This window comes from Phodopus roborovskii, unplaced genomic scaffold, assembly GCF_943737965.1.
Source record: "Phodopus roborovskii unplaced genomic scaffold, PHOROB, whole genome shotgun sequence".
In the NCBI taxonomy this organism is placed as follows: Eukaryota; Metazoa; Chordata; class Mammalia; order Rodentia; family Cricetidae; genus Phodopus; species Phodopus roborovskii.
Genome location: NW_026125150.1, coordinates 5,882 through 143,182, shown reverse-complemented (window position 1 = coordinate 143,182; position 137,301 = coordinate 5,882). Strand labels below are relative to the sequence as shown.

General features: G+C 39.8%; 1 protein-coding gene across 1 annotated transcript; it reads right to left on the bottom strand.

Annotated features, from left to right (window-relative positions):
• Positions 1-16,304: 16,304 nt before the first annotated feature.
• On the bottom strand, positions 16,305-95,410 carry LOC127226198 (coiled-coil domain-containing protein 150-like). Its single transcript, XM_051190127.1, is given in 29 exon segments — positions 16,305-16,642; positions 16,918-17,037; positions 18,654-18,740; positions 20,387-20,548; positions 20,637-20,705; positions 21,034-21,228; positions 23,627-23,658; positions 23,661-23,752; positions 25,479-25,648; positions 26,504-26,597; positions 27,697-27,866; positions 29,319-29,447; positions 39,867-39,929; positions 40,376-40,483; positions 42,559-42,642; positions 48,049-48,177; positions 55,252-55,320; positions 55,460-55,637; positions 56,063-56,187; positions 57,294-57,401; positions 60,928-61,020; positions 62,994-63,037; positions 65,941-66,070; positions 66,997-67,113; positions 71,526-71,594; positions 73,875-74,053; positions 74,196-74,416; positions 78,978-79,141; positions 95,193-95,410. Coding segments are annotated over 29 exon segments (3,402 nt in total). The 5' UTR covers positions 95,268-95,410; the 3' UTR covers positions 16,305-16,516.
• Positions 95,411-137,301: the final 41,891 nt, after the last annotated feature.

Here is a 137,301-nt window from a genome sequence, read left to right as displayed (position 1 = left end):
CTGGAAGGCAGGTAAGCAAGCCCTTAGATGGTTCAGATTAAGAGATGTTTGTTTTTTCAGAATCAAAAACAAGATGAAATGCTAATGTAAGCAGCATTTTTCTAGGGAAGAGGTTTTTTTTTCCTTGTTGGGGATAGCACTAAAGAGTTTCATTCTTGCCGGGCGTTGGTGGTACATGCCTTGGGAGGCAGAGACTGGTGGATCTCTGTGATTTCGGGAGCCATCTGCGTCTACAGAGTGAGTTCCAGGACAACTAGGGCTGTTACACTACATAGAAACCCAGTTTCAAAAACAAAAAAAGTTCCGTTGCCGCTTCCTGATTTTCATTATTTCCCTCTCACACATGCTTTCTGCTGGTTTAGGGTGATGGTAATGGAAAAGCCATCCAATAAGCCCCAGCTGTGGAATATTTTCAATCAAGTTACCATGCATTCCCCAAGATGTGAGACATCATCGCTTCTGTCTCCGTCTGATGCTGAAAAACCCTGATAATCATGCTCTGTGTTCTAAATGGACACAATGCTTTTGTATCTGGGAGCTTCAAACATGCACTTGGTGAGTGTAACACCCTGATGTTGGTGTAGTGGTCAAGGGCCAGGCTTTTGCTCTAGAACAGGACTCCCTGGGTTTCACATAGCTCATCTCCCATTGCAAAGCAGTCTCTTAAACAAGATTGTGTTAACTCAATGTTTAATATTATATGTAAGTTCTTCTAGTAACAATCTAGTAACAATCATGAGAATGTCTTGTTATTTTAGAGGTCAAGTAGGTGATCATACTAGAGTTAGAAGTCATCAATTGTCAACTGCATGCACACATGTATACGTTCCCCCTTCACTTTTGAAAATAGATGATCATACTGCTAAATCATTCAGTGTTGCTGTACATTGAATAAAGTTTATAGTAATGCTGTTTGGTTTTAAAACATTTGACTGTTGAGGAAAAACATTTGACTGTTGAGGAAAGAAGGAGCTCTATTCTAGATCACATCATCTGGCCTTGCTTACTTTCCAGGACAGTATGTACAAGCCTTCCGTGCCCTTGTGAGCCTCTCTACAACCTCTGCATAGGCCTGACCTTTATTCACATGGCATCTCAGAGTATGTAACAACACAGACATGCCCTGACTGTGCAGGTAATCCATTAGATTCTCCCGCCTCTACACATGTTCATTTCCATAAACATAACATCTTTTTTAAAACCTGCTTGTTAAACACTTACTCCAGTGTCCCAGACTTGTAGACTCAGCATATTGTTAGACTGAAGATCTAACAATATGCTGCTTTCAAGTGTAGTGAGTATATACAGGCAGACCATACAGGTATAGGTAAAATCTAAGGGTTTGAATTGTGTCCTTTTATACTGTACCAGTTTCCAATCCCATCAGTAGTGAATGATGGTTCTCTTTTTCCTGCAACGCCTTATTTTTTTTGTCAGTTGTGCATTGATCTTTGCCATTTTGACTGGGGTAAGATATTTCTTGGTCATTCTTTTCTTTTGAGAATTCTCTGTTCAAGTCCTAGACTCAATTTTTGAATGGGTGATATGTATCTTTGACTTTGTTTTTGGTTTGTATACTCTAGATGTCACTGCTGGAGTCAGATGTATAGTTAGCAAAGATTCTCTTCTCCATGTTGACTATTTCTTTAGCTGTGCAGAAGCTTTTATGAAGTTCCACTTGGAGGGGTTGTTGACCTTAATTCTTCTGCAAATAGAGTCTATTCAGTCATCCTTTCCTACATACATATCATGGACTACCTAGGTTTGCTTCTGGCAGTTTCAGTGTTTCAAGTTTAGGTCTTATGCAAGAACATTAGTTCCATGATATGTCTAACTCTGCCAGAAAGAGCTGGAAAGAGAGCAAGAGAAATTTTTCTTAGCTCTTTAAAATTTAAAAAAAAAATTTTTTTTGAATTGTTATTTCTAATATGAATATAAACTCTGGCGGGATGTGTATTCAGAGGATGTTCAAGACTAGACAGGGCTCTGTCTCAAAAAAAAAAAAAATTACAAACTCTTCAGAGGGCAGTCTCATCATTATGGTTCCGGCATCTCTGACACATTGGTGGTTTACTGTTGACGTAGTCAGACTCTATAATATGCATCACCTTCTTTTTCAGTGTGTTGCACTTATTAGTGGGTAATATTCTAAAATGAGCATACTCAACCATCCTTTTCTTTTTGTGGGGGCTTTTCCTTCCTTAATCGATACCTCAGCATACGTGGACCTTGCCAGGGAATCTTTCTACAATTTGGGCCGTGGCCTTCATCAACTGGGACTGACTCACCTTGCAATCCACTACTACCAGAAGGCTCTGGAACTTCCTCCACTTGTGGTAGAGGTAACAAACACCCTTTCCTTTTAACTGTAGAGAAGTACACTCTGCTATGTACTATGGTCTAGACAGTGAGGTAAATCATAGTGCATATGGTAAGAATTTATGTTTGGGACCAATTATAGTGATACATGTTAGCTATCTCATGGCAGATAGCGAGATCTCAAGCTGAAGGCCCTCTCAGGCTACATAAAGATCTCTATTTTTTCTTGTAATGCAGTTATATTTAAATTCACTAGCAGGCAAATCTTTAACATCCTGGCCTTATGATCTGATAAACAACCACTTGAACCTGTGCACATGTAGTTATGACCTTTAACCCTGCTTTCAGTCATGCAGAGGTAATGCCTATGCTTTTCCAGATAGGCTGGAATCCAGTAACATGTACACTGTTCATTACAAGTTCAATAACCTGTTTCATCAAAAAAAAAAAAAAAAAAAAAAAAAAAAAACAGAAATTTCTTTGTATGTAGGGGTTTGTTCGTGTAAGTTCTAAGAACAACTTACTTTGTTGAGACAAGGGTTTCTTTGGATCCTGTGCCTGGAAGTAGACAGGATTTCTTTATCCATGCTGCATACACCAGGCTAGCTGGCCCATGAGTTTTGGGGCTCCTTTTTCCACATTCCATCTCTCACTGTTGGATCACTGTAGCTTTTGTATGAGTCAAAAGCACGCTTTTGTACATTCAGCCATCTCCACAACCTCTACATATAGACAGATCAGGATTAATATAATTTTTTTAAAGAGTTTGATAATTTAATTCTTGAAGCAAACTATGAACAGCATCATATATTTGGCCTCCATTAGTGAAAGTGAACTTTCAACACAGCAATGAAACTGTTTATAAATAAATACTCAGTGGAAGCCTCTGACTGCTTTCTAGTGCCATTCAGTTACTCAGAATTTAATCTCTTCTAGACCTGGTGAGACTTTCTATATAGCCCGATGGTTAGACATCTGATGAAGCCATGACTGTAAAAAATTACCTGAATCAGTGTAGGTCTGTAGGTCAAGGTATTATGGAAAATCCCTTGTCATAGTTTGTCAGTTTGTCATAATGTTGTCGTGGTTTACAACTGGGAAATGAGTTCACTTGTTTTTTCCTCTAGGGGATAGAAGTTGACCAGTTGGACCTTCAGAGAGATATTGCCTACAACATGTCTCTCATTTACCAGAGCAGCGGGAACACTGCAATGGCTCAAAGCTTTTGTATACCTATTGTGTCATATAAGCAGCACAATAAGAAAGGAGTTACATGGACCAGTATCTTCTCCTGAGACTACTCTTCTTGATAAGCATGGTGCTGTCCTTTGAAGCTGGGGGGGTGTGGCTTGGCTGTAGAATGCCTGCCTGTTTTGTATTCACAAGGCCCAGATTCAAGCCACAGGCATTTGGAAAACAAGAGCACTGCTTTAAACTCTGGAATGTAAACACAGTTGCCATTCCTGTGAGAATGTACATATTATTCTGTTATTACTCTTTAGCATTCTGCAATAAAATTATTCCAAACGCTGAAATGGACACTCTTAGCATCTGAGTCAGTTGGAATTGAAATTATTTTTTCATTTAATATCTATGACATGTATAGCATGTGTTCTGACAAACGTTAAGAATGTTGAAGTGGATAGATGTGGTTTGTCCTAGAGGCATTTCAGAATACACTACTGAGATAGTCGCCATAGGGCACATTATTTATATGTTGATTTTCTTGTGCTATATATTGAAGCCAGAGCCTTGTACCATGCATGCTAAGAGGTGTATCCTCGGTCTTCACAGTCCTTAAAGTGTGGACATCTGTTTTCATGAAGGGAAGGAAATATATACTGCATCCCCATATAATATCTTCATCCAAATACAGCAAAGGAGGCTGCTTGTGTAAAAGAAAAACAGATGGGACTCTTATGGTAATGTGGTTACTTATGGTCAATACCTAACAAAACTGTTTAAGGTAGTTTTATGGTAGGAAGACAAATAATTGATTCATTTCACTTCATCTGCACATTTCAGAGTGTAAGCCTTGCAACTGGGCTTAATTCAAAGCACAGCGCTCCAAGGCAGAACAGTCAATACACTTCCTTGCCGCAACAGAGAAAAAGGGATGGTGGTGTTCACATGTAATATGTTTTGCTTTCCATTTAGGGTCACCACCCCTCAAGATTTGGGAGGATGGGTATATGGAATTGGGTTGATAAAGATTTTTACTTTTATTACATGTTCTTGAATCTCAGATAAGAACATTTGCTGGGTTTTGGGTGGGAAAATAAGTTCTATGATTCTAAGAACAGTCCAGCTGTAAAGGAAGTAAGTGTTGAGATTGCTGTCAAACAATGGAGACTTTTTAGGAATTTTTACCACTCTTTATACTGCATACCCAGCTTTCCAGTTGAGAAGCAGAGTTTGTATGTAATTAGTAATGCAGCTTGTATCCTGTAAATAAATCCTTTTTAATTATTTTCTGTTCATTGGTGTTTTGCCTGCATATATGTCTGTCTGTGAGGGTGTCAGAAGCCCTGGAACTGGAGTTATAGACAGGTGGGTGTGAGCTTCCATGTGGGTGCTGGGAATCCAACCTAGGTCTTCTGGAAGAGCAGTCAGTGCTCTTAACCCTGCCCCAACAATATGGAAGGTGAGGACTAATTCCCAAACATTATCCTCACACACACTGCCATTTTTGAATGCTACTGTCTTACTGAGTTTGTAGAAGGCAGGCATTACTAGAAGGCAGAGAATTACTCCCAGAGGAATATCTGCTCCCATTTAGAGTGGCAAAAATTTTGAGTGTATCCTCTCCCCCCCCCTATTCTTTTCCTCCCTTCACTTGCAATATATTATTCCCTTTGACTAAGACTCTGGGGGTATTGCTTCTACCTGGGCCAAACAAGAATTTCCTTCTTCCTTGGGAATGTGGGAGATGAACTCCAGCCTCTCTTATGAGCTGAAACAGCAGTGCTCTGTGGCCAGCCCCGAGTTAACCAGTTCTGTTGATAAAGGAGAGAGAGGCTTACACATAAAGAGAAGGTAAGAAATGGAATAACCCTGAGTTTTTTGTTTTTTGTTTGGATGGGGGTTCTTTCTTAGGTTAGCCACAGTTTACCTGAGTTCGTTCTGGTGGTGTTAGTTCTATAGTTGTCTTAGTTAGGATTTTTGTTTCTGTGAAGAGGACACCATGATCACAACAACCTCTTATAAGGGAAAACTGGTAATTGGGGTGGCTTACTGTTTCAAGAGGTTCAATCCAGTACCATCTTGGTGGGGGAGTATGATAGTATGCAGGCAGATGTGGTGCTGGCTACATCTTGATGTGCAGGCACAGGAAGTCAACTGACACACTCAGCAGTATCTATAGCATAGGAAACCTCAAATCCCAACCCCATGGTGACACACTTCCTCCAACAAGGCCATACCTAATCCAATAAAGCCCACGCCTTCAATAGTGCCACTACCTATAAGATTATGAGGGCCAATTACATTCAAACCACAGTGGCTTTCACAGTAAGCTTGAATTTTTCTATAGATTGTACCAAAAAATCTTACTGAGCCCACCTTTTCATTTTAATACTGTTGTTTTATTTTCACAAGGAGGAGTGTATAGCAGCCAGAGCCATGAGAATGTACCACTTGCTGTAGCTTAGCTGTGCTGGAGAGAAACTTAAGGTGAACACCACCATTTTCATTAACATCCACATTTGGAGATGTCAGATCTGCACAGATGGAAACTCAGACTGCTGAACAGCTGAGCTAGAGCACTTGTGGTACACTGTGTGAGGCCCTAGGATCAAGTATTAAACTATATAAACAATAGTAATAGTTACAAATATTCAGGAGTCAAGAGTGAGCAGGTTTGAAAGTAAACTAAAAATGTGACTTAGAAATGTGTACCTGGTCTTAAAAATCAATTGTAAAAACATAAATTGTAGTTAGCTTATCAGACATTTGTTGGAAATTAAAGCTTTGGTAGTTTTTATGTTAAGCCATTTCAATATGTCTTGACTGGATGATTTTTTAAAAATCAAATCTAAAATTAGGCAGCTTTCAAAAGAAAAATCGGTCTTTCGGTTTGACCTGATCTCTAGAAAAAAAGCTACCAGTTGTGGGGACAGTTCTTAAAAAAAACAACAGAGCATTCTAGAAGGAAATCAGGATGCTCAATCTAGAAAATAGAAGTCTTAAGGAAGAAATGCTAGTTCTCAAACTGCCAAGAGAAGGTGTGCAGGACAGGGGCCACTCTTTCTGGTTGAGTGATCAGAATAAATGGTATCTCCCAGAATAAATGGTGTGTGGTGTACATGTGTATACATACATGTGGATACATGTGGAGACCAGAAATTGATGTTTTTCTCTGTTGTTTTCCACTTTAAAAAATGAAATTAATTCCTTGTTTCATCTATGTATATAATGCATTCTGATTACTCTCTCTCCTGTCTTCTCACATCTCCCTCCCATTCCTTGCAACCCTGCCCCCTGTCCTACCAGTTCCTTTCCCAGTAGTTTTGATTTTATTTTGTTACCCATTTAGTTTAACCAGGGCTATTTATGCAACCATTGGATTGGGTTTATCCAGTGGCTGCATAACAGCAAAGTTTTCAGTTGATAACAATCATGCGCCAGATAAACCCAATTGGTTAAGATACTACAACTGTGATTATTGCTAATTATTGCCAGTAACTGAAGGCAGGAACCCCTTAACTCAAATTATCAGTAGCACATAGTTCCAGGGTGAAGCATAGGGCTTCTTGAGCTCTTCCTCCAAGCATGTTTGCCTGTTGACAAGCCCATTCTGTGCAGACTCAGTGTTTGGTGTCCACAGCTCCTGTGAGTCTGGAATGGAATAGCTGTGTTTTTGCCCTGAGGCGGCATTTCTCAGCTTTTCTCCCCATCTTCTCCTATTCTTTACACCATCCTATATTGGGGCAGGGGTGTCAATACCATTCTATTTTTTGGCGGGGTCTCTAACTGAACCTCTAGCTCACTGGTTCAGCTAGAATGGCTGGCCCTTGAGCCTCTGGAACCACCTGCCTCCTTCCTCTACCACACCATTGTTATAACTGTGCATAGTTTTGTTTTGACATGGTACTAAAAATCTAAGCTCAGGTCCTCATGCTAGCAGAGTTCCACCTATCCCTCAGTTTCTAACCATTTCTAATCTAGTTCTTACAGCCTATATCCCCTAGTTGACTCATTTATATCATCCCTACCATCCTAGCAATTCTGTTTTGTATTAATACATTTAGGTGGTAACTAGCTCACACTTCTCCCTTTTCTGAACATGGTCCCCAATAGAGACTAATTAATGTTCATTGCCACTGCAAACTGGACCTTCACATGCCAAGAAAGTGATCTTACAGTACTGAGACTAGATTCCCGCAGATATTTCTCACAGAAATAAATTTGATTCTCCAGAATTCCATGTTCCAATACACTTACCAGGGTACTGATGAGAAGCACTGGTGAAAAGAGGTGGCAGCTTGGGACAGAAGACTTCCAGCTCCATGTGAAGCTGCAACAAGATACTTGTTGGAGGTCTGTATCCTGGTCTTGCTTGGTAAGTGCCTGGGGTTCCCATTAACCCAACACAAGTAATGTCTTTGGATGAGATAGGGCACTACAGAAAGAATACAAGGCTTACAGGCTTACAGGGTTACACTTTTAACTGCCACAATTCATTCAATGAGGAAATAGGGGAAATAATTAAAGATAAAATTGAAAAGGGATGAAAAAAATTTCTTTGTGGCAGTTATTCTTACATTTCATTTATAATTTATATTTCATTATATTTATAAATCCAGGAAAAACCTACTCTTGCCAGAATTTTCTTGTGTGTATTGGATGGCAGTACATTTCTATGTATTTAGAATCGCAATTAACAATTTCATTGTTTTCACATCAAAACATTTAAAACAAAAACTTTTTGAAGAGAAGAAAAAGTTGAGAGTATCAGCTCTACATCTTCAGCTGTCCTCTGCATGTCTCAGCACCAGCGGACAGCCTAGAGCCCTTCTGTATGGTTCTTGCTGTCTAGTCTATAAAAACCACCACCAAAACCACAATCTGACAGGTACCACATGTGATGGTTTGAAAAGAAGATGGTCCCCAAAGGGAGAGGCACTATTAGAAGATGTGGTCTTGTTGGAGGAAGTGTGTCACTGTGGGAAAGACTTTGAGGGAGAGGCACTATTAGAAGATGTGGTCTTGTTGGAGGAAGTGTGTCACTGTGGGAAAGACTTTGAGGGAGAGGCACTATTAGAATATGTGGTCTTGTTGGAGGAAGTGTGTCACTGTGGGAAAGACTTTGAGGTCTCTCTCAAGCTTCCCTTGGTTGACAGTCAGTTGACTTCCTCCTGTTGCCTACAGATGTAGCACTCTCAGCACCAGCATCACATCTGCTTGCTGTCATGCTTCCCTTCATAATGGACTGAACCTCTGAAACTGTAAGTGAGCCACCCTCAATTAAATGTTTTCTGTATAAGAGTTGCCATGGTCATAGTGTCTCTTCACAGCAATAATAAACCAAATCCAAGAACACATCAAAGAGGTCATCCACCATAATCAAGTAGGCTTCATCCTAGAGGTGCTGGGATGTTTCAACATTAAATTCTGTCAATGTAACCCACCATATAAACAAACTGAAAGAAAAAAAAAAACACCACATGATCATCTCATTAGATCCTGGAAAAGACTTTGCCAAAATCCAACTCCCCTCCATGATAAATGTCTTGGAGAGAATACGGATACAGGGCACATATCTAAACATAATAAAGGCAACTTATACCAAACGGATAGCCAAATTAAAGGGAAAGAAACTCAGAGCAATTCGACTAAAATCAGGAATAAGACAAGGCTGTCTTCATATCTATTCAATATAGTTCTTGAAATTTTAGCTATAGCAATAAGACAACTGAAGGAGACAAAGGGGATACAAATTGGAAAGGAAGAAGCCAAACTGTCACTATTTGTAGATGATAATATACATAAGAGACCCCAAAAATTCTACCAGGGACCGCTAGAGCTGATAAATACCTTTAGTGAAGTAACTAGATACAAGATTAATGCAAAAAAAGTCAGTAGCCCACCTTCCACTAACAATGTAAAATATCTTGATATTAACTCTAACCAAGCAAGTGAAAAATCTGTATGACAAAAACTTCAAGTCTTTGAAGATATCAGAAGATGGAAAGCTCTCCCCATGCTTATGGATTGGTAGGATTAACAGTAAAAATGGCCATCTTATCAAAAGCAATCTACAGATTCAATGGAATCCCCATTAAAATCCCAAAACAATTCTTCACAGACCTTGGAAGAACAGTACTCAACTTCACATGACAGACCAAAACAGGATAGCAAAGACAATCTTGTACAATAAGAGAACTTCTGGAGGTATCACCATCCCTGACTTCAAGCTCTACAACAGAGCTATAGTAATAAAAACTGCAAGGCATTGGCATAAAAGCAGACATGTGGATCAATGGAATGAATCAAAGACACATGTAATGTAAAACCATACATATATGGACACCTGATTTTCATCAAAGAAGACAAAATTATACAATGGAAAAAAGAAAGCATCTTCAACAAATGGTGCTTGTCTAACTAGATGTCAACATACAGAAGAATGCAAATAGATCCTTATCTATCACCCTGTACAAAACTCAAGCCCAAGTGGATCAAAGCCTCAACATAAACCCAGATACTTTGAACCTGATGGAAGAGAAAGTGAGAGATAATCTTCAATGCGCTGGCACAGGAGACAATTTCCTGAACAGAACAGTAAGGCAAAGGATACTGCCTATAGGACAAAATAGTAGCCTATAAAATGGGAAAAGATAACTCAAGAAACTAGACATCAACAATCCAAATAATTCAATTAAAAATGGACTATAGATCTAAACAGAACTCTCAACAGAGTAATTCCAAATGGCCCTTAATCATCAGGGAACTGTAAATCTTACACTGTGAGAATGGCTAAGATCAAAAAACACAAGTGACAGCTCATGCTGGAGAGGATGTGGAAGAAGGGAAACATTTCTCCATTGCTGGTGGGAGTACAAAATTGATCTACCTCTAAACCTAGATATACCACTCTTGAGTATATGTCTAAGGGATGCTCCATCATACTACTACTTTCTCAACTATGTTTATAGCAGCTTTATGCATAATAGCCAAAAATTGGAAACAACCTAGATGCTCCTCAACTAAAGAATAAAGAAAACATGAAACATTTACACACAAAAAAAGTACATCATGAATTTGGAGGCAAATGGAAATAGAGGGAGTGTGGTAACCCAAACCTTGAAAGTCAAACATGGTATTCACTCACTTTTAAGTGAATATTAGCTCTAAAAGATAACCATGCTACAATCCACAGACCCAGAGAGGCTAGGTAACAAGGAGGGCTCCAGGTGGGGGTGCATGGTCTCCCTGGGAAGGGGAAATAGTGATATCCTTGATGGACCTGGGTCAAGTGGGAATGGGATCAGGCAGGGGGTGAGAGACAGTATTGGGAGAAACAAATGGAACTGGGGGTCATTGGGGGGGGTGATGTATAAACCTAGTTCAGTAGAAACTCCCAGAATCTACAAGCATGACCCTAGAGTAGAAACTCATAGTAATAGCAGAAACAGAGCCAGAACTGGCCCTATTCTTTGACCAGGCAAGTCTCCTAGAAGTGGGATTGGAACATTAACCTAGTCACAAAATCTTTGCCCTACAATTTGTTCTGCCTGCAAGATGTACTGGGGTAATTGTGGTGCATAATTTGTGGGAAAGGCCAACCAATGTCCAAGGCCCATGCCAGAAGAAGGAGTCCACACTTAGCACTGCCTAGATAGCCAGGGACCAGAGGCAGGACAGCTCAGAGTTCTAGGGTAAAACTAAACATTACTGGCAAAAAAAAAAAAAAAAAAAGTTAATGAAATTATTTCTAATTATCCTGCTATACCCATAGGTAGGTGCCTAGCCCAATTGTCATTAGAGGGGCATCATCCAGCAATTGCTGAGAGAAGATGGAGAAACCCACAGCAAAACATTAGGCAGGGTTAGGGAAACCCTGCATACAACAGAGAGGAAGGATTGTAGGAGCCAAAGGAGTAGAAGACACCATGAGAACACAGCCCACAGAATCAACTAAGCAAGACTCAGGGGTTCACAGAGACTGCTGTGAGAAACACTGACCCTGCATGGGTCTGAGCCTGGTCCTCTGCATATGGTTGTGTATCTTGGTGTTCTTGTGGGACTTCCAACAGTGGGAGGGGGATGTCTCTGAGTCATTTGCCTGTTCTTGAGACCCCTTTCCTACTAATGAGTTGCCTCGTTCAGCCTTTCTATGAGGGTTTGTGCCCAGTCTTATATGTTCAGTGGATATCAGTGGGAGGCCTTTCTCTCCCCCCCCCCCATTGTTCTTTAAGGGAAACTGAAGAGGGTGCAGATCTGGAGAAAAGCAAAGAGGGGAAGAGCCTGGGAGGAGTGGAGGGAGAGGAAATTTGGTAGGGATATAATCTATAAGAGAAGAATAAAAGAAAAAACCCACGGGGACAGGAGAGGTGGTTTAGTGGTTAAGAGCACTGGCTGCTCTTCTAGAGCACCTGGGTTTGGATCAGCAACCACTTGGTAGCTCCCAACCATCTGTAACTCCAGTTCCAGGGGATCTGGCATCCTCTTCTGTTCTTCACAGGCACTGTGTGTACATGTTGCAGATATAAATTCAGGCAAAATGCCATAGATATTTAAAAAAAATTAGAAAAACATCTGGATGGAGAAATTTGATCATTTAAGCATACTTTCAGAGGGCTAAAATGTTTTCTGATGACATACTTTACAGAGTAAGTTCTGCACTGTTTGCACGAAGATGCTGGCTACCAGAGAATTTTCTTCATTTTAAAGTGCAGGTTTACTGAACAAAAAAGTAGTCAAGAAAGTGACTCACCACTAGAGGGAGCATGGGAGCCACAGACCTTCCCAAGTGCACCCAAACTACCTGTCAGGTATACATACAGGTGGAGCTGCATTAAAAAAAAAAAAAAAAATTATATTAAATTACATAATTTACACCCATTTCCTTCCTCAAAACCTTACCATATACCCCTCCTTGTTTTCTTAATTCATGATTGTTGTCAATAATTGTTACATACATGAGTGTGTGTGTGTGTGTAACAGGACATCATTACTGCCCCTGTGGGTTGCAGATGCTCACACCCATGTGGTCTGAACTATGCCAGTCTGATTAAGCTGCAGTTGTGTATCCCAGATAGAGATGCCTGGAGAACATGCACCGGGAGTTGGGGGGTAGATGTGAGGTAGCAGTCAATACATTACTGTGTGGATGTTACGGAGTTGATGTGGGAACTCATGCAGAGTTGCTGGTGGCTTGTTTTACTTTTTCTGCATGAGACTTTTCCTCAGGTACTCAAAAGTACTCAAACTGACTGTCACACGAGGTAGCTCTCCAAAGAATTTTACTAGCTCCCTTTGTTCTCCCACACAGGTAGCAGGACTATGCTGACCACCACCCCCCCCCAGACTTCCCCAGAGACAGGGGCCTTTTACACAAAGCAGGTCAGTGACTTTGGAGTGATCCTTCTACACTTCTGCATTTTTATCGCCTTACCTTTGCTCACCACTATGTAAACGCGTAACATTTTTAACAGCTCCCTAGTACTTCTACTTTCCACTAGTGGAAAGCCTTGGGTTCAATTCCCAGCACTGCACCTCACAGGGTTATTGATTTTTACATTTACTCTGTGTACTTCTAGCTTATCTTTCACTATTTTAGTTATATGATCATTCCTTTGTAGTTTCCCAGGTATTTTATCCTATCATATTCAAATGCTTTTGCTTTCCCCATTCTTAACTGTTCTTAATTGATAATTGTAATGACATGTTTTGAAAGGAGATTGTGCTATCTTCCCCTGGTTTCAGCAATAGGTATTTATATATTGGACATTATTAGGTAGACCTATACACTTCTCATGTGTACACACTTGACCATGTTAAGCAGCACCTCTCAATTCCATTTTGTCTTTTTATTAACATTTTTATTTAGTGTGTGTATATGCATGTCATAGAATATATATATGGAAGTCTGATGATAACTTGTGAGAGTGGGATGTCAGAGATGGTTCTCTCTCTTACCAAGTGGAATCTGGGGATCAAACTTTAGTTATCATGATTGCAATGACTCTTTAACCCATTAAGGCATCTTCCTGGCCCTATTTTCTTATCTGTATCTTTAGTGAGTGTTGAATTACTTTTTTTATCTCAAAAATTAATTTTTATTAAATGCTTTTAGCATATAGAGGGATCATATAATTCTATTTTTTTTCTTTTATGGTGCTGGAGATCAAACCTGAAGCATCATTCATGGTAAACAAGCTACATTGCCTATTTATTAAAATGTTATTGTTCTTATATCATGTCCAATACTGACCTGAAGATTTATCCTTTTATTAAATTTTTCACGTATTTTATATACTACCACAGTTTTTCTTCCCTACTCCATTCCTGTTTCCTCCCCACCTCCTGTCTATCCCCAAATCCACTCTTCCTCAGAAAGGGTAAGGCCTCCCATGGGAGTCAACAAAGCATGTCATATGATGAGGCAGGACCAAGCCCCACCCCCACCCCATCAAGGCTGGGTGAGGCATCCCTGCATGGGGATCAGGTTCCAGCATCTAGCTTATCCATCAGGGACAGGTCCTGATCCCACTGTTAGGGGCTCCACAAACAGACCACGCAATACAACTGTCACCCACATACAGAGGATCTAGATTGGTCCCATTCAGGCTCCCTACCTGTCAGTGCAGAGTCCTTGAGCTCCTCTTAATTCAGGTCAATTGTCTCTGTGGGTTTCCCCCATCATGATCTTGACTCCCTTGCTCATATAGTCCATCTTCTGTCTTGACAACTGGACTCCCGAACATCAAGCTCAGCCGAGTGCTTGGCTGTCGATCTCTGCATCTGCTTCTACTAGGTACTGGACTCTCTGTTGACTATTAGGGCAATCAACAACCTGATTATAGGAGAAAAGCTGTTTAGATTCCCTCTCCACTATTGCTAGGAGTCTTAGCTGGTGTCATCCTATGGATTCTGGGGAGTTTCCATGGCACCAGGTTTTTCTATAACTCCCAATTGGCCCCCTCTATCCAGATAACTCTTTCATTACTCTCCCCACTTCATCTCACCCCCAACTCAACCAACCCTGATTCGTCAAGTTTCCAGTCTCCCACCATCTCCCCTCACCACCCCCAGTTTATCCAGATTTCACTATTTCCCCTTCCCAGGGGAAATCTATGCATCCCTCTTAGGCTCCTTTTGTTACCTAGCTTCTCTGGGGTCATGGATTATAGCCTAATTATCTTTTACTTTACATCTAATATCAACTTATGAGTGAGTACATACCATGTTTGTCTTTCTGGGTCTGGGTTTCCTCACTCAGGATTTTTTTTTCTAGTTTCATCCATTTAACTGCAAATTTGCAGTTGTAAAAATCTCTTTTTGCAGAGCTTAGCAGTATTTCCCAGATACCACATGACATTTCTTTTTTATTTATACTTTTAGTTATTTTAATTTTATGTTTTAGTTTGTATGAACACTAATTATTATGGTCGATACATCTTCTTGATGGTCAGAGTCACAAATAGTTCAAAAGTGTTAGCAAGGCTGTTGGGGGGGGTGCAGTAGAAGGCTGAGGAGTGTTTAGGCAGCCACAAAATAGAATCAGGACAAGATGTCACCACCGTAGTCACTTCACTATACTACAGATATAACAGACATTCTACACACACGCGCAAACTCAAATAGCAATCTAAATGACTATGTCAATAACAATATCTTTTAATGATAATACCTATGTGAAGAAAAAATATTCTTGTTCAGGGTCAGGAGGATATGAAAATTCTAGCATGTAACATGTAAATACTCATGGCAGCATATAGTTAGATGCCTTTGTGTAGTAACTATGAATTTCTTTCTTATATGGAATTCAGTTTTTCATATTGACCTGTTTTCCTGTTGACCCAGGACTAAGGTTTACAGTCTACAGGACTGATTCGAGACTATGAGCCCTCAAACACATACATACATACATACACACACACACACACACACACAGAGAGAGAGAGAGAGAGAGAGAGAGAGAGAGAGAGAGAGAGAGAGAGAGAGAGAGAGAGAGAGTAGACACTAACATCTTTTTGAAGAAAGACTTCTATGGATAACAATGGTGTTCAAGACTCAAAAACACCAGAAACAAGTTTAAATTCCTCAATCAAATGTCTTTGTTTCCTTCTTGAAACTAAATACTTGAGGGTAGGAAATTTTAAAATAATCTTTAAATAATTTCTCACAGTTCTGGAGGCCTGGACGTCCAAGGAAGAGTAGCTGACAGGGTTGGTGTGTGATGAGACTCTGCCCTCCACTTCTGGGTAGCACCTGATTGTTGGTGTGCTCTGGAGGAGCTAAGTGCTTTGTCATCAGTCAGCAGGGCCGAAAGGCTGTTGCCCTAGCCCCCTTTAAAGGCATGAATCCATTCCTAAAGGTTCTCATGGTATAATCAACATTCTCTAAGGATTCAACCCACCATTTAATGTCTGAAATAACAAATATAAAGATCAATTTGCTACTTACTAGTATAAGGAAAAGCAGAGCAACTCCTGTATTCAGAAAACAGCTCTTTGATGACCAAAGAAACTAAATATAGTCTTTGACATGTGCTGTTTACAAGATACTTTCAAAATCACCCAGAATGTGTATGTTTTGAAGGTACAGAAAAATGTCTACAGATGTTTTTATAGATAATTGCATTTCCAGAGAGTATCCTTGGTTGGTCCAAGACTAGTGGTGTTTCATCACAACCAGTTATAGAGTATCCTACAGAATTCATCTAGAAGATCTCATTGACATAAGTGTATTATTTAGTGGCCATTTAACACTTTACTAAATTCTTTCTGAAAAATGGCAAATATATGACAGCATCTACCATCATAAAACAAACTAATTTAAATTTATTGTGTGGAAAATAGGGAAAAGGACAAAAAAGATGGGGTTGTTCTACAGTAATTTAAATGAGTTCATAAAGGACAAAATCCAAAATCTTCAGCACACAGCATGTCCTTACAATGTAGAAACAGGCCAGCCCTGCTTTCTAGCCAGCAGAATCATGGAGGCATAACTTCTCACAAGGATTCCTTTGTCAAGGACATTTCTTCCTCTCTGTGTCAGAATGGTACTTCTTAGGCATAAGCCCGAGGTTTTGCTTAGTCTCCCATCGGTGTAGAACAGACTGGCTGGATGCAACATCATGCCTCCTATCTTGATCCTGTAGGGGGAAAAAAATAACCCAACTCTTGCCTGCTGAGAACCAATAGTTTAGAGCCTGTTGCCCTCCTTAATGCCATGTATACGTTCAGGTAGGTAGTTTTAATCTAGATAGTTTGGGAAAGGTAAAACTTCTACAAAACTTAGTCCATTGGGTTCCTAACAGTAGTTGAAAGAAACCTATAGATGAGCAGCTAGATGATTAAGTGGGCTTCTGTAGTCAGAAATGGAGAAGGAGAAACTCAAACTTCTTTACAACAACCATGTCATTCTCACCTCTTCTGGCCACCTGTCTTCGCGGGGAAGCCTCTGCAGCCGGTTTTTTGTCAGCTCAAGTTGTAGGCCATCAAACCTGCATTTAAACCAGCGGTGAGCTTCTTCCAGATTAGCTGTTATCTGAACACAGAAACGGCCACAAATTCTTTTGTGTATGTGTATAGGAGATTTTTACCTAGCTATCAGAAGACTCAAATGCTCACATGAGATCCTTGCAATGTGTCTGTAAGTACACTAAACTACTATTAAGCTGAGGGAACATGCTGAGCAAGGCATTAAAGGATGCTCACACTCAGGCCTCTGCTTCCCACATGTTTTGTCAGTACTCCCTACATAGCCTACACCTAGTGAAGCATGGACAAAGTAGATCTAGCAAACGTGTACTGCCAAGCACTTTCTGACATTAGCGAGGCCATCATGTGGGCAAGATAAAAGCACTGGACTTCTTCGCTAAAATGTAATTTAACTTTTAGGAACTACAAAAATATTTTCAGGTCTGTTGGTACCACCTGGTAACAGCAACACTTCACTCTCTAAACCCAGCCCAATCCTCCTCCAAGTGTTCCCCCATCCCCGAAGTACAGGGAAAGACACTGAAATAAATTATACCTCCTGTTGTATGGCAAATGAGAGGGAACTGACATTGAAATATACTGAAAAATCTATTAGAATAACATAATAGTGGGTATTAGCTAATTGAATTATGTTGTAAACACAGTAATGAACAGTTCATAGAAAGTAAACATGGGCTGAGAAGGCAACTCATTGCATAAAATGCTGGCTGTGTAATAATGAGGACCTCAGTTTGATTCCCAGAACCCACATTAGAAGATAATCTGGGTGTGGTGGCGTGTACTTGTAATCCCAGAGCCAGGGAGGAGGAGACAGGCAGATCCCTGGGGCTCGCTGGATAGCCGGCCTAGTCTAGTTGCTGAGTTCCAGTCCAATAACAGACCCTGTCTCAAAAAAAAAAAAGGGTGGATAGTACCTGAGGATACTCAAGGTTGTCCTCTGGTCTCTACATGCATGATTACACTCATACACATGCACCCCCATACATGAACATATATGTATGTGCACACATACACTCAAAAATGAGAGTAAATGTAATTTTTATAAAGGGCCCAGAGAAAACTTCATAACCGGCACTCGAACGTTTCAAGTTTTCAAGAGTCCTTTTCTTTCTAACATCCTAGTTGGCAAGTTATTCTGCTGTGTAACTTAATGGTCATCCAGGAACCAATGATAAATTGACAGTTATGTTTCTGTGATACTTTACAATTTCCTTTGTATGCTAATGTAAAACCCATGGACATATTGTGCCAGGCTGGTCATTACTGTAGCTCCCATGGGTGAGAGTAGTGGTGTGAATATGCGGATAACCAACCACTTTCTGATTAGATTTGAGGCCTGTTTTACAGAAGGAAAACTCATGTCTTTTATTGTAAATCTAGCCAAGAACCTGTGGCCAGGGAAGTCAGAGGATGTTGAGCAGCAACATGCATTAGATCCACACCTTGCTGCCCTTCCCTTTAGTTTAGTGGTATGAAATTAGGCTTCAGATTTCATTATCATCAGGACACAGAATCTTATCTAAAATTCTTCACAATCAAGATAACACTTAGTAAAACTGTTGTTCCCTGCCTGCTGTACCCTGACAACTGTGTCAATGGCAGATGCCAAACACTGTATGCCCAGGGTTGCTCTATTTCTCCAAGTGCCTGAGTCTGGCTTACCTGTTCTGACTCCACACTGGCTTCTTTTAGTTTATTCTCTGTTGCTTCTTTACATTTCTTCAGGTGTCTGACAGTTTCTTCCAATTCCTGAAAATGTGATAGATTTTAATAAACTTCCAATGTACCACATAGAACCAAAATGCTTCAAATTTATAATATGGCAATTAGATCATGACAAGACAGTTATGACCTTGTATTTTGTATTTTAATACAATTTAATCTATAGTCTATCCAAAGAGTTTGATTTTAGTTTATGAATTCTGCCAAGAGAAATTAATTTTTTTTTAATTGAAAAGAACCTTTCATGGCTATTGGAAGACATGAAGTCAATGATCTCTTGAAGTTTGTTTTTGGTTTTTATAATTTTTGTTCATTAGGAATACGTAGATTCCTGTGGCAGCAACAAGTCCATTCTTTTTTGTAGAGAGAAATCAAGAGCTGTAAAGCTCCCAGAAAACCAGAGTCAGCTGCAAAGGCCCCATGCTAATGTTTTGTTTATATGAGCTCCTTTGTGAAAGCAAACTGAGAATGAAGATTATTGTCCACATTCCAAACTACCACGGTGTCAGTACCAAGTATACTTCAAAGGGCTCATGTGCTGAATGCTGACTCCAGCTGGTGGCTTTACTCGGGAAGATGGCAGAAACTTTAGGAAGTGGGGGCTAGCTGGTAACTGGGAGTATTTGAAGGATATACCCAGTCCCCTCTTTTGTTTCCTGTCCACCACGAGGTGGGCAGTCTCCTTCTATATATGTCCTTGTTCTCATGATGTCCAGCTGGGGTGCAGAGTTAAGAGAGCCAGGGTCTAGAGACTAAAATCTATGAAACTATGACCTGATGTAAATCCTCTTTTAAGTTGTTTGTGTCAGATGTTCTTGTCACTACAATGAGGAAAGTAATTAATGTACCATTTTTTCTAAACATGTGTCTGATGGGAGATGCCATTATGTATATATGTTTTTCATACTGGATAATGAATAAAGCACTGTTGGCCAATAGGAAAGGAAGATAGGAGGGACTAGGAGACAAGGAGGAAAGAGGAAGTAGGAAGGGAGGAGTCAAGATGGAGAGTCTGAAGAAAGCAGAACTGCCAGCCGCCTCTCCCTGGTAAGACCACGTGGAAATACATAGAAATAGGTTAATAATTAAGACAGAGCTAGCCTATAAGAAACAAGTAACTGGCCAACAGCATTATATCATATACAGAGTCTGTGTGTTAATTGGGGCTGGTGCGGCAGCGGGACAGAACCGGCGGCGGGAGGAAAAACCTTACTCCTTACATGTGTCTTAGTATTTTATCAACGTGAAGAGACACCATGACCATAGTAACTCTTATAAAGGAAAATGTTTAATTGGTTCAGAGGCTTAGTCCATTACCATCATAGCAGGGAAACATGGCCACATGCAGACAGACCTGGTGCTGGGGAAGCAGCTGAGAGTTCCACATCCTGATCCACAGCCAGCACAAGTGAACTGACTTGAGCTTCTGAGACCTCAAAACCCACCCCCCACAGTGACATATTTCTTCCAGGAAGGCCTCACCTACTCCAACGAGGCCACACCTCCTAAGAGTGTCAGTCCCTATGGACCAAGTATTCAAACACATGGGTCTATGGGGGCCATACCTATTCAAACCACCACAACAGTTTTTGTTGTTGTTGTTGTATAGAATCTAGGAAAATCTAAGCCATTTCACTGGATTTAGGCACATACACTTGCTAATAACTGTTTACCTCACAACGATTTTCTAGATCCTGCCTCATTTTCCGCTCGGCTGCTAGTCTCAGCTCCTGCTGTTTATTCCGTGTGGAGGTTTCATACTGGCTCTTGGCTAACAGCTCCATCTCTTTCTGCAGGGTATTCATTTCAGATACAAATCTCTGGATACTCAATGACTGGTGGGGAATAAGAAAGGAAACATGGTAAAAGCAAGTTGGATTCTTGATAAATAGTAAAACCAAGTTTGTAGGAATTATATTTTACCTGTTCGTAGTTCTTTTTCTGATACTGATCCTTAATTATCTCCATTTGCCTCAATTCCATTTCTATTTGCTGAAAGTAAATGTTCAAATAACATAAAAAAATATAATGGCCAGTAGATTAACTTTGGCTTTTAGGCTGGCTGAATTCTAAGTGTTCAGTTTCTGATGGGTTCTATTTCCTACCAAGCCCACTGACCCTGAAAGAGCCGGATGGGCAGTCTTTTATATACATCCTGTAAATGAGGACGTCCCACCTTGGGAAAGATGGATACTTCCACCAAAGCAAAGATGATCCCATAAAAGTAACCTGCCCACTTTCCCGAGAATACAGATCTTGCAGCCAGGGACCCTCCTAACCCACTGAAGCAGTAAGGAGAGGGCTGGGCTTCTCATATAACCTTCATCCTCTCCAAATTCTGCGCATTATTTGCCTTGGCCGACAAGTGCAGCTTTATTTGGGTCTTTTGATTCTTTAGTTTCTCCTTGTTACTGTTCACTACTTTTTCCAGCTCTGTAAGTTTCTGCCGTAGCTCTCGGTTTGTCCGGGACACTTCCACAGATCTGAAGTTGGCTTCATCAAGAGCCTTCTTCAGCTTAGAAGACAAAAGAACAAAAAAGAAGGAACGCCTTTTACCTGGTATTCATTCAGAGAAGCTACACTTTGTCCCTACATTTCCACTTCTGGCTGGAGAGGTGGCTCAGAAGTTAAGAGCACTGCTGCTCTTGCAGAGGAGCCGGATTCAGTTCTCAGCACCCACATGGTGGCTGGCAGCCATCCCTAACTCCAGTTCCAGGGGATGTGATGCCTCCTCCTGACCTCTGAGGGCACTATGTATGCACATGGAACACAGACCTATATGCAGGCAAAAGACTTATACATATAAAAAATAAGAAAATGATGCAGTGCATGATGTCTGATTACACAGATTTATGGAGAAACAAATCAAGTGATTTTCACTTACCATTTGAGAATATAACAAACACTCTTTAAACTAGATAATGTGAATGTTGACCTAAGCTCCAGTCTCAGCGTTTCTACCTATGAACAGGTTTCTGTAATTAACTTCCTCAAGTCTCAGGCCCATCAATGAAAATGAGTGAATCGCCTACTTAAGGGGATACATTAGAGTTTAATAAAACAAGAAAGAAGGCAGAACCCAGTTGTAGACTGTTATTTTAAGGTGTGCGACATTGTTTCTGCTGTGGCACACTGTTGCCAGGCTCCCTCATTTGTTCACCATTTTCACATATGCTCCTTTAGGGCCAGGGGCTTTAAATTTAGATTTACTTATGTGTCTGAGTGTTCTACCTGCCTGTATGTATATATGCCACATGTGCCTCATTCTCAATAAGATCAGAGGAGAGGGCACTGGGAATTATGGGACTCTGAGCCGTATGTGTGCCTGGAGCCCATTCCTGATGCTCTGCAAGACCAACAAGGGCTCCTAACTTCTGAGCCATCTCTCCAGCGCCACATTTCAGTTTTTGGTGTGTTCTGAGCAATGAGCTCTAATCAATAGTGTATTTTTACATTTAGGACACCTATTTGCTTCCCACAGAATTGCTTTTTATAACACATGTATACAGTGTCACAAAGCTTTTATAAAGTATCACTAGTTGAACTTGTTAACTGTACCTGCCAATAACAATTACTAAATATAGTATTTGGTAAAACACAATTCACCTCAAGTCTTATGTGTGTTTACTACTTTTTAGTATGTGTTTTATTATTTAAAACAATTCTTAAATTTAAATATATTTTGGTAATATTCTTCTCCTCACCAAAGTACCTCCAGATCCTCTCTCCTTCCCTACCCACTCAACTTTAAATTGTTTCTCAGTAAACAAAACCCCAACACAACAAAACCCCTCAAAACCAAGAAAATAAAAGCATACCAAATAGACAAAACAAACAAACAAAAAAAAAAAAAACAAAAAATAACACCAAACTAGGCCCTCCCTTTTTCATGCTCAGAGTACAACAGTTAAAGTGTTTATTCCTCTATTAAAATAGCTTTTGATTTAACTGTTCCCTTTTTCAACTCTTGATTATCAATTACTTGGCTCTGATTACCAGTTACCAAAACCTACTATGGTTTTCTTATGCCCCCATCTACTTTCTCTTTATTCTCCTCTACTTTCTACTGTCACCACAGTGACTTGAAGTTGTTCCTAGAGTGCTCATGCTTCACCTGACAATTCCCATCCAGTGGTCTACAAGGCAAGGCTGTGGGACCAGGCTGCCCATTTTAAGGTAACTTCCCTTCTCTGATTTCCAGTTTTGTAGCTCAGCTTTGCCCTGCATGCCTGTGACTCAAAGCTATGGCTTCATTGCTTCTTGTCTCCCACCCATCAACCAGCCTAAAATAAATTTTCTCTTACTTAGAATTCCTTCAAAGCTGTACACTACCTCTAGTTATCCAAGAAAAGCTCTCTGATGTCTTGCTATTTTTCTCATGTCCAGAGTGGCCATCACAACTAAACAAGGGTTATTTGGCTCATGCATACAGCATGTATCACATCTTTTACAGCTGTTTTCTGTTTTTTTGTTTTTTTATACAAGGCCTCATGTAGTCTAGGCTGGCCTTGAACTCAGTATGTAGCTGAGGATAACCTTGAACTTCCTGGTTCTCCTATTTTTACCTCCCAGGTGTTGGGCTTACAATTGTGTACCACAATGTGCTGCTGGAGATGGAGGCCAGAGCTTTGTGCAGCTGAGCAAACATTCTACGGCCCTTCCACTGCTGTTGCATGTGCAGATACACTGTAGTGGTGAGGCGGCAGATGGGCTGAGGAGCATCACATAGATGGCAGTCTTCTCAGGCCTCTGACAGGAAAGTTCTTAAGGTACCCCTCTGCCAGGCAGGGGACTGCTTATCAGAAATAGCTTTCTTAGAAGTGTGGCCAGAGGTGGCCAGAGTACACCTGGCTCAGACAATTGCAGACTCTGCACCAGCTCTGCTGGTGACCCTAAGAGGTGCTCCCCCTCACCTCAGAAACTTCCCTCTGTGCGGCTTTCTCGCAGTCTCTCTCTCAGTCTGAAACTGCTTTCTCAGAGCTTCAATGCGCTCTGCATGCAATTCTGCTTCTACTTTGGACTCTTCAGTCATCCGCTCTCTGTTTTGAAGGAAACATGATAAATTCACTTTAAAAAATCATCTTAAGAGTCAAGAAAGCTCAATGGCTCCTTCTGTGGGCTCTTCCTTCTTGAAATCACTGCCACTGCTACCCTGACCTCCATTCTACCTGTACTTTCCCATGAAGACAACACACTTCAGTACTCAGCTCTCATCCTTGTAAAGATGAATTCTAAACGTGACCTCTTTTCAGAACTACCCTGCCTTTCTACATCTCATAATTGTATCTCAAAACCAATGTGTCTAAAACATAATTTCCCATGCTTGATCTTTCTTCCTAAGTGTACACACAGGTTAGTATAAATCTGCACAGTATCAACAGGTTGGCAGTCCTCAGGTGAGGTAGTATTCTTTGATGAAAATGGGGCAGGGTGGTATGTAGACACACTCTGAAGCCAGTGCTACAAGGTCTCAGTCTCGCCGTACTCTCCTGTCACTGACCTTACAATAATCACTTTAGCAAAAGTGATGGGGGTCATTCTATGGTTCCCTTCTCTCACTTCCTCCCAGATCACCCCTCTTTCCCTACTCACTCAAAGCTACATCTTTTCTTGCTCTCTCATATTAGAAAACAAACTGGAAGAAAATTATAAAATAACATAAAATAAAAACAAACAACTAAACAGAAAAAAAAAAAAAAAAAAGAGTACCTGAAGAATTTTCAGGATAGTTAGGGATAGGAATGACTCACTAGGAAAACAATCAATTTATCCGACTTTGATATATTTTTTTTTAAATAATTCTGCCAGCTACTATACACGATATTGTTTTAGCCAAACTGCACAGCTTTGTGGCAGTAACATTTGACCAGAAAATAAACTTTGCACAGATTTCATGTGTAGAAAGCGCCTTCTCTGCCTCAGCATCTGCCCTGACCCCGCATTGGCATGTACAACCAGTGACAAGAGTGAGGTTCTATACTGAGTTTCCCTAAGCATAAATGTCCATACAATAATATTAATGTCTGGATCATATTTACTGAATACTGTTTATATAAAAACTTTCATGGTTTGACAGAACCGATTTCAGGCACACATTAACATAATGGGCTATCATCTGCTTAGATATAGTCTTTCCAGTTCTGAATGGGTAGTCCACTCAGACTACTGTGATTCCTTGCCCAAATCTGCATTATTTATTTTGGTTTCCTTAACTTTTATTTATAAATGTGTGCATGTACACATGCCATGCACACGTCAGAGGACAACTCTTGTGAGCTGGTTCTTGTAAGACTGGGGATTGATCTCAGGTCATCTGCCCCACACAAGTACCTCTGCCAACTTAGCTATCTCTTTCAGCCCCTACTTTGGTTTTCTCGAGACAGATCTTACGATATAGCCCACAATGGCCTCAAGCTCATGCTCTTCCTACTTCGGCCTTCTAAGTGTGAAACATTTCCGTGTGCCTCCCACACCTGGCTCAAATAATGCTTTTAAAGGATGGTTTAAGGTCGGCAGTACATGCAAGTGTCCCCCACAGCAGTCTTTACATTTTCTGGCTAACTTCACAAAGAATCATCTTGATAACAGGTGAGGAGACCTGGAAAGGAGACCCACACAGGCATGCTCCAGCAGCTGTTGCCTGCTGCTGTTCAGCTATGCTTGCTTGCTCACCACCAAAGAGAAAGGGCTTCTCTACCGCATCTGAATAAGCCACTTACTCCTCCAGAGGCTCTTCCCTAATTTCACTGAGTACACGACCCTTACTTGAAGGCTTCTAAGTTCTGCCGCTCAAGTTCTTTGTTTTCCAGTTTTTCTTGGATGTGATCTAGCTTAGACTGCAGATGGCCATTTGTCTGGAGAGCTTGCTCTAGGCTCAAGGCCAGTTTCCTGTTGTCCTCTCTAGTTACATCTAGAGACTTCTGGAGTGGCTCAATCTGAAAGGGAGAAGAGCACCTGTCAGTCCAGGGCAGTCAGTACAACAGTCTTTGCTCCTAACACTTTCTTTGGAAGTGCCATGGAAATGATCAGTTGAAACTAGAAACAAATACACTGGGTAAAATATATAATGCACACACACAACTCAACAACCATCCTTGCCTAAGAGATTCTCAGAAGAATTCCCCCAGAGGTCAGAGAGCACTGAAAATAGAGCTATCTTACAATGCCTCTTCTGGCCTCATTTTCTAGGAGGTTAAAAAAAAATAAAAAAAAAAAAAAAAAAAAGGCAAGTATTCCTTGTATATTCTTCCCAAACCAGGCTTATTTAAGGGCTCCTGTAATGGCTGAGTAGGGGAAGGCAACTGCCACCCAGCTAGCCAGCTTGAGTTCAATCACTTGTACCCATCCCACAAGAGGGGATGGATTCCCACAAGCTGCCACATGACCTCTACATATGGCACATGTGTGCTGGCCTCCAAATAAGTAAACATCAAAAGGCTCATTCATGTTTGTTATATATAAACATGTATGGATACATACAATGGGCACACATGTGTGCACATGTCTGCTCACTACCAATGTCATCATCTAGCTGTGAGATTATAGGTTGTTTTCTAAGACATTTAACTCCTGAAACAACCTGTGCATTGACAAATGAGGATAATGAAAGAGAAAATCAAATCAAAGTTATAATTCATCACCTATTTCCTATTCATGAATATGTTGTTATTGTCCAAGATTCTTAATTGAATGAAAAGGAACTTTCTGTATTTCATTTCAATTTTCTAAAATAGTAATGTCTCAATAAGCTGAGCGGGTCAGTGTGGCCAGCTCTGACACCTGGCCTCTACCTCACTGCTGTGCTGGGCCTCCACAATCAGCATCCTGGCCTGCCACTGGTCCACTTCTGCTTCCAGCTTCTGTACTCTTTGTTGATTTAGAGACCTGAAGATAAAAAGCATAAGACATGATTTTAAGGAAGGGTACAGGAATGATGACACTGCTTGGAAGTACCAGGACACCTTTCTCTTGGAAGCTTAGACAGCATTAGTAGCAGTAACTACACCTGCTCAAAATATCAGAGTTGATAAGTAACAATTGTTTCTTCATCTTCAGGCCAAAAAAGAAAGGCTCCCAAGGATATAAAATTTTATCCCATGTGTGACTCAGTCAGGCTTAATCATTAGGCTATGAATCCCTGTTTTTGACTGAATTCTGGGACAGTAATTTTGTATAATGCTTTACCAGTTGGGTAAGGTTTGGCCTGCTGTTGAAACTTTTGCTTCTAAATATAATAGCTACTTTGAAATGTATTGTGACAAGTAAACTATTTTATATACTATTCTCTTGTCTTTTAAAAACTTTAAGGTAGTATATTAACATTTTTATAACATGAAATAATAAAGCATGGTAAAGAAAAAGACAATTCTCTTGTTTTCTCATAACATACAAGCAATATGAACCAGTAATATACATTCCAGAGGCACTATCAGCCTCAGACCATTTTTATAATTTTCTAATTATTGGTTTTCATTTCATGTAATTTTGAAACATTAATGTCCACTAATAAAGCACAGCTAAAGTTAATTCTCAGGATGATTAACCAAAAATAATTATTAATCTTGAAATAATATAGTAATAATTGAATAAGTTGCTTGGCTTCAAGTTTGTGTGTGTGTGTGTGTGTGTGTGTGTGTGTATGTGTAGGGATTGAGTCTGGACTCTAGCACATGCTCCACAAGTGTTCAACCACTGAGCATGCTCTCTAGATCTCTTGCCAAACAGTTTTCTTGACATTATTCTGTAGAGCCAAGGACAAAATTAAGCTTAAGAGGCAGAAAGTAACAAGGTTAAAAAAGTCCATGAAGTTCAAGGATATGCTTTCCTTCATGCCACCTGGCCTTTTTAGAAAGCCTTTTAAAGTGCAGGTTTAGCCCCTAGTCTGCTAGTTCTTTAAACACCAACTTGGTGAGTTTTTCAAAGTAAATGATACTCAAGAGGCCTCATGTCCTTCCTAAACACAGCAGAAACATAAATGTTGTACCTTTCCTTTTTGAGGCCTGCAATCTCCGAATCTCTCCGGCCGAGCTCTATCTGGACTTTCTCCAGAGCTCCCTGCATCTTACTATGAGAAGCCAGCACATTTTCCAGCATGATTGTGACTTTGCAATTGTCTTCTTTAGCCTCTGCTAATTGCCGCTGAAAGTTTCCCACCTAAAAGACAAGATAGAAATAGGGAAAGTATATTTCACTTTTGTTTCTTAAGTTATTGTGCTTTCAGAAAGAGAAAAACAGATCCTACAGTCTGTGGGAAATAGCTTCCTGCCCACTGCCACGGCGCAGCTCACAATTACATGGACATACTGGGGCCAACAACTTCTTTGGTTCAGAAGTGATCTTGGTAAGCATGCCCAGCTAGCTGTCTTCTAATGGGCTCAGAAAAGGAAAACATCTGAAATTATCTGAGGATAAAGACTGGGGGAGAAAGTGGAAGCTGCTAAAGAATGATGTGGCCATAGGTCTCCCTCTTCAAAGACATAACACTTATCGCTGGCTGTCAAGATGTTTGAGATGGGCTAGAAAAATGGTTCAGAGTATATAAAGCACTGGCCAGTAAGCCTGATGACCTGAGTTTCCTCTCTGGGATATATATGACAGATGGAGAGAACTCCTGCAAATTTCCCCCTGACCTCCACAATGTACACACACACATTCACATAAAATCAAATTTTAGGTGATGTTATTCACACAGAAGAATAATAATTCCGTCATTTGTAGTAACATGGATGGAAGTGGCAGACATTAGATTGAACTGAAATAACTCAAGAATAGAAAGATATGTATCATATATGCTCACTTAAATGTGGGAGCTAAAACCCTGACCTCAAAGAAGTAGAAAATAGTGTCTGCTAGAGCCTAGGGAAGGTGGTGGAGGATGGACACAGGGTGGTTACAGTGGTGCTACTGGATAGGAGGCAACTCCTAATGCTTTTTAAAGTCAATAAGATAACATAGCTGCAAAGAATTTGTTGAGTGTTTCACATAGAAACAGTGTAACTAGCTAGTAAGGGATTTATGGAGTGTGCCTGACACAAAGGAACAATACATTTGAGGTGACAGGTATGCTGAGTATTCTGGTATGAGTCAAGTTTTATAGCTGCATGAAAATGTCATATAATATCTAATAAATACACACAATTACAATGTGTGAATGAAAAAGTCTAAACATTTTAAAAAGCTGGGAGAGGACTTCTGCTAAATCACACAGGAGCACAGAAATGTCAAGGAGAAGAAGCACTGTGGTGTCATATGACACTCAACACAAAGAATAGGCTAGACAGGATGACAATCCCAGCCCCAGGTCAGGACCACAAGGGACTAAGATAGGATAGACACTCTCAGACCCTGTGTTAAAAATCCACACAAATTAGATAGTAAAACACCCACAGAAGGTGATTACTACCAAAACCAGACAGAATTTAATAGAAAACAATCAACTTTTTTTCTTGTAGTCATAGTGCATTATTATAGAAAAAAATCAACAATGTTAGCCCTTCACTAATCACAGCTTCCCCTTTCATGGATGAAAAAGGAAGTTAGTGGGTGTGGCTTGTCAGGCTTATCATGGTGCCTGTTGGAAAAGGATGTTCAGAGAGGACACCTTGCCTTCTTGCTCTCCCTGTCCTCCAAAGCTTCCAGGTCCCCTCTCAGTTTCTGGCTCTCTTTCAGGGCAGCATCTCGACACTTCACAGCTTGGACCAGCTCTTCCTCATTTTTCCCAAGAAGGGATTTCATCTTGGAAGAAAAAAGAAATAATGCATAACTTTCTAAAACACAACCAATCAGTGATTGGCACAGAAATTTAGAGAACAAACATGAACAATTAAACTGCTTATCCACTAATACATAAATGCCACAAGGGTTTATTTATGTAACTACATTCAGAGAAGACACATACACACAAGAGTAAGACTATGGAGCTAAAAGTTTGAGAACTTTTGAAAATGCAAACAATTCCAGACTGAGACAGACAGGCGAAGATGCCTTGGTGAGTCTGGGTAAATGAGAAAAGTCAGGAGAACAGAGTTAAAGACAGAAGAGGAGGGGACTCACAGGGAGTGAGAGAGGACAGGGAAAGGTGCAGGAAATAGAGTCCTGACGCCTGAAGGGGCAAGCAGCACAGACCCTCAGTGTGACTGGTTAGCACAGGGGAATTGGAAGCACCATCAAAAGGGGAAAGCAGCAGACACTGTACCTAAGCACAGGACAAGCTCCTGAGCCACCGAGACATCTGCTGGGAGAGTGACTGCTCTCCATCAGAACATTCTAAGAATGAGCTGTTCACAGGGAACTTTGAATGCTTGTGAGAAAACTCCAAGAAAACAGACAAGAGTCTCTAGTGACCTCGGTTTCTTCAAAACTTGAAATTATTCTTGGATGTGTGTTTGTGCCCCTCCTAGGTGTGGCAGACAGGAGTGAGATCATTTTCTTCATTGCAGCTGACTTATTTGTTTATATGCCTGTATGAAAAAACATGTTTTTGCCATGTGTGGCTTGTCCTTGTGATTGAACACCATACTATGGGATTCTTAACCCTCCAAGTATAAACTGTTTGATGCTCTGACTACAGTTGGCTATTGGATGAGACTTCCAGGCCCTTCTCTCCCAGCTTCAGGCCACCAACTAGAGTGGTAAGCAGCTCCTCAAACCTTAGAGTGTCTTAGCCATGAGCCATTTAGAGAGGGAAACTATTGGTTAAGACTATCCCACCTCCTTCCCGCCTAATACAAGGGCCAATCAGAAGTCAAGGAACCTGGAAAGGAGAAGTTCAAGTACCAGGAGGCTCCCCTTGGGCAATGAAGGGTACAATGACTAACAATGATGGGGTGCTGGGACCTTACTTAACCCATCACTTGAGGATAAATGAAGTCTCACAGCCCTGAGCCTGATGTCCCCTCAGAGTCATCCATCCATCTGGGGTGGGGGTCCGCTGATGGCAGCACTGACTGCTCTGAAGCTCAGTGGAGCCCTGTACTTCTTCAGCCTCACCCTCTAGCTGTGGCTGACCCTGAGTAGGGTTTTGAAAGCACAAGAGCTGTCCTTGTGTAGATCTCTGTGCTTTGCTAGCCTGCCACCCTCTAAAACACACTCAGCAGCCATCCTTTGGTTGCCACGCTAGCTACCCAAGGAGAGATGAGACTAAGGAGTCTCTGGCATATACGGAAATCTGCTGGGACAGGATTCAAAGCTAATAATGGTGGTCAGCATGGGCTCTGGTACACAGGGGATGGACAGTCCTAAAATGAAGACAACTCTGACGTCTAACGCAGGCTGAGTCCTGGTTCAGCACTGCCCTGAATGGTAGGAAAGGCAGACTTCAACTGATCCTTTCCTTTTTCTTGGCAGGCAATTTTAGAGGACCCATTGAGAAGCTGTTCCAATGCTTCATCCTTTTTCTGTATGTGTATTCCCTTATTCAAAAAATGTCTTTAAGTAGTATTTCTCACTTTGTTTTTAAAAATATTACTACTGTGTGTAATATGCAGTGTATGATGTGTGACTGTGTGTGTCACAGCTCACATATGGAGGTCAAGAAGACAACTTTTTTGAGGTATTTTTTTCCTTTCATCTTAAAAAGGGTTCCTCAGCTCAAACTCAGGTCATCAGGCTTATGTGCCAAGTGCCTTTAATAGTAAGCCATCTTCTTTATTCCATTCATTTACTGCTTCTACTTTTACCACTAACTTTAACTTTATAGTATACTCGCAATACTCACATTACCTTTGCCATTTCCATGGTTCTGGTATTGTATTAATTTTTAGTGTATTTCTGTATCTTGTTTGGTTTAGAGTTGCTGCTGCATAATGAGGGTTACTCTGAGGGTTGCTGGGAATTGAGTGTAGGTTGCTTACTAAGAAGAGTCTCAAATGAAATAGGAACAGACATTGGATCCTAACATGTAGAAACTGCATCACAGAAATACAAGAAACATGTAAAAGGAGCAAGATATCTCCAAAGACCATGGCTTATCAGTTATCACATCCTAAGAGACTGTCATGGTTTAATGACAAATTGAGAATCCAAAACTCTATTTTTAAAAAATAATGATTTCAAGCAAGCACATGAAAGGGAATCAATTCAGAATATAGAGTTAAAAAGTCAGTATGCCAGCAACATGCTTGAGAAATATAGCAAGGAAATTGATATTTGAAAAAAAGAAAAAGAACAATGTTAGAAATGAAAAACTCAAATAAAAACCACCAAGGAAAGCATAAGCCATAGATTTGATCAAACAATTGAAAGAACATTAGTGGACTGGAGAGAGAACTCAGTGGGAGAGGAAAGCATGAGGACCAGCGTTTCAATTTCATTATCTATGTAAATGTCAGGCATGGCTACATATGCCTGTAGCTCCAGCCTTGGTGGGTGGAAGCAAGCAGATGCTGGCCACCTGGCACAGCTGAAAGGGAGAGCTTCAGGTACAGAGAGAGTTAAAACGAACCACAGACCTCACACACTTAGCGCATACAGAACATCCCTTTAACACTAGTGTAGTGCACATGCATCTCAGCTGTTGGGGCATGGCTTTTACTGGGGAAATGTGTACACATGTCCATTAGCTCCAGATAGGAAACCAATGAAAAACCAAAGCAATTACTCTAAGTCCAACTTGGGATCACTGAGTTTAGCAGACTTACAAGAACATAGGTGAGGTATAAGCTACTTTAAGATATATGGATAATAACTGCACTGAATCAGCACCAGAGTTGTCTTCAGTTAATCTTCAACCTCCCATGAACTCTAGTTTAGAACCTTTCTAAGATCACATGCTGTTGGGAGGCAGAAAGGAGTAGTAATTGTGTTAGCAGGTATGACTTTCTCTGCCTCTCCTACTGGACAATAGTAATAGTTCCATCATCATTGCCACAGAGCCAGCTGTCCCCCTAATTTTCTGCTTATTTCATTGGTATGACTACTAGGAAAAGGTGTATTTGTTCCAGGATAGGGATGGGATAGTCATGTTACATGCCAAGGAAAAACCTATAGTAACTGTAACAATCCTGTACGACTGTCTAAAATCAGTAACATTTTAGGTGATAATACAAGTCTTAACAGAAACAAAAATATCAAAGTAATTTTTGCATCTTAATATATCACCCTATAATAAAACTAGAAATCAATAGCCATTGACACTACAGAAACTCCAGATACATTGAGATTGAACAGTTACCCTTTAATAACTAGTGGGCCATTAAAGAAACCAGGGACAAAATATTTTTAAACCCGAGAAAAATGAAATGAAGACAACCTGTCTAAGTAAGGACAGAGTTAAGGCAGCTTTCATCCATAAACATACAGTGTGTGACATTAAGAAAGCAGAGTGCTCGCAAATTAATGATATACACAAAATCTTATAAAAACAAGAATGAGCCAAGCCCAGAAGCAACAAATGAAAAGAAATAATAAATAAACGGGGCACTAAAATAAAAGAACAATGGAACAAAACAGTTGATTCTTGGGAAACAAGAAAATGTACAAACCCTTAATCAAAACCCAAAATTAGTAAAATAAGGAGTTAAAAGGGAGACATTACAACAAATATCAATGAAATACTAAGGACCATTAGGAGATATTTGGGAAATTTACATTTCAAAAAGCTGTATTAAAAAATTACAGCTAAGGCCAGGTGGTGGTGATATCTTCTTTTAATCTTAGCACTTGGGAGGCAGAGGCAGGTGGATCTCTGTGAGTTTCAGACCATCCTGGTCTACAAAGTGAGTTCCAGGATAGTCAGAGCTGCACAGAGGAACCCTGTCTTGAAAACAACGATGACAAAAATAAATAAATCACATATAAACAAATGGATAACCTCCAAGAAAGATATAAATTAATTCAAGATGACATGAAAAAATATTAAATAGATCTCTAGTAAACAAGGAGACTGAAGCAGTAATATTCTCCCAACAAAGAGAAACACTGAAGGGGAGGAATGCCAAATTCTACTACACCTTTAAGAAATATCAATGCTCTTCAAATTATTCCATAGAACAAAAACAGAAGGAACATTACTATTCTACAATGCCAGTATCACTCATTCAAGACTGACTAAGAATCACCAAAAGCTGGGAATGATGGCCTGTGTTGTTAATCTCAGCACTTCAGCAGAGGCTCTATGAGTTTGAGGCCAGCCTGTTCTACATAACAGACTGTCTCAAACAGTAACCAAAAAAACTAGCATAACAAAAAAGCAAAGGGATAGACCAATTTCCCTGATAACACAGATTCAGTTCTTAATAAACACATGCAAATCAAATTCAATAAGACATGAAAAACACCATACACTAAAATGAAGTTGGTTTCTGACTACAGGGATTGAAAGGATGAAAAAATACAGCCTAACTCTCCAATGACCACAGAAAACTAGAAGTCTGAAAAAAAAAGCCCTAAACACCTTAAATTCCAGACCCTGTCCCCTGGCAGTAAGCAGACAAAAGGTCACATTCTTTGCTGTTTACAACAGGACCTGTGAGTACACGAGTACAGGAAATGAGCTTTGTCACCCCACCCAGGAGCCCATGCAAATGCCCACCTCCTGGGCTATAGAAAACTGATTGGTCTATAAAGCGCAGGCTTGCAGGCTTGGAGGGTTTAAATTGATTGGTCCTCACCAATTGGTTTAAGATGCATGGGCTTTGTGTAACCCTATAAAAGCTGTCTCAATTCTGTACTCAGGGTACTCAGTCCTCTACCCCTGCATGGCACATGACTGTGGACCCCAGTGCACTTGGAATATAAAAGACCTCATGCTTTTACATCAAGTCTGCTTCTCATGAGTGATTTGGGGTGTTGTCTTTCCTGAGTGTGAGTGTGAAGGTCCATGCTCTGTGGGTCTTTCAGGATACAAGGTTGGTTAAACAATCAATAAAGGGAATACAGCACATAGATCCAGGAATAAGCATTATATGATCATTCAAATAGATGGATTAAAGGCCTTGGACACGGTTCAATATTCCTACATGATCAAGCTACTGAAAAGCTAGGTATATTTGATGATCCCTCCTGGAAGGCATCACCCTCCCTGTGGAGTTGGGGGCAGGATTGGATGGGAAAGGGGTTCAGGGGGCATGGGAGGGAGGGAAAGGAGGGAGGAAGAAGGAACTGGAATCGAAATGTAAAATTAGAAAAAATAATAAATATTAAAAAGAAAAAAATACATTAAAAAAGAAAGAATATATGTCAATATAACATATAAGTTTGTAATGATATTATGAATATTACATTAAATGAGGGAAATGGGATAATTTCTTGAAAAATAGGAATGGCATAAAGGTGAACACATTCCATTCTTATTTAAGACAGTGCTTGAAGTTTTAGCTAGAGTAATTAATAATCAAGAGAAGAAAATAAAAGAGACACAAATAGGAAAGAAAGCAGTCAAATAATCCCTGCTTACAGACAATATGATCAATCCTATGACACAATTAACCTTCATTTTTAACTTGACTGAATTTAGTTATGGGGTTGGGGAGACAGCATAGTTTGATCCAAAACACCTACATACAACTGGGGTGCAGCAGCATGTACCTGTAAATCCCAAGGCTGGGTAGGCAGAGACTAGAGAGTCCCTTGGGCTTAGCCTGGCTACCTTGCCTATCCATGAACTCTTGGTCTATGAAATTCTGTCTCAAAAACTATGATGGGAAAAGATTAAGAAAGGTATAACACATCAATCTCTGGTCTCTATATGTACATGTATACAAACATGTGCACATGCACTCACACGTGTGCGCCAGTGTGAGCGCGCGCGCGCACAGCGCGCACACACACACACACACACACACACATTATTAGACATCACTTATTAGACATAACTCTCAGCATGTCTGTGAGGGTTCACATTCCCTGAATGTGAAGAGCACCATCCTAAGGGCTGGGGAGCAAGACTGAATGAAAAAGGAAAATGGACCAGTATCATCAGCTCTCTGCTTCTTGGTCTCCCAAGACTCCTAGCTGTGTCCCCCTGCTGTGGGGACTCAGCCATCCCTTCTCTACCAGAATAGACTCCCCCCTCAGCCTCTGCACCAAAATAGAACTTTCATTTTAGCAGCTGCTTCCTCATAGCAATGAGAAACTAATAAAGGACCTCTAACCTAAAGACCACAGAGATCCTACCAGAAAACTCTTCAGATCTCACAGCCCCATATACATCTGTGTCCATAATACCTGGACGCAGAATCAACATATAAAAACCACTGATTTTCCTATGTGTCAATAATGAACACACACCCTGAGAAAAAACTAGGGAAAAAATTCCTATTTAGAATTGCTTAAAAATAATATCTAAGAAATAAATGTAACCAAGAAAAAAAGACTTCAAAAATGAAAACAAACTAAAGAAAGAAACTCAGCTGGATGCAATGGTCCACGCCTAGCACACAGAGGCTAGCAGATCTCTGAGTTCAAGACCAGTCTGGTCTACATAGGCCAGTCAATAAATCAATAAAATAAAAAGGTGACATTAAAAAAAAAAAAGAACTTGAAAAAAACACTAGAAGATAGAAAAGTTGCCCATGCTCACAGATCAATAATATAAAAACAGCCACCTAATCAAAAGCAATCTATAGATTCCCATGATATCCATCAAAATTCCAAGGCATTTTCCACTGAATTAGAAAACACAATATAGAATTCATTGAGATTCCAGACAGCAAAAAATAAAATAATGAAAAAATGAAAAAAAATGAAAAAAATAAAAAGATATCTGGAGGTATCTCAATACCTCTTTCAAATTATACTACATAATTGCATGCTGGTGTCACAAAAACAGCATGCAATAAGTTGCATGCTGGTGTCACAAAAACAGATACAGATCAATGAAATAAAACAGAGGACCAAGAAATTAACACAAGTAATCACCTGATTTTTGACAAAGGTGACAGAAACATACATTGATGAAAATACAGTCTTCAACCAATGAAGCTAGGAAAGCATTATTACACATGCTGAAGAATTAAAGTAGATCCAAACCACTCCATCTGTACCGAGATCAACTCAAAAGGCAGTAAGTGTGTAAAACACCCTCAGTCATCAGAGAAAGGCAAGCTGAAGCTTCCTTAAACCTGTATCTAAGCCCAGTCGGAATGGCCATCCACACCAAGAGAAAACGGCAGCAAGCACTGGGCAAGAATGCAGCAACATGGAACCCTTCCATACTGCTAGTGTACCCACAATGGACAGCAGCATGGATGTTCTGAAAAAATTAAAATCTGCTCTACCACTCCTGTGTGGCAGCCTTTTTCTTTTGGGCCACCAACCAGCTCCCAAATCATGGCACAGAGACTTATTCTTAGTTATGAATGCTCGGCCTTAGCTTGGGCTCATTTCTTCCCAGTTCTTATAACTTAACCTGTCTTTCTTCATCTACATTTTGCCACATCGATTTTTACCTTTCTTTCTGTGTATCTCACATTCCTGCTGCCTCATGTCTGACTGGAATGTCCCAACTTTCTCCCTCATTGTCTCCTCCTCCCATCTCGAGAAGCCTGGATTTCTTTTCCAACTTATCCTCTATACTCACCAGCCTTACCTATTCTTTCTTTGAATAGCTATTGGCTGTTCAGCCTCTTTATTAGACCAATCAGGTATCTTAGGTAGGCAAAGTGAAACAGCAATACATCTTTACATAGTTAACAAATTCAGCACAAACGTAACACATCTTTATATCATTAACAAAGGCAGCATAAACAAATATAACACACCTTCACATAGTTAAATTATTTCACAGCATAAACAAATGTAACACATCTTTGCCCAGTTAAAATAATACTTTATAACACCCCTGAGTGTATATATGAAGGAATCTTAAGCAAACCACAGAGACATCTACACATCCACAATACTGAAGCAGTATTCAAATTAGCAAAGATGTGGAACCAGCCCACATCCCATAATAGATGAAAGGGTAAGGAAATGTGATATGCATATATGTGTGTGTGTGAGAGAGTGTGTGTGTGTGTATGCATATGCACATGCACTTTTACTCAGCAATAAAGAATGGAATTGTGCTATTTGTCATTGAACAGATGGGAGTGAATATCATCATATTAAATGAAATAAGCCACAGAGGAAAATATACTTATTGTTATATGTGAAATCTAAACTTAAATACATGTAAAATTAATGTATAAATAATAGTAGGAAGGAAGGGGTCTAAAAGTGGGAAGGTGGAAGAAGAAAGGATAAGGCAGAAGATAAAATGAAAACAAATGGATAATTGATACAATAAAATCCAAAAAACATACACATAGATCTGCATAATAGTTTCAGATACACATACAATTTTACATCCTACTCTTTCTAAAACTTTATCTCAAAATAACTGTAGGTTCTCAGAATGTTACAAAATAGTACAAAGAATGTCCCCCTGTTTACCACAGTAAAGTGTCACATGATTACCACCCAGGTTACAGAACTCAACCCGTTTCTTTTTCAACCATCATTTATGTGTGTGGGGTGGTGCATACAGAGTTCTGGGTGGTTTGATCCCATGAGAGCATCTGTGTGCCCTGGACAAGCAGCCTGCAGAGCTCTTCCTCAAGTATTAACGCCCTTTTTTATATTTGCTCTCTCCAATCCCAGCCATTTCTTGACATACACTCATCCATTGCCTTGCTGCTTCTTTCCTTTAAAAAATGGCAAACATCTTCCTACGGCAACACTTTTATTGTAATAATTCATATAATTCTTTCTACAATGCTTTTCTAAAGTGTAAGTGACATAAAGCAAGTTGCATAAAGTGTACAAACTGATAACCTCTGGCATTTGCATACACCCTTAACCCACTACTTCATTCTGGTTTTATTTGTATTTATCTATTCCACTAGTAAAAATATTTACTGAGAATATAGAAATATATCTCCTTTGGAAACTAGGGTATGGTAGTTATTGTTTTAAATATCAAACAAAGGTTGATGTTCTTTCTAGCACATTTTTCCAAATGTTCAATATATTGGGACTTACTAATATATCTCTATCTTAACAGCAATCTTTAGCCAAGCATTTCAATCCAAATTTCATGATTATGCATAATTTTTGAATTTTAAAATATCAAAGTTTGATTTAGAAAAGTCAGTTGTTATTAAAACAACTTTCCTATCCCCCAAACAAAATTCTGTGGCAGCCAATTTTTATTATTGGTGAAATATCAAATTTCCCTGTTACTCTAGCCAAACAGGTTCCTAGATTGTTCCTCATTCTAAATTAAGTAAGCCTGAAATTTCCCTAAGATTCAGTGTATGTTTATTACTTACCGAATCGTGTTTAAGAAAAGTTGAGTCCTCATTTAGGAAGGGTCTTGAGGCAAGAATGTCTATTTTGCCTTCCAGCTTTCCCTCCATGGTTTTAATAGCATTTAAAAGAGTCTTTAGAGAGATTCTGGAGTCTCCAATCTCCTGAGACATTCTCATAGAAGGCAAGGTAGGTGCAAAGCTCACTCGGCGTGCTGAATTCGGAACAACATTGGGCAAGGCAACTGTTTGAGCTCTTTCCTTAACATTACTAACATAAAACCTCGAGCTCTCAAAGGGTTTAGAAGCCATGAGCCTCTCTGGAGATTTCCTTCTTCTTGGAGGCATCACCAGCTACAGGTACCAGAATCAAGTAAACCTAAGACTTATGTTTTAAGGAGTATCTGCTTTAGTAAGATAAATGGCAGAATGTTCCAGAAGAAGCTGGAAAATGTATTCCTTGGCAGCAAGAATGAAAAGATCACAACGTTGTCTAGGACCCAGTGAAGAAACAGGCCGTAGCCTGAGCTTCCTCAGGAGAGTCTAATGAGGGCCTCTTTATAACTTTGTGACCTCAGCATACATCAGTAGAGTCAGTTGGTTAGAACCCCGTGGGGATTCCATTTGAAGACATTCTAGTACTATGGTTATTTGGAGTATATGTACACACACGAAATAGAAACAGAGCTTTCCAGGTATACTAAGAGTTAAAGATTTTTACAATGATCTAATTTACATATATTTTGTAGACTTGTAATCACTGAACTGAATTACTTTAAGTAAAATGTTCATGGATTAAGTTCTTTACTAAGCACTTCCTATATTTTGCTTGCTTAACTTTACTCTTATTGAAATGTTATGTGACCTACAACAGGTGTCAGCTTTTACAGGCACCGTGCTGACAAGTAAGCCCCTCCACTAACAATACCTCTTTCAGGTGAGCTTCTGTCTGTTGCAGATATGCCTTGTTGACACTCAGTTCTGAGTTTGCCTACAATTCAAAAAAACAGAGATACTTGTTCCTCATGTGAATTTGACAAAAAAAAAAAAAAAAAAAAAAAAAAAAAAAGTTAAGGTTTGAAATAAAAAAAAGCTATGAGCTTATAGAACACATGAACTTATTTCACAGCAATGCTTCTGTGAGTGGTCATGGAACAACGTATTTTCTTCTGAAAGTCATAGCTTCCTATTCTGCAACAAATTTCAATGAATGCTATATTCATAAACACAAAGCATGTTGAACAGACTAATTTTGTGAAAGACATCTTTATGAATCACCCTTTCTGTCTCATCAGAAGCTTAAACTGAATCAAGAGAAAACATTCACCTTTCTAGGATTCTTTGGGGAGGTGGGGGAGAAAGGCACCAAGCAATGCCTTAAAAACTGCAGCACTGGAACAGCACCTGATAGCAACCCACTTTCTGCAGACATCATACCTGAGCATGTTTGACCTCTAAAGTCTTGTTCAGTTTCTGCAGATGGTCATTCTGCAACTTGGTTTCAGTAAATGAATGTAGCTGTTCTTCTAGCTGTTTAACTTTTATCTATAAGGAAAATAGAACAATAATGAGTAAGCCTAATCTCCAAGGGGAAGATGATGTCATAAATTTTAAAAAAAAAGTTAGAGGACACTTAAAATTTGAAAAAAAAAAATCCTACACTTTCCTAATCTTGCAAAACAATTCGGTCTTAACTTGCTGCTACAAGCAGGCAATAGCTGTGTAAACATGCCAAGACAACACTTCTGATTTCTACGGCCTAAGGAAAATCCAGAAGGATTACTGTGAATTCTTAAATCAAATTACTATTTTATGGGATAAAAATAATTTTATACTTCCCCCTTAGGACTTGCTGTATTGTAGCCATGGAGAAACAATAAACATACTGTCCTCAAAGTTACTTCATCTTTTGAGTTTCTCACTTGGTAGAGATTCTTACTCAGGATATTTAAAATTGGAAAGAATACAGAAGTACTGGCCAGAAGCAAATAAACACTGCTCCCTTAGGTCTGGTGATTTTGTGAGCCTTAAAACCATTCTATGATCAGCTTATTAGCAAATCTTGGGGATATCAGGATATTAGGCCATGATCACATACTCATACTATTTCAATTGGTCTGAATATATACTACATAATATATATGACATATAATTGGTATTTACTTTATATATAATACATATATACTAGATATATCACATATGCCTACCTAAGCTATATAAATTGAGACAGCCAAAAAAAAAAATTAAAAGAGCCCTCTTTTAACCTGTTTATACTATAACATAAATATCTATTCATTGTATTTCCTAGATTTTTTAGTATACATTGTAAAATTGAAATAAATTAGGACATATCTATAGTGGTAGTTCATTTTTAACTTGAAATGAGCTTTAGAGTTAGAAATAGCCAAGTTTTTTATTCCATTTGGTTTGTGACACTGAGAACTAAAACCAGGGCCATTCCATAAGCCTAAGTCATATCAACAACCTTTCAGTTTGTTTCCTTCCAGCTCTGTGCTTCATTTTGTCTGCTAACTTCAATATGAGGGGAGGGTGAATGTCAGTGTTTGGCAAGCCTATAGTGAGATTACTCAACATGTCAGGTGTCCAGTCCTAAGCCTAAGCGGGCCTCATTTCACACTGTTTAGTCCAGCTGTCCTCATCCATGACATCTTTAATTATTGTTGAGAAAGGATCTTATAGCTCAGGGTGATCTCATCATTCTCCTACCTCTTCCCCTTGAGTGCTTGGATTGGAGGTGTACTCCATAATGCCCGGCTTCAACTGGGGAGCTTTACAAAGTATTAGGTCTAGGACTTAAATTCTGGTTTAATTGCTTTTGTTGGGATTACAGTCAGAGAATTTTTCTTCTTATGTATTATGAAAAAAAAAATTAAGCATGCAGAAAACTTGAAAGATCTTTCTGTGAATATGAACCTGTCTACTACCCTAAATTCTATATTTATTTATTTAGTTATTTTACTTATCACATATCATTCTCTTATGGGCCCTCCAATCTACTTTTTGTAATTAGATATATTTAAAAAGGAATGGTACATATACATTTCCTACTGCTGGGCTTTTTTAAAAAATCCCATCTGATTCTAATGTGTAGCTAAGACTTAGAGCTCACATTAGTGTTTCCAATGGGATTGTTCTAAGTCAGGCTCAGTAACATCAGTGGCAAGCTTCCTGCTGTGTAGGTACCATGGGGGGCAAAAGAAAGCGTAGTTCTTCACATTAGTTCACATCTCATCATAGTACTCAGTACAACAGACTCAAACTTGTGGCCTTGCAAGATCAGTTTTCCATTGTTTTCAAAGAGTGTGCTACAAACAAATTTACCAGACCCACAACACCTAGGTTCTCCATCTTCTCACAGAATGGCCATGCATAAAATGGTCGTACTAAGGCTTTAGACAGTCACGGAATCAGTTGTGGCTTCTCATTAGACTATTGGTCTATGAGCAGAAGTCACTTGGATGATAATGAAGTAAATTAGGGAGGTTCAGAGGTTACCGAGTTAGTAGACAACAGAGCTATGTTTTCTTAAGTTCAACAATACTTAACCCAACAATTACTATTTTAAACATCAGATGAAAATCTGAAGATAAATCTCATACCTGAAGTTTCCCCTTTTCATAGGCCAGTTTATTTTTACTCTCAGTAATTTTTTCCAAGGCTTTCTCCACTTTCTGCTCAGCAAACTGATAAAGCAAGCAGACATATCATTATCTTTGACAAAGTGATAAGCATTTCCCTTTTAAAACAGGTATTAATACCCTTGCTATTTCTACAGAAATACTTTCACATTTACTTGCAACTTCCTCTGCCTTGAAGACCTCCCCTAGACAAGACACCATTTTGCTAACAGGTAGCATATCCAGAGCCTGCTAACGAAGATACAAAGTCTTAAGAGTTCCAGAGTATGTTGTCCTTTGTACTGCATCCCTTTTTCTGTTTCTGATTTGTTAGTTAACCCTTTGTAGGTAGGTGCCAACCCAGAGCTGGTGAGTTGAAATAGTGATTGTAAGCTGTCTGAAGAGAACCATGCAGGTTTTTTTTTGTTTTGTTTTGTTTTGTTGTTTTCTTTTTAGGAACAATAACCATACCTCTGGCAGAAGAACAGCCTTTAGTTATCACAGCTTAAAGAAACCATGTCTCAGAAGTTGAAGGTAAGTACCTATTGCTGAAGACACCACATACTCCAGGCATACAACTGGAAAGATTTGAGCTGAATCTTTGGGTACTTTATGAAAGTACCAAAAAGTACTATGTAAACTGCCAACAAAGGGAAGCAATAGGTGGTGCCTATGAATTATAACAACAAAAAGCATGGCAAGATATCCCCAAAGGCACAATAGTGGCACTCGTATTGTGATGGTAACCAACAATAGTCTTTTGGATTCACACCCCACTAATGGGAGGAAAGTCATGCCTAGTACCAGAAACTTAGCCAGCCAACAGACCTAGAGAGGTCATGGATCTTAGCGGCATTGCCAGCACTTTACTAAGCCAGCATGATTCCTAACCACATTCTAAAGCTTATCACTATAGCCACACATAAGAGTAGTTTTCTCACCCTTCATCAAAGAAGCATCTCTTTACAGTAAACAGAGACTGTCACAGGAAACTACAACTGGGTATAGGTAGAGGCCAGTGGATTTTAGGGATTATAGACACAATGTATACATCTACAACATAACTCCTACACCTTCAGGCTCAGAGAACATCACAGAATAGGGGGGTAGAAAGATGTAAGAGCCAGAGAACATGGTGGTCTGTTTTAAGATTATGTTTCCTAGAAATGACATGGAAGTATACCCTTAATACCTCAACAATATTTGCCTAAATAAGACCTGAACAATGACTATATCAATGGAGATGTTAACTCAGAAGGGGAAATCCCATGGGGCTCTACCCCTAAACAAAGAATTGCAGACAATTAATGATTGCTGAGAATGGGAGAATTGCCAGGAATGAACCCCCTAATTGGTCATTCAACACATGGTGGTCAGCCCTAAAATCATACACACACACACACACACACACACACACACACACACACACACACACACAGAGAGAGAGAGAGAGAGAGAGAAATGCAGTGGGTTATGTTTACATATATATATATATATATATATATTATATGAAACAATAATAAAGAAAAAGGAGCCATCCATTTGAGAGTATTTGAGGGTGTTAAGGTGGGATGGGAGGGGTTTGAGGGAGGACACAAGGAAGGGGTTGAAGGGGAAGAAAAGGAAGGGAAGGAATTATGTAATTATATTTTAATTTTTTAAAATTAATAAAAATATGGGTACTTAAATTCATGTTTACAGGTTATTAGATAATCCCTGCACTTACATAAATTAACATTACTCCAATACATGAGCACCTCAGACTTGTGGAGAACACAAATGTGATTAGTGTTTGCTTAGATACCCTTGGTGTTAGCATAAAGACTATTAACAACCAAGAGCAAAGCAAAAACTGGAGAATTACTTGGCAAACAGCATACAAAGAAAAATCATAGTGTCTGTCAGCATATAGCTTTTCAGTCACAAAAGTTTTTAGAACATTAGAATTTTTAGTCTGTTAGGCTATGTAGTTTTTGGTACACAGAAAACCAAGAAGGAATTTTAAATAGGTAAGTTAGCAAGGATGAACAGTAGCATATAGCTCAGATCTGAAATGTGCCCCAAAAGGCTGTTTAGTGTGTGGTTACTAGCCATGGGTACCACTGGGAGGCAGCAGAGCCTTTACAAAGTGAGGCAGGGTGGGAGGATGTTAGTCCACTGGGATGTACCCTTTGGACAAGGTCCTGGGGCCTCTCTGTCTTTTCAGAGGAGAGCGGCTCCTCTGACACACATGCCCCATAAAGATGCTCTGCCTTACAAAGGCCCAAAAGCAACACCAACTAATCATGGACCGAAACAGCCAAATTATGAACCCAAGTAACTCTATGTTGACTGACAGAAAGCTGAGACAAATACCCAGAAAACTGTTTTCTAAGGTATTTTCTTACAGTTTTGGAAACTAAACCCAGATCCTTAAGGGTACATGCTGGAAAGTTAACAGAAGCTGTTGAAGAATAAACAAAACCAGTGAGATGTTAGACTCTGTAAAGTTACTTTATAAATATACATGTACTTAAAACATGATATAGATTGAAAATAAAACACCAGATTGAATTGACTTAGACATTACATTACACACAGGCTAGATAGATAGCACCCTAGAAGCCTCCCCTGTAGCAGATGGGAACAAATGCTGAGACCCACACAGACAGTAAGAGACCTCAAAACACTCAGCCATCCCCTCGGAGGTCAGGGAATCCTGCAGAAGAGGAGGTGGAAGAGAGTAGAAGAACCAGAGGGGATGGAGGACAATATGAAAACAAGGCCCTCTAAGTCAACATGATCAAAGCTCATAGGAACTCAGAGACCAAAGTAGCATGCACAGGGCCTGAACCAGGTCCTCTGTGTATATATTGTTAATTCAACTTTAATGTTTTTATGGGATTCCTAAGTGTAAAAACAAGTAGGTCTCTGATTCTTGTCCTTCTCTTGGGCTCTTTTTTCCTTCTGCTGGTTTGTATTGTCCAACTTTGATGTGGTAATTCTTTTTTTTATATTATATTTTATTTTGTTGTATTTTAATATCTCTAAGAAGCCTTTTTTTTTCTAATGAAAGACAGAAAGGGGACATGGGAAGGAACTGGAAGGAAGGGAGGAAGGGAAAACCATAATTAGGATACATTTTGTGAGAAAATAATCTATTTTAAATAAAAGGTTAAAATTAAATTATTTAAGTAATTATTCAATTTTCCTTCATCAAAATCCTAATGCACATGTAATCGTATGTTTATTTGGTACTTCTCGTCAGAAATGTATGGGCTCAGGAATGGTGACCTTCCTACTGGTGGCCCTTTTCTTACTGTGACTCCTTTGTAAGAGCCCGTAGTAATGGACTCAGTTCTATATTGCTAAAAATTGAAATGGCAGAAATAAGCCTCTGTGCTGGTTAGTGTTTTGTTTGTTGTTTGTTTTTTTGTCATCTTGACACAAGATAGGGTCATCTATGTAGAGAAAACCTCACTTGAGAAAATGCTTCCGTATGACTGACTGTAGGCAAGTCTATAGCACATTTTCTTGACTAATGACTGATGTGGGAGGGCTGAGTCCCCTGGGGGTAGTGCCACCCCTGAGCATGTGATCATGTGTTGTATAAGAAAGCAAACTGAGCAAGTCAGTAAGCATTGCTCCTCCTTGGCCTCTGCTTTGGGCTCGGGGTTCCTGCCCTAACTTCCTTTTGTGATAGAAGTGTAAATAAACTGTTAAGATGAAATAAAACCTTTCCTCCTCAAGTTGCCTTTGATCAGTATTTTATTACTACTTATTATATGTTTATCACTATCACAGCAATAGAAAAACTAGGGCAACCTAAAACTAGAGAACGTGGGGAAAAAATAATAGCAATGTTTATTCATGTACACTGCATGCTAAGCTTTGCAATATGGGTACTTGATACTAAATTCTACAACCCTGGGAGCCTGGCAAGATCAGCATAACTTTCCTCTTGTATTAATCAAGGGAATAAAGGTACATAACAATTGTTCTCACAAGGTTAGAAAATGAAGGCAAATGCATGACTAGGTCAATTTCTAGTCAGCAGGGCAATAGATTGTTATATACAACATACCAGCTGAATCCCTCAGAAGAGATCTTAATGCTTCAGGCCAGGTTAGGTCACAGCAATTAGAGCCAGGGTCTAAAACCAGGTTTGTGTAGTTTCAAGTCTGTGACATTATAGATGCAACATACTCCAAATATTATCTCTAAAGACTGGTGAAGAGTTATACTACAAGTTACCCATTACTAAGAATTTTAAGTTTTAAGTCCCAAAGAACAAAAGTGCATTGCCAGCATTGACTAGCAATAGTTTTAATGATAGTGCAAGACTGAAAAAAAAAAAAACAAATCATAACATCTCAGCTTCATAGCTGAGATTCATAAGTTTTACTAAAACACTTCTCTGATGGTTTGCTGGAAAGGCTGCTAGGTAGAGACAGAACTCAAGCCACAACTGAGATGAAAGTTATCACCATGAGACCTTAAGCAACAAGAGTAGGAGGAACAGGAAAAGAATCAATACTGACCCAAAAACTGGTAAATCAACCAAATCACTGGTAGGGAGAGGCCACAGAGGTCACAGAACTGGCCATGGCAGTGGGTTCAGGAAATTAGACAGGCAGATGTGGGTTGGACAATAAGCACAGGGCATGACTGAATACTTAATCTTGGAACAAGAAGCACTGGTCTAAGATCATACCAGGAATCTCAACTAGTGGGTCTCATTACCCTGATAGGCACTGACAGACTTCCCACTGCCCACAGTAGCCAGAAACTAAGAATTGAAAACATGTTAAAACTATCTGCCACATGCTTTTCATTTATTAACTTAATCCCCAAACACCTTTTATAGCAATGGTATTATTACCCTCATTTTGATAGGTTAAGGAACTGAGGGGGTCTGAGTGATTAAATGTTAGTCAGGCATAAGCAAAATTAACAGCCTAGCTCAAAAGCCATGAAAACGCACACACACGCACACACGCGCACGCGCGCGCGCACACACACACACACACACACACACACACACACACACACACACACATATACACACACACGGTTTAGGTTTAGTCCCTGTGATTCTTCAGAGTTGAAGTAATAAGCAAGTGATGACAGGCTTTGGAAAAAAATAATCTCAGACTGAAAAGGACTTTGGGATATTTTCTGTGAAATCTAAGAACTTCTTTGCATGCTCTTAAACACCGCTAATCATTCTTCCGATAGTCAAATATGCAAGAGAAGTATTAGTCTCTTAGCAGAATCTCTGTAGTCCTCTTCACTTGGAGACACCGGCCTTATCAAACAGCTTTTAGAAATCACACTTATTACTGAATGCTTAAAGGAGGGAAAAAACAGTAAAGATACAAGTTTCTTCCTCATAGTGTATATAAAAGGTCACATTTTAATACATCAGGTACATTACAGACCACTTGTGACAATCATGGATAGCTGTCTTAATTTCCTCCTATATAGACTGACCTTTTTATACCCACCCCCATGGTAGTCAGAAGTGGCTCTGTGATGTTCAAAGGAAGCCACTTTATCTGTCAGGTGTTTATTTTCTTCCACGAGCCTCTGCAGGTTTTGATTCAATACATTTATGTCTACCTTTGAAAAGAAAAGGAGAAAAAACCATGATTTTAAATAAAAAGATCTTATTTTAAAGTAGGAGTTGAACTGAAAATTGGAAGGTAGCTTATGCACATTTCCCTTCTCATAGAATGAGACTATGATGAGTCTGTCTGATAGCTCTTAGATGTTTAAAACACGTTTTTATTTTCTTTCAACTTCTACTGTTTTTATTGAAAAAAGTTTCTTAACATGTTTTATTCTGATCATGCTTTGCCCTTCCCCCTACTCCTCCCAGATCTTCCCCACTTCCCCTCCCACCCAATATCATGCCATTTCTCTCTCTTTAGAAAACAAAAACCAAGAAACATAGACAAAATCCCCCGTAAAACACAAGCCAAAATAATCAAGCAGAAGACTAATAAGATAATGAATGTCCAAACAAAGCATAATGAGACAAAAAGCTTACAGAAATACCATTGAGTTTGTTTTATGCTGGTCATCTACTCCTGGGCATGGGCCCCCTACCTTGAAGGTGGTTAATACACCCAGTGAGACTCCTTTGGAGAAAACTAACTTTTCCTTTGCCAGAAGATATCAATTGCAGGTAGCTTCTTGGTTAAGGGCCTTAGTCCATGTCCACTTTCCCCCTTAGTGCTAGGATGCTGTCTGGCTTGAACCTGTGCAGGCCCGTGCATGCTGCCAGCCTCTGTGAAATCCTATCCTCTGGCTCTTACAATCTACTTGTTTATCCTCTAGTTTTTATTGGAAAAACTAAATAATTCATCTTTACTAGTAATTATGCCCTTTCTAGTATTCGGTATTTGTTTATCAACACAAATTTGTGTGTGTAGATATAAAAATCTTCCATAAAATATTGTCATGGTAGTATATACTGTTTATTGCAGGTATAATTTACCACATCAATAGACTACATTAGATAAACCATATAAAACATGCCAATAAAAGTATACATTTTAAAAACTCAACATTTACCTATGACTTAAAAAAAAATCTCAACTAAAAATTATGACAAACTGCTACCTCTACCTGATACAATTTTATCTAAAATATGGCCACAGGTGGCAAAGTTTTCAGTATGAGGCATGCTTTCCCTCTTGTTGAACAGGCCTTAAATCCAGTTAGAGAGCTGTTGGTTACTACCAGAATTTCTATGCCTCTGTTATACCCTTAAAATTATTGTGTAGTGCTAGCTGTTGTTGAGGTCATTGGTGTTACAGCTAGGTAGAACTAGTGGATGCTTTCCTCCCTTGGAAGTCTGCACAGCACCTTCTGGTTATCTTGATAGCTTCTGTAACTAAAGGAGAGCTAAAACTGGGAGAAATAGTCTCTATAGGGATGAGCCTTCCCCCCAATTGATTCTCCAATACCAAGTGTTCAGTCTTAAATTTTATATATATATATATATATATATGTACATATATATATATATATATATATATCAGTATATAGAGTGATCAGGCTGTATTCATTTATTTATATAAGTCATTGTTACGCAAACATGTAACAATAATTAAAAAGGCCATGTATTTGAGAGAAGAGCAAAAAGCAGTTTATGAGAGAGGTTGAAGGTAAGAAAGGGAGGGTAGATATGATGTCATTATATTTCAACTTCAAAAATAAAAATATTAGTTAAAATATCCTAAAGAGAATAGAAATCTATTTAATTATAAGAATAGATAGCCAAGATTTTCAAAGTGGCAAAAAGAAAACACATAACCAATGAAACGTAACAGAAAGTCTACAATGAGATCTAAATATCTATGATCAACTAACTGATTTTCAACAAAAATACCAACACAATCCAAAGGAGAAAGTGGAGTCTATTAAAAGATGTGACTAGAGAAGTGACATCAGTGATGTGGGAGTAGCAAGAACCTTCAAAAATCCTTTCCTATAGCAGCAAAAACAGTCACAGCCAACTTCTTCAGAACTCTAGAAATTAACAATGGTAATCTATGTAATGTTGATTAAAGGAAATAGCTGAAACTGGAATGGTGAGATTTGTATTGTTTTTATCTGCTCTATTCTTATTTTCCTTTTTCCAGCAGAGATATTGTAGCCTTGAGATTGATCAGACTACCAGCTCAGTGAGAATTCAGGGCATGGCTGTTACTCTTTCAAAGCGTCATTCCCAGAGTATTATTGTGATATGATCCGTGCCTTAGTTAGGCTTAATATTGCTATGATGAAACACTATGACCAAAAGGCAAGTTGGGGAGGAAAGGATTTACTTTGCTTACACTTCTGCATCACTGGTCATCATCAAAGAAGTCAGGACAGAAACTCAAACAGGGCAAGTACCTGGAGGCAGGAACTGATGCAGAGGCCATGGAGGGATGCTGCTTACTGGATTGCTCCTTATGATTTCTTATAAAATCCAGGACCAAAAGCCCAACAATTTCCCAACCTATAATGGGCTGGAGACTCCCCCATCAATCACTAATTAAGAAAATACTTTAGTAGCTTGCTTGCATATAGCCAACTTTTATTGGAGGCATTTTCTCAATTGAGGTTCCCTCTTCTTAGATGGCACTAGTTGTGTCAAGCTGACATAAAACTAGCTAGGACAATCTGTTTGGTGCTTCGCTGGATGACTTCCCAAACAAGACTGTCTTAATTTGGGCTGACTTGGAATATACTCAGTACAAAAGCTTTCTTCTAGACACATATGTAGGAATGAATGACTAGAGGTAATTGGCTAAGTTTGCAGTTGCCTGCAGTAAATGTAAAGAATTAGACAAAAAAAAAAAAAAAAAAAAAAAAAAAAAAAAAGATAATCAGAAAATCCAAAAGACAAAGAATAGGGAATGAAATATCCATTAGAAGCTTTGAAGAATATTGACAAATTCCTAAAACTCTACAAAGTCATGTATATGCGTAGGGTCTCAACTTGGGCAGAACTGTATGCATGTTCTGATGTGAGAAGGCTTCCAAAGTCCACCTTAGACAGATGCTCTGTACACTCTCAAAATAAGACTTGAAGGCATGCTCCAAAATGTAGCATATCACTAAATCATCAAAATGCTGAAAGTCAAATTCAGAAAGCCCTGAAAGCCACCATAAAAGGGCTCACCATGTACCAGATATAACCAGTAGGATAACAGCTGACTGAGCATGACACTTACAAGGGCAAAAGGGAGAGGTATAGTGTACTTAAAATTTCAGGAGAAATATCCTCAACTATGAATTAGGAACCCAGCAAAACTAGCCCTTAACAACAATAAAAATATTGGAGTTTTCTCAGATAAACAAAAATTATATTAATTCACACAACAGACTGTTCTGGCTTAACACATAACCCTAAGGCTGTGACATATTCAAATCTCACTGAAATATGTAATTTATCAATTCCCCCCACCCCCTGTTTTGTGTACAGATTTTGGGGCTAGAAAACAAAGTCTACATGGAAAAGTAAAGGGAATTCTTCAGGCTGAAACAAATGGGTAATAGATGACAACTGGAATCCACCTAAGAAATAAAGGGTAAAGGGTACCACATGCATGTTTGGTGCCCTCAGAGGCCAGAGAGGGAATCAGATCCCCTGGAACTGGAGTTATGGATGGCTCTGAGCCACCATGTGGGTGTTGGGAACTGAACCTGGTCCTCTGCAAGAGGACGGCATGCTCTTAATGACTGAGCCATACCTCCAAGCCCCATATTTTGTTTGTAAATTTTTCTTACCTACAAAGCCAAAAAGGATAAGAGAGGAAGCAGTAAGGGAGTTAAAATGATGCAAGGGAAATAATCACAAAACAGAAGAAGACAATAATTAAGAAACAGAGTAACAATACAAAAGCAAAAAGTAAACTGTTGATGTAAATTAGTTCTCATTAGTAATTATTTAGACTTTAAATCATGTCTTTTAAATAGCAGAAATATTGGGATCAAGAGAAGGCTCAGCAGTTAAGAGCACTAGTTGCTCTTTCAGAGAACCCAGTTAGATTCCCAACACCCACATGGTGTTGGGACAAGCATCTACAACTCCAGTTCATAAAGATATGACACCGTCTTCTGGCCTCTTCAGCGTGCATGTGGCACGGTTTCATACACACAGGCAAAATACCAATACACATAAAAATACATAAAAGTCTTTTTAAAAAAACAGAAAGAGACAGAATGAGTGTTTTTAATGATCCACCTATTTTTGAAAGATGGATTTTAGATTTAGGGGATGGGGAAATATCTGTCATATAAACAACAATGTGAAAATAGCTTAGTTGGCTACATTAATATTAGAATCAAACATTAAAATAAAAATAGAACAAAAGATCCATGAGCAAATAGACTTGAGCAATACTATTAACTATTTTCTACACTACATATGGAAAATAGTGTTAACCATCAAAATGTAGTATTTATATAGCTATATGTTCTTATAAAAAGAAAACCCCAAAGCCAAAATAAGAACGGAATTGAATAGAGAAGTAAACAGTAGATAGATTTCAAATCTTCTACATGCAATACTAAATAGAACAAAAGATTCATGAGCAAATAGAAGATTTAAGCAATATTATTAGTTAACAAGCCCTAAGAGAACAATTCTTCATAAGGCAGACTACAGACTTTCTCAAATACACATGCAATAATCTCTACAATAGGCCATATGTTAGGTCATAAAGCAACTATTAATAAATAAGAAAGGGTTAAAATCATGCAAAGTATGTTCTCATCCAAAATATAACAACATTAAACTTAAAGCAAAAATATCTGGGAAAGTTCATAGATATATAAGGAAATTAACACATTTCTAAAATAACTGTTAAATAAATAACATTTAAAAAAAACTGAAATCTCAGAGGACCTTAAGGGATAATTTGAGGTGACAGAAAATGAAAGAACATCACAAGTAAACTTATGAATGCAGTGAAGCCAGTTTAGAAAGGGACATTCATTCCTGGAACCATCTATATTCCTAAGAGGGAACATCTTGTAGTTGTGAGCCTAGTCTTTAGTGGTTGAGCCATCACTCCAGTTCAAAAGAAATATTTCTTAAGTCAATGAATGACCCAAGCTTATCTTGAACTAGAAATCAAACAACAGGTTAAACAAAGCAAACAGAAGACATATAATATAAATATTATAGCACAAATGAAATAAAGTACAAGAAAATAACAGAAAACAAAAAGCAGGTAGCTGGACTAACCAAGGAAATACAGAGAAGATACAAATTACTAGATAGTAGTGCAATAGAGAATGTTACTTGTGATTTTATTGAAATAAATGTATATGGCTAGAAAGAACAATTGTACACACTCTAGATTGAATGGACACATTCCTAGAGAGGACCAATCTATTGAAAGTGATTCAAAAGAAAAACAAAAACGCAAAATGGAGAAGAGAAAGGATCAGAAATTCAGAAGAGACCTTCAATAGAAGATTGAACCAGTAATAATGTAAAACAGAAGAAAAAACAAAAACCAATAAACAAAAAACCAAACTTCCATCAAAGCAAAGTCTATGACAAGATGGCTTCATTAGTAAATATAAGAACACTTAATGAAGAACTGTTATGAGACCCTCAAAAAGTCTTAGCCAAAAATATGAAAAGAAACATTTGCAAATCATTTTAAGAGGGTAATATTATCTTGACACCAAAACCAAAGTTAACACAAAAATAAAATCATAAAACAATCTCTTATGAATAACACTTTAAAAACTCAATAAAACAGTCCAGCAATACAAATCATGTATATAAAACATGACCAGGTGAATGTTAGCCTGGCTTAGAAATATAAGCTAACTTTTGAAAAAAAAAAAAAGCATTTGTGATCAATGAATATAACATATAATTGTAAAAATCAAGGACACAATCCCTAAGATTATTTCAATACTTTCAGATAAAACATTTGACAAAATTCAAAATTGTACAACTAAAATTTCCCCCAAACCCTAATGTATAGAAGGGAATTTCCTCAATTTCATGAGGGAAATTTACCAGCATCCTACAGCTCACATGACAATGTGACAAGTTAGCACAAGGATGCCTACCCTCACCATTTCTAGTCAACACTATAGCACAAGTTCTAAGTCAGCTTATACAAGACAAAGCAAAGACAGAAATCACAAAATCACACATATGGCATATGTATTATTAACATTGTAATGCTCCAAAAATTAATGTATAGAATTAGTATACAGCCTATCAAACTTGCGGTTATCCTTTCTTACAAAACTAGAAAAGCTGATCTTAAAAGTTCAGCTGGAAATGTATAGATTCAAAACTATCTAAAAGTTACGTTTGTTCACCCCGAGATCCAAACAAAACTATCATAAGAATAGGCAAGTAGATAAATGCAAGTCATAACGCTAATTGAGATCAGCCAGAAACAAATTACTTGTTTTCACTCATTCATAAAAACTAGAGCCAATCTCCTAGAAGAACTGAGTGGAATAGTGATCATTAAAGGCTAACGGGCAATGGGAAGCATTAATGGAGTGAAGTTAAATAAGAGTTACCAAAACACAGGTGTGTGGGGTGGGAGGGGTTAACCCTTGATTGACAGCACAATAGGGCAATCATTGAGTATTATGATCTGTGATACTCTTCAAACTGTCTAGAGTATGAAATCTACAACCTACAAAAAGTCACTAAGGTAAGGATGTGGAAGTGCCCGTGATTCTTACTTACCATACACTGCCTGCATGAACCAAATTACCTGTAAGCTACTCCGTCAGGATGTACAAATATATCAACTAAAGAAAAACATAAGGCTAACTCAAGGATAGGTAGCATGTACTCATAGGTACTTACAATATAAAAGCCAAGCTTGCTTTTACAACTGTAAGTAAGCAGTGTTAGTGGTCACCCTTTGCCTTCTTTAGACCCATTAGCTAACTCAGTCTCAGGGAACTCTAGGGCCAGAAGCAGTGAGGGCCTACAGGGGCAAACTCCAAATACTCAACAAACAACACTCCTTCCCCCACAGAGCACTAGAAGGCCCTACATGACACTGGCTTTGTGCCCCTCCCCCAGACTGGTAATCAGTAAAATCACCCTATTTATTAAATACACTGATAGAGTAGACAGCAATACAGAGGGTCAGAATAAATGAAACTTCAAAAAAAAAAAAAAAAATCAAACCTCAATACCTTGCTTTTAGCTAATTCCTTTTCCAAATTGCATTTTTCTTTGGCTACTTCTTTTTCTGTTTTGCTAACCTGGGCAGGTAGGAAAAGAAATGGAACAATGTTTAGAAGACACAGATTTAAACAGCAGGTGACAGCATCCTGCATCTCTGACTACCACTGTGAAACACCATTCTGCCCCTCAACTAGGAGGGACAGCTGCTCCTCCTACCTCCTGCCGAAACCTCTCGCTCTCCTCTAGCAGAGATGTCTTCTCCTGCACTGATGCTTCCAGTTCATCTCGTAGTCGTGCAATAGTTGACTCCAGAAGTTCTTTTTGCACCAGTGCCCTCTTTTCAGCATCCTGTGCTTTCTGGAGACACTGACTGTGCTCAAGGATTAAATGGTCTCTGCAGGAAGAGAACCAAGAGTCATCTAGTTAAACAAATCCTGCTGGCCCAGATGACAAATGTTCTTCTCTCCCCTGCCCCCACCCCCTCTCTGGGTTGTTTTTGTTCTTTTGGTTTTCACAGACAGGGGTTCTTTGTGTAACAGAAGACCTGGCTGTCTTGGAACTCACTCTGTAGACCAGGCAGGCCTTGAATTAAGAGAGAGGGGGGGAGGAAGGAAGGGAGGGAGGGAGAGAGAGAGAGAGAGAGAGAGAGAGAGAGAGAGAGAGATCCACCTGCCTCACAATGTTCTAGGAAACTGGTCCCTCCGGACAGAATTCTTTATCCCTGTGGTTGGCTCATAAATGGGAAACTAGGTACTTTCACATAGGACAGAAAACACAAAGGAAGAGAACAAAAGCAGCTCGTGGCACTGGCTTGCTTACAGGTGTGTCTGGAGTTGGGCTTTATCATTCTGAATGGTCTGCAGTTCACCGGTGATGCTGGCATGGGCTGCGTCTAACAGTATATTTTGCTCCTGAAATGTCTCTGTTATCATTTTCTGCTCCACCTGAGAGGTAGAGTAGTAAAAGCTGAGATGCTGTTTGACAGGGTAATAGACAGAGTAACTGTTCAAAGACCCTATGCTCACTTCAAAACTTGCTTCATTTTCACAAATAAAGTCTGTGATAAATAGTTTGAGGACCCAGCCTTCTTGTTGACCCAGGTCTGTCATTTTATAATTCTGCTACACAAAGATGAAGACACACACACACACACACACACACACACACACACACACACACACACACGCATACTCACTCACACAGAGGAGCTACTACTACTTAGCATCCAAGTACCAGAATTTGAAAACTTTTCCATTTTGACTGGTGAAAAGTAATCCTAACAAAGAAGCAGAATTTCAAACAAACAGGGTCAAAGTCAAGAGTATTTTTAATACTGTAAGCAAAATGGGAAGTCACAGGTGTGTGAGAGTCAGTTTTAAATGTACCTATCATTGGGGGCTAGAGAGATGGCTACGTCATTAAGAGGACCCAGGTTTGGTTCCCAGCAACCTACATAGTGGCTCACTCCCAACCACAAGTCCAGTTTGTGAGGATCCACTGCCTCTTTTGAAATCTTCTGGTACCAGGCAGGCTCATGGTACACATACATACATACATACAAGCAAAATAGTGAGTCAAAACATTTTTAAAGTTTCAAAACTACACACCATTATTATACAAATACTACAACAGATACTAATTTTCCTAAAAGTCATGATATTTGTGAAGAAAGCATTAAAAACCATTTAGTTGTAAGGCCAAATCACCGCTTTGCAAAAGGAGGAAATTACTAATTAAAAAAAAGCAATTGGGTCATAATAATAGCGTGTAATCCCAGAACTCTGTAGGCTGAGGTAGAAAGACTGTGAATTTCAGAGCAGCCTTTGAACTACAAAGTAAGATCCTGCTGAAACAAACAGTCAAATAAAAAGGAAAGAAATGCTGGCTGCAGCCTGTAATTCTAGCATTCTGGAGGATCTAGCCAGTAGGATCACAAATTCAAGGTCACTCTTACTCATACTGAATTTGAGGCCAGTGTGGGATAAATGAGATGTCTTAAAAAAGAAGAAACTCTAAGCAAACAAAAGAAGTCTGAGTACCAAGAAAATACCTGCAGAATAGCATGGTGTTCAGCAATAACCCTGGCATTCTCCATTTTAACAATCTTCAGCATGTTGGTTAGCTCTGAACACTTCCTGGAGAGCTCGTCATTCAGAACCTAAGATAACATACACAGCAAGTCATAAGTCCTAATAATTACTGCACTTACATATTTTTAGTGATTTCACAATAACACACTAAGTCTAACTTAGCCAACATATCATCAATATTTCATTAGTTTAAAAACTACTTTCAAATACTTCCCTATGAGTAACAGGACCTCCTAGATATAACCAAAACAATATAGGCTTTTGCCTCTGTTCTTGGTTGCCTAGCATAATTAAATAGTATGAACCTATTGCTAAAGATACTATTTACTTTGGATGTGGGACATAGCTAAATTAACCTGAACTGAGCAGGAAACTCCCTGCTAGCTAGCTTTCATAGTGCCAGACAGAAAGTGCTAAGCAGCCAGCCAGCACTGAATATTGAATGCTACATTACTGACCTGCTAGTAAGATATGTCCACTGATGCAACAGGGGCATGACTGTTTTAGAAGTAGCCAACTGTTTTGATTGAGTATGTCTGTTCTACAGGCGGGATTTCATGCTTGGAGCTACAAACCTAATTTAAAGTTCCTAACTGGGGGAATAATGGGCCTTAGGAGGAAACTCACTGTTACTGTTTTGCTAAACGCTCTTGCAATTGATTATATTCTAAATATTTACAGTTGTACCCACAAATTTGTGCTGCTCTCAACCTTGGTCAGGGAAGCATGTTTTTGCAGCTGAAAGTGGTTAATGCAGAGAATTATAACGTAAAGTACCAAGTGTAGTAACTGTGAGTGCTCTGCTGTGCAATGGCATCAGCTTCCCACCACCCACAGCTCACAGAGCTGTACAGAGAAGGGAGGACTTTAGGGCCATCAGCAGATATGGGGGAAAGGTGTGAAATGCAACTTCAGAACATGGCAAGACTGTCACACAGCTCTCAGTAGTGGTATGCATCGGCTCATAACCTGCACAAGATAAAGCCAGTCAGGAGCTACTGGAGGTTGATGGCTCCTGAAGCAGAGCAGTTGCTTCTTTGGGGAATGTGGCTTCTGGTAGGTTACCTACACCCTGGGGTCTAGCCACATACCCATGCACATATGAACAGCTCTAACTGCATTGATGGTATTAAGAATAAAAAAAACAGAGAGAGAAAATTAAATTAGGAGGGAGCACAAGGAGAATTGGTGGAAGGTAGTGGTAGATGGATGTGATCAATGTACCTTCCACAAATGACTAAAACTTCCAACAATTTGTTTTTTATTATATTTAAAAATGAATTTGGATTCTACAGCCAGAGGAGGGGTACTACGGAGGGAGAGGAAGTGATAAATACCAACTGACCAGAAAAAGGGGTGGAATACAAAGGGAGAGAGGAAGTGATCAATTCCAATTGATTGATTTCATTTATGGAGCTCCTGAGGCATTTGGCATTTTACTCAATTCACAATTTTAAATACAAGTCAAATAGAGCAAGACTTCTAAATAGAATTTCAGTGCAAGTGTCTAGCTAGCTAATAATATAAAAAATTCATTCCCAAAATTTTATCATCAACATTGACAATGTGATGGGAGATGACATTCTGTAAATATGTTTCTCGTACTGGCTAACGAATAAAGCACTTTTGGCAAATAGGAAGGCAAGATAGGCAGGACTAGGAGACAAGGAGGATTCTGGGAGATATAGTAGAGGAAGAAGAGACAAGATGTAGGCCATGAGAGGAATGAGAGGTCTGGAGTCTCTCTTTCCAGTGAGACCACATGGAAACACTTAGATTGATAGAAATGGGTTAATAGTTAAGACAGAGTTGGCCAATAAGAAGCTCTAGCCATTGGCCAACAGTTTCATAATTAATACAGTGTTTCTATGTTATTTGGGGCTCTGGGACCAGGCGGGGAGGGGGGAAGTACTTGTAACAATTGCTTACCCAGTAACACAAAATATCCATGTTTTACCATCAAAGATAGTATTTACAAAAGCAAATTACAGATTTTAATCCCACAAGATTTTGATCCTTCAGAACAAAACAAAAATTCCCCCAAATCATACCAGTAGTTAATGATTCTCTGACATCAAAATTTACCTTTTCTTGTTTTGAGGTTCTGAATTAAACTCGGGGCTTCAAGCATGTAAATAACTTGCCCCCATACTGTGCTATACACTCCTGTCCTCAGCTCCAGAAATCCATATTCTTGTGGCAGATATACACTTGAATTGATTTTTTTTAAGGTAAAATGGGCAGGGGTTTATGTTGTTCATTGTTTATCAAGTCTGGCTGGCCATGCTTTCTAAGTAGCTGAAGAGGACCTTGAACTTCTAGTGCTCCTGACTGGAGAATATGGGGCTCATGGGTGAATGCTTCCACTTCTGAATGAGAATTGTGGACTTCAGTGAATAGCTAGTGTGTTTGTTTATAACCAAATTACCCAAACTCAAACAAGACAAAAAGCAAAACGTCCTCTGCCATTTTGCTGGCTGAACTGGCAAACCTTCTGTGTACAAGCTTCCTGAGCTTCAAATCCTGAGTGACAGTTTCCAGTCTTTAGTGCACCAGCAGAGGTTAAAGTGTTAGTAATGTGAGGTGCTTAGAGTTTGCCTAGTATATGAAACAGGTTCACCTAGTGTTAACCATTGGTATAGAAATAGTGGTGACTTTTATAAAAGGATATTCTTTTCATTTTATTTCATTTTACTATAAAGTACAGCAACATAATGACATTAACAATACAGCAATCTAATTGTGCCAAAAGAAAAGTTGTTTTAAGGATAAGCATTTCACTGGATTCTGTGAAATAGTGTGCCTGTGTATTCAGTTACTGTTTTCAATATACACTCAAGTATTAATATAAAGTATAAGTTAAATTTGGATGCAACACCTTACAGAAAATGATCATCCTTAAATCCCAACTCTAACAAGCATTTCTTATGCTCTTCTGTACTATTTTATACAGAGCACACCAAAAAAGTTTAGTAGATAGCGGTTGCAATGGAGCTTCTTAGAAATGCACTGGGTAAGGGAAGAGAAATTTCAATGGTTAATCTCATCAACCTGATGGATTTTAGAATCACCATGGAAACAGACCTCTAAACATGTAAATGGGAGATTTTTAGGTGAAGTTGAGACCCACATTAAGTATAGGTAACACCATTCCACAGGCAGAGGTCCCACACTGGATAAGAAGGGGAAGGCAAGCTGTGGACAAACATTTCTCATTCTCCTCTCCATTGCAGATGCCCTGTGACCTTGAGCTCCATGACCTACTCACCCTAAAGTGTGAGCCACAATAAATTCTTCCCTAAATTGCTCAAGTATTTTATCACAGGAAAAAAAAAAAGCCTAATACAATGACTAAATTAGAAAGCAAAATGTACATGTGATTAGTCATGTACCTGTACCAGTATCAAAGGAATTTGATAGGGGAAATCCAAAATGTAGTTAATTTGATAATGGTTGATAGATGAAGTAGATCTTACAGAAATAAAAAGCTAGAGGAAAAAGACAATATGAATTTATATAACCAAGATTACTCTTGGTTCTTTAATTAAACTAATTAATATCTTAAGAAAGTGAGAGGGAGAAGCAAAGATTTACCTTTGCCTTTTCTGATGCATCTTGAAGGGATATCATTTCAGATTTCAAATACGTATTTTCTTCATGTTCCTTGTTGAAAGACATTTGTGTACTCTATTGAAGGAAAAAAAATTGCTCTCTTTTTCACATGGGCAAGATATTATGCACATCTCTAGGTGCGTACAGAGTCTTAGTATCTTTGATTTCCAAACTCCCTTTATTTCTCAGTACCAAAGAAAGGGTGTATACAAAGCTGATACAGATGCAGAGCATTCTCATTGGCTGCTGGTGGGAATGAAAATGATGGTGCACTTCAGAAAACAGTCTGAATATTCTTACAAAACTGAAACTGCAATGATCCAGCGGCCCTGTTGCTAGGTTTTTTTCTCATGGACAACTTATCTCATGCAAAAGCCTTCACGTACATATTAATCAGTTCAGCTCTTACTTGCTGAACTTGAAGGCAACCAAGATGTCCTCCAGAATCTTGCTCAACTCAAAACTGCCTAACTTTTCCTGGCTCACATATTTTTATTTTTCAAAGAATACTGAGACTTTTGCATTCTAGTCCCCATAGCACAAATTAGGGGAATGTTCACTTGCTCAAGTAAAACTGATCATGAAATAAAATAATTTAATCAGAAAATGTATGAGAAGGAAAAATAAATTTTAAAGACTTCATTAGTTTCATATTAGCATTCTGACTAGAAAAATTGACTAAAATCATTCTATAACTACTCACTTATATTCCTATGTCAAGTCAGATCTCTATAAGAATATTTATATCAAATACACATTTTTATTACCAGTAAGATTTTGTGATTCCAAAGAAACACATTCAAACACCTTTAAAAGTTATAAGATGCTTCCATCAATAAGGACCTCAGGGTGGAGAAGGGAAGCACCTGTGCTCCAAGGAACAGAACTAGTTCTCTCTGGGATTGGGAGAGGGGAAGAGACAAGTGAGGGGTGACTGAAGAGTCCTTAAGAACTTTTTGGTAAAAGAGCGATGAGCACTGAGAAAACTACTTCTCAATTTCCTCCGAAGTGGGAAGACAAGCACCACACAACACAGGGTGAGAGGGTAACAGAAAACCTATTCCAAATGGGAGCACAGAGACTAACTTAAGAGTGTAAAATGATAAAAATTTTCTTCTTTTCTGAATTCAGTTAAAATAAAGTTCACCATTTTGCCCACCTTTAAGAGTGTGATTCAGTCCATGGAGGGCCATTCCCTTAGCCTAGAGACATGGGGGGAGGGCCTAGGCTCTACCCCAAATGACTTGACAAGATTTTGATGATCCCTCATGGAAGGTCTCACCCTCCCTGGGGAGTGGATGGGGGATGGGACGGAGAAGGAGCTGGGACTGATATGTAAAATAAGAAAAAAATATTAAATTTAAAAAGTTAAAAAATATTTTGAGGGAAACAACTTGTGGTTCAGTATTTGATGCACTTCCATTGCTGAGCAACCATGAACTTCAACACTATATTATATTTCATGACCCTGTTTTAGAAATTAATTTATAATTGGCAAAATCCACGATTTTTTTTTTCTGAGACAGGATTTCTCTGTAGTTTTGGAGCCTGTCCTGTAACCTGCTCTGTAGATCAGAGCTTGCCTTGAACTCACAGAGATCTACCTGGCTCTGTCTCCCAAGTGCTAAGACTAACAACAGCATGCACCACCAATGCCCAGCTTTATTTTATCTTTTCAAAAGAAGATAACCTGCTTAAGATGATCACTTAGTTCTACTACTTAGTACTGCCTGAATATACAGCTTATTTATGTGAACCTTTTGTTCCTAGAGCTTTCTGAAGAATCAGAAATTTATATACAAGCACCAGTGAAGGATTATGACTTAATAAAGAGAGCCACCTTCACACCTTTAATTCCAGGACTCGGGAGACAGATGCAGGCAGATCTCTGTGAGTTTGAGGGCAGCCTGGTCTACACAGAGAGTTCCAGGACAACCTCCAAAGCAATACATAGAAAAGAGTTTCAAAAAACCAAAACCAAAACTAACAACAACAACAAAGAAATAAAGAAAGCCACCATCTCTGTATTCTGTCACAGGAATACATACCTTATTTTCTTCAGCCAACTTGCAAATGAGGTTATCTCTGGAAACTAAAAGCAAAAAGTTTATATGATGGCAATGGTGATTTAACACATAGAAACCACACAGCACTTTTCCCTAAAAGCTTTGGTCGTTTAAGTCAATGTTTTGTGGAAATATTAACACCTGCATTTTATCATATTTTCATAGGCTAGGTACATAATTATCAACACAGATTGCCTAGAATCTCATCATTTGAGCAACTGATGTAGGGGATCATAAGTTCAGGGCCAGCCTGGGCTACATGGCAAACTTCTCTTTAAAGTGATAAAATTAATCAGACAATAAGTTAAAAAGAACCTGGTCCACTGTTGCTTTTAATAGTAAATAAGGTCACATTTTATTCAATGCATACATTATTCTGGGAGGGATATAATCAACATATTTTTGTTAAGTTACTTTAATCAAGATTTAATAAAACCAGGGACACACACATAAAACAATAAGGGCTATTTTTCTCCTGGCAATGACAATGAAAACAGAGAAGGAAACCAGACATATGAAACAGAAGAGAAGACTGTTGGGACCCAGGTGACCATGCAGCGAGCAGACAGGGGCAGCAGGGTAGATGCTGGACTCCACCTATATAAGGTCTGCATGGAAGGAGCAAACTCCAGAAACAGAACAAAATGAATGGATAGACACTGACATTTTCCTCATGTTCTGATGTGTCTGGCATCCAACTACAGGTGTTGATTTGACAGCAGGATAGTGGTCTACAGCTTTGAAGGGTAACTTCAGGGTTAGATATGAAACCATTCACAGGCTGTAACCGAAGACAGAAAATTAAGGAACACAGCTGAGCTGTGATTCCATGTTAGAGCATTTGTCACACACATGCAGGAAGGAAAATTGGGTAATAGTTTGGCATTGTATAACACTTAAAATTAATGTTTTGACTTTATAGAAAATTTAGAACTATATTAGTGCTGTTATACTTAAAATTTAAAGCCAGGCAATTTCAAAACATGTTTAAAAACTCCTATTTTACATAGGATATATCTTAAAGAAACTGTTTTATAAAGATGTGAATCAATGACTCATTGAAGTCTAATTCAAAATGTGTGAAAATGAAAAGAGATAAATGTTGTGATCTGTTCTAAAGTTATACTCAAAGTATGAACAAAAGGAAACGTCTATCTTCATAGAATAATTACTTTAAGTTACATGTTATTTACTGTTAATATCCTTTTCTATTTTTAATACACTGAAGAAAGTATTTAAAGTTATTTCTTTTTAACCTAGCCATATAGCTATTTGTACCTAAAAGCAATAAAATGGTACATAAAGTCAATAATACTGAGCATACAGTTGGTATTCAGTAAGGCTTCCTTTCCCTCATGCTATCTTGATTTATTGTGTTTAATCTTCATCTAGTGGTCTCACACACATGCTTAAAAAATCCAAAAAACTAAACAAATCTATGTAAGAGAAAGCCCAATAAACAGAGAGCTCATACACAGAACGATCTGCACTTTAGCCCATGCTATTCTGTGTATACTGGGTCCTTGGGCATGATCTCCAGATCTTTTTACTGTGTATGATAGGTATATTTTCTTTCTTGATAACAAAGTTGTCATAAAGTGAAAATGAGATCCCAAGGAAAAAATATGAAGTGTAACCCAAATGTGTGTAGGTGTACAATAGAAGACAGAAGGTTATCTCCAGGCATTGCCATCAGGAACCTGACACAGTGACTCACTCAGCAGCCCCAAGGAAAGGTGGCTAACAACTGTAGAAAGGCATTGGTTTACTCTTTTCTCTACACTTTTTGTCATGTTTATTTTTCCGTTGGTGCTTTCTCATTGCAGGTAGCACACTAGAAGAAACACACGGCTCACAATGAGAAGACAGGATTAAGTTTTTCTTCTCCATTTCTTTTGGAACTTTCAATGGCTACAGACAGCTTTGAGCAACCAATGACACAATCTGTGTGAAAGCCCTACATAAACCATTATTCATGTGGGAATGGTCTCTGCAGTGGAGACTGCCTGATGCTGCTTTACAGTAGTCTACCAACAGCAGTAGAGGCAAAGGCTGATTGATGGGCTTGAAACAGCAAGATTGTGCACCTAGACTCGGGGTTAAGACTCCTCTTTCCCTGCTCTGCCCCTTTGAGAACTAGTCTGTAAAATAAGGGAATTATTCTAAACTCTTCTTACCGGTGCATTATAAACACCCATCTCTGTGAATTGACAACTGGAAGAATGGTAAATTTGGCTACAGTAAGTAAGAGGAACCTCATTTCCTTATTAATAGTTAATTGACACATTTATATCCACAGTGTCTAAATGTCCCCACTAGTGCACACTTGAGTCATCATGGAAGGGAAAACTTAAAGATAATGGTTTATAAATAAGAGGCTCGGGCCGGAGAGATGGCTCAGTGGTTAAGAGTACTGGCTGCTCTTCCACAGGTCCTGAACTCAGTTCCCAGCAACCACATGGTGACTCTCAACCATCTGTAATGAGATTTGGTGCCCTCTTCTGATCTGCAGGTATACATGCAGGCCTTACATTGTATTCATTTTTTTTTTTTTTTTTTTTAAAGAAAGAAACAAAGAAGAGGCTCTGCCAGGCCTAGTGGCACAGACCTGCATCTTAGATGTGTAAAGCTTAGATAAAAAGATCTCACGCCTAACTCAAACCTGAGCAACTTAGACCCCCCCATTTCAGCAAATAAACCCACAAACAAACCAAACCCAAAGGTGGCCACGGGGCAAGCTCAGTGAAGAGTTTGCCTAGTATAGGTAAGGCCCTATCAACCTCTTACCACACACACAGAAAATTAAGATCAAATTTTATTACCAATATCTATCTTGGTTTCAGGACCATATAGGAAGAAGCCCAGCAATGTTTTCCACCACCAACCCTGGCCAATTGAAGAACTCAGGCTCTTAGGAGTTTTTGCATACTTAGATCAGACTTGAGCTGTGAGGTAATCATCTCCAACTCTCCATTCTTTTGCTGCTCCTGTGCCAACAGTTCTTGGGTGGTTTGAATAGAGCCGCGCAGGGCAGTGCAGTTCTGCTGCAAAGAGTGCACCTGAAATTGTGTTAAGAAAAACTGTTTCTGTAAGATAGTGCATGATCTGATAGAACACACAGAAGGTGGAATTTTCAACCCTAGTGTCACTGAGAGGAAAGGGACGTGCCGGTATTTTCCCAGCTGAAATCTCAGCAGACCAGTTTCTAACTTGAAGTGCTGTCCCATGGCGCATCCTATGTGCACTTAAACAGTAGTCACCAGCCACAGCAGGCTGCTGAGCACATGAGGGTAGCAGGGCAAGAAAAGAATTTTATCTTTAATTTTATTTACATTGAACCAATTTTGATTTAAATAGGATCGTCCATAATTCCTTAAGTAAAATAGACTCATTTTTATAATTCAGCTGTGAAGTATAGTCATTGGTAAAAATGATAAAGATTATACACTCAAATAATAAATACCAAAATGCAAATTTAAGGCATCTTAAACACATAAAAGTATTTCAAATAATAAAGACTGTGGAGGCAAAAATATCATGTTAATATAAGTAGGATACATGAAAACAGCAACGTAAATATGTTCCTGGTTATTTTACTTATTTGCTTCAAGGGTTCATTCCACTTAGTCTTTACTTTCTAAGCAGATCATAAACATAGCATTAGCTAGGGCAGCAGCTTCCACAATGAATGCCTATAGCAGAGACTGCCTGGTACAGGAGGCTAACGTACCAACATAATTAACCTCAATAAAACCTGAGACAGACTCACTTCTCTGGACCTTGGCTTTTTCATTCATGAATTGAGAACTGTTGAGTTAGATAGCAGAGTGATTCTTATTTTGCACTATATTTAATCAGGTCACTAAGAAAAAGGACCTCAGTAAATCTAGAGGAAATAAACAAACTGATGAGCTTGCAGGGAAGAATGCCAGCTCCCCCTTCTGTGGTTTTACTTCTCTAACAAACAAGGAAAGCAAATCTGTACCTGCTTCCGTTCTGCCTCCACTGTTGAGCCCATTTCTTGTATTTTGAGTAGCATGGACAATGAAGATTTCTCAAGAGACTCCCTGAAGTGCTTCTCCTGAGCCAGTTGTCTCCTTAGCTAAAGAGCAACACTGCAGTTAGGGAGACCAATGGATACCACTCCAGTTCAAAAAGATGCAATCACCACAGTTTCCATGAGACGCTTTCATTCCCACACCTTCACATTACTTTGAAACATGCTCATTCCTTCCTAAAAATGAAGTCAAGCTTGCCCCCTCCCCCCATCTTTCTGTTGTTGAAATCTGCTTTACAAATTGGGGATCAAGACCCACTAGTAACTTTCAAGCAGCACATACAAAAGGAAGGCAATAGAAATGACAGGGCACAGCAAGTCCCGAGGACAAGCAAACATCATGCAAATACCTAAGTGACACCAAAATCACTATCTATGAAAGACATTTTTCTAATTAGACCTCATGAAGGGTTTTCATTCTCTGAAAGACATTGCTAAGAAAATGAAAAGACAAAATTTAGGCTGGCAGAAAATGTTTAAATACATCGCATTTTGATATAGGATTTATATCATCTCTTAGTCTTTTATATGTCACTGTAACAAAATATCTGAGGCTAGATAATGTATAAAGAATCAAGGTTTATTTAGCTCCTGGTTTTGTTTTTAAAGATGTGAGTGCTCTATCTGCATGTACACCTTTATACCAGAAGAGGGCATCAGGTCCCACTATAGATGGTTGTGAACAATCATGTGGTTCCTGTGAACTGAACTCAGGGCCTTTTGGGAGAATGACCAGTGCTCTTAACCACTAAGCCATCATCTTTCCAGCCCCTACCTCAAAGTTTTAGGAGCTGAAGTTCAAGATTGGACAACCACACATTTTCAGCTCTGGTGAGGGCCTCATGATGACATAACACCGTGGTGATATCATACAGGCAAGAGAAGCCACACAGACTTACTCCTTTCTATAGTAACTCCACTTTCATAGGAACGAACCAGGGCTGCATGAAAACTACATGAATCCCTTCCAAGGGTGATTATCCTCAATGAATTAGTGCTTTCCACTAGGCTTGCATCTCTTAAAGGTTTGACCACTATTCAAAGACCACTGGGATCCAGCTGTTAGCTATTGAGTCTTTACAGGGAACCTGCAAATCAGACCCTAAATATACCAAGTAACAAACTCAAAACTAAGCCACCTTAATTATGAGATAATAATCTAAAATATATTTCCCCAATGGAGATATATATATATAAATAAGTATATGAAAAGATTCTCACATCATGTAACATTGGGGTATTCAAACTATAACATGATAGACCACATATTTATTAAAATGGCAAAAATTTAAGGCTCTGACACCAAATGCTGAGGATAATGTGCAACAACAAAGATTCTTATTCTTCCAAGACAGAAATGCAAAATGGTCTCGCTAAATTTTAAGATGGGTTGGTGGTTCCTAACAAAGCTAAATATGGCTTGCATTACAACCAGTAATTATATTCTGAGGTTATTTACCCAAACGAGTGGAAATCTTTTATTACTCTTAGGGAATTTCACAACATGCACCCCAATCCTACTCATCTCCCAGTCCCTCTATATCCACTTCTCCCTCTTGTAGTGTCCCCCTGAGGGAAAATAAACAATACTAATACAAAAGGAAAACATTTTACTCCTCCAGCTTTCCCACCTCTCCATCACGTCCGCATTCATCTTTGTGACCCTGGGAGATGCTGTGTATCATGAAGTCTACACTTCTGTCCAAACAACTTTACTTGCAAATGTCCATTGTGTATTAAGTTTGTTGGTAAGGTTCAAGGCCCTTCTCTGGCTTTGGAACACCATCAATATTGACCCCCACTGACATTCCTCTCTGATATCCTGCTGTTTGTTGCCCCTGGTTGTAGAGATTCTGCAGCTATGGGTCCCCAGGATCAGTCCCTTCACACACTCCAGCAGATCATAGATGGGGTAGATGTTGGGATGTGCCTACTACAAGCCCTGGAAGTATGCCAGGTGGCAACTGAGTTGGTCAGTCCAGGCCACTGGAGCCACTCCTCTTAGGTGAGGGGCAGGTTGGGATGGTCCCAGCAGTGATATGTCCCTCCAACTCCATGGCCACAGGTGGTAACCCAGAATCCTTTGGTGGCAACAAGGGCTATGGTCACCATCACAGAGCCTGCCCTCTGTAGGGTCATAGACCTAGACATGCTCCTCAAAAGCAGCCTCGGCCCAGATTTCACTATGGCCCCAGTGCAAGCAAATAAGTGGAAATCTTATGTCCACACAGACCTGTAAGACACCAGGATGTTCTCTGATTGGTGAATGGATGAAGAAAATATACTATATATAGTAAAAGTACTATGAAATAGTGGAGAGGCTACCTTAAGTGCCCATTCCCTATAATGAAATTGATGACTACCTTAAAAGCCATTCTAGAGCCTTCATCCAGTAGCTGATGGAAGCAGAAGCAGACAACCACAGCTACCACTGAGCTGTACTCCTGGAGTCCAGTTGTAGAGAGGGAGGAGGAATGAGTAAAGGGGTCAAGACCAGGCTGGAGAAACCCCCAGAAACAGTTGCTTTGAGCAAGTGGGAGCACAGGGACCCCAGTTGTAAAGCTGGTGACCAACATTGGACTGAACCAAGCTCTCTGAGTGCCAGTTGGGAGAACTGGGCAGTCTATGTGGCCTCTTTCAGTGGAACAAGTATTTATCCCTAGTGCACAAATGGACTTTCTAGCCCATTCCCCATGGAGGGACACTCCCTCAGCCCAGATACATGAAGGAGGGCCTAGGCCCTCCCCAAAATGATATGAAAACTTTGGTGATCCTCCACAGAAGGTCTCACCTTCCTTGGGGAGTGAGTGGGAGATGGGATGGGGGGGTTGGTGGGGAGCATGGGAAGATGGAAGGGAGAGGGAACTGGGATTGATACATAAGATTGTTTCTAAATTAAATACTTTCTTTAAAAAGAAGATATGAACTAATGGCCTTGGGAAGACATGAAGAAACTTAAGTGTACAGCCCAAAAGGATTATCTTAACTATACCAAAACCATATATGCAATGCAAAGATCTGTGCTCATCAAGGGACTAGCAGAAGAGATGAATTTGCCTGTGGAGTACAAGGCATTTTTAGGGCAGGGAAACTACTGCACTTGATCCTGGAATGGCAGATACATGGTGTTAAAATGGTGTTAAAATTCATAGAACTCTACAGTACTACAGTGAATTTCTGTAATTCTAATGTAAACTATGTACTTTAGTGACACATCAGTATCATTTCATAAATTGTGGCCAAAATACTTCAAAATGTAATGCTAGGGAAAAAACTGGGAGTTTATAGAGAATGGGTACATGTTGTCTGCATAATTTCCTATAAATAAAAAACTATTAAATTTATATTAAGATATCTAAAAAAAAGGCCAACTCAGTCAGGGTTCTCTAGAGGAATAGAATTGATAGAATGAAATAAAAATATAGGCTTGTTTTAGTTAGGATTACTGTTATTGTGATAAAAACCATGATCTAAGACCAAGTTGGGGAGGAAAGGATTTACTTGGCTTATACTTCCAGATCACAGTCCTTCATTGGAGGGAGTTAGGACATGAACTTAAGCAGGGCTGGAACCTAGAGTCACAAGCTGGCGCAGAGACTATAGAGGGGAGCTGCTTGCTGGCTTGCTTCCCCTGGATTGCTCAGGCTGCTTTCTTATAGAACCCAGGGATGGCACCACCATGAGCTGGGCCCTTCCCCATTAACAACTAGTAGAAAAAATACCTTACACCACGGGATCTCATGGAGGCATTTCCTTAACTGAGGCTCCTTCCTCTCTGATGACTCTAGCTTGTGTCAAGTTGCCACAGAAAACCACCCAGTACAGGCACCATCACTGGGGCTAAGAACCTGGGGGTGGTCAGGTTATAGTTAAGGACCTATTACTACTACACTGCTAAGGGGACAGTGAAAACTGGGTCCTATAACTTATCCTTACACCCACACATCAGCGTGTCTCTAAGGCCTCATCAGTGGTGCTCCCTGTTGAATAGATGACAACTAACACACAGACCCACAACTAATTCAATAGCATTTAGTAGCCACTCCTTCCAAGTTCCAAACATGTAAGCCCACATGAATGTTTCAAGGTAAAATAAGAAGTGTAGACTTTTCCATTTTAACATAACTTTATATTAAAATGTCTCACGAAGTGTTTACTTAACAATAGCCTATGGGCCACCATGTTTAGTAACTGTTTCTCTACTGGCTCAATGGGTGTTTTGTTTTTTTGTTGGTTTGGTTTGGTTTAGTTCCAGTTTTATGGCAGTTTTAACATATAAGAATATCTTTAAGCAACTGAGGGCAGACACTCTTGCTTCAGTTAAATGTGAAAAAATATTTAAAGTGTTCATACAAAGACACACTTTCTTTCTCAAAGGATTCTTTCCATCCTTACACTTTCTTGATTTCCCTTTGCTATTACAACACCTCCTCAACATCTCCTGTCCTTTCTCTTACCTCTTGAATTTTAAGGTTCATTTTACGCTTTGTGGTCTTTAGCTCCTCCTCAATAACAGCTGCGTTCTTCTGAAAAGAGAAGGAAGAAAGATCTAATAACTTGAAATGACAGGAAGAAACTGTGTCTAGGTTTATCAAGTCAAATTCAGTCTTCTTTTCCCTTGGCAGCTTATAAGTGCTATTTTTTTATTTTTCACATGTGTCTATCAGTGTACATATGTGCATATGCATGTGTATATGGGTACATGTGTGAATATGTATGCATATACATGTGGGAGGTACACATGTATACATGTGTACCTATACATATGGGTGTTCATGTATGTATACATGTGTGCATATACATGTGTGTATGTGGGTACATATGTGTGTATATGCATGTGTATGTGTATATGGGTACACAGGTATGTGGAGGCCAGAAGTTGACAATGACAATGGGTGTCTCCCTGGATTGCTCCCTGTTCTACACATTGACTAAGGGCCTCTCACCTGAACTTAGTATGCCATCCCTTAATTTGCTGGTCTGGTTAACCAGCTTGCTCCTGGGATCTTGTTCCTGCCTTCTGAATGTTAAAGCTGCTTTGCTTGCTTAGAATTTGTATAGGTCATGGGAATTCAAACTCCATTCCTCACACTTAGATAACCCCTATTTCTTTTTAAGACTTATTTTTATTTGTGTGAAGTGTTTGTCCTGCATGTAGATATGTGTACCATGTACCTGTCTGGTACCCACAGAGTTACAGACATTTGTGCACTGCCAATTGAGTGCTGGGAATCAAACCTGGGTCCTCTGCAAAAGCAATTAGTGCCCTTAACTCAGTAAATAGTGGGGGGGGGGAAGAAAGAGGGAATGTGTGTGTGAGAGAGAATGTGTTTGTCTCTGTGTGTGTGTGTGTGTGTGTGTGTGTGTGTGTGTGTGTATGTGTGTGTATCTCACTACATAGACCAGGCTGGCTTCAAACTCAGAGAGATAGCTGCTTTTTAAATTTTGGAATGTATTTTAGAAGGTATATAGCACCATCAGTTTCAAATACCATTCATGCTTAGGAATTCATAATGAAAAATACAGTTTTCAATCATTATCAATGATACCACAATCCTAGATATAAAGACTAAAGTTGTGGTCGCCTTCTTTCTATCTTGTACCTGATTCCAAGACTATCTTTCATAAAATATCCTTTGCTCCTGCCACAATTCTAGTTCTGACCTATGTAGACTCATAACACAAAAGATTACTTTTTTCCAAGTTTTAACCACATTTATTTTACATCGTGATTTCTTAGTCTTGTTACACTGATAGTTTGGGGGAATAAACACCTCTTCCCTTTTTTGTTGCTTGTGTGTTGACAGAAGAATAAAGCAGAATCCAAGAGAAAAAGCAGAGACTTCAGGAAACGGAGCAGGTGAGAGAAGGGCTGGAGGACAGACGTGCTCCCATGAGCCATGCAGAGTTAGCAGCATCGACCAGGAAGTCCAAAGCTTGGGTTCTTTGCTGCCAATTTCCTCTCTCCATAGTCAGGATACAGTAACATCTAATTCGTTTTCTATCTTGTCAGTGCATGGTTCTGCATCAAAAATTCTTAATCAGTTCCCACTGGGTCATCCAAAGTATTAATTACTCTTGATTTTTAGGTACTCTGCAATGTGAAATTAGCTAGTACTCAGCTTACTTGCCACACATTCTCACTCCAGTAATGCTGGAGTTCACACATTTTAACTCAAAATGGTACCCAGCATAAAAATCTGAATAACAGAAAGAGGATAAGCACAGAATGATTGTGGCCAGGAGACCTCTCTCAGATCTATTACTCATTAAAACATACTCTTATTTAATAATATGCTACTTCTTAAGACCTTTCAAAATAATCTGATTTATTACCCCGACCAGTCCACTAGTCCATGGAAAGAGACCTGGTTTCCTTTTTAAGCAGTAGTCATCTTTGCTGTCTGTGCTTGTGTTCCCTGAGATGCCTTAAGCACTCTGCTTTGAGACCAAGTGTATCTTTTCTGAAGTTGACCTGATCTATATTGGCCACAGATTCTCCTCCTCTCAAACACAGTGTTCTTATGCAATGTTCACTCAGTGGTCTGTTTTCAACTTTTTCCTAAATAATTTGTCATGTTATGCCTTAAGCTCCCAACTACTGTGTAGCTCTTAAAAGAGGACCAAGCCTAGATCCTAGGTTTTATACACAGCAAGGGGTCTATGAACAACCATTGACAATACACATTAATAGAGACAAATTTCTAATGACAAGATTCTAACATCAACATCTCCATTTGTAATTCAGTCTTTTGGAGCTGTTGCCTTTTTCAGGGAAGCCACACTTCAGAACACTCAGCACAAACCTTTGTCTCAGAGGCAATTTCCAGAGTGGCAGTCAATCTCTGCACTTCATCTTGTGCCTTGTCTTCTTCCTCCTTGACATCCTTCAGTTGCTGGCGCAAATTCATCACTTCAAGGTGCAACAGTTTCAGGTCCGTGGAATGTTCCTCCTGTATTGTATTCAGCTGATCCTTCAGAAAAGCTACATACAGCACAGGACAGAGCAGAAAGGTGAACAAAAGCACAGAAGGACAGAGAAGAAGGGTGAACAAAACCACAGAATCACAAAAATATCAAGCACCCACACAGAAACAAATTCTCTGCAATCCTCTGCAAACCTATACCTGTTTTCTGTGGATTCAATTTCTGTTCAGTTTGTAGACGACAGATGCTCAACTTCAAGGACTGGATGAGGTTTTCCAAATGGCACATTCGGTTTACCAGAAACTCACAGTTCTTCCATAAAATACCAGTTTTTTCTGGACAAATTACTTCACTTGGGATAGGACTAATGAGTTTCTGGCTGGCAGGGTCTTCTAAATAATCTGAAGTTTCCAATTGACCTCTGGAACAGCACCACAAAACAATATTACATAATGCAGTCTTAGGAGCCAATGGAGCCTTTCTAATTAGAATGGCAGTGACACCAGCAATCTGGTTGAATATGAGGCTCCTGACTCTCTTAGACGGGAATGCAGCTAGTAAGCACCTAATAGATCAGTTATTTCTAAGAGTGTCAGAAACAAGATGAGCCTCTTCTACACTTGGCAATTATAAATATCCACACTGGATGTACAGAAAAAGTCTGAGGCAGTTACATTCAACCCCTACCCAGGCCATGCACTGGACAACTAGAACAAAATCTCTTGACTTCCCAATTTCCCTAAGGCTAGAAGGACAGAAGCAAGTGGAATATGTCATCTTAACTCTTACATTCTCAGGGCCCTGAATTCTCCTGGACATATGAACAAAGAGATTAAGAGTATGCATGCCTCTAGACTACAGAACAAAATGACAGTTCTATAAATATGCACACTGCCAAAGTCTTGATTCCCCAGGAAGAAGATCCTAAAAGGGGTTAGCCAGTGTCCTCTCCTACTGCTGCTGACATGTGAGTTAAGTAGACCAATAAATGGAGCTCCAAAGCCAAAAGAAGAGCTCAGCACTTCCCAGGCCTTCTCTCCAGCTTATCCTGCAACTACCAATTTACCTAAAGAGAAGCTAGTCCACTGCTGAATGACCCGGGAAGGAACACATCCAAATTCTCTTAGCTCTTGCGGTGGAAAGGGAAGGACCCTTGAGAGTCTTTGTAGGTCACAACACCAGCAGGCAGTTGTAAACAATAGTTCAAGTACAACCAGAGTCTACTCCTAGGGACCTCTGCCAAAAAGGAGCTAGAACATATAGCTCCTAGTTTCTGCACTGAAGGAAATTTTCTGCACATGCTTACTGTGACCTGGCTTCTAGGTAACTTGCATGCAGAAGTGTGGTGGTTTGAATAAGTATGACCCCCATAGACTCATGTGTTTGAATGTTTGGCCTATAGGGAGTTGTAGTGATATATTACTCATAATGTATTAAAGCTTGACTGAGGATTCAGAAAAGCAAAGTCACCTCAAGCCATAGAAGCCAGGTGTACACATTTAATTCCAGCAGCCAGAAGCTAGGAGATGGTGGTACACACATTTAATCCTAGGACTCAGTATTAAGAGATAGATGGATCTCTGTGAGTCCAAGGCCACCCAGATCTACACAAAAGTGAATCAATCTAAAAGAGAATTATAGCTCACACCTTTAATCCCAATATTAGGGGAGTATATAAGACAGAAGCAAGGTCTCGGAGAGAAATTCATTCTCCAGCCACAAGGAGGAAAGGTTACAATATGAAACTTGGTGAGAGCTTGCGGAGGCAGGAAGAGAAGAGCCCAATCAGCCTGAGGTAGAGGTAAGATGCTGGTGGTCAGCTGCTTTGCTTTTCTGATAGTCAGCTTGAAGCTTGAACCTCAATATCAGTCTCCGGGTCTTTTATTTTTCATGCCACAGAGAGTGGCACTGTTAGGAAAGGTGGCCTTGTTGGAGTCAGAGTGGCCTTGTTGGAGGAAGTGTGTCAGTGTGTCAGTGAGGGCTCAAATGCTCAAGCTACACCCAGTGTGGGAGTCAGTTCACTCCCTGCTGCCTGCAGATCAAGGTGTAGAACTCTAAGCTCCTTCTCCAGCATCATGTCTGCCTGCATGCTGCTTTGTTTTTCAGCCATGATGATAATGGGACTGAACTTCTGAAATTGTAAGCCAGTACCAATTAATGTTTTCTTCTATAAGAGTTGTCATGGTCATGGTGTCTCTTCACAACAACAGAAACCCTAACTAAATCAGGAAGTAACAAAGCAAATAAATTATGGAACTCCAATTGCCTGAAGGAAGCATAGCATGTCCTGAGCATTGCCCAGTCTCACTGTTGTGACAACTACAGGTCTACAGATCCTTTCTAAAATGATTCTAAGGCTGAGTGTCCGCACTTCTATAGATTCTGCACAAAGAAATACATCTTTAACCACCTAGATCTGGCCTTGAGATTCTACATTTCTGAATGTCCCTAGACCACCAAAAATAAAGAGGTGGGTACACGAACCCATTTCCAACAGCTATTTCCTAGGATTGGAGGTGCAGTGTAAATGAGAGCAGAAACATTAGACAAAGATGCTCTTGCAAGTTAGTGCAGACAATAGGTAATATATGTCTGCTCTCTGTTTCACCCGGAGGGTGGAGGAATCAGAACATGAAATCTAGCTGCAGCTAGATGGCCTGCCCTTTTTCTTACCTATTGCAAAGCACTAACAAACAAAACCATATGACTGTTTCAATAAACATTGACAAATCCAACACCCTTTCATTAAACAGCTGCCATCAAACTACACATAGGAGGAGTGTTCCTCAACACAGTAAAGGTCATAAATGACAGGTTCAAAGTTAATACTACAATTGTAAAAAGTTGAAGGCTTCCCTCTAAGGTATGGAGTAAAGACTAGGATATCTAATTTTACCACCAGTATCCAGCAGAGTTGAAGAAGCCCTAGCAGAGCAATTAGGAAACAACAAAAACAAAAGGCAGCGAATCAGAGAAGGAATTAAACCATGATTAGAAGACAATAAAGAGGGTTCTGGAGAGGTGGCTCAGCCCAGTGCTGCCTTGTAAGCAGAAAAATCTATGTCCTGAGTTCAGATCCCCAGTTCCCCACACCCACACCCATATCCTGAGTTTGGATCCCAGCATCCCCACAAAAAGCAATAGCATTCATGCAGGCATGGAGGGGCACTGGCCATGCATGTCATGTGTGCACAGGCCAGGGGTTGAGGGTTGACACTGGGTGACTTCCTCAATCTCTACCTTATTTTTTTGAGATAGGGTCTCTCACTGAAATTGTAACTCCAATTAGGCTAGCCTCACTGGTCAGTTTTCCTCTTCTCTCCACCACTGCAGCACTAGGATTACAAGCACTGAAATGCCCAGCTCTAAGGGGATGTGGGGGATGGGATGGGGAATGTGGGTGTGGATGCTGGGGATCTGAACTCAGGTCCTAAGCAAGCAGTTTACACTGAGCCATTTTTCCATACCTTTGGTTGTTTTTTTTATTTATTTAATATATTATTTGGTTGTTTATTTTAATTTGAAGTAAAAAAAAGACTTTCTATATAAATCAACATAAAACATGTAATACATAAAACATGGTAAAATATTAATTTTATAATGGTAACAGGAATTAAAGTTAGCATAGAAGCAATATATTCATATTTTTAAAAAATAGTTAAATAAAAATAATGAAATTTCCTGTTTTATTAAAATATTCAGCATTTATAATAAATTTAATCTTTAAATGATAAAAGTAATTTATGGGCCCTACAATAGCAACTATTCTACTATTATGTGGTAATGTGAGACACTCAGAAAATACATATGATCTTTCTAAAACAAATCACACCAATAAATTCTGTATTGGCTGCATAAACATGTATATCCCTTACCATTAACAAGCTAACTTTAAAACAACAACAAAAAATTCTTTAGCAATACAGGGGAAAAACAGTTCTGCAATAGTTTCTCATTCTAAAGCATGGAAACAGGTTAAGGATTTTAAATGTGTCTTTTAATTTATAATAAATATGATACAAAAAATGAAGACCAACTTAATGGCACAAATCATTTCAGTTTTTCTTTAAACTAATTTCCAAATAAGATCTAAAATAGTGTTTGTGGCTGTCTATTATGGTTTGTATATAAGGTGCTCCCCCATGGGCTCAAATGTCTAAGACATAGGTACCCAGCTGGTGGATCCAACTATTCAAAAGTAACAGAACTGAGAGTTAACATAGATGAGTTCACACTGAAGACACCATCAGGAGCTGGGGACTACTGAAGGAAATCTGTATCTCCCACTTTCCAGCTGCTATGAGGCACTAGGTCTGCTCCTCTAAGTCTTCTCTTCTATGACACTTTGCCTCAGCTCAGGCCCACAGTGATAGGGCCAAGCACCAAGAATTTAAATTCTGAAGAGGTGAGCCAAAAGTGAACCCTTCCTCCCTTAGGATGTCTTAAAGGGCATTCTGTCATAGCAACAAAGAGTCCACTAACATCTGGTGTGCTCTGAATGAGATTTGCCCACAAGTCTCAGGCATTTGAGTACTGCATCCCCAGCTGACAGTCCTGTCTGGGGAGGGTTAGAGTGTGGACTTGTTAGAGAAGTAGGTTACTGAGGGTAGACTTTGAGATTTCAAAAGGCTCCTGCCATCCCCACTATCTTTTCTGTTTCCTGGTTGTTGTTCAGGAAGTGAGCTCCCAGTTGCTGCTCCAGCTGCCTTTGCTTCCTATCTAACTCTAGCCCACTATCATGGACCCATAGCCCCAAGGACAGTAAGCACCAAATAAGCCATTTCTTCTGTAAGGTATTTTATCACAACAACAGAAAATGTTAAAAATCACACCTCTATCATAGAATAGCAACTCTATCTAAAAAACATGTTTGCTTCAAAGTTCATATGGAAAAATTTTCCAAAAGTATGTACATCTGCTTTTTACTAAGCATCAAATTTAAATTCTTCAAACTGAAGCTATCGAGTTAATTTGTCTGTTACCGTTTGTCACCATAGCCCAGCATTATTAGGTCATCTCTCAGAGAACTGGTCTGTTCCTCAACAATTCTCATCTTCTGCTGAAGTATTGTGAATGTTTCAGACGCTGTGGCGTTGATATGAGTTGGAGACAGGACTGGTCTGCACACTGTAGATTCCATATGCATCTAAGGTCACATGGTTACAATATTAGCATAGGAGGTTCTCCCACTGTTGGAAACAGTCACAGGCTCTTTTTTCCTTATTTACCAGGGAATGGATATGGCTTTGTTTGCTCAGATATGAAGAGAAGCTTTAAAATCCAACTTCTCATTCACCATCTCCCCACCCCCACCTCCTTCATGAGATAATCAACATCCCAGATAGATTTGCTCCATGGGCCAGGGTCCCAGAGTGACAATGACATGAAACATACTGAACAGCAGATCTACATAACTGTGCTAAGTTATTGAGATTGTTGAGTACTCTGCTATCACATCACAATCTAGTCTACCCTATTTGTTATTAGTTGTCACATACTAGGGACCTAGACATTTGAAGGGCATTTCTCTATTGTTACTACTTACTCCTATTATAACATCATAGTTTATTAAGTGTCCTCCAAAAGACTGATGCTGAAGCCTTGGTATTCAGCATGGTAGATCCGATTACTGAAGACTGATTTTGAGGACACTAACTTCATCACAGGGCTAATCATCTGATGAATTTACACTGAATAAGCTATTAGGAGGTAAAACCTCATTAGAGGCAGCAGTAGAACACTGGGCACATGTCTGTCAAAAGCACCGCTTGCCTAGATTCCCACTTATCTCTCCCACTGCCTCCCAGAGAGTAGCGGTGCTCTGCTATCCTGTCATGATGCTCTCTCTACCTTGCTACAGGACCACAGTGATGGGGCCAAGTGAACACAGACCCAAAACTAGAAAAATGTGAGCTATGATAAACCCTTCTCTCTTAAGTTTTATGCATTAGACTTTTTGTTACTACAACAAATTACTGCGGAAAACTAAAAGGAGGGCCTTCTTTGGTTCACAAACTAAGAGGCTTCAGCCCAGCATCATGAGAAAGGTATTGTAGAGTAGAACAGCTCGTAACACAGTGGGCATGAAGTGGGGAAAGAGCATCTCTGCACTAGTGGACTTTCTGTTTTCCTTCCTTGACCTGAGTTCAGGCTCCAAATCCATGTAAAAAGCTGGCTATGGTGGCTGCACATTTATAAGCTCAGCACTGCAGAAGCAGAGACAAGACTTCTTGGAGCTTGCTGGTCAGCCAGCCTAGTCTGATTGGTAAATTCCAGAGCAAGTGACAGATCCTGTCTCAAAAAATAATGTGACCTGAGGCTAACCTATGGCCTCCAAATGCACACACACTACAAATAGACATATTGCATACAAAAATAAGACAATTATGATTATTAGCTTATTCTTTGTCTACACTGAAGCAGCAGTGTTCAAAGACATCTTATGACCTCATTTTCCTAATAGGAGTAAAAACGCTTTTCAGGTATTAATGGCAAATTTCCCTAGGCCCATTTCCTATAATGAGTGAAATTAAGGGGAAGTAGGACATGTTTTAGCAAGATGTCCATTTAAGAGTACATAGTACACTTATGCATAGAAAAAAACAAAACAAAACAAAAAAGAACAAAACAAAGAAAAAATATTATTGTACTACTAGAATGTTTGAGGATTAGGGAGATAAAGTTTATCAGCAGAGTGTTTTGCAGTGTATCCCTGTTTGGTCATCAGTGCTACATAAACGTGACTTGGTAGTACATGCCATGCTAGGACTTGGAAGGTAAAGACAGGATAATCACAAGTTCAAGGCCATTCTTGGCTAGCCTGGCCTACGAGAGCCACTGAAATGTTTGAGGAAGATCACAAATGGAGATGTGGCAGAATAACTACAAAGCACATAGAACATCATGACCCTAAAAGGAAGAAAATTACTCACATCTCACATTGTGTCTACTGCCCAGTGTCTCCAGCTTATGGGCATGAAGGAAAGCTTAAATCTATTAACTTTTTCATGTCTTCAATTTGTAAAGCAGAAGACAAAGACATAGACAAATGTTAATGGAGTTTCTGGACATTTGTCGGACTTTTCTATTGCAGTGATAAGACACCATGACCAAGGCAACTTGTAGAAGGGGCTTACAGCTTGACAGGGTTAGAATCCATGACTATCATGATAGAGAGTGTGACAGCATGCAGGAAGGCATGGCGTTTGAACATTAGCCTAGAACTTACATGATGAGACAACATGAGGCAGGGCTAACAAGCTAACTGGTGACGGTGTGAGCTTTTGAAATCTCAAACCTGCCTTCAGTGATACACCTCCTCAAATAAGGACACATCTCCTGATCCTTCCCAAACAGTTCTACCAACTGAGACCCAAGCATTCAAATATATGAGGCCATGAAAACTATTCTCATTCAGACCACACTGATACTCCTGCAAGAAAAAAACAAACAAACAAACAAAAAACATAGGATGTGGAGACTCCTAGTCATGCTCCCACATTAGCCAGGATGGTATTTCTCGTGAAGCAGGAAGGCAGGTACTAAAGTAACCTTACAGAACTGGTTCTGCTGTCAAAATACAGGTCTAACAAGGCTAGAACAATCTAAGCCATACAGATGAGTGCAGAGAAGAAATAACACTTAGTTACTGCCACTATTTTATGTCAACTACTAATCTTGATTTGTTTACAAAGTTGGAGGCAGGGGCAGAGAAAAATAGAAGGGGTGTTTCATGAGGCTTGTGCAGGCACCACTGTCTTTGTCTTCTCTCCAAATGACACTGGAAAGATGACATGTCCAGCACCCTCTGCAGCTGGCACATCCAGGTGATGCATGCCAGCCAACAAGACTTCAAGCAGAAATGAACAAAGATTCTGGGAAGACTTTTTGTTTTCTGATTTAAAAGAACAGAAATTATAGCCCCTGTCACTTCTTTCTCCCATATGAGGCCAAGTTTTCAAAGCTCTCCTGCAGTCAGCATTGTGGTGGTTTGAATGCTTGGTTCCCAGCTGGTGGAACCATTTAGGAAATGTAACGAGGTGTAGCCTTGTTAGATGAGTTGTTTCACTGGGGTGGGCTGTGAGATTTCAAGAATCTTTCCCAGTTAGCTTTCTCTGTCTCCTGCCTGTAGATAGATATGTGAGATCTCAACTATAGCTCAAGCTCCATGCTTGCCTGCCTATCATACTCTTCAACATAATAGTCATGGGTTCTAACTCCCAAATTAAATACCTCCTTTTTCTAAGTTGTTGGTCATGGTGTTTTGTCACAGCATTTGAAAAGTAAGACACCCATACAGTACTTACATAAAAACAGAGACATGGTTCGTTCACCAGCATCTGAGTCTCTGTTCCTGATGCTATAATAAAACACTCTGACACAAACAACTTGGGGTGGGGGGTTATTTTCTTCCACAGCACATGACACAATCCACTGTGCAAGGGAAGTCAAGACAGTGGGAGCTCCACAGCTCAAAACATCTGGTAACTTTGTATTCATAATCACCAAGAAGAAACCCAGCTACTGCCAACTTCACTTTATTTTATAGAGTCCAAAGCTCTTGTCATGTGATGGTGAAAATGATCCATAAACATGGCTCAGAGGCCCATCTTCTAGGTTATTCTGGATTCTGTCAAATTAGTAACACTAACCATAATTCCATTCCTTGTCAACTTGACAACAAAACATCTTTAAGCCATAACCTTTTAACCCTTGTCTTCAAAGGTTCATGATTGCTTTATAGTATAACAGTCAGTATAACCTTAAAAGTCCAAAGTCTCTTAATTATGCTACATCAAAAGATGCACACTTCAAACATAGAATGTCACAGAGTAAATATTTCTATTCCAAAATGGGAACAACTGAGGCTATGAAAAAAACAATTAAACCAAAGTAAAGCCAAAATACAAGACCAACAAATTCTACACCCTAAGCCTTGCAGTTGGGAATTCATATAATCAACAGAGTTCCAAAAGGCTTGCTTGGGTAGCCCCAGTCTGTCTGCCCTGCTGCATTCAGCACACAGAGAGACTTTCTTGGGCTGCCAGTTCCACTCCATATTACTATTCTCAGGCAATAGCCAATGGGAAAACGATACAAGAGTAAAGGACAGGAGGGAGCAATAGTGACACTTTTGTATTCTCTATAAGGGAACATTTGTAGAATCTGCATGTATACCTTTAACAGTTTGGAATGCCTCGGAAGGTGAGACTCAGTGGCCTTAAAGTGTGAAAATCCCATTGCACAGTAGCAATAACAAGGGAAATGTGAAGGAAACTAAGCCCTTGACTCAGAGGCAAAGATCACCACTCACCATACAGAAAACACTCAACTTTGGAATTTTTTTCTCTCTCTTCCATTCCTACAGAAGGTTCTGGTTGCAGATGAAAAGGGGAAAGCAGATGTGGAAGGAATTTTAATCTTCCATCCCCCCAGATTGCTGACTCTCTGAATAAAGCACAGTTCTTTACCAAAGATTCAGTTCTTACCCCTGCTCACTGGCATCCCCCATGACAGGCATCACCAACTCTGCCATTCTGTTTATAAAATGAAGAGGTAAACAAAACAAGCTGCCTGATCAGAGGCCCTCAGGCCTCTCCTCAGCTCCCCTGATGGGAGATGTCATTCTGTAAATATGTTTCTCATACCGGCTAATGAATAAAGTACTGTTGGCCAATAGGAAAAGGAAGATAGGAGGGACTAGGAGACAAGGAGGAAAGAGGAAGCAGTAAGGAGGAGTCAACATGGAGAGGTTGGGGAGACCAGATGCAGGCCCCATTCCCCAGTAAGATGAAAGCACGTGGAAATATTAGATTAACAGAAATGGGTTAATACTTAAGACAGAGCTAGCTGATAAGAAACAACTGGCCAACAGCATTATATCAAATACAGAGTCTCGGTGTGTTAACTGGGGCTGGCGTGGCAGTGGGACAAGACCAGCAGTGGGAGGAAAAACCTACTCCTTACACTCCCCAGTCCCGTGATCTCCATTAAGAATTCAGAGAGACAGGAAACATGGTGGAGAAGGAAGGTAGAGTTTATTATAAAGTGAAACAGAAGAGGTGAGAGTGGGCAATGACTGACTGGCCATTGTAAGGGGTACATTTTCAAACAAATCTATTTTAGGAGTTTAGTAATAGGAAGTTATAGGGGTATATGAAAACTCTTGTTCAACAACAACCCCCTATCTCCCACCCACATGACACATGACTCACACCACCATGGGGAAACAAAATTCAATGTCCAGCTTAGGAGCCCTTGGAAGCAACTGCAGCATAGGGATGGCTGAGCAATGAGAGGACAGCCTTGGCAATCACCAAGGAGATCCCCTCTGTAACTAGGGGAATGCTAAAGGAAGTGTGAGATAAGGACTTGGCATATAATATAATAAATGTGTGTGCTGAAGTGAAGCTTAAAAGTTGACGTTTCTCATTTTTGTTGCAATTATTCATTCCCATCCTCTGGATCTGATAAGCCCAAAATATGGGCAGCAAAATGCTATACACACTCCCACTTTCCATGGCCCTGTGGCAGATCCTCTGAGTCACAGCTCTATAACTCAGGCTAAGAAATGGGACTTTAAAAGAAAAGAATCTGTCTTTAATTGCTAACATTCCAGCTAAAAGATAATACCTTAGAACACCCATGTTTCATTGTTTCTGCCAAGGACACCAGAATGATTGCTGCTTTAATTCTAAATTTGTATGCTTGACAGTAGCAATAATAAGTACTATCTCAAGATTTTATTAAAAACAACTCATTTACTTTTCATATGCATGCCAGGGTATTTATATAAGCATGTTGATAAACATTAATTATAATAGTTCTAAATTGTAATTACTCAAGTGTCCATTCAAAATTGTGCAAAAGAATACCATGCAACAGTAAAAAAATGCACTACATCATTTCAAATCACAAACAGTAGTAAAGGGGGTGGTAAAAATACACATAATATATGGATATATATTCAGGATTCTATGCTAGAAAACTGAAAATTAAGAAAAATTAAACATGTTTAGTCACATATTTATTTCTATATAGATGATAAAACTAGACTCAGTACCCAGACTTCCCACATTCTCCTCCAGGGTCTACCCTGGGTCCCACCTACTTTGTCCCAGCCTAATCTGACCACTTAACAACACACATTTAGCCTATGTCCCATAGTGCACCAGCTTAAGTGAGCCTTCATTGAAAAGCAGTTCTACACTGACCCATGATCCCAAAACAACAGGACTCTCACACATCATATCCAACATTTCCACCCAGAGAGGCTTGGAACAGAAAGCACATCCTTGTATACCTGTCCAATTCCCTCTGTCTACCTTACTTCATTCCACCCCAAGCCATTTCCAACTTCTAGACACAATCTGCTCCACACCTACTCTGTCTATAACAAACTCAGAACTATTGTGAGATATTCTGATCACACTCCTGAGACTACCCAATAAAATTATAACCTGAACTGGGGGGAGGAGCCAGTAACTAGCTAACCCAAATTGGCCATAGAGATGCCTGTGTGGCCAGGAGACACACAGGAAAGAAAGGGCAGGGACTTAGAGCTTCCTCTTGGTTCTGGGAAGAGGGAAAAGACATGTCTCTGGCCAAAAAAAACAAGGTCAGCTAGATGTGCTACTCAGCCTCTCTGAGCTAGCAGGTTATTACCCCAGCCTTTAACTTCTGAGGCTTAATGATAAATAGAATAAAACAGACTTAATTTACACCTATATGACAGCAGCAGGAACAGGTATGGCCTGACTGGCTGGCAAGGCACTGCCTGAGAAGCTGTGGAATTAAAAATATTAGTAGATTCATGTGTAGCCACTAAGCTGACAGAAAAACTACATATGGCATCCAAAATGGAGGCTCTTATATAGGGCCTGAGACAGTGGTCTCTTGGGTAGGCTTGGCCTATAGAAACTTGGCTAAGGGGCCCTGCTGTTCCATAGAGCACTTGAGCAGCCAGTGTGCTAGGTAAAAATGCCTGCCACATTGCAGACATGGCATCTTCCCAAGGCTGAGGCAGTAAGGCATTGGGCATGAGGCTAGACTCTCAGAGAAGCTATGGGGCTGGAGCCAGTCTGGCATGGCCATTTAAGGATCGTCTCAGGGTCAGAGAATGTTGCAGATGCACAGAAAGTCAGATTCAGACCATGAAAACCTTTGAACAGGTAGAGTATGCTTTAAAATGTGCTTAGATGCTAAAGAAAAGAAAATAGGTATACATAGTCATAAAAAATAGTTTTAAAATAATAAAGTCTTTAAATAAAAGATAATATAAAAAGAATAAAGATGGAAAATACACAGGGTGTCTGGATTCTGTATGGTGCTTTATTAACTTTGAAGTTTTTAAATGCTAATGTACAAAAAGCAATAGCTGCTGAGAGACATTGGGCAAAACAAACTGCTAAATTGAACCAAACTATAATTTTAAAAATGTCTTACTTCAAAACGGAAGTCAGAAAATATATTACATTGTGGGAGAGGTTATGCATTTGTTTCCACAGGACACAAAAAGCTGTGGTTCTCTTCAAAATTAATGAGGATCAGATTTGATTGGGGGAGACCTCCTAAAAATCTTAGCTACAGACATGAAAAAAGCAACCAAGAAAGACTACACAACAGGTGATATATATATATGCTGATATCTCTACATGGAAACAGTTCTGAGGCTTGATGAGACATGATAAATCTTGTTGGTTATGGAATCCTTGTGACTTATTATAGGCCATCTATCTTTTCATATAACATGGATAGAAGTTTGGTTATACAGTCCAAACAAACATAAAGTTAACAGATGCCTTTTACCTGCTCAAACATAAACAAAAAAAAACTTCTTTAACTGACTTGTGCACACTGCACATTTCATAATTGTGTTAATACACACACATATGTACATATATATACACATATATACATACATACATATATGTATATGTATATGGTGTGTGTTGCAGTTGGGGATTTAGCTCAGTGTCAGAGTGCTTGCCTAGCAAGTGCAAGGCCCTGGGTTTGGTCCTCAGCTCCAAAATAAATAAATAAATAAATAAATAAATAAATAAATAATAAAAGTGTATGTGTTTTCAGAAAAAAGGACCAGACACCAATAAAGACAAGTAGCCCAGTTGATCCAGATTCTCAGAATTCCTCTGTTATTTCCTCAAAATTCTGCATCAAGAACAATTTTAAAGCTGCTAGCTCAGATGATCCAGCCTCATAGACCATCCAGCCAAAGCTTCAGAAAAGCTCTTCACTTTACTATAACACAGAGACTAAACAAAAAACAATACAACTAGCTTTCCCAGAACTTTACCATTATCCCAATTTTCTCAGGGTCCCCTAAAGATGCCATAGCCCCCAGACAAAAGGAAGCTGTCTACAGAACTTGAGACCCACATTCCAAAGAGGTGGGATGGATAGTTTTTGGTCATTTGGTGGGTTATGGATGTTTATCATTGTTTAGGAGGGTTGGTTACAAGTTGTCTTTGGCAATGGTCAGAAAAAAGCTAAACAAAGGGGATTATATTCAGGGATTTCTTTCTGAAGGAAAAAGGGGGATAAAGTATAGAAATGACAGGATAAAAGGATGGATTATTAAGTGTACTTCTAAATCACTAGTCTCAAATACTTAACATTGGTATGGATTTTTGTATACTGACACAAATTTAAGGTTATTTTTTTGTTAGAGCATACTCTATATATGTTTCTTGATTCTTGATTAAGGTATTGTTATATATTAATTCTTGATTAAGGTATTGTTATATATTAATACATGTTTAAGGTTATTTTTGTTATGCTGTATATATGTTCCTACTCTTATTTATGTTATTGTAACTATATAACTCATTAAAAATGCAATGTAAAGTTCTAGTCCTTGAAAGCTATTATTATGAACCATTTAAGATAATTAAGAAATGCAGGTTAGTCGTTAGTCATCTACAACAATCAAACATGTTAGATATGTTTTCAAGGTCATACAGAGATATATTTTAGATACATAGATGGTCTTCAAGTACTTCAGACGCCTACAGAATATGGCACTTAAGATGTTTCAATAACATAAGGCTTTTCATGACAATGAGGCATGTCTGCTACTGATAGCACTAATTTACTCCAAAAGTAGAAGAACCTCCATATAAAGTTTGCTTTCTTTATGACAAAGTTAGCCATTAGGCAAAGAAACTGCCCTTACATCGACTGTAAACAGAATGGTGTCCAAACCAGACAAGAAAAACACAAAAGAAGGCAACTGCTGAACTTTGACAAAACAAGGGAGGACAGTCCTTCAAAATTCCTGCTTCACAAAAAAAAAAAAAAAAAAAAAAAAAAAAAAAAAAACCTGTCAGATATTCTAGGCCTATAGGCCAAAGATGGCTGCAGAGGAACCTTGGGGTGGCTGTCAAGGAAGTAAGCTGTCTCTGTCACTCTTATAATTTTGGAAGCTGTTTGCTCTGCATTTCCTGTTTACTCTGGCAGAGTAAACAGGCAGAGACTTTTGGGTCTCTGATAGACTTGAAGACAAGATAGTTATACAGTTTTCCTTTTAACAAATTCAGAAAAAAAGAGATATAGAGTATATAAAGCTGAGAGACATAAAAGCTTAAAATTATTTATCTAAGAAAATGTTTTGAGGTCTAAAAAGATAGTTGGGTTGGTAATACAAGTTAGGATAGAAAGTGGTTAAGTTACAAAACTTTAGACTCACTAAGATAGGATAGATAATATAGTACTTTCTCCAAATTTGCCAAATAAAAATGAACTGGACATTGTAAATGTATCTCTTACCTTATAATTGTTCTTACTGTATATAATTTTACTATGTCAGAGTTAAAACCTTTTTATTTAAAAAGGTAGAAATGTTGTGGGATATTTGTATACTATATGAAGATGTATTTTCTGTGATTGGTATAATAAAAAGCTAAATGGCTAATAGCTAAGCAGGAAGTACAGGCAGTATTTCCAGGGAAAGAAAAGAGAAGAATCTAGTCACACAAGAGATGCCAGAAGACACTCAGAGGCAGCAGGGAGTACAAGATGGAAGAGAGGTAACATGTGATATAATGTAGATTAATATAAATGGGTTAAGTTAGTTAGGAACAAGCCTACACTATAGACAGAGCTTTCATAATTAATAAGAACTCTCCATGTCATCATTTAGGAGCTGGCTAACAGGACAGAAAAAGACATTACACAGAACAACCCACATGTCCAGATTTCCTCACAGGAATTACAGATAATGGGAAAGATCAAACCAGTATCTTCTCTACAAATCCTACCACTCCTATAGAAATGTTTGCCAATGAGAACTACCTGGATGAACTCCAGGAAACAGAACTTAAAATAACATTGAAGAATTCAAGGAATTTAAAGAAGATACAAAGGTTAATCTAATTAATCTCATCAATAAAAACCAGGAATCAGATGGAGATGGAATTAAAAAATCCAATAATTCAACGAGAATCTCAAAAGCCTTGCAAATGGAATGAATCAAGGAGAAGAGAGGATCTAGACCAAATAAGCCAGGAATCTGAAAAATTAAACAGAGAGAGAGAGAGAAAGAGAGAGAGAAACACAGAGGGAGAGAAAAGGGGAGGGAGGGAGAGATGGAGATGGAGAGAGAGAGTGAGAGAGAGAGAGAGAGAGAGAGAGAGAGAGAGAGAGAGAGAGAGAGAGAGAAGGAAGGAACATAGGGCATTAGGACACCATGGGAAAACCAAATCTTTAAGTAATAGGCATAAACAAAGGAGAAGAATCCCAAGTCAGTGGCAGAGACCAGATCTTCAACACCACAGAAAAAAACTTCCCCAACCTGAGGAAAGACATACTCATACAGATACAAGAAATACATAGATCATAACAAGGCAAGGCCAGAAAAGAAAACCCCATGGCAGTTACAATACTAAGTATACTTAACAAATAATGTGTATTGAAAGCTGTAATGGCAAAAAACAAAACAAAACAATCAAACAAACAAAAAAAAAACCACAAGTCATATATAAAAGAAAAGCCATCAGAGTAACAACTGACTTCCCAGTGGAAACTTCGAAAGCTGGAAGATCCTGGAGCAATGTATTTCAAAACCTAAAAGACGATAATGGCCAAACTAAATAATATACCCAGCAAAAACAATCTGCCATGATTGAAAGTGAAAGAAAAACTTACCAAGACATAAACAGCCTAAACAAAAAGAATGTATATCCAACAAACCAAACATAAAGAAATACAGAAAGCTTTATTTCAGGTTGAAGAGTGGAACAAACACATCAAAGACACCATGGGAAAAAAAAATAGAAAGCTATAATTATTAAAACACAAAATACCACCAAAAATACAAAAACTGCCACCAAAACTCAACAATACAGTGACTACAATTTAACACACACATTTCAAATGCCAGGCAGCAGTGGCACATACTTTTAACCCCAGCTTTTGTGAGGCAGAGGCTGGCAGACAGACCTCCAAGTCTGAGGCAAGCCTGGTCTACAGAGCAAATTCCAGACAATCATGGCTACACAGAGAAATCCTGTCTCGATAAAACAAAGCACACACACACACCCATGTACTTACCAATATACACACTGCAGTAATAACTTTAAGCATCAATGGCCTCAATTCTCCCATCAATGGGTACAAATTGACTGAATGGATCAAGGAACAAAATCCATCTGTTGCCTACAAGAAACACATCTTAAAGATAGGTACTCTCAGAGTAAAAAGATGTACAAAAGTACTCCAATCAAAGTAGACCAAGAAGCAAGCACTGTCATCCTAATTTTCTGATAAAACAGACTTCAACTGAAACTAACCAGAAGAGATCAAAAGAACATTTCATTCTAAACAAGGGAAGAGTTAATGGAGAATATTTAACAATCCTAAACATATACACACACCAAACTCCAGGGTGCCCAGTTTCATTAAAAAAAAAATTGAGTTCTGGATTTAAAGAAAAAGATTAACTTCAACACATTAACGTCAGGCAATTTCATGCCTTACATTCACCAATAGATGGGTCAGCTGGACAAAAAAATAGAGAAACATCAGAATTAACTGATATATGAAATGGACTTAATTATCTACAGAATATTACACCCAAACATCAAAGAATATACATTCTACTCAGTGGCACACACAAGCTTCTCTGAAAATAGATGACATCCTGAGATACAATAACTCATCTTTACAAACTCAAAAAAAGAAAGAATTCACTCTTTGTATCCTATCTGACCATAATGCAATAAAATTTAAAATGACAGCAAAAAAAAAAAATCTCTAGTAAATACATGAAGTCAAAGGGATTAAACAACTCATTAAAGGATGAATAAAGGGTAAAAGAAAAAAATCAACAAAGAGACACTGGAACTAAATGAAAATAAAACAAAAGACAATAAAACCTCTGGGACACAATGAAACAGTCAGTCCTATGAGGGAAATGTATAGCTCTAAGTGCCTACACTAAAGAAAATCAGAAGGAGTATGACTAAATGACTAATGATGCAACCCAAAACGTTGGAAAGACAAAAATAAACCAAATCCAAACACAGCCAATGGCAAGAAATAAAAATCAGAACAGAAATCCATGAAGTAGAAACAACAAACCAATACAAAGAATCAACAAATTTAAGAGCTGATTATTTTGAAAAAGTAAACAATATTGACAGACCACTGACCCACCTAACCAAAAGAAAGTCAGGACCCAAATTAACAAAATAAAAAATTAATAGGGAAACATTACAAATGACACCAAGAAATTCATAATATTTAAAAAACCTGCACTCCATTAAGATGTGAAAACCAAAAGAAACAAATGAATTTCTAGATTCAGACAAATCACCAGAATTAAGCTAAGAAGTCAATAACTTAAACAGACCCATACCAAATGAGGAGATTAAAACAATAATAAAAAGTCTTCCAGCCAAAAATGTTCAGAGCCAGACAGATTTTCAGCAAAATTCTAGCAGACATTCAAAGAACAGTCTCAAAGTACCCACATAAGCCAGTCCTTCTTAAACTATTCAGAAAGAAAGGAAGGGAAGGGAAGAGAAGGAAGGAAGGAAGGAAGGAAAAAAGGAAAGAAGGAAGGAAGGAAGGAGAAGGGGAAAGGGAAAGGAAAAGGAAACAGAAAAGAAAAGAAAAGGACAGGACAGGACAGGACACTTCTACAAAATCAGTAACATTCTATTACATTCTATTAACCAAAGCAGATAAAGATGGAAACCGTGAAGGAGGAAGAGTTAGAAGAGAAGGGATGGAGGATAGGGAGAGGGAGGGAGGAAGACTAAAGACCAATATTCCTGATGAACATACTAAAAATATACACTAAAATACTTTAAACAAAATATAGACATGCATCAAAAAGATTATACATCATTACCAAGTTGATTTTATCCCTGAAATACAGGGATGATTCAATATATAAACAAGTCAATAAACGCAATAAACCACATAAATGGACTTAAAACACAAAAATCACATGACCTCAATAGATACAGAAAAAGCCTTTAACAAAATCTAAAATGCTATCATGATAAATGTTCTAAAGAATGTAGGGCTAGAATGAAAAAAATACATTTTCAACACTATATATACATATATGTACATATTCTCAAAGCTACATACAAGACACCCACAGCCAACATCATCCTAAAATCTTGAAGAAATCACACTGAAGTTAGGAATGATAGATACAGGGATAGCCACCATCCACACACTGTGCTCAAAGTACTAGCTTGAGCAACAAGGCAAGAGAAAGCAATTAAAGGGAAACAAACAGGGAAAGAAGTACTTAAACTATCCCTATTTGCAGATGATATACTATAGAGATCCCAAAAAATTCTAAGAGAAACCTTCTAGAAACAATAAATAAATTCAGAAACATAGCAGGATACAGTGTCAACTTCTACAAATGAATAGCTTTTGCATATATCACCAGCATACAGAGAACATCATGGACACATTTCCATTCACAATATACTCAAAGAAAATAAAATGCCTAGGAAGAGAAGGACCTCTGCAATGAAAACTTTAAACATTTGAAGGGATAAATACATTAAAAATGGAAAGAGTTGCCATGCTCCTGGACCAGGATTAACATTGTGAAAATGACCATTTTACCAAAAGCTATTTACAGATTCAATTAAATCCCAATCAAAATCCCCATCTCATTCTTCACAGAAATAATAATAATAATAATACAAAAACACTATCCTAAAACTCATATGGAACCACAAATGATCCCAGAGAGCCAAAATGATCCTAAGCAAAATGAACAATGCTAGAGCTATTACAGTTCTAAAACTTAAGATACATTACACAGCTATAGTAATAAGATCATTATGGTACTACTACAACGTAGAAGAACCGAACATTGAGTACACATAGTTTCAGCCACTTAATATTTTACAAAGATGCCAAAAACATATACAGGAGAAAAGAAAGCATCTTCAACAAATGGTGCTGGGATAACTGGATGTCCACATGCAGAATAATCTTAGACGTGTATCTATCACCCAGTAGGTGGTGGGAAATGGATCCATGCCCTCCAGAAGAGCGGCCAGTGCTCTCAACTGCTGAACCACCTATTTAATACAATGTCCAGTAGTCTTGAGATGCTTAGACTAGTGTTAGCCTTTTAAGCTTCTGAATCAAAAGTAAAGGCAGAAGACAAGCCCAGCTATTGACTAGTAAGAGGAGTTACACAAGTTATGGAGTAGGGCCTTTTCAGAGACTGTGAGAATATCCACCAGGTTAAGGGCAAATTATTTTGGCTGGTGTCCATATCAAAAAGAGAAAAGGAGGCAGCAAAAGAAAAAGAGCTACCTTCTTGAGACCTCAGAAAACATGGAAGCTTGAGATGAATACATTTCATTAAGGGAGTTATTTATTTAGTTATGCTTGGAGGTAGGGTCTTGTGTAGCCCAAGCTGCCCTCAAACTCACTGTGCACTGAGGATGACTTTGTGCTTCTCATCCTTAGGTCTCTACCCTCCAATGCTAGAATTAAAGGCTCAGACCAGCAAATGGGCTTGGCAAGCTCCCTATTGTGCTGTATTTCAGGTTCCTCCCACCTTAGGTCTTGTGTTTCTTTCTGCCTCCTTGCTCCAGGTTCTTCTCTTCAGGTTGCAAAATAAAATTTCCTCCTAAGTATTGGAGGTCTTAACCTGGCTTGTTGTGAAGGTGAAGTTCCTGCTATCTTCATCAAACCATTGACTAAGTCATTGCAAAGGTGTTACCATGGTATTTGTAGCATTGCCACATTTGTATTCATTCAAGTCTCAAGAAATTTTCCAGCTGTGGTAGATTTCTGCTCTCTGTATCAGAAAGGATCTTACTGACCACAAGCAGGGAATTTTAATCCCTGTTAGAGAAAACTAACAGATATGTGTTATGTTCCAAATAGTGCCTGGAGCCAGTCAGTGGTGGCACATGCCTTTTCTCCCAGCACTCTGGAGGCAGAAGCAAGTGGATCGCTGGATTCTAGGGCAGCCTGGTCTATAGGGCAGCCTACAGAGTGAGTCCCAGGACAGCCAGGGCTACACAGAGAAACCATGTCTTGAAAAACCAAAACACTATTACAAACAGTGCCCGGAAAAGCAGCTGGTTGGAAATGACCTTAATCCCCCTTCTCCCTGCCTATCATTTCACTGGGGGAGTACATTAAAAAAAAAAAAAAAAAAAAAAAAAAATCAAAGTCTGTGCAAGCCCCGTGTTGATTAATATGTCTTCAAGTAGGATTGCAGTCCTTCGGTTTCTGTGGGGTGTTTTACTTAGTTGTTTTTAGAGCTTAGTATTATAGAGCCTTGGCTGCTGTGGGTGCCGAACATGACAATAAATATTTAACAAGATCTACTCCAGCACAGGCAGGAAACAATGCACAAATGAAAACTCCTCTTGTCCAGGAAGCTAGTCAGGGAGGACAACCAGTGGTAGAAAACCTACGGTAATGCCGAAAAGGCCTTCCCAGGAACCTCCAACGAACTATATTTTAAAACGGGGAACGGTGGCTAGATCAGAGGTCTCAGCTACTGGCCACCCTCCTGCAGCTAGGGTTCAGCCAAGGCCATCTGGGCTTGAGGTGATTTTCAGCCAGGCACTGTGCTCAAGCATGGTTAAACCAAGGCCCTGGAGGTCTGGAGGGAGGGACTGGAGGCCTTTATCTGAGGCGTGGTCTCTCCCCTGCACCGCCCACCTCGGTTTACCAACCAGGCCCTGCAGCCTCACCCCTAATCCATCCACCAGCCTGTAGCTCCGTCTCGCGGCCAGCAGGTTTGTTTCCATGGGACTAAAACAGCACTTTAAACCAACCCGCTCGCCAGCAGGGTTGCTTCCATATGCAGGCGCACCCGAGGTGAGGCATGCCGGGAATTGTAGTTTTCCCGGCCCAGCAGGGCCCTCCACCTGGGGAGGGACCCTAGCTGGAATCCCTCAGCCTGTCGGGAAACGCGCCACCACGTGACCAGGATGACGCCACGCTCCATTGTGCTCCCAGCAGGGCATGCTGGGAAATGCAGTTGCTGGGGGAAATGTAGTTGCTGCCCTCTCCGCACGTGGGCAAGTGTCTGCTTTGCCTAGATAACTGGGCTCACCCTGTAGAAAGCACGAGTTCAAGAACAGATGTTTTCAGTTGTAGGAGGACCAAAGGATCAACTAACTTGGGAAACAGATTTTTGCTAAGGACAATAAAAGTGAAAAGTGCCAGCTTGTTCTTGTAAAAGAATCCCACTTGGCCCCCTTTGATGATGAGCAGGTGGGCAATAAACCACACAAAACCTATTCTAATTTTCTGTCTCTTCAACATAAATTATGACACCTGTTGACAGGTAAATTGAAGAAGGGGAGGGAGGAATGAAGGGAGAGGGAAAGAGAATAAAAATCATGTTTCTCTGTTTTGTGGTAAATGTGTTTACACTATGAAAACCTTCAGTAGTGAAAGAACATGGTATTCAATTTCACTTGAGTTTCAGGGCACTTGGTACCACCCACAGGGCAATTAAAGCCCTTCTTCCTTCTGGCTCACAAACCAGCTCTCCAATAAACCTAGTCAAATTCGAGATACCTTCTCATTTACTTAGTGGGTGTCTTGACAGAATTAATTCTGTATTCTGATTCTTGATTGTGATGCCAGGGACCGCCTGAACTGAGAAGAATGAGCCACAGCTGCTAAGACATATTCATAAGACTTGTGACTTATCCATGGGAAGAAATGTTAGTTCAAATAACACTTTAAACATGAAAAATGAAAAGGCATTCTGAAGCATCAGTGTAAAAGCAAAGCTGATAATTTTCTGTGTATATACAGTTTTTCTTCCAATCACCTACGATGTTTCTGTGGAACAAACAGATGGACACCTGTAAGCACGCCACAGAAAAACCCCAGACTTCGGTGATTTACCTTCTCTAGTCTCCTATTAAGCAGTAGTAGGGAAGATAAATTGAATAAATGTGTTTTTTTCCCTCACTTTTCTCCTATTCATCTCGTGGCAAATAAGAATTTAAGTGAAACAATTACAAAGTGAATTTAAAATCTTCAGTATTGAAAATAAATTTTAACAGCCAGAGATTCAATTTCTCTTTCACTAAAATTTCATTACGTTCAACATCTAATTTTGTGGGTTTGGTGAATATTTTTGTTTGTTTGTTTTCCATAGTCATGATAATATAGTCCAGATATGATGTGAACCCAAGAAAATTCTGCTGTCTCAGCTTCCCAAGTGATAGTATTTCAACATGGGCTGCCAAACTTAGCTTCTGGTTTTGTGTTTGAAGCAACTGGACACACTTTTATTTATTTATTAATTTTCTTGTTTCTTTCCTGATTCTCAACTAATTTTTAAGACGCTGATTCCATTCATAAAAAAGATTGTTTTATTCATGGAAACCTTGGAGATCCCATGTGGACCACATACTATCTCACCACAACACTGAAATTTCCTCCATCCTTTTTTTTTCAATGTCCCCTTCATAGAGTTATTTGGGTGATCTTAAGTAAGTCTGGTCATCTCAGTCTCCACTTGACACCATTTAATAGTTCCACTCATTGAACTAATACTTTCCCACCAAACAGGATGAAGCTTAAACTGCTCACGGTTTCAACCTCACCCACTAGCTTCTCTGTCCCTATTCCCAGAATTCAGGCCTTTGAGCTCAGCCTGCCTTTGCGATTTATTTCTCCTGACACACTCTACCCATTTTTAATTGCAGTGCATTTTGCCTCCTGTAAATGGAGTTCTTAATTAGTCTAGACTATAAAAAACCAGAGTCAGATATAGAGCAAAACACTGAGATTGGTGAGAAGAAGGAGCAAACCACAGCTACACCTTACCTCCGTAGTGTCTCAGCAGACAAAAGAGCAAGTTCCTGTTCTCCTTGCTTATATCCTGTTTCTGCCCAGCTACCTCATTTCCTGTCTGTCTGTACAGACCTCCAGGCCTCTATGGTTAGCTAGTGGCAAGCTCCGTACTCTGACCTTTAGACAGGCTTTATTTGTACAAGCAAGGTATCACCACAGTCTTCTCTTGAGTAAAGGAATTTTGTCTTTAAATTTTTTTAAATTATTTATTCTCTCTCTGTCTCCGTCTCTCTGTCTCTCTCTGTCTCTGTCTGTCTCGCTGTCTCTGGTGTGTGTGTGTGTGTGTGTGTGTGTGTGTGTGTGTGTGTGTGTGTGTTTACATATAGCAGACATTGCACTTAGGTCTGGCTAGATGGGTCAGCACCTTGGTTGCAAAGCCCATCGATGAGTACAGTGGAAGGAGAAAACTGGGTTGTCCTGACTTCTGTATGAGAAAACACATGTAAGCACAGAAATTTCTTTAAAATGAGTGGATAAGTTAGTAAATTTTAAATGCTTCTTGTAGTGAGATAGTCCTTCTGTAGCACTGACCACGCCCATTGGGGGGTGGAGCGATGGGCGGAGGTGACCTGAGGAAGGAGTCGGAGGGGGCCAGGAAGGCGCTCTCTCTTTCTGGCGTGACTCGGACAGGAGAAGATCGGGTTGAATTTCCTGGTGTTCATCTGTCTAGGTTGTAAGTTATTTCTCCCTAAATAAACATCTATTCGGCCTATTTGTTTATCCTGATCCTTATTTACCGCAATATCTGGTGTCAGAAGTGGGATAATAGTCATCGTCTTTGGGTTGGTTTTAGTTATTTGGGATTGGGTGATGCTTACACTCGGGTTTATCTTTTAGACAGGAATAGGGAATGGTTGGTAAAGGTATGGTTTAGATGGGATATAGGTAGATTAGCCTATTTTCTTGAGAATTTGAGTAAGAATGAGATAGTATTTTACAGCTTACATTGTTGTGTATTCTTATGTGGTAAGCTATGTAAAATTAAGTTTATATTTTGTTATATTGTGTTAAATGTTTCCACTTATAATATTTTATGTACATTATTTTTTACCATATTCTATGTATGTATACTTTTCCTGTATTCAAGACATTTTGTATATTGATACAATTTGGGATATTTATCTTGCTGCCCTTTATAGTTCTACCTCTTGTCTTGACACTTGTACTCTACCTCTATTTTAGGGATTTACATGTAGGTATATGTAAATAGTTAATTGTTTAAGTATTTGTTCCTGCTTTACTCAGGAAAGTTTTAATCAGTCTTTTTAGCTAAGTTCCCGAGTATTACAGATTATCTTCACTCACATTTCCTGTACCTATGAGATTAGTCAGATATAGATGCTTAATCTTCAATCACTTCATAGACATGCAAAACATGACATTTAAATGTTTTAATATTAGTACTCCATTGACATGAGACACTGTTGCTCCTGACAGCACCGTACACTTTCCCAAAAATATGTTGGACACTGTTGTTGCTCCTGCTGGAGTTCATTCTCGCCTCAGCTAATGGCCTGTTGGGCATAGAATTGCCCCCACCTTGACCACTGATTTGGACATGCAGTCCTATGTGCTTGCAGGAGACAAATATAGAAGACTACTTGACCTTGCCAAGTCAGGGTAAGACAGCCATTCTATTTCCCTGCTGTTGTTGTGGTCTGTCAAGTTCTCTTGGCCTTAGCCAAATCTGGGTGTACCAACGTCGCTGTGAGACCTAGGGTGACTGTTCAGGTGGCTTGCTGTTTCTGTCCTTGCTACACCTTTTGGAAGTTGTCCATCCGCATTTCCTGTCTACTCTAGTATTGTTAATTTCCTTCTCAGGTCTTGATGAGGTTGAAGATTAAACTATCACAACTATTATTCTCTCTTCCTAGTTAGATATATTAGGTACTAGACTTACGTTTCCCAGCTTAGGACAACTCTATTGTAAACTCCATTATGCCCTCACCCTAGGACTAGATATGTAGGTCATTTTGTTCTTGATTTTCCTTTTCTTAGAGCACACTTGTTAGTCACTGTTTTGTATATAGTTTTGTATTAAGCCTAAATCTTTTCTTTAGACTAAAAGAGAAATTGTAGTGAGATAGTCCTTCTGTAGCACTGACCACGCCCATTGGGGGTGGAGCAATGGGAAGGAGGGGGCCAGGAAGGCGCTCTCTCTTTCTGGCGTGACTCGGACAGGAGAAGATCGGGTTGAATTTCCTGGTGTTCATCTGTCTAGGTTGTAAGTTATTTCTCCCTAAATAAACATCTATTCGGCCTATTTGTTTATCCTGATCCTTATTTACCGCAATAGCTTCTATTAGAAGAAACTATTGTTTTGTTCTTTTGACTACCTATTCCTTGACTTCAGGCTGAGAAAGCAATCTGCTTTCTTCCAGAAATGTCACTGATTTTTCATTGTTATAGTCACAAAATGGCAACACAGTCCCCTACAACACTTTCCCTCAGATTGAATTGCATTCTTTGACCTAAGAAATGCAAATGCAAATATCAAATAGTTCATATTTTGTGCCAGTTACTCACTTATATAGACTACCCATATCTTTTGGTGAGTATGGACATTGGATATGGATGTTAGGACTTGGGGGAATCTTGGACTGTTAATGAACCAGCAAATCAACCCCCCGGGCTTCAAAAATAGACCTGTGAGTTGAATTGCCCAACAGTTAAAGTGGCTCTTATGAGGTCTTTGTTGCTTAGCTCCACCAATTAAGTTTTGTGGGCAGGTAGGTTTTCTTTTGTTTTTATAAGTAAAGCCATGTTATAGCAATATTGCTACAACTGTTTTACATTTTGAAGGCTGAAGTACTTCTGTAGTTCTGGTATATTGACATAGTCATTAAAAGGAAAAAAACGGGAGCCTGTAAAATAGTTGAGCAAGTAAAGATGCCTTCTGCCAAGCCTAATGACCTGAGTTCAACCCCCAGACCCCACATTCTGGAAGGAGAGAACTGTGTGACACAAATAATAAAAACCCAGAGGCAGACACTGGAGTTCAAGCTGAAGATCAGAAAAGCAAAGTAGCCAGCCAGCAGCTTTTACCTCTACCAAGGCTGAAATGGAGGTCTCTCACATGAGACCCTTTGCTTCTTCCTTATATACTCTCTAGTGCTGGGATTAAATGTGCTAGCTCTGTTTCTCTTTTAGATTGATTCATTCTCGTGTAGCCCTGGGTGGCCTGAAACTCACAGAGATCCATCTGCCTCTGTCTCTTGAGTTCTGGGATTAAAGGTGTGCACCACCACTGCCCAACTTCTATGGATGTGGCTAGCTTTACATTCTGATCTCCAGGCAAGCTTTATTAGATTGTAAACAATATACCACCACTGAACTGACTCCAGCAAGTTGTCCTATCATATCCATATGCACACTGTGTTCCATGTGTGATCCCCCCCATGCACAGAAAATCAATTAACAAATGTAATAAAAGGGGAGGGAGGTCCAGGGGTGTTGTTTGAATTGCCTCACATACATCAGCTGCCCATTATTTCTGAATGAATAAAATCAGTGGCATTGTGAAGTCTTTTTATTGTTTTGTTTTCGTATGATTTTTCAATTATTTTTCCGTTACTGGAATGGTAAATGGAAATTCCCTATTGAATTTCCTTGTGCCTTAAAAGTCACTTGAACATAGCTGAATGCTCTGTTTCATGATTCCTCTGGTTCACTGATCTATGTGTTTATCTCTTTGACTGAACTACTCTACTTCTGGTTAGTATGGTGCAAAGTTGGTTTTGAAATCAGGATATGTGTGAAGATCTTTCCTAGTATCCATGAGGAATTGGATCCCAGACCCTGATGAATATCAAAACAATGTTCAAGTAAGTACCTGTTATAAAGTATGTAAAGTACCAATTATAGGACGTGTCCACATTCTTCCATATACTGCAAATCTTCTTTAGACTACTTATAATACCACATGCAATTAAATGCTATGTCAATCATTGTTATGCTCTATTATTCGGGAATAATGACAAAAGTTCTGTGTATATTCATTCCAGATATATTTATTCCTCTAAGTATTACCCACCCACGGTTAATTAAATCTGTAGGTGTGGAACCCATGGATGCAGAGGGCTGATTACATGATCCTTTAACTTTGTTTTCTTCCAATTTATGTGGTCATGTTAGTTGCTTTACCATTCCCAAGAAATTTGAGAGTCAATTTGTTGATGCCTACAAAATTCTCTAGGACTTTGGTAGGAATTATGTTAAGTCTACATATCAAATTGAAGAGAACTTTAACTGTTTTAAAAAATAATTCTTAATTGATTCTTTGGGAATTTCACACCTTGCACCCCAATCCCACTCACCTCCAGTCCCTCTATATCCACCCCTCAACTCTGCAGCATGCCACCGCCCAAATTAATTAAAAATAAAACAAAAAATCCCTCCTCACTCCTCCATCTTTCCAACACTCCTTAATTCATCCTACTGGCATTAGGAGCGTTCTAAGGTCATGCAGTATACACCCTTATGTCCAATTAGCCCCACCTGCAAATTACCAGCCCTACCTACAAATGTCAGTTGCAATGAGTTATTGGTCTGGTTCAAGGCCTCTGGTACACCATCATCACTGGACCCTCATGGAAACTCCTTTCAGATATCCTGTTGTTTCAAAGGACCAGTCCCTTCACATGCTCCAGTAGGTCATAGATGGGGTAGATGTGAGGGTAGATATAGATGTGGGTCTCAGTGGTAACTGAACTGGTTGGTGTGGATCACTGGGACCAATTGCTCAGATAATCTGTGGAATAAGGTGAGGGGTAGGACCATCTTTCCTGAGTGCAGGCTGGGGTAGCTCCTCCAATGGGGTAGGGAACAGGTCTCCTGCTGCAATGTCCAGTAAGGGGTAGAGCCAGCTATTCCAGGGCCAGTGAGGGGTAGAGCTGGCTGAACACGGCTTTCAGATTTCAATGCACATAGTTCCTATTACTCCCCTGTGGTAACATGGGCCATGGACATCATCACAGACCTGGCTGCAGCAGGAACACAGACCCAGACATGTCTCAGGAGCAGCTTGGGCCTAAACTTCTGTTGGACCCTAATTCTGGGGTCCTGATGGGCCGATGGGAGAGCCCTGAGACAAACACCAAAACCAGGAGATACAACAAGCAAGAGGTGTTTATTGAACGAGTGCACTCGGGTACCCGACAGCAATCTCGGGGAAAGCTGCACCCCCCACCAAAGGGTTTAGGCTCTCTTTTTATAGAGAAAAACAGCAATCAGCTACATGCATGATTACAAAATATGATCTCACATTTGAGAGATCACCCAGGTATGACCTGTTCTTATTCAAAGGATAAACCATAGAATGACTTGGAAAGTCCCCAGACTGTCCATTGGCCAGGAGTGACCCAAACAGGGCTGTTATCTGGAATCATTTGTTCCAGGGTTGGGGGCCTATTTCCTTGTTGTGGGCCACGACCTGGGAGAGACTTCAGTTATTTCACAAGATATTGATGATTCAGTAACTAACCCTATTTAAAAGAATCAGCCTAGCATGACCCCTAGCATCCTCACCATAGTAACTTTCTTGTTTTCATAATTTCTGTTCTCTCCGTCCATGTCAATGTCCATGCTTTATGATTTTCTATATTCTGCTTGCAAGAATTATTCTCCTGCCCCTTTCCTATATCCTTGCTCTACAAACTAAAATCTTTCCCTTCAACAATGGCCCTCGTGGCAGCACAGGCCACCCAGATCAGCATGACTCTGGTGGTGGCACAGCCCTCAGATACCAACATAGCCACAGCAGCTGGGGTTGGATGTCACGTTGGCCTCAGGTGGCAGTGCAGATCACACGCTCAGATATGCATGGCTCTAGGATACCAACAAGGTATCCAGAGGGCCCAGACCTATGTCACCAGGATGGCTTTCAATGATATCAGGAGTCACAGATATCAAAATAGACCCTGAGTGTGGTAGAGCCACAGATCCAGACATGGCCCTCAGCTGCAGCCTCCGCCCAGACATGGCCATGACACCTTGTGGCAGTGCAGACCACTCACATATGTATGAGCCTACTGCAACATGACCCTTGGATCTCCATCCTACCTCAGGCAATGGCTCAGATTCCAATTATTTGCATGGTCTTCTGTGATATCGGGAGCCATGGATATCAACCCAGACTCTGCTATATGGCTATGGACCCAAACATGGCCCCCAGGACAGCACCATCCTTAAACACCGAAGTGGCCACAGGTAGAGGCCCAGACATCAGCATCTCCCTGGCCTTGATGGCAAGATGGGCCATAGACGTCAACAGAGACTCTGGCTGCGGTCACATGGTCCTAGGCAGAAACCCTAACCCGGATGTTACTCTGGTCCTGGGTGGCAAGCAGACCGCCCACATCAGCCCATTCCTTACCACCAGGCTTCTTCAGATCTGCCTCTTACCACAGTGCACGCACCATTCCACTTCCTTTCCTCTACTATTTCTGCCCTATGTACTTGCTCATCAGAATGGTACCCACCCGCTAGGTGCCGGTGGGCCTGTGGATGCTTCAGACAGGTGGAACCATGAGGACCCTGTGCCCTGTGGGTGTCTTTCAACCACCTAAGCAACATGGGGAATTTAATCTTAATGTTTAGCTTTGCCATCATGAACACGGTATACTTCTCTCCCTTGAGAGGTCATCTGAATTATGAAATCCATGTTTTTTTTCATTTTCAGCATGTAGGTACTCTATCTGTTTTCTTAGATTTGTATCTAAACTTTTGTTTTTAAAATATTTCTTTTCATTCTTAAATCAGTGTGTTGCTAATGCATGGAAAAGCAACTTATATTTTGACCTTTTAACCTGTGGCTTTGCCAAACTCCTTTACCAGCATTAGTAATTTTTTATCTTTGGGATTTCCTGCATAAAGAATTCTATCATCTGCAAATATATTTTTTATTTGTATTTATTATATTTTTCTTGTTCTCATCTCCCAATTGCAATGACTATGTTTCTTGCTGTAGTGAGCCAGCTAGGGTCTTGATTGGGACCCTGAAAGGCACCAGTTAAAGGCCCTTCTGGCCCTGGACTCTTGCAGGAATGCTTTTTATTTCCGTTTCAATCTCCTCATTTGTTATATGTCTGGTTAGGTCTATAAATCATTGTTATGCTGTATTGCCTAGTAAATAATGACAAAATATGAATTTATTCATGAGATATCAGTTTCCACATCCTCACAGATACCAAACACAAAAAATGTTCAAGTCCCTGTTATAGTGTATAAAAAGTTCCTGTTACATTTTTATATAACCTATCCACATTCTCTCATGTATATGTTTATTTTCACACCAACTTTTGCTAATCAACCAGTCTGGCTTGTTGATTTCTAGGTTTAAATATGGTGGTCTGGCTGAATCTAGGTATTCACCCATGTCTTTCAGGTTTCCTAGCTTAATGGAGAACAGAGTTTTTGAAAGTATTTCCTTACAGTATTCTGAATTCCTTTGGTGTCTATTATAATGTTTCTGGCTTCTTTTCGGATTCTGATTGGGTATTTCCTTCCTTACTTTTGGTTATTTAGGCCAAGGGTCTGTCAGTCTTGTTTATCTTCTTATGGAACAACAATTAATGAGAAATGGAGTCAGGATTTTATCTTCATTACTGGGCAGTAATCCAGGACTTACACACTCTATGTAGTTGTCTACTACTAAGCTCTTGTAAATGTTTATTTTGAGACCAGCTCTCTGTAAGTTGCCCAGGCTGGTTTCACTCCTGAGAAATATTTCACCCTTGGAACCCTGGGTAGGGGCTGGAACGGGCCTCTTAGCCCTTATAGCTCTTCAAAAAGTGTATGAAACAGCTTGATACTCTGGTCAGTGAGACATAAAAGTCCAAAATGGAACTGAATGCTAGCCTTCTTAACCCCCTTCTCCTCCTCTTAATGCTGATGGTTCCATCCTACCTTATAAATGTCTTGTCTAGATTTCATCATCAACAGAGCCAAGACAATTCTAGCCAGACTTTTAATCAGTCGCTATTACAGGATTACCAGCCTCCCTAGCTATGCAATAAGACAGGGACTCCTGATTATACCCTGATGAGGTAGATCAAGCTTGCTCCAAGGACTTTGATGCCCTGATTCAACAAGAAGGAGACTAATGATAACTTTGCCTCCACTTCCCGACTCCCGATTGTCTATCAGTAGTAAACAATAAGGGGGGTGTAAGCCCTTTAAGGCATACAAGTGGCCATATCTGACCCCCCCAGAAGACTCTAATGGCCTTAATAGCTGTTTCCAGCACCTGCAAATGCAGGTGGCTAAGCTCTGCCCTACACACACACACACACACACACACACACACACACACACACACACAAGGCCACAGAACCACACCAATTTCTGAGCTTGCTTCAAGATCAGGCCAATCCCAGGCCACCCTGAAGAGTTTCATCCCCCCCATCAACCCCACCCCTATATAAAGCCTGCCTCTTGCTCAATCCCTTGTTGTTTCTCCTAAGCAGAGACAGCCAACCTCTTGTGCCTCTCCCAATAAATCTCTTGTGTGAGATTTGTTGTGTGGTGTGACTTTGTCATATTCCTTGGCTCCCTACTGCTAGGATACCTTACCCTCAGAGCTGTGATACACTAAAAGTTGTTGAAGATTTTTGTGTTTATGTTTGTATTATTGAGAGTTTATTTTTCTTTTACTATGATGTTGTCTATGTGTTTCTTCCTTTTATATTTTCTGATTTAAGATAAGATAGAACTGATACATTTGTTTTCTAGAATTTTTCAGTGAAGCAATAGGCTTAGAATGTTTTTATTGTTGAAAACAACAATCTCAATTTATTTTGTGCATACAGAGCTACATGATTCATTTACTTTTTGTTTTTAGTAATATTAAGTGGTTTGTGCCTTTTAAGGATTGGTGTTTCAAAAAATTCCTTTACCCTGTGTGAAGATGTTAGGAGCCATGAGCCTGATTTTGAACCAGCTGTCCTGCCCATTGGGTCTCCAGATGAGTCAAAACCCATGGGGACAGTCTGACTTGGCAAGACCAGTGGACTTGGGGAAAGTGTAGGATACTGCTGGACTGCACAGCCTGGATTCTCTCTTCTCTCTTGTAATATTGGTGATTCTCTTGATGGTTTTAGAACTATTTTGTGAACCAATCATGAGACAGATGTGATCATTCCCAGAAACTCCATTTTGATGCTTCTCAGGTTTCTTGTCTGGGGATGCCAACTGTCACTTGTTCTGAGTCAGTGCTGACAGGATTGGAGGCAGATCATCCCTATTTCTGTAAATATTCTTTGAATGGGTTTGTTATTCTTGAAAATGTATGCCTATGTCAATCACCTTTTAGTTTTGTAAAGATAGGATGTATACAACTTGATATTTGACCAAGCTAGCAAAATGGTAAGCATTGTTTTTGGTTTAAAGATGTTTTGATATAAAAGTTGGGAAAAAACCATATTTGACATATTTGTTCTTGCAGGAGGTTAACGCTGGATGATAGTAAAAACTTGTTTGTTTGTATGGAAAAACATGTTTATTTTTGATGTATAAATAAATGTGGCTGGAGCTATTTGGAGCTGGCCACTTGTGTGAAACTCATCTGGTAGCCAGACAATTCATTTCTTTGCACTGAGGCCCCTTCCCTTTTTAAGACCGGAACCCAGGCTGTGATGGGACAGCTGCAGATGGGCATTGAAGAACCTCTGTGTGGAGTTTGCTTCTTTATAGCAAAAGTTAGCCACTGGGCAAGAAACTGCCCTTGCCTCAACTGCTGACAGTATGCTGCCCAAATTAGACAAGCAAGACACAAAGAAGGCAATTGTCAAATGTAGTTGTTTTCTTTTTATTCTTTACTTTTGGGGGCCCACCACCCAGCTCCCAAATAAATACACAGAGACTTACTAATTCTTACTTATGAATTCCAAGCCTTAGATTGGCTTATTCCTGTTCAACTTTTCTTGACTTAAGTTTTTCTGTCTACCTCTGGCCTCTGGGCCTTTACCTTTCCCTATTTTATGTACCTTTCTTTATTTCTTACTGTGTGAATGGCTGTGTGGCTGGGTAGCTGGCCCCTTGTGTGCTTCTTTCCTTTGTTTCTTGTTCTTCCCCCTTCTTCTTCTTTCTCCTATTTATTCTCTCTCTCCCTGGCAGCCCTGCCTATCTATCCTCTCTCTCCTGCCTCGCTACTGGCCATTCAGCTCTTTATTAAGCCTATCATGTGTTTTAGACAGACACAGTAACACAGCTTCACAGAGTTAAACAAATATAAAAGAATGAAACTCCTCTTTGCGTCATTAAACAAATATCCCACAGCATAAACATGTGGTGAAAATGGAATACATCTTAAACTAATATTCCACAACAGCTGAACTTTGCCAGGACAGGGTAGCACAGACCTTCAAAATTTCTGCTTACAGAAGAGCCTGTCTGATATTCGAGGCCTGTTGGCTGAAGATGGATGCCCCAATGTTACAGAGGAACCTTGGGTGACTGTTCAGGCAGCCAGCTGTTTCTGTCATTTCTATAGTTTGGAATTTGTTTGCTCTGCACTTACTGTTTACTCAGCTGTTATTATAACTTTCTAGGATCTTTGATGGGATTTAAGGCTAGATAATTATAGTTATAGTTATCCTCCATCATGATAGAAAGTAAATTAGGCACACAAATTTGGACTTGTCAAGAGAAAATAGATAATGGAATATTTTCTCTGAATTTGCCAAATACAAATGGACTAGACATCGTGAATGTAATTCTTACCTGTTGATGGTTCTTATTGCTTGTAGTTTTATTATGTTAGACTTAAAACCTTTCCTTTTTATTTAGACAAAGGGTGAAATGTTGCTGAATATTCCTTTTTGTCACTGTGATTGGCTTAATAAAGAACTGACTGGCCAATAGCTAGGCAGGAAAAGGTTAGGCAGGACTTACCTTCCATTTCAAGGGGCTACCCAAGGACAACAGTAATAGCCTGTAGTATCTTGGGAGTCTCTTGAACAACCCTGACCAATGGCTCGAAAGAGGGGTTCACATGCCTTGTGCATTTTTCATTTGATGCTGATGGCTCTTGGAGCATTGTCAGATTAAATGGGCAATTTTAATTTAAACTATATGTATATATTTATATACTGATTTATGTGTATTATAGGTATTGTAGGTGGATAGTTAATAGTATTATATATACCCTTATGACTTTTTCAAATGTCATTGCTGCTATTTTATCCTCCTTGTGTATTTATCTTCTTGCCCACACCCTAATTAGAGCTTTCCTCTCTCATTTTTTCCATTTCCTCCTTCAGATCACTTGGACCCTGCTATTCTGCTGTCTATTGCTTGCTTACTCCCTACCCCCTGCGAGACAGGAACGTCTCTTTGCAACAGATGGAAACCATTACAGAAAACCACAATCAACCAAAATGCAGAGCTGTGGAGCAACAGTCCCAACTGCTACACCTAGAAGACAACTCCCACACCTAATACTCAGGATCGAAGAGAGGAAGGAAAGATTATAAAAGCCAGATTTATATGAAATTTGCTGTGAGACTGTGTCTCCTAGAAATGTCAGAAACCACACCCAGTGAGTCTCACCATCATGATTGCCTAAACATGAGCTCAAGATGGACAACAACAATGGACAAGTTAACCTGGATGGGGAAACCCAGGAGGCCTCAACCCTACACAAAAATCTTAGTTGCCTGTAGATTTTTGTGTCTCGATTGTTTATTTATATGTAATGTATGACATTTTGAACTACTGTAACAGCTAAATCGTTGTAACAGAGAGCATATGTCCCCCATACCCTAACATATTCCTTCCATTTGGCTGTTTACAGAAACATCTTCCTCTGCATCTGGGTTATCTCAGACTTTGCATGTATTGGTGCCTTTTGCCTTAAAAAATGGTCATATTTTTTTTCTGGTGGTTTGTATATTGACTGATTTTGGATTCATCTAGGGCATTTTGGATATTATTTGATGGGATTTTGGAACCTGTTAAAGTAATTTCAGAAATGCTGGTCAATTTTTCTTAAACAATAAACCAGAAGTAGGTTTGCACCAAACACTGTACCTTAGAGTCTGTGAGAAGGTTCTAGTGTTTCAGTTGTCAGCAAGCTCTGCAATGCTGCTTTACATTTATCCCATGTATGCATTGCTCAGAAGTGAGTGTGGGATAGTGTTGGGGATGTGCAGGCAGTGCTCATTCTCAACCCCACAGGTCCTGGGATCACCTAGGCGATGAGCCTCTAGACATCTGTGATTGGTTATTTAGCTTCTGGGCATGCCTTCGAATTATATAGATTATCTGCCTGTGCACCTGCTCCCCCAGGCTCCTGTGGCCAGGGTTTCCTGCCACCATTGACTGTACCAAGAAAATGTGAGCCTTCCCTCATTTAATTTGGGTTTCCCCCCAAGTGCTGAGGCTGCCGTGGGAGTATACAGCAGGTGACAACTAGTGTTTTAGCAGGTTGACCCACCGATGAATGACTGTCTGTTGGGCAGCCCCACTAGGCAAAGCTGTGGAGTTATTGACTGGAAATGACCAGTTGCTTCTGGCTGTAATTCTGTCATGTACTGCCACATTCCTTCCCTAGTAATATCTATGGGTATTATTTCCACTGCTTGTGTGTTTATCTTATGAAAATATTCCATCTACTGAGCTCACATATAGTTGTGGAACGTCAGGAAAGTGATTTCTGCTTAACTGCATAATTTTGATGAATAGAAATAATACTAAGATATTTTTCATTATTCAGATTGACATAGGAAATTAATAGTTTTTTCAGTCATCCTAAGTAATGTATTAATAATCTCTATACAGTATATGGTAGTAATTTTACTACTTCTTGGACTTTGGGGGATATACAAAAGATATTACACTCATTAATAGCTATTGCATCAATGCTTATGGTTATTAATTAGTGTGAAGTAATGAGATGTCTTTGTGAGTAAAAGTGCAAGCTTGGTGACTTGAGTTCAATCTTCATGTCTCATGAAGGAAGGAGAGAACCTGAAGCTTCCTCTGTCCTCGATGAGAGCACCAAGGCAAGCACATGTTTGCGCTCACACATTTTACACACACACACACACACACACACTAAAACATTTTAAAAGAGTTATAAAAATGGAAGGAATTCAATGTCATTTTCAACAATCCAATTGCCTTTGTATTTCTACTTACTTGTTTTTGACTTCTGGCTTATGGTCTTTAATGTCACATTTTGCACCATCCCAAATCTCCACTCTCCCTCTCCTCCCCCTGCTAGGTCCAGATGATCTTCCGAAAGTGCTACAGATGCTGAGGTAGCTATGTGGGCAGTGCATTTTTCTTTTCAAGACATCCCAACGTTTTATCAATCCTGATCGGGAAATAGTCTCTTCAATAAATACTCGAATAAATACAGTGACTGGGGACTTTGCTTCAATCATTATTTTCTCGTTAGGATCTAGAGTCCTGTTATCTATAGGCTTGTATTTAGTTGTCCTAGCCAAATTTTAAAATTGCCTGCTATTCCAAATACTTTTCCATGTTTTCACATAGTGGTTCTCCATCTTCATTGGACATGAGTCACTCTGCCCCGCATATGCATCCTTACATGCCCCCTGTTTGTGTTTTTATCAACTCAGTTATCAGACTGACAATTGTACCATCACAGGGTTTGTGTACAGGTAACCATGGTTTTATTTAATTATGGGCCCAAAGCACAATATTAATAATGTTGGCAATTTGGATAAGTTCAAGAGAAGTCAGTAGGTACATCCTTTAAGTGACAAAAAATGTTAGAATAAGATATCCCAGTAGAATGTTCATGTGATATTACAGAGTATTGTCACAATTATCCTATTTTAGTATGAGACATTATTGTTAATATTACTGTCCCTAATTTATAAGTTAACATTTATCATACACACACACACACACACACACACACACACACACACACACGGAAAACCCATAGTGTAAAAAGGATTTAGGACAATCCATGGTTTGAGGTATCCATAGTTGGTCTTTGGAACTTATCACCATGTCAATGAGGAGGAGGTTCTCTTAGTTTTAAAGATTCCCAATACAGCATGATGGAGGAAGTGAGTGGGTAGGAAGGACATAAAATGTATCTACAGCTCTTATTTGATCCTTGTTTTCAAGGCTCCAGCTTGAAAGCTACTAGGGGAAAGCACTCAGGGAAGAGCACAGGGCTGTTGGATTCCTAGCTTGGTGGTATACATTGTAGAGTCTCACAATCTGAGCTAAGCATCTGTTGCACATTCTAATTGGCCTTAATAATAAAAACCTTGAGTCAAATATAGGGGTAAATGCTGAAAGATTAGAGGAGCAGAGCATCCAGTCACTAGTTCTTACCTCTTCCTAACCCTCAGACTGGATGGGAAATCCTCTTTCTTGGAATCCTCAGACTGAATGCTCTGAGCTCCTGTCTCCTCCCTCCTTATATACCTCTCTCTACCCAGCCATATCCCTGGCTGACTCCACACCCCTAGTGCTGGGATTAAAGGTGTGTGCCACCATTGCCTGGCCTTTATGGCTAACTAGTGTGGCTAGCTCTACACTCTGATCTCCAAACAAGCTTTATTTGTTGGAGCACAAACAGAAGTGTGCTCACTACAAGCGTCCTTATCTGGAACATAGAGGATGTGATTGGTAAGGATTTTTAATAAAAAGAACCCTGCTATCTCCTTTGATTTGTAAGAGAAAGAATGCTCTTACCTAATCTTTCATTTTCTTTTGATTGATCTGACTTCAAGCATTAATCTTAGGTGGTTAGCTTCCAAAAGCTTCTGTGAAGGATGCCTGAATGACCTTGCTGATCTCCACTTTTCAGGGTTCTAGTGCCTTCATTTATTTAGGTTTTGCTTTCATCCATCCTGCCCTCTCTGGAATGACACATCTTTACTAACTAACCTTTTGGAGTTCGCTAGAGTTTTAGGATGATGTAGTACTCAGAGTCAAGCACAATTCAGCTCCTCTCTGTGTGGATCTGCATTAGATTCTGCACTATGATAACTGAGAGGCAAAGTAGATGTGATTCATTTGTGTAACTACCAGTGATGACCATTTTTGTGGCCATGGTTTTCTCACAGGGCTACTCTTTTCCCTGGTGACCATGTGTTCCCCTGAGGCAGTTGTAAGTTCCTTTGCCCACTATGAATAGCTTCATTACATTACATTGCATTATACTACATTGCATACGCAGCCCAGAATAACAACAAGAGCAACATTCTCTCTCCTATTTTGTCATTTTTCTTTTCTCAAGATGATGGACTGAGAAGATGGCTATGTCCTTTATAATGTCAACATGACATCTTAGAGCACAGTATCCAACACCAACATCAACACAGGACTTTCACACCAAGAGTTGTAAAATTGTAACCAATACTAGAAAGGAAAGACAAGATAATTACTACCCCTCAAACCTGTATGTAGCATGAATAATAAAAACCCAGAGACAGATATTGGAGTTCAAGCTGAAGATCAGAGAAGTGAAGCAGGCGAGCCACCAAAGAGATCTTACCTCTACCAGGGCCGGGGAGATTCTGACTTCAACGTGATGGAGACTAAACCAAGACTGAACACTGAATGCCCTGAATGTCTTATATACCTATGTAGTGCTGGGATTAAAGTCATGAGCTCTGTTACTCTTAGGGATGATTCACTCTCATGTAGCCCTGGGTGGCCTTGAACTCACAGAGATCCATCTACCTCTGATCCTGAGTCCTGGGATTAAAGGTGTGTGCCACCACTGCCCAGATTCTATGGATTCTATGGCTGTAGCTAGCTTTGCATTCTGATCTTCAGTGGCTTTATTAGGTTATGAACATTATATCACCACACCTGTATGTAAACACCAATATGCTGGATTCAGTAGTAGTTCAATCTCAGGTGAAATTTCCTAAACCCAATCTGTTTCCTTCAGATAACTTGCAGTATGAAATAAAGAAAATGTTCAAGCATACAGCCTGTGGTTTCTAGTATTATAAAACCTGATTTGTGATGAGTGCTTAAATGGGTGTATTAGGGTTCTCTAGTGGAACAGAACTTCACATATATATGGGATTTATTATAATGTCTTACAGGCTATGGTCCAGCTAGTCCAACATTTGCTGTCTACCAATGGAAGGTTCAAGAATCTAATAGTTGTTCAGTTCATGAGGCTGGATGTCTCAACTGGTCTTCAGTATAGGCCAGAATCCTGAAGAAGGAGACTCTAATGCCAGGGAAGAAATAGACTTGCCAGTGAAGGTGAGAACTAGCAGGCAAAGAGAATAAGCTTCCTTCTCCCATGTCCTTTATATAGGCTTCCAACAGAAGGTGTGGCCAGATTAAAGGTGGATCTTCCTGTTGGGGGATATCCTTCTGAATGCTGTGTTATATGTTTCTCTTATTGGTTGATGAATAAAGCTGTTTCTGCCAATGGACAGTCAGGATGTAGCCAGGCAAGAAGTATAGGCAGGCCTACCAGGCTGAGAAAGAGGAATACAGAGAGTGAGTCAAGGGGGAGATGCCATGTAGCTGCTAAGGAAGAAAGAGGCCCTGGGCATCATTGGTAAGCCAAGACCACATGGAGATACACAGAGTAATAGAAATGGTTTAATAATTAAGGAAGAGTTAGGCAAAGAAGCCTAAACCATAGGCTAAACAGTTTATAATTAATATAGGCCTCAGTGGGACTGGGCAGAACAAAAACTTCTGTCTATATCTTCCCACCTCACTCAAAAAGATCTGGACAAAAGTGGATCTTCCCACCTAATTAAGAAAAAAAATCCCTTTGAGGTGAACACAGCAACTTGGATTGTAGTTAATTCCAGATGTAGTCAAGTTACAACTAAGAACAGCAATCACAATGGGGATTCACCTATATAACCTTTTACACCATCCAGGGGAGTCCCCAAGTGAGTCTTCTGGCAATATGGGATCTTACATTACTCAGTGTGAGCATGTTAATGATCCACTACCTTTGTAGGTATACATTCTACTTGTTAGATCCAATTAATAAAATTCATAGGACCTGTTCATGCTTCAGGGGGAAGGGATACACACAGACATAAACACCATGATCCAGGAGCTTCCTGAGGGTGTATCTGACACAATCAAAAAAGACAAATTCAGTTTGTGTCTGCTGAATGCCATATAATATCCAAGTGAAAATATCCAGGAAGACATTTGGGTTTAGAACCAGAGGAAATGTTTAGAGGTGGAACTATCCAGCACTCACAGATATATATCTTCAAATGGTAGAAACTCATGAGATTATCCTGAGTGAATATGTACCATGAGATAAATATAGAGGTCCACAGAGGTGGAGATAAAAGCAAGTCATCTCTTCAAATTCAACATCCTTGTTTCTGTAGTAAAATAAGAGCCTCTTCTTTTTCTTCTAATCTACTTTCTAATTTTTGTATTTGTTTGCTTGCCTCTGAATTTTTATTTATTTCTATATATTTCTCTTAAAGGGATTAAAATTAGAGGTGTTTTGAGGTATCCACCAGAGAAACCAGTCAGAGATGGGTTCAAGCCAATAGAAAGTCTTTATTAGCCTTCCAGAGACTACACTGGGTGTTTGGGACAAAGCACAGTGCCAAACCTTTCCCAGGGTGGGCGTTTAAGCATAAAAGTCACATTTTGTGTTGACACACCTCAGTTAGCAAGAACTAACTGCTAGCCACAAGTGGAAGCCAAAAAGGAAGGGTGATGCATTTGTGGACTTTCCCAGGATCGTGGGCGTTGATAGCTTATGCCATCTTTCTCCTTTTAGAAGGTGTTGCTGCCTTCATGCTGGGTTCCAAAGCCTGAATGGTTCTTCCATCATGGTATCAGTTGGGCTAAGGTCTGGGGGCCTGTTATAGAGCCAAAACATTAAGAACTTTCTGATTAATTCCAACAAAGTAGACTACTTCTAAAGTCCTCTGTGGTCTGCTTTTGACTCCTCTCAATATCATGTAAGCTTTTAAACAGTTTGATCCATTGTAAATGACCTTTCACTTACCTTAGACAATACTGAAAGACAAAAATAATGAGACATATCTCAAAGAACCAAAACCTCAGAATATTTTTTTTTTCGTTTTGCTTTGTATGGCTGTGGCTGGCCTGGCTGGCTTCAAACTCAGAGATCTGCCTGCCTCTGCTTCCTGAGTGCTGTGGTTAAAGGTGTGTATCACTACTGTCAGACTCTCAGAATACTTCTAATAGTAATTCAAAAGAGGAAGAAGTGAACATGTAATTATTGACATGTTTAGCAAATTGATTTGGGCAATTCTGTGGAAAACAAATAAAGGAGAAACAATGTTACTAATGCATGTACTGAAATTGAAAAAGTATATTCCTTTTAGTGATTTTTAGAAGCCAAAATTTATAAGATAATCATACATCATATTACATATGAATTATAAATATTATGTGGCAATGTTAGTTTTTAACAGTCTAGAGCAGTGATCCAGAAAGTTGAACAAGAAAAGTATTGGGGTAATGACTAAAAGTAACAAATTTCTTTTGGGGTTAATACAAGTGTCCTTCACTGATTGTGGTGATGGTTATGTGATGCTGTGGATATACTAAAAAACATGAAATTGTACATTTTTAGGAGTGAATTGTATAGTATTTGAATTATATCTCAATAAAACTATTAAAAAGTGGAAATTGGACCAAAACACATCATTGCTAATAGCATATGTTTCAGCTGCCATGGCATTGTCCTTCGCTAGGGCAAGGTGACAGGTATTCCTGCAAGAGCAGCAATCCTGAAGTTGATCAATTGCCAGAAGGTGGAAGCTTCTATTCTTAGTTCTAAGATATCTGAGGAACAAATGTACACACACACACACACACACACCTACCTTTCTTCAAACTTTGATCTCAATCCTTTTCTCTTCTCCCCCCTCCAACAACTTCTAATTTAATTACTTGAAATTTAATTCAAGGTTGGAAAAGGTTCATTTATACCTATTAAATTAAGCTTCCTTAAAACAAGGCAATATGGTTGTTGTTTTTTGAGTGTTTGATTTTCTCTTTTACTCTTAGCTTTTTTGGGGGGGCCTGCCTTAAACTCCCCTCAAATACACAGAATCTTATTATTACTTATAAATGCCCTGCCTTGGCATGGCTTGGCTTGTTTCTAGCCAGCTTTTACTTAAATTATTTTGTCTGCCTTTTGCCTCTGGGCTTTTACTTTTATCTCCTTCCTTCCTTCCTTCTTTCCTTCCTTCTTTCTTCCTTTCTTCCTAACCTTTTTCTATTTCTGTATATCTTTCTTTACTTCTTTTTCCATGACTTGCTGTGTGGCAGGGTGGCTTGGCAGGGTGTGGCCTGTGCTGTGTGGCCCCTGGCATCCTCCTCTCCTCTTTTTCTAGCTCCTCCTCTTTCTTCTCTCTCCTCTTTCTTCTCTTTGCTTGGCAGTCCTACCTGTCTCTCTCCTGCCTAACGATTAGCCATTCAGATCTTTAGTAGTCCAATCAGGTGTTCGGCCTTGATGCTGCGAGGAGAGCTTGATCCTGCCTCAAACTGATGTGCCAGGCTTTGTAGACTCCCCCATGGCAGGCCTTACCCTTACTGAGGAGTCAATGGTGGGCTTTGGAGGGGGGAGAAGTGGGGCAGGAGGGAGAAAGAGGGAACTGTAGTTGGTTGTAAAATGGAAAAAAAAAACCTTTCAAATAAATAAAGCATTAAAAACAATGGTTTGTTAAGTGGTGGTGGTGGGACTCTTTTGGGAAGAGTAGTTTCAAGACATGGATAGAGCTAAGAATCCTTCTTCTGTTTCCCCTTTCTTCAAACCCTTCTGCCTGAGAACAGATGTAATAGCCTAATAACCATATCCGAGGAGTGTAAGGTACTTGAGGAATGTAACCAAACTCTGAAGCAGTGAAGCAAAAAGTGGCCTTTGCAAACCATGGTACAAATCTTAACTTGCCAAACTCTGGATTTATTATTTATGACAGAATAAAGTCTGGGACATAAGCCTCTATTCTCATCTATGTTACTATAAGCCAAAACCGTCCTCACCTAACTGAAACTGACAACTTGTTTGGCAATGCTACCACACTCTGTAGCTCTGAGACTAATGGTTGAGATTCACAGTACACTATGTGCCTCTCTATATTACTTGTGGTATGGAGGTAGATTTAGCAGCGGTGGGGGGTAGGCTACTTTTACTGAAACCTATTATCAAGCATACCCTGACTTTAACCCTTGGGCTTTATCATCAGACAAGCAAGATGACTATAGCAACAGTACCTTCTTCAACCAGTTTCCTTAAGTACAGAGGAATAAGGAGGAAAATCTGTTCTTGAAGTACCTATTAGGTCTTCTAAGGTTGCACTGCTTCTGATCAGGTTATGTGCATATGATGGTTTAGATATAAAATAGTTAGTGTCTTCAAGGCTTTTAGATTCAGGGAGAGGTGACTGAATCACAAAGGCTCAGGCCAATTCCATGTATGAATCCACAGTGGATTCACAACACAATGGCATTATTGGGAATTGGTAAAAATGTTACAACTATATCTGGTGCCATCTTATAAATGTATCTTTTTCTGGAGATGTAGCCATCCGTAGCAGATAATCTAATGACTGACGGATTCCCCCGATGCCTGAGAATGTTACACTAAGTGTCAAAGGGGATTTTGCTAATGTAGATGGAGCCCAAAAGCTTTGAAAATGAAATAGTCACAAGCCACAGAATATAGGCAACCTCTAGAAGGTTTGGAAAAGACAAGGGAATAATAATGATTAATCCTCCCATAACATCTACAGGGGACAGGCATGATGAACTCTCACTCTACAAGTTCACTGAAACTGACTTCACACTTGCTGGAAGATAAAACACCTTTGTTTAAAAGCAACTAGATCTGTGGCACTTTGTTACCACAGTGATGAGAAACTAATAAAGTATGTCAGGTAGTTTTTTTTTCTAACCACAGAAATAGCTGTTGGTTTCTTATGCAGTGGTAGGAAACAGAAATCCAGAATGAATGAATGTTCTTCAGACCTCTTGTTGCTTGGGGGCAGCCAGTTTCCAAGGCCAACACCATTGCTATCTTCCAATCACAGAAGTATAGTTCACCCAGGAAGAGTGTCTTAAATGAATGTACTTTAAGTTTAAACTCTAATTAGCTGGAAAGGACATAGTGTCTCATTCCATCAGTTCCCAGGGAAGACAATTTCTGGGTAGTGGTAGCAGAATGATATCAAGATGTAATAATAACAGCTTCAGCTAACAAAGGGAAAGTGTAATTGCAATTGCATTTCAAAGACTAGATCAGAGACCTTTTTAGTTGTATTAGAAAACTTAGCACTAAAAGCCCGGTTGTCATAAATACAATAGTTGCAAAGGGGATATTTGGACAATCTTAATCACAGTGTAATTTTCTAATTTTGTAATGTTGACACTAAATATTTTTGTGTGTTGAATATACATGAAAGAAATCATAATAACCAGAATTCTTCCTTAAATGAAGAAATTTATGTAATGTTTCTGTTTCATGTAATAGCTAGGTCATAATATAAATCTTGTTTATTATAAACAAACTAAACCAAACAATCAAATGTCTAAACTAATAAACTCTAATCATTATCAGAAATAATTGCATGATACTACTTGGATTAAAACAATATTTCCTTTTAGTATAGTTAAGGCAAAATAGAATAAAATCCCCCCCCAATCATTTATTGCATGGTTTCTTTAGTGTTTATTAGTGATGTACCTGAGTGCCATTTAAACAAAGTCTCTCTGGCATGGCAACTGTTGCCAGGTAGGACTTAGCTTCCTAAGGTGTTCACAAGGAAGAGGCTTTGACTCAATAAGCTTAGGCATCCTGTGTGGCCCCTAGGGTGAGCATATAAAGCTTGGTTTCAAGTCTATTCAGACACAGTAAATAAGTACCAATAAGAAGCTCAATGAACTCCATCTCCAAATGCAGAAGTGAGGGAAATATTAACTCTACTTTGGGGGCTAGTAGCATCTACAGGCATCATGATTTTTGGAGGGGTTTTACTTAATAGCATGAATCTGTAGCTTATTTTTTTTATATAAAAAGGTGACTAAGACTTGAGAAAACATAAAATTTGCCATCTTAATCATATTTAGCATACAGTTAACACATGTTCACATTAGTACAGCCCTCTATTTCCAGAATCTTTTTGTTTTTACAGTCTGAAACTCAGTTCCTGTTAACCAACAGCTTTTCTCCCTAGCAGCTATGGAAACCACTATTCCACTTATTATCTTTGAATCTGATCGCCTAAAGGACCTTGTATTTGTCCTGTTGTGTCTGCCTTATTGTAGCCTAATGTCTTCAAGATTTGTCCTTTTTAAGGCTGCATAGTATTCACCACATTTATTTATATTCTGTATTTGTTTATCTGTTTCATCATTTCCAGAAGTGAATTGTTTGCACATTTGGTTATTGTGAATAAATCTGCTATGCCACTGGTGTGCATGTCTGTTTAAATGCAAGTTAATGAATGTATGGACATGCTTCCAAATTTGGATGACAGGATATCAGCAGACTCTCTTTGAACTGCTATAATGAAATACCATAGCCTGGGTAGCTGACAGATGACATAGATTTAGTTTTCACATTTCTGGAGGCTGAAAAGTCAAGGATGAAGGTGCTAGAAGACTGGGTACCTGATGAAGGACTATCTCCTAAATAGATGATGATTTTAACTGCATCTTCACAGAGTGCAAAAGTAAGCACGTTTCTAAGAGCCATTCTGTTTTATAAGATTCTTCACTCATTCTCTGATTACCTCTGCAGGTCAGCCTTCTAATATAACTCACTGGGAATCAGGATTCAACATATTAATGGAGTAGGCACAAACATTGAAATCACAGCAGAACCTCCATAGATAGCAAAACTTTCAGCTGATAAGTGCAGAAGGAAATTCCAAAGCCCAAGCATATATCCTGTTACAAATCACTGCCCTGATGTACCAAGGAGGAAATGGGGTTTAAAAAAGTTTGAAAGACATCAATGGAACTTTTTAAAGAAATAAATGGTTTCTCAGAATTTACTTTGAATTGGAGCAGAGTGCTATTATTTGAGAGTGTTGCATTTCATCTGGAAAACATCCAACAAGTATAAGATGCTAATGGGAAACTACTGTGACTCAGCATCTTTGTGCCTGAGATGACATAATGTAAGCTTTTGGTATTGTTGACTGGTACCCTTTGTGAGAACTATAGGTGAGTGGTAATTGGCCAATGGCTCTACATCATTGTCCAAAATAGAAGCAAGCTGTGATGTTGTTATTATCAGAACATTTTATATGAGTAAAATGTAAACACAAAAATCCACACCCTGTTATAAACATACTTCAACAAGTTTTCACAAATGGATCCCCCTCCATGGCTAGCACTCAGCTTAAGGAAGAGATCACTAGAGTCCAGGAAGCCTCCTCATGACCACTGTTCTACCTATAACTTCTACCCAAAGTAACCACTATTCTGACTTCCAAATGACATTGATTGGCTGAATATTCATATGACTTTTTCAGATGAAGTCTGGTGTATCTTAAGTTATAGCTAATGATGATTTTGAACTTCTGATCCTCCCAAGGGTGGAATTACAGATGTGTCAGCAAGCCTGATCTATGTGGGACTGGAGATCACCCCAGGGTTTTGTGCATGCTTAGGAAGCACGTTATCAACCCACCTGCATCCCAAGCCACAGCATATGTCCTTTTGCATGTGTTGTCTTTTATTCACATCTTGCTTGTACCATCGCTGATATTGTTATTTAGTTTGTAATTTGCTTATTCTCACCATTTGTATAGTGATTTTATATTTATTAAAGTGATTGTGTGTGTGTGTGTGTGTGTGTGTGTGTGTGTGTGTGTGTGTGTTGCATGTGTAGCATATGTATGTGGAGATTTGCAGAAGCTATTTCTCTCCTTTCACCATGGAGGCTCTGAGGCTTGAACTCAGGTTGTCAGGTTTGGCAGTAAGTGACTCTACCTACCGAGCCATCTAAGTCCTCCTTATCCTTCCATTTTAAAAAGCATAAACACACACCTAAAGAGCACACAAGCAAATCATGCAAAAACATATTAAAAGTCCTTAAAATAGCCAATGTCTCTAGTTCTGAATGTGATACCACAATAACGCGAAATCAACGTCTGTCTGGTCTGTAAAATCTTCTGTGCTATTTTCTACCAGATGGCAGAATCACAAACTAATGAACTAAAAGTTCTAATACCAAAATTTCTCTTCATCTATAGGCCAATAAGTGGAAATATGGATATATAATTCAGTATCAAAACAGGTGAAAACTCAATGAAGATAGAGCTCAGATTACCTGATAGCAATTGATTCAGGTTCCATTGATTTGAAATCTATTGATCTGAACTACGAAGACTTCTAGTCCAAATGCACTTCTGTGACTCCATCATTTCTCAAAGTGTGACTATCCTGAAAATGTATGCTTGGATGCTGTGGGGACCTTCATGAAAAATCCCTTCCTAGAGGCCTGGGCAGGGTTAGTAAAGCAAGGACTACTGAGGTACCCAAGCAGCAATGGAAAGTTGCTGTCATCACAAGCAAAGGGGGATGGGGCTGGAGTAGTAGAAGGTGGGCTCCTGAAGTAGAAATAAAGAAGGGATGGGTGTGAGGACACCCTGACCTCCAGGCCAGTGACTGAAGGAGCCACTGTGTAGTCTATATGGATAAGCCTCCCAAGGACACAAGGAAGGGCAGAGAATGCTGAGACCCGAGTCCTGAGGGTTGGCTTGAAGTACAGAGAAAACCAGGGTCAGAGGGTAAGTTTGATGTGCTATCACATTGGCCTGGGGACATAAGCTAGGGACAATACTTAAAAGGCACCAAATAACCAAATGCCTTATATTTGATGTTGTTTCACTATTGCTTTTTAATTTAACAATGTTCTTTCTATGTTCCCATTCCACTTTAATTCTTCGTAGACTAATTGCTGTGTTACCTAGAACTAAGGCACAACACAACTTCTTGGCACAACTGTCAGTAATGGCACAGCTTCTGGGGAAAAGTGTCTTGTCTTTGCTCCAAAACTATAGCCACAGCCTAGTCAGTAAACAGAATCATGTCTTGGGTTAGAATTTTAAATCAAGTTTGTGCTGGATTTTCCTGTAGTATTTGTCCACCAGCAAGAAAATATGCAAATCATTCATGATATTTTTAGCTATATAATGCAAATACTTTTCTCTTTGGTGATAACTTTCTGTATCTTAATTTCTTTTACTTGTCATCTTCAGGAACTGTGAAAATATAGTCAAGCAATCGCCAAGAATGTGGGGGCTCTTCCTGTATGACTGAAAATGCTATAAATGCTATAATTGCTTTGATAAAACAATATGACCAAAGCAACTTGGGGATGAAAGGGTTTATTCGGCTTACACTTCCACATCGAATTTCATCATCAAAGGAAGTCAGAGCATGAACCTGGAGGCAGGAGCTAAAGCAGAGGCCATGGAGGGGTGCTGTTACTGACTTGTTCTCCATGGCTTGCTCAGTCTGCTTTCTTACAGAACCCTGGACCACCAGGCCCAAGAATGGCACCACCCACAATGGCCTGTGCCCTCTTCCATTCATCACTAATTATGAAAATGTCCTACAGTCTTGCCTACAGCCCAATCTTAAGAGGCCCTCTCCTCTCTAATGACTCTAGCTTGTGCCATAAAACCAGGCAGTACAAAGGAGTAGCAGAAAGAAGCTGAAGACAGGAATTCTTGAGATTAAAAGTTAAAATTTTTAAATTTTAGACAAGGTCTTGCTAAACACTCTATTCTGGCCTGGAATTCCAATCCTCCTGCTCAGGTTCTCAAGGCTGGGAGTCTTGACTTTTGCTACCAGATATGGCAGAAGGAAACTAACCAAATGCAAGAGAAATCTGAGTGATTTGAATGACAGTAGGGCTGACTTTAGGTGTCTTAAGGAAGTATAACCTAGAAAGCAATTTATTGGCTATCTTATTCTAACACAGAGATATTATACCTTGATGCAAAACACACTGAAGCTGCAGTGGTTTGAATAAGAACGGGCTCATATATTTGAATGTCCAGTCATCAAGGGAGAAGGAATAGGAGCTGGAGAAAGTGTGTCACTGCGGGTGGGCTTTGAGGTTTCAAAAACCCACACCAGTCCCCTGTCTCTTTCTTGGCCTGCAGAACAGGATGTCACTCTCAGTTACTTCTCCAGTTCCAGGAGTGATGCGATGGTCCCGCCATGCTCCCTGCCATGATAATAGCCTCCCCTCTGAAACTTCAAGCAAGCCCCCCCAATTAAATGTCTCCTTTTATAAGAGTCGCCTTGATCATGACATCTCTTTTCAGCAACAGAACAGTGACTAAGATGGAAGATGCACAGTGATAGTCCTGGTAAAGAATGTGTCTCAGTTTTCTGTCCCACTAAGCTGTAATAACAGTTAAGTTCCTTCTTCTTCTTTTTTCTCCTCCTCCTCTTCCTCCTCCTCCTTTCTCTCCTTCTTCTACTTCCCTCTTCGTTCTCCTTCCTCTCCCTCTTATTCTATTTTGGGTTTTTTTTTTTTTTTGAGACAGGGTTTCTCTCTTGTAGCCTTGGAGGTCCTAGAACTTGATCAGTAGACCAGGCTGGCCTCAATTCACAGAGATCCTCCCGAGTGCTGGGATTAAAGGTGTACACCACCACTATCCAGTTGTGAAGCTGGTTCTTTAAAAGAGAAGTTGTTTATTGAGCTTATTGAGAAATTCTAATGTATAGAATAGTAATAGAAGGATGATGTTTTTTAAAGCTCTTCTAATTTTGCCCCCTTGAGACCTCCTTTTTCCACCCTTAGTTCTACTACAGCACTGGGGTGTCCAAAGGCTTTCTAGAGGAAGACAGAAAGAGGAAGGGAGAGGAACAGCATCCCTGATAGTTATAGTAGATCATAGACAAAGAAAGGAAGCAGAAATAGAAGAGGACTCTAATGCCATAGATGTACTCCTCAAAGTATGTGTCCTTTGTTCAGTTGGGCCCAGAGGGGTGGATGGATATGTTAAGCAGGGGCTCTTTCATTGATTATATTTAAATGTTAGTAAGGGATGCCACAGGTTGCACAGGCATAGCCTCGAGGCAAATCCAAGAGGTATTGTGATGGGAACCAGATGATGTGCTTAGATTTGCTGAGCTAGGCAATGAAATATTTACCTAGAACAGATGAGTAAAGTTTAGAGGAGTCTGAATCAACAGTGTCAATTGAGACGATGCCAGACTAACCAGAAACAACGCTGAGCCTCTAGCAAGCTGGGAACTCCAAGGATGAAATGTCAACAGCCACAGACTTCATGAAGGAAGCCAGGGCTGAATGTCCAGAGGTGGAACTGGCTGAATTCCTTCCATTTAGGCAGCCCAGATGACCACTCCCTATGGAGGAGGTATGCTGGAGGTTACCAGGGCCAGCTGGGGATAGCAGCACAGCTGTTGCCACATAATCTCAGTGGTCACCATGGTTAGTTTAGGATTTGGAGAAAATGTAGAAGTCTGAGAATTTTTAAGTGAAAAGAATTGAGAATTAATTTAAAAAATATCTTTAAACTATTGAATTAACTTCACTAATTTGGCTTTTCTTTAGAGTAAAAATCTTTTATTAACAAAAAGGAAAGTTTGAATTAGAAACAGGTAAAACTCAAAGTGCCACACCCACAGAAGCTTTCATAGTGATGATCCCTGTGCAATGGAATAACAAATTTATCCACACTGCACTCATGTCTTTGAGGGAGTCTCGGAAATGCTTAACTTTTTTGATTAGACAAACGGATGAAGTTTGTAAAAATAATACATAAAAAGCAAAACAGTCTTCAGGTAAGGAAAATTACTTTTAAGACAGCACAGGTGTCAGCACAAGTTGGAGGTTGGTTCAAGGTATATAATAAGACCATGTTTTAAAAACATAGCTAGCTCACTAACAGAAAGTTATTATGGCTCGAGGCTATAGTTGAGGAGCAAAACCATACTACAATCTCTTGCAGGCATCTGTGAATCATAGTACGGTAGTCACTGCTGCTGTGACAAAAGCAGGGAAATCTGTCATCCCTCTGGTTCTACTGGGAAATGGGAGGTGGAGACAGAAGAATCCCTAGAAGATCCTGGACCACCTGCCTGGAGAATAGGAAGGCCAGACCTATTCTCACACAAGGTAGAGAAACCAGAGGTTAGCTGGCTATGGTGGCATTTGGGAGGCAGTGTCAACAGATCTCTAGGGATTTGAGGCCTGCCTGGTTTATGTAACTAGTTCCTGGCTAGCCAGGCCTATCAAGTGAGACCTTGCCTCAAAAAACGGCAAGGATAAACACACAGATGTAAAGATGGATTATTGGTTAAGAGTGATTACTTCTCTTGTAGAGGACCTGGGTTTAGTATCATGATCCATATCAGGAAGTTCACAGCCACCTGCAACTCTGGTCCCAGGGGATAGACTTCCTCTGTCCTCACAACACCTGTGCCATCAGGGTGCATACAAACTTGCAAAACACACAGGCATACAAAACTCATGGTGCACACAAACTCATGAATGCATGTGTGCGTGCGCGCACCCGCACACACACACATACCTTTTAAGCAACAACAAAAAACCACAGGGTTAGCTGGGTGTGGTGGAATGCCCCTTTAATACCTGCCAGCCTGGTCTACAGAGTTCCAGGACAGCCAGAAAAACTGTCTTGAAAACAACAACAACAACAGCAACAACAAACCTAACACCAAACAAACAACCCAGGGTTGTCCTCTGATTTTCACAGTGACATGATACAACCTGCATGCCTATGTAGGAATGAGCATGTACACACACACACACACACACACACACACACACACACACACACACACACCTAAATAAATGTTTTATATATAATATATATATAATATGCATTTAAATGGATATCATTTTGTCCCTGCTTCCCTAGTTACAACTATCTATTTACTTTCTTCTTATAGTTGATAGATGGACTGCTACAGAAATGGATGCTTTAAGGCCATATTGCCCTTAAATTATTAATTTCTTTAATTTAAAAGTTTCCACTCTTTGAGTGCTATGGTTAGGCACAGGTAAAATTGGGAACTGCTTTGTGGGAAGTGAACATTACACAATCCAGAGCAATCTTTAAGAAAAAGGACATTGTGAATACAGGAGGAGGTACAAAACATAATATTTTATTTAGGATTTAAAACGGCTCTCAAATCACACATTTAAAAAATCTTATAATATTTTAAACTTATTTAATTCTAATAGGCCTGTGTGATAACTCTTTCTTACATGTTTGGTTTATACCCTGGTTTCCTCTTCATGGGGTCTATTTTTCCCCCTAGTTTTTGTTTAGGAGTTTACTTTAAGTGCAAAAACCACTACTGGGGAAGTCACATGTATTTTTTGATTTAGTTTATTTTTTACATTTGGAAAGTGTATGCACTTTCTTTGAGATGCAAAGAATGAAGGTGTAGGATTAATTGGGGACCTCATCTCTTTACTGAACTGAAGGAAGGTGACTTCCCCACAGTCAGAGCCCTAAAATGCTTTCAAACTATTCCAGTTCTGCCAGAAAAAGGGGAATTATGATAAAGGAGAAGTAAAGATGAAAAGAGACAAGCCTTGAATTAGTACAGGCTACATAGACTGGTGGATTATAAGCAACAGAAACTTATTTCTCATGTTTCTAAAGATAGGAAGTTCAAGATCAAGGGGGTTAGCATGGTTGGGTTTGTGTGGGCCTCTCTCAGGTTTCAAACTGTTTTCTTTATTCTGTTATGACAGAAAGAGGATAAAAGAGCTGTCCAGGATCTCTGTCCCAGAATTTTTTCCCTAATCCCACTCATTAGGAGTGCATTCACAATTTATGAACCTCCCAAAGGCCTTGCCCCTGTAACACCTCATATTGGGGTTTAGGGTTTCTAGACTGAATTTTAGGGGTCCCTAAACAATCACTCCACAACATATTTCTTGAGACAAAATACTCTTACTTTTGATAGTTTTATAAATGTACAAAACCACGTGGGCATGTCTCTAGGGCCTGGGAGGCCTCTGCAGTTTAAATTTCTTGAAATATGCATTTGGGTTTTGCTCTGATAAGGGTCAGGATAAACACCTATAAATTTGACCAAAACCACAGGAAAAAAGAGATAACTGAGGGGAGATTATGACATGTGTGGCATTAAAGGTCAGGTAAAACCCGGAGAAAGTGATCATTAAATGCTTGGAGTCCTTCGAGATAAAAGTGTTTGAATTAATTTAAAAGGAACACAGTCAGTTGACGAGTTAAGAATTCTTTCTTGGAATGAGTGGGACAAGGACAGGCTGAGATCCAATCAGGGGACTTATCAGAGCAACCCACATTGATAGTTTTGGCAGTTAAGCTTTGGCATCTTACAATTTTAGGATGATTTTGCAATAAAAATTTATAGCAAAGTAAGTTTTTTGTCACTTCAGTCACTGTGGTTGATATATTAGAAATTTTAGACAGTTGAGACTGCTTTCTAAGAAAACAAAACAAAACAAAACAAAAAATTCAGAGAACAACCCAGGGCATCCAGTTTCGCTATATTCATTTTTATACTTTTTAGTTAAAAAAAAAATAGGTTGTGGCGATGGTTAATCAATATGGGATGCTATGCTGAGGGTTGCAGGTGCAGGGCTGCTGGGTTTATATTGTAGAGACTGATGAGCCCGGTGGCATCCCATGGAATTCCTATTATAGATGCGGGTTGACCCCAAATCCAGTCAAGAGAAACTGGAATTGAACTTTTCATAGGATGCATTCTGCCAATGATGCCTGCAATGATAGATCTAAGGACAAAGGCATTGTGGCTTTTCTTGTGACCTGTGACAGAACATAAAACAAAACTGATCTGAGATAAAAAGGGAAGTGATTTGCATGTTTGCCTCCATCCAGGGCCAGACACCTCTTCTTCATCAAACCTTTTTTTTTTTTTTTTTCTTGGCAACATGATCCTTGTTGCCTAGCTTAAATCTTCCAGATTTAGTTATACTAGTTTAAATAGCTTTACATTTTCTGAACAGATGAGAGGAAAACCTCACACTAAATGTTTGGACTAATATGTCCAGCCCATAGTCAAACACTGTGGTCTAAAAGATGATGCCTGGCTTGTCTAGGAGTCTGCCAGTATTCAGGAACCACAGACTCATTGTGGGTGAGGGAGTGATATGAATCACTGTTACTAGGAAAGGACAGTTGGAGAGATTCATAATATTGAACACACATTTAAAAAGTATGCATATCCATTACTTGGGTGAAGAGGTATTGTTTTACTTCCTGCATAAATACAGTTAAGGTACAAACCAGGCAGCTCTTTCCCTTGTCTAGATAGGCACCATGTAAGTACTGTGGGGCATAGTCTTACATTTCAGCATAGCACATTTTTTTTTTAATAAAATGAAACTGACTCAAAGAAGATGCTACAGAAAAAACACATGGAAACCGCCAAGTATCTATATAGCAAAATTTAGTTTTTAGTGTCCTCTCAATTGCAGTTTTAATAATACATTTTTCATCTTGACCCCACCCCGTGTGTGTGACATATGTGTTACTGTCTTGTCCTTACAGATGGGGAAACTGAGGCATGACGCCCCTGACTCAGCTTTCAGGTAGAATTTAGGGAGGCTTGTCTCCATGACCTCAGCGGGTCCTCTTCATCCTTCGCGAAGCCTCTAGGAATGCTTATGGTCCTTCGCTCCGCGCACAGCCCAACTCGTCCTCCGCCCAGCAGCACCCGGCCCCGCTCCAGAGCGCCGTCCTGAGGGAGGTCCCGCTGCCCGGGTCTGGCCGCTTCTCCTGGGCTCTGCTTGGTCAAGCTCCCGGCCCCCGACGTGCAGGCGGCCCCCCGCCCAGCGTCCCCAGCGCGGTGCGAGCAGATGCCGCCCGGGCGTCTAGCGGACACGGGGGCGCGGCTGGAGGTGAGCAAGCCGGCCAGGGACCCGTGGCGATGCGGGGGAGGCGGGCGACAGTGAGGGGACGAGGGCGGCTGGTGCGCGGCTCGCGGGCGACGCCTGGAGAGCGAGCGGAACGGGCGCCCGGGGCCCCGTGCGAGCGCGGGGAGACATGGCTCCGCGCGTCCCCGCCGCCGCCGCTGACTCGACACAATCGGCGGGTCGCGCGGCGTAACCGCGGGTGGGCGGCGGCGCAGAGCCGCCTCTGGAGCGCCGAGGTCGCGGCGGCGTGCGAGGATGCCGGCTCAAAGGCGAGCCGGGGACGGCCACCGAGACGCTCGCCGGCCCGGAGAGCGGGTGGGCTCCGCAGCCGCGGCCGCCTCAGCCCCAAGCGGCAAGCTCGCCCGGCCGGTCGCCTTCCCTGCGGCGCGCACTGGCGGTTCGCGGCGACTGCGGGGCGCGCTCCCGCCTCGGCCGGGTCCCCACCCGCAGCCCGCTCGCCCAGGTGAGTGCGCGGCCCGTGCCCTGGCGCCCGCGCCGCAGGTAGCGGGCGGCGGCTTTGTCTCGCTCTCTCGCGCCCCGGCGCGGTCATTCATTTGACATTCTGCTCCTGGAAGCGCAGCGGACTGGCGGCACGGGACGCGCCTGCTGATTCGGTGATCCTCAAGAGCAGGGACTTGGGGGCTCATGTGAGCATTACTGGAGGGAGCGGAGGCTTCATTTGCTTTCTGTTTGGAGTGTGTGGTGAGCATCCTGTGCTAGAGCTTGGGGCCTGGAGGAAACCCGGGCTGCAGATTTAGACGTAGACGTTTGGGAGGACGTGCAGCTGCAGAGGTCTGGCTCCTTAGCCTTGTCTTCCCGTTAGCGGGTGCTCAGCTGCTTTTCGTTTATTATGATTAATTTTAGGAACGCCGTCACAGGCACAGTTATTTCTTTTCGAGTTAGGAGTCTTTGGAGTCAGCACAGAGAGCTCACGAGTAGAGTTATAAGGGTTCAGTCAATAATAAACTTGGAAAAGGACAGCGTCGGTGATCGTATGGACAGAGGTGGACAGGAGGCAAACTTCACCGCGGCCTTTAGCCTTTGTGGATAAGATTACTGCTTTGCACTTCTAGAGTCATACAAACTCGAATTCTTGTACGTATGCCTTTGCCAAAGTGTGCAACTTGTTTTTTGTTTTTTGTGTTTTTTTAAATATTTTTTTTTTCTTGAAAAAATGTTTTGGTGTACTTTGCCATTTAGAAGAAAAAATTGAGAAATCAGTAGTCGTTTATTAGAAATTGTGAAATTTGATGTATTTGTTTGCCTTGTAAATATGATTTTCTTTTTCTGTTACTCCTATTCCCTAAAGGGCTCATTTCTTCATTGCCTAGAGAGTCAGTCAGCTTCTCTCTTTCTCTTCCCCCAACAGATGGCTTCATGTGCTGAGAGGTTATCTTTAAAATGTCACTCACATTACTTACAAACAAAGCAAGCTTAGTTCTGAAGTTTGTCTTTGGAGTTATGAGAGAGCAAGAGTCCCAATCTGATGGGGATGTTATTAATGGTGTCAAGATCTGGATGCTGCTAATCTGTTTGGTCATCAGAGGATTCCCTGCAGAGATTGTTTATGTAGTGTGGGACAGATGGTGTCCCTAGCAGACAAGAGGAACCAGGCAGAAAGGGGCATTGCACACTTCAGAAATGATCTGCTGTGTTATTGGAAGGTGGAATAAAGTGGGGCAAGAGGGGAGAAAGACATAATTTTGACCTCTTAAAGGAGACGTTTGTTATCCAGCAACCTACATAGCTCCTTTCTTTTCCACATTTAAAAGCCCATCATTGAACTCTTTGTTTTATTTCTACATTAGCATAGGGTTAAACAGTGACACCAGTGCAGATGCCTTTGAACTTAATAGTATCTTACCTCTCTGGGGCAGGGAGGGTCCTTGCATATATTTGGTACCTTGGACTCATAATGTCTCCAAGCTGCAAGGATTTTTGTTTCATCTACATCAGGTTGAGTTTATTTCTTTTATAACCCTTGGCAAGTGGTTTCCTGACCTCCAGCATTTGCCCCCAAACTAGCATCTATGGACATTACTTCCATGATGATTTACCTGTTCCTAGACATTTGTTTCACTATGATAACCCATCGTAGGTTGGGGTGCCTCTTGGCGGGTATATTTGTGAAGCATGATGATGTCAGTCATTCTAAACATTGGCTAATCCAGATGTAGGTTTTTCTGCTTCTGTAGAGTTCATGCCCTAGACTGAAACTTGGCCAAACACTGGTTTTCCTTTGTTATGAATGTGAGGGGAAATATTTTAGCAAATTGATTACTTACCAGCCTCAAGACCAAGCTTAATGATCAAGTAGTGTTTGGCTGAGCTGAACAAGAGGCTTGAAATAAAGAGCCCAACTCTGGAGAACTTGGGCAGTGTGCTCTAAGAAGGAAAACACTCATTCTTACACTCTCCAGAATCTTTTGCACCACTAACATTGACCTCAGCAAACAAAAAAGAAACCCAAGTTGTTACTGTATTTGAGGACAGATACAATGGCTTTCTTTCTTGTAGACTGTGTCTTGCAGGAGGGATGGCTTCAGGGCTCTGTTTGGTGTTGAGTGTACTCTGTTATCAATGCAATGATCTGATATCTTAAATCCTTGCTATTCAGTCTGTGTCTGATGTCTGTGTCTTCATGTGGTGGCCATCTCCATTGTGGATTGCTCCTTTAAAAGGAAATATGCCCCTGGCTTGGGCTTGCCTTGGACCTGGCCTGTTGTCGTGCTCAGTATTGAATTGCTACCTGCTTAATGGGCTGGGTTTGGGTGGGAGTGAAGAGTGGGGGGTGGAGGGATAGGAGAGTCGGGGGTGGATGAATGGTGGAGGGGGTGATGAGGGGTGGGATATTTCTGCATGGTGTGTTGGATAGGGACTAGCAGTTTAAGATAGTTTGTTGTTACTAGGCTTGGCATGATGTTCACTTGCTCCAGCAGAGGCTGGGTTGCTCAGGAAGTCACGTCAGGACATGAATGTTATAAAAGAGAGGGTAGGAAGGGTGACCAGACCTTCTGAATTGCCTATGATGGTGCCATTTTGTCACTACCAACTTATCTCCATTTTTAAAAGTGTTCTGGTTCGGATGATAAATTATATGATCACTGTGGAAATTGAGGTGTCATGGTTATATTCATTGGCCCTCTCTTGGCCCCAGCTTTCCTTTACTTTTGCTTCTTTCTTTTGAAACAGGATCTCATTATATAGCTTAGGTTGGCCTTGAATCCTGGGTTCTCTTGTTTTAGTGTACTAAATACTGGGATTTCAGGTGTGTACCACCATGCCTCGCTGACACCAGATTTTGTGATGGGAATGTCATTCTGTATATATGTTTCTCATACTGGTTAATGAATAAAGCACTGTTGGCCAATAGGAAAGGAAGATAGGAGGAACTAGGGAGACAAGGAAGAAATAGAAAGTAGAAGGAGGAGCCAAGATGGAGAGTCGGGAGAAAGTAGTATGCTGGCCATTTCAACAGAAATAGGTTAATAATTAAGACAGAGCTAGCCGATAAGAAACTAGTAACTGGCCAACAGGATTATATCAAATACAGAGTCTCTGTGCAAGTTATTTGGGGCTGGCGTGGCGGCGGGACAAGACCATCGGCGGGAGGAAAAACCTGAACTCCCTACAATTTTGAGTTTGCTTAATGACAATCTTTTCAGTAAGAAAATTAGGAAGGCATTTGAACCTGAAAATACAAAGGAGAAAGACATAGTAGGGAAGATAAATGAATGTGATCTGTTTACACTTGTAGAGAGAAGCTGTGCTAAGTCATCGAGTGTCTGTCCTGGTTCTAAGCCCCTATTACTGTCTTCAGGGCAACAAGAATTACCTCTTGTCCTTTAGTTAAGGCTGACACAAATTGGGATGACTCCTGTGATTTGGGAGGACAGTTGCTCCAAAACTTGCCTGTGGATTGAATGTTTACGCTGTGCTTACACACATGAATGCCTGTTTTACCATCTAGTGTTGGACACAGTTCTTGGATATTTACTGGGAGTCCAGAACACAAATGCTTCTGTATAATCTTGACTCCACATTCTTGTGGTTTCCCAGGACAATAGGGGAGCTTTTGTTTTCTGTGCTCTCTTCTGCCTCCAGTTGGATTCTGGGCTCAGCTTTTCCTAGGGAACACATAAGAAAACACTTGGCGCATATCTCCATCCTGTGCAGATTTTAACTGTGCAAGTAACCCGATGAAGATTTGGGCTTTGTATATATGAGGTTTGTGGCACTTGCTTTTGTGACTTTTGCTGAAAAATGTGTCTGTTTGTAACAGTTCACTTGTAGTGCTGACCAGTAGGTGTTAATTATGGTCGCCTACCTTCTAGCACAGTCCATCAAAGTCTTTAAGAGCTTCGTCAGCATGTCTGAATATGAATAAAATTTATTTATCTCCTTTACAATATGATGATTAAGTTACTTTCTTTTCAGCCAAGGATATTTTTGTGAGTAAATGTGGTACTAACTGAAAATGAAAAGAGCATTAAGCCAACCTACTGACTAGCTCAGATTTTTCAGTTACATTCCTTGTTGCTATGATCATATATCTGACTTAAGGAAGGAGGGGTTTATTAGGTTTATAGCTAAGGGGAATGTCCATCATGGAGGGGTGGGTGGGATTTTCGAGGTGGTTGGTCACATTGTACCCAGAATCAGGAATCAGAGAGTAATGAATACTCCTGTTCTTCTGACTTTCTCCTCTGTGTTCAGGCTGCGACCCCAGCCCATGGAGTTCATCTATATTTAGGGTGAGTTTTCCAATATCACTTAAGCCCGTCTAGAAACACCCTTCCAGGTGTGAACTGAGATTCATTTCCTTGTGATTTAAAACCCTAGAAAGTTTGCAGCTAAGATTAAATATCATACCAGGAAAACTAGCGTGTGTGACCATCCTGATTATGATCCAAATCATGAACTTGGAGAGCTGGAGATGGCTCAGCAGTTAAGATTGCCTACCGTTCTTGCAGATGATTTAGGTTTGGTCCCTAGCAACCTGTCAGGTGGCTCACAACCAATTCCAGGGGATCCAACGTCATCTTCTGACCTCCACAGGCAAATTGACACATGTGGTGCACACAAACCCAGGCAAGTACACATTCACACATGTATAAAACATGTTTTATACACACATGTATAAAAAAAAAAGAATAACTAATTTTAAGAAGAAAAATGTGAACTTGGGTCTTCTATGTGGTTTTGGTTGGCCTGGAACTTGAAGTTCTCTAAGTGCTAGGATTATAGGCATATACTTCCACACCTGAATTTCAGATTGTTAGCTTTTATAATGAAGCATATCCACCTGATGTAAAAATATTCTCATTTATTATGGTTTTGTTCAACTTGTATGCTTAGTGTGTGCTTGCATATATCAACAGAATACCTGTAAATATGTCTATTGTGTGGATGAAACAAATTACTAAGAAGGCATGGTCATTTGAAACTTGCATGTTTAATTTCATTCATGGGTTGGTTTTTAAACTAATTGCATTTAATCTGTACAGACTTTAAATCAACTCCTGATCTTGTCTGGTTTTAACACCACTTGTTGCTATAATGTTTTTCCTTAAAAAATTGATAGCTTAAAAATATGATTTTCTGTTTAAGTGGTAAAGAAAGATCCATACACAGATTGGTGGTTACAGAGAAAAAGAAAGAATTTCATTTTTCATTTATTGATTCAACTGGGTTTTTATGGGTTAGTGTCTGACATTGGTGCTAAAACAATGAATGCTGACCATGTGGAGTTTTCATTCTACTGAGGGCCAGGATAATAAGTTAAATAAAAAAGAAAATGATGTTGCATGGTAGAATGGCAAATATGGCAGAGTATGATTGATGGAGAAAGTGACTTAAAAGGAAGTAAAATAAGTTATGTATGTATATATAACAATAGAGAGAATTGCAGGCAGACGGAATGGCCAGTCTGGTTAATAATGTGGTCTGCATTTGAGTGCATTCAGAGATCCACAAGGAGACCTGTGTGACACTCTGTAGATACCTGGGAGGGGGTGGTTGGGATCAGCAGTGAGGTCAGAGAAGTAACATGGAGTGGTAGGGCCTTGGCATAGGAGAGTAATTATGACATCTGCAGGCATTCTATTATATTTTTTAAAAACATTTTTATTGTGTGTGTATGGATCTTTTGCCTGTGTATGTGTGTGTGTGTGTATGTAGATACACACACACACACACATATATATATATGTGTGTGTGTATATATATATATATATATATATATATATATATATATATGCACCATATGTGTGCTGTGCCTGTGAAAGCCAGAAGAGGGGATCAGATCCCTTAAGAGTGGAGTTACAGATGATTGTGAGACACCATGTGGGTGCTGGGAATCAAACCCAGATTCTTTGTAAAATTAACTAGGGCTCTTAACTGCAGTTCCCTATTACATTTTTGTAAAACTCATCATAATATAAGAAGACTACCAACCAATATTTATAACCTATATTTTGTTAATGATCCATTTCATGTTAAATATTCAGTCTATATTATGTAGTTTTTCTCTCCCACTTCTGTGTGTGTGTGTGTGTGTGTGTGTGTGTGTAGCTAGTAACCGGACTCAGAACTTCATGCATGTTTGGCAAGCAGTCTACCATTGAACTATATTCCAAACCCTTACTACTTCTATTATTAAGTTTTATTTTTGTTTCATGAAATTTGACCAGTCATTAAAACATTCAAAACTGGTACACAGAGTGTAACCACAGTGATGGAAATATCAGGTTGAGCATACCCAATTTGAGCTCTGAAATCCAAAAATGCTCTAAATCTGAAAGTTTGTGAGTATCATATGGTTCTTCAAGAGAAAAGTTCTATACCATGAAGTGGAATTAAACCTGTAGTGATCTAAGTGCCATGGTTCAGCGTGCCATCAGCATGTTTAGGGACATGAGTATCAATGCAAATATACAATGTGAATCTTTATGCATTAGGACAGGGAGATCTGTGTAGTGTATATGGAACTATGACAAACTCAAAGCAATATTTTAGTGGATTGACCATCCATTCATTCCTTATCTCTGTTGGGAGAAAATCCTTAATTCCTGTTATGAAACTGTGCCCAATAGTGGCGTAAAGCCATGGATGTCCTTGTGTCATTTTCAAACAAAGAACAGTGGCTTCTCTGTTACACCACTGAGGTTTTCCAGGACAAGCCATAGTAATTCTTCTCTTACAAATTCTGTGTGTTGTATTACTAAGGGCAGATCAGTGACCATAGCTCTACTAGTTTTACTAAAGCACTCTTATGGTGAAAATGAGTGTGGGCATCTTATTGAAGAGACACTTGGAAGATCAGCTGAAGTTAAAGACAGACATTCTCCTTTGAAACCAGTTTTCAACACAATTTCTTTGTGGAACTATATGGTCGACTGCTGGACCACATCCCTGGACTAGAGTGTGTAAGAGTGAGTACCTTCCAGTATATGATAGCAGACATTTCGCTTTATGCTTGGGTGAAATAGCATGTCATGAGAGCGTGAATCAGCTTTTGGCATTAGTTCAGGGAGGAGGAACTTGGTGAGGCTTTGTTACTTATCACTGAAAACTCATGCTACAAAGGATGGGATTTTTCCCTCTGGTTAGTCACCATTTTATGAAATTAGAAAGATGCTTCAGAGGGTGAGGATGTATCAAGAGAGCCCACAAGAGCCCAGAATAAAGAGAAGGCAGTTATTTATGGGGGAATCACTCACACAAAGAAGGTAAAGCTGCTGCCTCAGACTTCTGCCTCTGAAGGCACAGGAAGCTCTGTCCCAGTCCATAACCACTGCCTGAGAGAGCAAGCAAACATGTACTCCTAATGCCCGTGTGATGAAATGGTTAACACTTGTTCAATCTGTTTTTTGGGTATGGCTACTGTTGTGTGAACCTCTGAATTAGAAGGACTTTTGAATATATATTCAAAATATTTTATAAGTAAAAGAAGAAAGCCAGATGGCATTGTGATGTATGTTTTTGAAGAGGGGGTTTGGAGAGAATCAAGACCTCTTAGATGGAATGGCTGGGTCAATTTTACTCATCACCCACTGCATGAGAAGTGGGAGGGTAGCTTTGACAAGTTT